The sequence below is a fragment of the Oreochromis aureus genome, linkage group 18, assembly GCF_013358895.1.
Source record: "Oreochromis aureus strain Israel breed Guangdong linkage group 18, ZZ_aureus, whole genome shotgun sequence".
Taxonomy (NCBI): domain Eukaryota; kingdom Metazoa; phylum Chordata; class Actinopteri; order Cichliformes; family Cichlidae; genus Oreochromis; species Oreochromis aureus.
The window spans coordinates 6831748-6970865 of record NC_052959.1 but is presented as its reverse complement, the minus strand read 5'-3'; the positions used below and the strand labels follow the sequence as shown (position 1 = coordinate 6970865).

General features: G+C 40.7%; 14 protein-coding genes across 15 annotated transcripts; 6 read left to right on the top strand and 8 right to left on the bottom strand.

Annotated features, from left to right (window-relative positions):
- Window positions 1-5404: 5404 nt before the first annotated feature.
- Window positions 5405-24348, bottom strand: acin1a (apoptotic chromatin condensation inducer 1a). Its single transcript, XM_031757030.2, has 18 exons — window positions 24181-24348; window positions 22722-22787; window positions 22429-22540; window positions 22283-22338; window positions 19356-22172; window positions 16907-17053; window positions 16671-16756; window positions 12264-12321; window positions 9686-9725; window positions 9251-9393; window positions 8987-9130; window positions 8655-8850; window positions 8164-8309; window positions 7676-7783; window positions 7460-7567; window positions 7070-7364; window positions 6847-6947; window positions 5405-6729 (listed from the first exon to the last, which is right to left on the bottom strand). The coding sequence occupies exons 1-18, from the start codon at window positions 24316-24318 to the stop codon at window positions 6394-6396; spliced, it is 5097 nt and encodes a 1698-aa protein (XP_031612890.2). The 5' UTR covers window positions 24319-24348; the 3' UTR covers window positions 5405-6393.
- Window positions 24349-24578: 230 nt separating this feature from the next.
- On the top strand, window positions 24579-25558 carry c18h14orf119 (chromosome 18 C14orf119 homolog). The gene is made up of 2 exons (XM_031757032.2): window positions 24579-25240; window positions 25325-25558. Exons 1-2 carry the CDS (start codon window positions 24851-24853, stop codon window positions 25496-25498), a joined length of 564 nt encoding a protein of 187 aa, XP_031612892.1. The 5' UTR covers window positions 24579-24850; the 3' UTR covers window positions 25499-25558.
- A 259-nt stretch (window positions 25559-25817) lies between these two features.
- Window positions 25818-37034, bottom strand: si:ch211-14a17.10 (myosin-2 heavy chain). The gene is made up of 30 exons (XM_039602399.1): window positions 37001-37034; window positions 36759-36845; window positions 36594-36677; window positions 36115-36165; window positions 35934-36023; window positions 34582-34644; window positions 34408-34476; window positions 34218-34301; window positions 34032-34118; window positions 33201-33284; window positions 33016-33111; window positions 32816-32905; window positions 32296-32385; window positions 32150-32212; window positions 31707-31766; window positions 31548-31616; window positions 30540-30623; window positions 30298-30384; window positions 30133-30216; window positions 29958-30026; window positions 29623-29712; window positions 29442-29531; window positions 29266-29355; window positions 29086-29175; window positions 28923-28994; window positions 28728-28790; window positions 27515-27577; window positions 27276-27422; window positions 26994-27041; window positions 25818-26722 (listed from the first exon to the last, which is right to left on the bottom strand). The coding sequence occupies exons 1-30, from the start codon at window positions 37032-37034 to the stop codon at window positions 26166-26168; spliced, it is 2835 nt and encodes a 944-aa protein (XP_039458333.1). The 3' UTR covers window positions 25818-26165.
- A 32-nt stretch (window positions 37035-37066) lies between these two features.
- Window positions 37067-55407, bottom strand: LOC116333785 (myosin-10-like). The gene is made up of 40 exons (XM_039602080.1): window positions 55312-55407; window positions 55117-55178; window positions 54980-55018; window positions 54612-54636; window positions 52554-52622; window positions 52386-52475; window positions 52234-52302; window positions 52020-52115; window positions 51789-51875; window positions 51562-51663; window positions 50095-50160; window positions 49900-49989; window positions 49725-49811; window positions 49553-49642; window positions 49330-49419; window positions 49157-49219; window positions 48965-49018; window positions 48826-48888; window positions 48677-48745; window positions 48481-48564; window positions 48212-48298; window positions 47434-47517; window positions 47281-47349; window positions 47125-47199; window positions 46928-47044; window positions 46746-46835; window positions 46516-46578; window positions 46357-46419; window positions 46196-46264; window positions 46006-46089; window positions 45820-45906; window positions 44981-45064; window positions 44821-44889; window positions 44594-44683; window positions 44246-44335; window positions 44074-44162; window positions 43928-43990; window positions 43265-43324; window positions 43109-43177; window positions 37067-37084 (listed from the first exon to the last, which is right to left on the bottom strand). The coding sequence occupies exons 1-37, from the start codon at window positions 55385-55387 to the stop codon at window positions 43973-43975; spliced, it is 2799 nt and encodes a 932-aa protein (XP_039458014.1). The 5' UTR covers window positions 55388-55407; the 3' UTR covers window positions 37067-37084; window positions 43109-43177; window positions 43265-43324; window positions 43928-43972.
- A 6925-nt stretch (window positions 55408-62332) lies between these two features.
- Window positions 62333-66757, top strand: dhrs1 (dehydrogenase/reductase (SDR family) member 1). Its single transcript, XM_031757034.2, has 9 exons — window positions 62333-62487; window positions 63061-63213; window positions 63415-63558; window positions 63685-63764; window positions 64710-64842; window positions 64935-65078; window positions 65169-65238; window positions 65452-65532; window positions 66153-66757. The coding sequence occupies exons 2-9, from the start codon at window positions 63070-63072 to the stop codon at window positions 66287-66289; spliced, it is 933 nt and encodes a 310-aa protein (XP_031612894.1). The 5' UTR covers window positions 62333-62487; window positions 63061-63069; the 3' UTR covers window positions 66290-66757.
- A 1283-nt stretch (window positions 66758-68040) lies between these two features.
- On the top strand, window positions 68041-72924 carry homeza (homeobox and leucine zipper encoding a). The gene is made up of 2 exons (XM_031757014.2): window positions 68041-68437; window positions 69634-72924. The coding sequence occupies exon 2, from the start codon at window positions 69661-69663 to the stop codon at window positions 71611-71613; it is 1953 nt and encodes a 650-aa protein (XP_031612874.1). The 5' UTR covers window positions 68041-68437; window positions 69634-69660; the 3' UTR covers window positions 71614-72924.
- On the bottom strand, window positions 72845-79560 carry LOC116333781 (RING finger protein 212B). Of its 2 annotated transcripts, XM_031757035.2 has the most exons (13): window positions 79487-79560; window positions 78380-78492; window positions 78210-78259; window positions 78042-78116; window positions 77711-77817; window positions 77517-77619; window positions 77402-77430; window positions 77281-77321; window positions 77143-77167; window positions 77003-77066; window positions 73610-73661; window positions 73446-73476; window positions 72845-73323 (listed from the first exon to the last, which is right to left on the bottom strand). In XM_031757035.2, exons 2-13 carry the CDS (start codon window positions 78477-78479, stop codon window positions 73260-73262), a joined length of 741 nt encoding a protein of 246 aa, XP_031612895.1. In that variant the 5' UTR covers window positions 78480-78492; window positions 79487-79560; the 3' UTR covers window positions 72845-73259. The 2 variants fall into 2 exon arrangements, with proteins under 2 accessions (XP_031612895.1, XP_039458360.1); XM_039602426.1 differs by lacking the exon at window positions 78042-78116.
- Window positions 79561-82424: 2864 nt separating this feature from the next.
- On the bottom strand, window positions 82425-84387 carry LOC116333773 (zona pellucida sperm-binding protein 3-like). Its single transcript, XM_031757028.2, has 9 exons — window positions 84231-84387; window positions 83976-84142; window positions 83796-83899; window positions 83580-83668; window positions 83322-83502; window positions 83133-83238; window positions 82965-83050; window positions 82743-82834; window positions 82425-82677 (listed from the first exon to the last, which is right to left on the bottom strand). The coding sequence occupies exons 1-9, from the start codon at window positions 84292-84294 to the stop codon at window positions 82622-82624; spliced, it is 945 nt and encodes a 314-aa protein (XP_031612888.1). The 5' UTR covers window positions 84295-84387; the 3' UTR covers window positions 82425-82621.
- Window positions 84388-85469: 1082 nt separating this feature from the next.
- zp3f.2 (zona pellucida glycoprotein 3f, tandem duplicate 2) lies at window positions 85470-88051 on the bottom strand. Its single transcript, XM_031757033.2, has 9 exons — window positions 87896-88051; window positions 87581-87765; window positions 87389-87492; window positions 87212-87303; window positions 86960-87140; window positions 86773-86875; window positions 86613-86701; window positions 86097-86188; window positions 85470-85966 (listed from the first exon to the last, which is right to left on the bottom strand). Exons 1-9 carry the CDS (start codon window positions 88029-88031, stop codon window positions 85845-85847), a joined length of 1104 nt encoding a protein of 367 aa, XP_031612893.2. The 5' UTR covers window positions 88032-88051; the 3' UTR covers window positions 85470-85844.
- Window positions 88052-89740: 1689 nt separating this feature from the next.
- nedd8l (NEDD8 ubiquitin like modifier, like) lies at window positions 89741-91420 on the top strand. Its single transcript, XM_031757003.2, has 4 exons — window positions 89741-89897; window positions 90676-90723; window positions 90806-90888; window positions 90970-91420. The coding sequence occupies exons 1-4, from the start codon at window positions 89880-89882 to the stop codon at window positions 91091-91093; spliced, it is 273 nt and encodes a 90-aa protein (XP_031612863.1). The 5' UTR covers window positions 89741-89879; the 3' UTR covers window positions 91094-91420.
- Window positions 91131-106525, bottom strand: ap1g2 (adaptor related protein complex 1 subunit gamma 2). Its single transcript, XM_031757002.2, has 22 exons — window positions 106382-106525; window positions 105623-105825; window positions 105034-105158; window positions 104675-104816; window positions 104193-104289; window positions 104019-104095; window positions 103816-103911; window positions 103481-103561; window positions 102582-102680; window positions 102427-102482; window positions 101568-101681; window positions 100688-100828; window positions 99147-99201; window positions 98625-98747; window positions 97970-98059; window positions 96619-96746; window positions 96413-96517; window positions 96093-96219; window positions 95325-95487; window positions 94931-95082; window positions 94468-94566; window positions 91131-92764 (listed from the first exon to the last, which is right to left on the bottom strand). Exons 2-22 carry the CDS (start codon window positions 105821-105823, stop codon window positions 92666-92668), a joined length of 2370 nt encoding a protein of 789 aa, XP_031612862.1. The 5' UTR covers window positions 105824-105825; window positions 106382-106525; the 3' UTR covers window positions 91131-92665.
- Window positions 106526-115949: 9424 nt separating this feature from the next.
- Window positions 115950-123600, bottom strand: prmt5 (protein arginine methyltransferase 5). Its single transcript, XM_031757015.2, has 16 exons — window positions 123373-123600; window positions 122944-123062; window positions 121849-121934; window positions 121597-121731; window positions 121371-121483; window positions 121193-121242; window positions 120922-121085; window positions 120634-120795; window positions 120190-120267; window positions 119458-119516; window positions 119117-119239; window positions 118728-118903; window positions 118355-118558; window positions 118166-118276; window positions 116880-116944; window positions 115950-116791 (listed from the first exon to the last, which is right to left on the bottom strand). Exons 1-16 carry the CDS (start codon window positions 123468-123470, stop codon window positions 116639-116641), a joined length of 1896 nt encoding a protein of 631 aa, XP_031612875.1. The 5' UTR covers window positions 123471-123600; the 3' UTR covers window positions 115950-116638.
- A 1729-nt stretch (window positions 123601-125329) lies between these two features.
- Window positions 125330-126118, top strand: psmb11a (proteasome 20S subunit beta 11a). Its single transcript, XM_031757042.1, has one exon. The coding sequence runs from the start codon at window positions 125330-125332 to the stop codon at window positions 126116-126118; it is 789 nt and encodes a 262-aa protein (XP_031612902.1).
- A 242-nt stretch (window positions 126119-126360) lies between these two features.
- On the top strand, window positions 126361-134005 carry psmb5 (proteasome 20S subunit beta 5). Its single transcript, XM_031757023.2, has 3 exons — window positions 126361-126633; window positions 129122-129428; window positions 133317-134005. Exons 1-3 carry the CDS (start codon window positions 126379-126381, stop codon window positions 133598-133600), a joined length of 846 nt encoding a protein of 281 aa, XP_031612883.2. The 5' UTR covers window positions 126361-126378; the 3' UTR covers window positions 133601-134005.
- Window positions 134006-139118: the final 5113 nt, after the last annotated feature.

The window sequence follows — 139118 nt, the reverse complement described above, 5'->3', positions numbered from 1 at the left end:
TTTTCTGTGTGTGTAACCTGAGCTTTTCTTCACTGTCTGCAAAATGACTTCAGAAAGCCCAACAAAAGACCACACCACAATGCCCCGGCCTCTTCCAGCCTTCTCCCGTCCTCCAGTGCTCACATTTCACCTAGATAAAAGCAAAGGTAATTCCTGCATCTGATTCCAATTTGTCTTTTTTTAAAGGCTGATCTACAAATTCTTCTATCTATCCCCCCCCTGCCATGTCCTATTTTAATCTCCTTTAATTCAATCAAGTTTTTAAGTCAGCAGCTTTCATTAACAAGCTGGCTTTATGTTTTATGTTTCTCCGAGCTGGACACTTCCTGTCCCTCTGTCAGCTGTGTGGCCTGTAGGCTGATGAATGCAGAAAAAACTCCCAAAGAGGGGAAGTCCTGCTTGGACCTATTGTGCCCCATAATAGCCATTACACCATAATTGCGAGTTCCCCGCTGAATGACAAAGAACGATGAGCAACAGCATTCTGCCTGGTAACAAGGATGTGGGCAGAAAGGTGGCAGCTGGTGAGTGTCTATATAGGTTACACATGGTTTTCATTTGCATCAGTTAAAGCTCAGTCACACGCTGCACTTCTCTTATTCGCACACAAAAACACAAGGATTACACAAACAGACACATGGTGGCAATCACGTCGCCTCTGATCACCACGTCCTTCACCAAAACTCGTCTAAGAATAAAACATCCTACATTTCCTATTATGTAATCTTCCTGCGTCTTATAGGCCTCAGTCACGTAGGCCTAAGACCCCACTGAAAAGATGTCTATTACAGGTCTGCAGCAAATAGACGGAGGTTTTTGTACGGAGCACCGTACACTTCTTTAAGATCAGTTTCACCTTGCGACTGCTACCAAGCTTTTGCAGACTGGTTGGGGAATACTTATTTTTCCCTAGCAACCAGCAGTTGCCAGATGGCCGTCAGTCTGCGTGCCTGGGATGCTGGAAAACAATCTTATTGTTTGGAAGATGCCTGTGGCTGCCAGATTGTAACAGAGGTCTAGTCTAAGTTTAGGCCAACTCCAAGCTTTATTGAGTTGCATGTAGGCAAATGCAAACAGAGCCTCTCAGTCGAGCAGCTTCTTTAGTTTTAAAGCCATGCCTGTTCAGTACCAGTCCCCATCAATCCAGCTGAAATACTGTGAATAGAGAGCAGTCATTGTTGAGGTTATCTACTAAACCAGCGTGCTTCCGGCTGCGACATGCCAAAAAATGTGCTGAAAAGGTCCATTGGTGCTGTTATCTTTGCTTTCCATTCAATTGCTTTCTTGTATAGTTTTATCATATAAAATATGTTGACCTTTAAATAAGGCACTCCGCAGTATTCCCAAGCAGTCATGCACACAGTTTATTTGTGGCGTACACTGCCAGGGGAAGAGAGATTAATACCTAATGCTTCTTTTTTTCCCCATTTCAACTCCATATTAATATTCCATTTAGCTACACATGGAGCTATGCATGGAAAAAACTTCCTTTTAAACATATTTTGGCGTTGCGTCAGGCATTCGGTTTAACGATCTTCGTTTACTTGATCGTGCAGTTTTGCCAGACTCTGCCCCATCGGTGCTTCAACATGCCTGTTTGTATTACACTTATCACAACATCTGCACTTTGAAATGGGTGGTTCAAGTCACTCTGGACTTTCTTTTTTTTAATGTCAGAGTGAGGTGCTGTATGGGTGAAAAAAAAACACAGGTGCAAGGAAGTTGAATAATCAACATTTTAATGCACTTCTTATTCTCATGTGGCGTGGTTTTCCCAAGCACTGCAGGAAAACACCTACATCATAGAAGATGCTGATTCAGGCGCTACAAAACCAGACTACCCTCGCCCCGACCCAGCTATAGCCACAAGGACCCCCCACCCCCCCACACACGCACACTTTCCCATGGCACACAAATGTGCATACATTTGCTATCTGAGCTCTTTAAATCACCAAAGTGAAGCAGCAAGACAACCGCAGCTCCTTATTCTTCCTCAGCCTCCCACATCTCCTGCAGCCTGCTAATGAACTAGCATACAAACTCATGCTTAGTTTTTCTCTCTCTCTAACTGACTGCCTCTTCCATCACAACAGGCCACATCTGGTTTCCATAAGCATATATTGTACATGTCATCGTACAGAAGAGGAGGGGGCTGAAAGGAGGCAAGGACTTGAAGAGGAGGGGGAAGGGTTGTGCGGATCTATATTGAGGGAATTTTGTACTTTTGAGTGTTAAAGACTCTCACAAACCTCTGTTCACATGATATGAGGTGGCCCGGGTCAGCTTCCTGTCAATAAAGAATACAAGGAAACTACCATGAGCAAGTACACACGTGCAAAAGACAGTAAGGATGAGGAAACCAGGGGAACAGGATAAAAAAGCAAGAAATGCTCTTTGAGGAGAGTCAGTGAATCACGCAGAGATCACAAAGGCCACATCAGACGTCGCCTTTGAAAGGGGAGCCTGGCATTTCTTTGTGCCAAGATCCTAACAGCGGTGGATACAAATACCTTATGTGGTTACAGTGACGAGGGGAGGAGAAGGGCAGTCAGGGGGACTGCTTACAGATCGAAAACATATTGTTCTTACTGCCTGTTAAACACCAGTAAGAGTGGACTCGCTCAGCTGACCAGTGACCCGACCTCTACGCTACTGTGGTCCTCCAGCTGCTGTTAGCAGCTCTGCAAAAGACCCACAGCTGTAGAAACATTGTTTTGAGTCATCTCTACATATGTGGACACTGCACAGTCCAACCACTTCACTTCAGATCTGCTGGCTACAGTTATGAAGCCACGACTTAAACTCAGAGATCTCTGTTCAACTTAGGTTAAAGCAGCATTCAGTGGCTTAGCTGCTGATGGCCTAAAAACGGCAGTAAAAGAGGTTTTTTTTAGGGTATAGTACTCCATTCCAGCAGACTGGTTGTGGATGAAGTAAAGATGTCAGCTCAGTTTGGTGATGCCAGTTTTCTGGACAGATGCATATACTGGTTACTGTATAAGATTTTAGTGGAGAGGTAATATTAAAGTTTGTTTAATCAATCAGTATTTTCTATCAACAGTTCAAGAGTGAGTGTTAACTGTTTTTTTCCCTTAAAAAAAGACTTAAAATAAATGTCTCCCCACAGTTTACAGGTTCTGTATTTTTCGGACCATAAGGGCACCGGATTATAAGGCGCACTAAGTGAAACAAAACAGTCAGATAAGTCAAACTTTACTCAGCTCATTCTTCTTGCTTCCTCCACTTCCATACCACTAATTCATTAATGTTGAATTCTCTTGCAGCTGCTCTATCCCCATGTTGTTGCAGTATGTTAATGACTAACCTCGTATTGTGGATGGATTATCTCAGTTGTTCTCCTGACTTAAGTTTGATCCGTTTACAACATCCTGTCATGCGATTGCATTTGCTCCAAACCATCGGGAACCCTCACATTAACTTTTAACAGTGGAAAAAAGTTAATGTTCATCCTCCAGCTTCACTGTGTTTATGTTATGCTAACATAGCTGTGTCGCTAGCGATCACGTAGCACATCATTATATACCAGCTAGTCCAACTTCAGTAACCCTACAAAAGTCACTGCTGTTTAGTTTTCTGTCTTCTTCTTATGTGTGAAGTGATAGCAGAGCTGTACGTTTTAATTTTTCCGAAATCTCTCAGTCAGAACATGCTATATCATGTTTAGGTGGAAACTAGCGAGCTAACTTCCTGCTAACTTCTAACTCCGTTAAATTTAATAAATTCTGTTTTCATGGATGCCTGGATGTTAAACTTAATTGTTACACCTGGTAAAGGAGCAACGCTGATCATTTTATTAAGGATGAAAGAATTTAGACAGTTTTTAACTCTCAGTGATGCCGCAGTGTTCGTTTGACTTTGGGACCTTAAACGGACGGAGTTTTGGACCCAGATTACTCCGCGAGGCTCCTGACTACGGTAGCCGTAATGCTCCGTCAATCCATCAAGGGGTGCGGCTTCGTAGTTTACCAAAGTCCTACTAAAACATGTTTTGACAGATTTTTGAGCACCGTGGACCACATAAAATCGGTTCGAGGTCAGTAAGCACAACCAGAATTCATACATATGGCGCACCGGATTATAAGGTGCACTGTCGATTTTTTTTTAGAAAATTAAAGGATTTTTAGTTCGCCTTATAGTGCGAAAACGGTATGTTATTTAATCCAGTCTTCAAAAGGCTGACATGATTTTTTAAATACTTTGGCCAGTACTGCAGACCCGCCCCTAAGCAAAAGCAACAAACACATTTGATAAATGGTTTTGGAAGTATATGCATGAAGACTTTTAAGATTTCATGTCTAGTATTTGTGAGCATTCCATTCTTTTCTTTAAATATATTTAACTGTTATACTATTTAATCTGTTTCTGCGGATGTACTTGAATCCATCAGATGTGTACAACTTGGACTTAAAATTTTTTAATAGAAAACCTGGGCTGTAAGCTGGTATGGTGACGTGAAGCTCCTAGTTTGAAGCCCAGCTGAGGCCATTCTGTGTGGAGTTTGCATGTTTGCCCTGTGTCTGTGTGGGGGTCCTCCCACAGTCCAGTTAACCTAACATGCATGTTAGGTTAACTGGAGATTCCAAATTGGACAAGGATGACCTGTAAACGGTTTAGGAGTTGCTATGTGAATGGATGGTTAAATATCCAACCATCCAAGCAGTCATAAGTGCTTTGAGTGCTCAGTGAGACTATTTAAGTGCCACGTAAATAAAATGTCATTATACTTAACTATAAACTACTATATACTGAACTGTTTGATGTTTATGAGCTTTCTTGTGTGAAAGAGGGTGGAATTTGAAAGGTGAAATGTTGTCATTACAGATGAAACTCTTTGTCAATACAGCTTTGCTGCCCCAGTTAGAACTTTGCTCTTGGTCTGCCAGAGATGCCAGCTCAAGCGATTTGCTTGTCCTCGCAGAGTCCAGCCACACTGAGTTGTATCAGGGCAAAAAAATGTTATGCTCAGCGACCATAAGGCTGTAATTACATAGGAGCAGTGCTGAGCTCTGCAGGATAAACGTCAAGACCAGAGAGACGGCACAAAGCGACTGAAGAGGGGAAATATTTACAATAAAGACAGAAAGAAAGTCAGGGCAACACAAAGACAAATAGTAAAGTGGGTAAACTGTAATAACTAAGAAGGCAGGTAAACGTTAATAATCTCAGTCACCCAATAGCATTAGCTCATTCTCATTTCCAAAGTGATAAATGAGTTGAGCCACAGCATGGCATGACTGACACCTTGTGGATTCCAAGGATAACTGCTGAAGTCACATATTCCTAGTATTGCATCTCTCTACAGTACTTTTAACTGTTATTACTGAGAAACAAAATTGACCTTAAACTCAATCAGCATGGAGAACGGAAAGAAAAGTCACAGTCATTTCAAACTTCAATTTTTATTATTTGTACATTCACCACTGATAGGCGTACTCAAAGAAGAAATTAAAAAAAAACGAAAAAACAAAAACAAATCTTTGTACTAAAATGATAAAATAAAGACAAAAAAAATAACCAATATTAAACCATTGGTGAGAAAACTCATAATGCAACCTCCCCTCTCAGGCCTGTACTGACTCTACAGGGTCAGAGTACTGGAGGAAGAGGAGGAAAGGGAGAAGAGGAGAATCAATAAGGACATAAACATAATTTGTGTCAGCTGTGACAGACAGATTCTCTCCCACAGAGAATAAACTCATCTCTTAACAGAGACAGAGGAACACTGCATTGCCTTAGTAGTTATTCCACGCTTGTTTAAAAATACCCCAGAGCTGCCTCATTTAAAGACTTGATTTGAAGTAATCTTAAGTCTGTACAAAAAGCCAAACACACCTATTTCAGTATTGTCTGATTTATGCAGTCCTCTCTGCAGAGGACCGAGTCTTCTCTTTAGGCAGGACTGGAAGGAGGAGCCTTGTACTACATGCAGCAACAAAAGGATTCCTCATCCAAATTGTTAAACACAGAGGTGACAACAAGTGACTGCAAATCATAATTGGCACCCACACTATGGGGCAAATGGGGCACGTTGGGCTAAATAATCAAAATTACCCAGTGAGTCAAACAGCAATGCTGTCAAGACAAAAACTGAAGAAAAAGAGGCAAATGTAGAAAGAAAAATATCAAACCTTGACAGTAACGCCACGGACAGCGCTCTGAGAAACAACACTGCAAAAAAAAAAATTATGGTCCCCTTAAAGCATAAATGTGTGTTGGTGTAAATGTGCTTTAAAATAAAAAAAGAAGATGACAATTTGAGAGATGGTAGCGACATCGGTTGGTCCTCTGTTGGGTCTTAGTTGTAACAAAGTACATGTAGTGAAAGGCAAATGGAGGGCGGTCTCTAGGACAGTTCCATCAGTTGATTGGCCATTAGCGCCGCCTTTCTCGTGGTTCGCTGCGGCTGCGTGAGCGTCGGCCTCCGCCCGCCCCGCTGCCTCCCGGCCTACGGTAGCCATCCCTGCGTTTGTCGTTCTCCCTCTCTCTCTCCCTTTCCCTCTCTCTCTCCCTCTCCCTATCTCGACCTCTGTCTCTCTCTCTGTCTCGGTCCTTGTCTTTCTCACCCTCACTGCGTTCTGTTGTGCCTCCTCCAGCTTTCACCCTCTCCTTGCGCTCCTCTTCCCTTTTTTTCTCCTCCTCTTCTTGCTCCTTCCGCCGTTTCTCACGTTCTTTTGCCCGTTCTGCTCTGGCAGCTTCCCGCTGGGCAAACTACAATGAAAATGTGAAAAAAAGACTTTAAAACTTTCTGTCAGACAAAGAATAAGATTTATGCATTAAGCCTGAAAAAAACAAAACCCAAAAGGTATGAAGTGGTTTGTTCGTCACCTGTTCATCTGTAAGTGGAAGCCAGTATATGCAAGGAGCAGCTTTAGTCTTGCGGAACAAGTCATCAAGCAGCTTAGCAGGGGGATCCTCGGCCAGTTTCTCTGACAGAGAATACACACAACATTAGACAAGAGTGTATTTTATTATCCAGAAGAAGAGCGCAGCGCTAAGAACAGGCCTCTGGCAGTGGACCCGATACACTGAGTCTAAATCCATGTCTTACCTTTCTTCTCCTTGCTCTTTCCCCTCTCCTTGCGTCGCCTCTCTCTTGATCGCGACCTTCGAGGACCTCCCTCCTTCTCTTCTCCGTGTTTTCCAAACTCTCTGACCTTGTCACGATCCCACTCCCGCTCTGCTCGAGCTCGCTCCCTGCGTTCCATTTCGCGTTCCCGTTCAGCCCACTGATCTCGCTCAGGAAGGAGAGAGGGCAGGCCCGATGTTCGACCACGGCCGGAGCCAGGACCCTGTTCCTCTGCTCCAGGTTTGTCAGCTGCACCCAAACCTTTGTGGAAGTCCAACTACAGGACAGAGACATGTTCAGATTATAGATAGCCAAACATTTAACACTTATGGAGGGGGGGAAAAAAAAAGACTAAAAAAAAATTATTCTTACTTCATCCTGCTGGCAGAAGTCAACACTGAGAACTTTTGGGTTGCTCTGTGGCCATTTCACGCCATGAAGAGCTGCTCGTGTGGCGACTGCCTCCTCCACACTTGAATACTAGATGCAGAAAGTAAAGTGGGGGACCCGTGAGAGAGAGAAAATACTTTCAATGTCTAAAAGCAGTCTGAGCTGCAGATATATAACTCAATGCTTTTAATAACTTACAGTGACATAGCAGTGGGACTTGATTTTGTCAATCCAGAAGCCCTCCTCCACCAGAGTGCCAGTTCTGCTGAGCAGTTCCTTAAGCTGTCCCAGAGTGAATGGCCTCACCTGAACAGTGTCACAGACTCCATTACAACATGAATAAAGTGCGACTATTAACAATATACACGCTGCAAACAAGATAAACATGGTGAAACAATTAAATAAAAACAAATGCAATAAGAAGACAGCAAGATTACAAGAGGAAAAACTGAAACCTTTCCATACAATTATTTTTTTGAGGAAATGACTCAGTTGATTTGATTTATTATAAATTAACTGGGTCCATGACAGTAGAAGAAAATATATAGTCTAAGTTTTACACCCCCAAAAAATAAATCTAAAAATCAACCCCAAATGAAAGAAAAAAAAAAAAATCCATGTCCTATAGCTCATATTTTAGAAATTTGAGCCCAACATGGGTCTATTCATGGGTCCTATTCTCTCACCAGGTTGCAGATGTGAACAATAGTGGAGACTTTTCCACGAGGTGGCGAGGGCTGCTTGGCCGTGCGAACAGGGTCATCAATTGTGATGGAAACACCCGTTTTCTGCTGGCTGATGGAGCGACGGATGAGGGTGTCGCTGGGGGTCACTAGAATGAAAAACAGTGAGCAAAGTATCTCCATTACATCACTGTCTTCGTAGTTCTTACAATAGAACATATTTTCCTTTACCGAGGCAAGAGGTCTGTATGTTTGAGTGTCACATAATTAAACTATTTGAATTGCTACACCCAAGATGGCATGCCAGAAATCAGCACCGACTGAAAAGAGTTGTTTGCATCCTTATAAAGAATCATTCAACTCTTTCGGTCAGCCTTTCTGTTATGCACCCATTTGGCTTTCTGAAACATAAGGCAATATGAAAATTTGATTTCAGGAAATCATTCTGATGAATTTATTTCTGCAGAGAAGCCATCTTACGGTGGATATCTTACCAGTGTTGATTTCTACATCATGGCTGGTACGTGTTGGTGAATGAGTTTCAACAGCTACAGGAATAGAGGTATCCATCTGCTCTTCATGAGCCTTTGTCCTTTCTTGGTCTACCTGTAGATCATCTTCCTCCACCTCCTCTTGCCTGCTCCTCTTTGCTTCTCTTTGCCCATTCTCCTGGCTTTCTGAATGCACCACCTTAAATACAAGATATCACACCAAGCAATCATCAACTGAGAGATAACCTCAAACAATCTTAAAGAGCACTTTAACTTAATGAAAGTGAAAATAGTAGCGTCAGGTTAATCAGTAGTTAAACACTAACAACAGTGACCTGTGTAACTGTGCGTCTAATCTGAAGGTCCTGATCAGAACGCTCCCTGTCTTCATCATCAGCCCCAGAGAGGACAGCTTCCTCTGGATGCAAGTCAACTACTGCCTCCTGTCCTAGACATGGCCTGATGTCTGGGATCAGAGACTACAGGCAAAGCGTGAGGAAACAAGATGGTTAAGCTTTCTACGAGACAGTGTTTACAATGCATCTGTGAGAATTACTGCTAACTACAATGTAAAACAAATTATGCTATGCTGCAAATACCTTGAGTGAGTCAGTGGTGATGCTGATGGAAGGTTTCTTGGCAGTGACAGCTGTGCTGGAGCCCCACCTCCTCTTGCGACCAGCCACTGTCCCAGACTCCTGTTCACCCTCTGCACTGCTGGTGCCTGGGGATGATTTACTGCCTGGGAAGTAATGGAATCAATACAATGCTTAACGTTTATGCAACACATCAACCGGAATATATACAGACAATGGTCTTTTGAATGATTACTGAATTATATATTCTGTTGAATAACATAATTTAAGAATTTTTTAACGCTGCTGTGTTCTCAAACCTTAGCGTATCAATGCTGCACCTCCCACATCAAAAATATTTGTAAAATAGATTAAAACTAATATGAGAAAAAGCCACAATATCAACATGAATGATCAAATGTTGGTAAAGAATGGAGCAAGGTGAAAGGTTGTACTCACTGCTAAGAGAGATCTTACGAGCTGAAAAGGCCTTTGATTTCTGAAACACAAGAAGATAGAAACAACCCGACATACATGGGAGAGGTGAGATGCCGACACCATGGAATGAGACAAATGGTCAAGTTGGAGAAAATGTGGAATAAAAACAAGAAGCGGATAAAGAGAAACTGAGAACAACACCTCGCCTTAAACCCCGTTGTCTATTGATGGCAAGCTATGTTGCGTTTGTAATAAAGTTTATGATGTGTTCTAACTTTTTATGCTCTAGACCTCTAGATTTTTGAAAACATTGCTTACTTTTAAAGACTGAACTTCTTTAGCTGGTTTTCTAAAAAAAAAAAAACCAAAAAAAAAAAAAAAACAAGGACCTAGTGGAAACTGTAATGTTTTAACTGAAGCACTAAAATGTTGTATTTTTTAAACGTTTGTAGACAAACTCCAACTAGTTCAACAAAACTAATATTTAACTACTTTAGTCAGCTATTAGTAAACTAAGACACAAGATCACCAAATAGGGGTTTAGAGATATTTTTGTTAAACTGCAGGAGGCACAATTAAAAATCCAAAGCTCATTCTCCACCAGTGATTAAAAAGAATATGAATTAATATTAAACACATTCAAAATAAACTATGAAATACAGCACTGAGTAAACATCTACTTATTCCCTGACACCTGATCCTTACTGTTTTGGATATGGCCCAATCACGACTGCATGTACTGTATTTAGGCAACAAGGGTCCAATCAATGGTGGCCGGATGAAAATCTGAAATCTTGCTGGCTGGTAGGTTGGGCTGAATAGTTCATTTGGGTTTGGGCTTTGAAATGTTCTTGGCCAGAGCAGTCATCTTCAGATGTTAGTCCTTTTAAAGATGTGGCAGACTTTTATACCGGCAGAAGAGAGTGATCAGTCCACTTAAATTGAGACCAGATAATGAATGCTGTCAACAGTCACTGTGCAACAACTCCATAATTTTGACTTAAAAGTTCAGCTGTATTTAAGAAGCAGTCACAAAGTAGCAAAACTCTGGCGAAAGCTGTTTAAAAGGGACCCAAATGGCAAGTCCTTCTTCAGGAGAAAACATTCCCAGCCTCTTACAGTCCAGACATTTGCCTTAAGCTATCTGAAAAAAATCTAAGTGTCCAAGCAGCAGATCTCTCTTCCAACAGATTCACAAAAAATCCAAATGTCCTTCATACCATTCTCCAGGTCATAATCCACAATGCCCACTTTCTTTGATCGTTATGAGATAAAAAATGTCTTTGACAATAATAATCATAATAAAAAAAAAACTTCTTCAAACTTGTTCACAACAGCCTTGAACTTGGCTTAAGTGAGCAAGCTTCTTTCCTCATGCTCTCGATGTAGACTTTAAGGGTGTGGGGCTAGATTAGTAAAAATCAGGCTGCAAGACGTGGGCAACATTGACTAGCCAACCCCCTTTTTTAAAACTTCTGGTCCAATTAATAGTTTCTGTCAGCCATATCGGTGAAAATGAGGCAGACTTTGTTGCCAGGGGTGTCCCTCTGTAGTGCAGACTTGGGGGCTTATCTGTGGTCAACTCTGGATTCTTGGGGACAGTGGAACAGGTGCAGCAGTAGCAGTAGTGCCAGAGGTAGTATTGCAGGTACCAATAGGGGCAATGGAAGAAGCATGAGCACCTTTATAACAAAGGAATCATTTGGGGTTTAAACATCAGCCACAGTGAGAAAACACCCTCGCTGTTTGTTCCTATGACAGTACCCAAGGTTAACATACTACCAAGTTTGAAAATGGCCCATTAAACCTTCTAATGACCCTTTTTTGTTGTTTAAAAACAAAACAAAAACAAAACAAAAATTTAAATACTTACAGTAAAATGTAACATGTTTAAAAACTAGGAATAATTCAAAAAGTGCACTAAAAGAAAAATCTAACTATTATGGATGCCTGTGACTAGTTGACTAGACGTTTAAACACTGCTGCCTTTGCTAGCTGGCGCTAGAACCACTTGTCAGTTAAATTTATTATTATGTTATTATTGTACAACAGCAGATGCCATTTCAAAGATGCTGCTGGCCACTCATGTTGCCTGCAGCGCTGACACACAGCTATGCCTCCGCCTCTCTCCCTATCTCTGTGGAGGAAAGTAACGAGCGAGGGGGGAAAGTAAACAGATGACAGCCGAGACAGCGAACCATCGCTGTTCTTCAGCACTGTTTAAAAATAAATAAATATCGTTTGTGTTAGAATAAACTGGAATATCATTGTGCAACTAAACCCACGAGTAATCACACTGCACTGTGGTGCAGGAAATATTGTTACAGTTCATACTATAGTTCATATAGTTCCAAAAGCACACATGCAATACTTTTTGGGCCAATGTTAAAATTTGTCCATTAATTTGTGTCCAATTTTTAATATAGTCAGAGTTTTCTGTCTTTTAAAGTAGATGAATAGCTCAGTTTTCTCTCTTGTTTAAACAACTAGTAAATTAGTCACCAGGAACATCCCTAAAAAACTGCATCTCCCCTGCAAAGTACTTAGTTAATGAAAGCCTTCAGAACCAAAATGATTTGGGATTCTCCAGGTGCCTTACCTCCTCACTGGTTTCTTGAAATTTCTCTGGATCTGCCATGGTACTCTCCTTCATCTGCCTGCATATTGTTAAAAATAAATACACATCAAAGAAAAGAGGTAAAAGAGAGAAAAGATCATCAGTATGAAGAAAGAAAACTCACTCATAAGACATTAAAAATATTATAAACATTAAATTAATAGCTTAACACAAGCAATAAAAACACTATGTAAATGTTTAACAAAAAAACATGTCAAATCTAAAGTATTAAAAATTCTCCTAGCAATAGGAAAAAATAAGCTGTGTGAAAATAAGGATTAAAATCAGAAAACTTAATTGATTCCTAAATTAAAACTAAATTAATATGGATATGCCTTTGTAAATACTGCCATTAGCTGGGCAGTGTATGCAAAATTAATACTTTAGTTCTTTAAATGTCATTACACTGCAATCATAATTCCAAAATTCACGTTTTCTCAAACACGTGTCAAAGAACCACAACACAGCATAAAAACGCGTTAAAATCTCAGCAATGGGACCCACTCCAATGTAATGCACAAACAGCAACCAGCAGATGCTAAAATTACTGCGCCTTCACCGCATCACACGTTGGGGACCACATCAAATGCGCTGCTATCGTCCCCCCTCAGTAAGGTTAAAGAGCTGAGCCGAGGCGAGAAAAATAAAACAGAAATTAAACGCAGAGTTACCACACTCCTTATTTAGCCAAGCTGCGCCCGTCCAGATCCGACACGCACTACAGCTACACGGTACCTGACGAATGAACGTGCGCCTCACGTCGTCACACCATCCTCGTGAAAGCACACGCGAACAAGTCCACTCATTGCGACTGAAATCAACTTGGAGAACTTCACACCACGGAGACCACGCCGTGCTCGCTCCACACGCAGCACACAGACTGCGACTGCCGTTAAAACGACTGCGTCGCAACGAACCGCTTCTCTTCCCTCCCTCCTGTCTTCCTCTCTCCGAACACTACTCCTCTGTGAATACGTCCATGACCGCAGCGGCTGTCAACCGAAACCTGCAGCGGACAAAGTGTCGCCTACTGTCTAGCTGAGCCGCGGTGTGGAGAGCCAGACGCCAGCATAGGCTGCTAAACCCGCCGACTGAGCACAGCCATGTTGCATCGAATAAAGAAAAAAGATCTTGTATTAAAAAAAAAGAAAAAGGACCCACATCTTTTCTAGCACGCCGGATTTAAGGTAGTCTCATCAATCGCCTGATGGGAAATTCAGTGCCCAGCCTTTTTTCTTACACCGTTTTTATCAGGTCTTCATTATAATGACATCATGGAAGCGTTAAAGTGAACACATCAACATGTCATTACATAAAACAATGTCCACGGAACTGGCTTTTTTTTCACGCGCTTTTTCCACAATATGTAAATAGCGATGTGCAAAATAATAACTCCTCTCTTACCATTGAGTTGGGTTTTTTTAAGTTTAAATATTTATGAAATAATAAGATTTAAAAAAAGAAGAAAAAAAAAAGCTTTCGGTCATTTCACTAGCTTTGCTCCTAAAGGACAGTTTAAGCACAGTAAACCTACAATATATTTTGTGGGAGCACCAGAAACAACCTGACATCTTACTATGATGATCATAGGCCTGTCTTTTAAACTGATCATAGATCTTGATGAAACTTACTATATAACCTGCCTAGGGTACTAGAATTAACATATTACTTACTTCTTACTTAATTCAGTAATTACACTATAGTTACAATTATGTTGTTATTAAGTTAAAAATATTCTTTAGTTATCTGCATGCTGCAATAGAAAGAAAAATGTATATCTGTAAATAAGAGTTAATCAAAGACTGACACTAATAAGTAAGTGATTACGGTTCATCTGTAAATGGAAAAAGTTTGGAACCACCAGGTCTCTTCCTAGAGCTGGCCACCCAGCCGATCTGAGCAATTAGGGTAGAAGGGTCTTAGTCAGGAAGGTGACCAAGAACCCGATGGTCACTCTGACAGAGCTCCAGTGTTGCTCTGTCGAGAGAGGAGAACTTTCCAGAAGGACACCCATTTCAGCACCACTCCAGCAATTAGACAGAAGCCACTCCTCAGTAAAAGGCACATAACGGCCCACCTGGAATTTGTCAAAAGGCACACAAAGGACTCTCAGACCACGAGAGACAAAATTCTCTGGTCTGATGAAACAAATGCCAAGCGTCGTGTGTGTGGAGGAAACTAAGCACAACTCATCAACTGGCCACTACCATCCCTACAGTGAAGCATGGTGGTGGCAACATCATGCTGTGGGGATGTTTTTTGGCACCTGGGACCTTGTCAGGGTCAAGGAAATGATGAACGCAGCAATGCACAAAGTAATCCTTCATAACCTGCTCCAGAGCACTCTGTACATCTGAATAATCTTCAGATTCATCACATTCATCTTTCAACTGGACAACGACCCTAAGCACACAGCCAAGATAACCACAGAGTGGCTTTGTGACCGCTCTAAATGTCCTTGAATGGCCCATCCAAACCCAGACTTGAACCTGATTGTACATCTCTGGAGAGATCTGAAAAACAGCTGTGCACCGACATGGCCCATCTAATCTGATGGAGCTTTGGAGGGTCTGCAAAGAAGAATGAGAGAAACTGCCCAAAAATAGGTGTGACAAGCTTACTTTTAAAAAAAAAACTTGACGCTATAATTGCTGCCAAACGTGCTTAAACAAAAATACTGAGCAAAGGCTGTGAATACTTGTGTACATGTTAAAAAATGTTATTATTAAATTTGCAAGAATTCTAAGCAACCTTTTTTCACCTTGTCATTATGGGGTATTGTGTGAAAAATGAATTTAATCCATGTTGGAATAAGGCTGTATTCTGACAAAATTAGGAACAAGGACCAAGCATCTAGGTGAAGCACTGTCAGTACTTTCCAGATGCACTGGATACATTGATATAATGAAGATCAATGAATAACATGATAAATTAACATACATGCCTGTGTTTTTCTACATGAGCAAAGCAAACAAAAGCCTCAGACAAGGCAGGTTATTACTAATAATTTTATTAGTAGTTTTGTATGTTTGGAGTGGTGAATGTGTTGGCCTATGTGGAGTTAATCCAGTGTTTTATTACAATTTTTTTTGTTTTTTAATTTTTTTTTTATTTTTAAATGTGACAAAAACATGTTTCTATCATTTTGTTTTTATATATTTTTTTGTAATAAGAAGAGACATAAAAGTGAGTTGCTCAAATATCAAAATACCTTAAAAGGTCCTTAAGAAGAAGGTAAAACAAAACGGTAAAGCAAGCACTGGAATGTGAAAAAGGTTTCCTACCCAATGTTGCTCATCTATCATACTGTTTTCCTACGATGCTTTTCATTTGTATTTGTGGATTTTGGGACAAACCGTGTTACTTGACACTTTTGACATACAAAATCAGGCAGCAATTTCCACTACAGACTCAAGTCTGATTTTACTCCAGTGTCACCTGAGGGGCTGAAGATCAAGTCTATTCACAACTTTGGTTTTGACCCTAGTTTAGATTTAAGAACCTTAAATGACATAATATATCATAGGAGATGAAACTTCTTTGCCACTGTTATCCATTGTTTGTTTTTTTCAGAAAGTGGAAAACCTCTCCATAGCAATGTAATAAATTCATGTTTCAAGAAATATTTATATACAATCCTGATGTGTCATGGCTAGATTTTAAAGAGCAGCAATTTTGACTGTATTGACAATTAAGGAACTATCAGTCCAAATTTTTCCACTTCTGAGAATTATAATACCATCACTTCAGGTACAGAGTACATCATACATAAAATAAATACAACTGCTATATTTATTTATAAATAAAATGATAACATGGCTACAGGACCAAAATACATATTTTAAATTTTATATTTGTTATTCACCTAATTAGCTGCACTAGTCTCATTTCAGCTTACTGTGAGCATCAGCCTGCCGCCTACGGCTGTCATTTACTGTCCCACTATCTTCTTCTTTCCCTGCTTTTTACTCTAAGTGCATCTACTGTCACACGGGCACATGTGGAATGGAGCTGAAGAGACTGGTGAAATGAAAACTAGTTTTAAACTGAATATAAAGAGGGGGAGGGGAGGGAGAGAGACCCCCTAAACAACTGAGCCTTTGCTGTTAGCTCTTCAATTAGCAGCGAGTGCATTAGTGTTTGGTGTGTTGTGTGGGATACAGAGCAACAAAGCTAATTTGAACAGACTGGCCCACCGTCCCCCTAACAGGGCCAAACTGGCAAATCCCCATTCATGATGCAGCAGAGGTCAAATAGTTACTGAGCATTGTTAACAGCCTCTATACTTACATGTTAATAACAGCACAGATACACTGATCCCAGTGAGTAAATCTGACACACACACAAAGTATAAGATATGTTTCAGAAAACTGGGACTGAAAACCAGACCTTTGTTTGTCCTTTTCCTCCTCTTCCTCACTGTCTGTTCTCTTCCCATGTTTTTCTTCTCCAGTCGGTGCTTCGGCAAACTGTGCCTGGGAATTTTAAAGGGCAGGGAATAAGATGAAGAACAGACAGTGTGGTTCATTTATGGCAAATCCATTTTATTATCAAAGACCTGCCCATTCTGACACAGATATTGTGACAAGTTGAATCTTCTGGGGAACTTATTCTAAGCAACTTACCACGTTGTGACTGTCTCCATCTGGAGTTGTGTTAGCCTTCTCTGCAGACGTCTCTCTTTTGCAGGGAGAGGTTTTTGAGGATTTCTTTAAATCCTCATGCTGAGCCGCCACGTGCTGCGTTGAGGAATCTCTTTTAGATGTCTCCTCCTTGAAGAAAAAAAGAGAGTAGTTCAATATTTTATTTTATTTTTTTTTGCATTGGAGTGAAAATATATAAAGTCTACTTTGAATTTATTTTTACAAAATAGGCACGGTAAGTTTTAAAAAAAATAAACATTTTCAGTTTAAATAATGTGATTTATAATAATATGATTATTCAGAAATGGTAAATGGCAATTAATCTTTTTATTCTATTCATTAAAAATCAATGGAAACAATAAATGACAACCTTTATTGCTAGCTGCTTTTGTCTGCTCCTTTATTCAGCACCGGTCACAGGATATAGCTCTCTATATATTTGATTTAGCAAAATCTCTGTGGAAGCCCTTTTCCAAGGAGCTCTGCACCTACTTATGCTAACCACTATGCTAAGGGCTAGTCATGCAAGTACTCACAGTTACATATACAGCTTTAATAATACGTGGCAGTATAAAGAGATGGACACCATTCCGCCTGCTTTCCTCAGTGGTTGTTACTCCTTTTAATGTATTAATTAATTATTAGGAAAAAAATATATTTCATTCATGTGTGCACAACTAAAATCTTTTTGATTTATTATTTCTTTTTTTTTTTTTCTTTTTTTTTTTAAAAAGAAGCTGGATCAGACTTAGCAAAATTGAGGACTATATAGCAAAACAGCCAAGGAAATAACTTGATTCTGAAACTCTGTTCTTGATAAAGGCTGTTACCCCCCCCTAAAAACACAGGAAAAAACTGTCGACTTCATGAAAGGATGTTTATGATATTTTCACAATCTACAGAAGACCACCACATGACACAAACTGGAAAAAAAAAGAAAAGAAACGAGGGGCCCCAGTGATCTACAGAACAGGGCATCTGAGTCGTTCATTTGTTAAACAAAATCAGCAGCACTTCTAAAAAGCGCCACCCGCAGAACCTCACCCCCCCCCCTTTTTTTTTTTTTACCCAGTCACCTCACCAAGTTTGACGTGACTGGGTAAAAAAAAACAAAAAAACAACAGAACATGTGTAAAAGAACCTGAAGGGGTGTTTGATGCCACCTGTCACACATGACGGATGAAACGGATGAATTTGGGTGCTCTGGCAGTGGTAAAATAAGAGATTTGCACAGGGTGAAATGGTTTTAGAACAAGGACAGCCATCACTCCATTTGGCTCATACAGTTTTGTATGAGCCATTGCCTTTGATTGGAGCTAATTGCCTGAGAGGACAATGACCCAAAACACAGCTCCAAACTATAGAAAACTATTAGAGAAGAAGCAGTAAGCTACTATTCACAATGGAGTGGTTAGCATTCTCCAGGTTAAACAAACTGTACAGTACTTAACTGTACTGAGTTAGTAATTTAACTGTTAAGACACTGATCCACATTAATGGTGATGTTGCCTGAAACATCACCATTAATGCAGTGAAATGTTACTCCAGCAAATAGACAACTAGACTACTAAATAGGTACAAGGCTGTGACTGATGCAAATGGAAGTTCTCTTTTTTCTTTTTGCAAAAACAAAGTTTGACAAGGAAAAAAAAAATACTACACCAAATAAAAATTGGTTACTAGCCTAGTCAACAACAGAGTCTTGAATTAACTTCTATTCTTATTTACCTTGCAACTCACGTGATGATTAAACATTGATAAAATTAGTAGAGGGATACAAATGTTTTCATCTGACTTGTGCTATTTATGCATCAAGCACAACTTTGCATTTAGCACCACAGGTATTAAGCTAAGGAACTACAGACAGACAGTTTTAACAAATAAAAAAAAAATAAAATTGAAAAATTGTACCCACTCATTTATATTCAGAGATACTGCCAGAAAACACCTGCCCTGATCAGAGACTAATGCCACTCTGCTGAGAGCCCACTACACCCAATGAATACAGATTCCCTTAAAAGTAAAGTAGCCTTCTTTTTAAATGATAAAAATTGGTTTTTAGCAAAAAGAATTCAGCAGACTGTGGAGAAATGCAATCTGAGCAACAATATGATTTAAGATCAATAAACTGGGATATTATACAACTTTATAGTCACAAGTGTGACACAAATAAATAGTCAAGCATCTATACCATTGCCAAATCATGATTAATGACTACAAATGTGTATGGTGCCGTTGTTCAAGCTCTATGTAAATTCAGAATATGTCTAACTGCTGGAAACAACAATATAGGTGGATGTTATACCTTGATTATTAAGGTGAAGGAATTTTTAGCCAAATATGTTCATTTTGGAACTAATTTAGTTTGGTTTATATAGATTTAATACAACTTCGCATTAATGCCAAAGAGAATGAGATCATTTATTCTTACCTTTGTAACTCTGGAGGTGGAGTTCTTTTTCTCTTGAGAGGACGAGGATGAACCAGATGATTGAGAAGATGAGGACCCAGAGTCCGATTCTGAGGAAGAGGAATCGGATGATGATCTTTGTCTTGTTCGTATCCTTTCCTTCTTTGAATCTCTTCCTCTCTGCTCCGCTTCACCCACTGAGCTTCCCAAACCCTTGCTTTCAACAGCTTCTTTTACTTTCTTGATGGACTCCTTGGCAGCCTGTTCAGTCTTTCCTGAAGCTGCCTGTTCTTTATCCTTCAACACTAGCCTTGTGGCTCTTTCTTCGTTGGGACCCATTTCAGTAATAACAGCAGTGTCCTCCTCAGATTGGATCTTCACAGATCCCGGTGGTGCAGCAGTAACCTGCTGATTTGTCCGTAGCTCTGAATCTTCCTGTTTAACTGAGGGCCTATGTCCTTCAGACTGTCCTTTCCCAACAGTGGTGGGAGAAGTGACAGGTGAGGTGCGAGGCTGTGGACTATCAGAAAATGTACGGGGCCGCTTAATAACCATAGACGTGGATGAGGGTTGTGCTGGGTCCTTTACGAACCGGAATTTTTTAAATGACGAGTGTGGTGAAAGAGATGTTGTTGAAATGGCTGCACTATACTCTGCTGCTTGGCCTTCGCTCTGGGGTTCTGGAGCATGGATTTGTTCCCGGTCTCCTGCCTCTGCTGACGAGTTTATAGCAGGTCCTGTGGAGAGGGGGTGAGGAGTTGGCAGGGATGTGAAACCAGCCTCAAGGCCACATTTGGATGGAGAAAGGTGACCCTCACTCTTCTTTTCAGCCACCCTAGTTTTATCTTTCTCCTGCTCCAGCTTCCTCTCCTGCTCCTCCTTTTCTTTCTGCACTGCTTTCTCATTCTCCAGCCTTTCACTTTCAAGAGCTTTTTCCCTTTCTTGCTCCAGAGCCCTCTCCATCTCCTTTCTTGCCCTCTCTAGTTCCTCTTGCTGTAGGGCTCTCTCTCTCTCAATTCTCTCCTGTTCAAGAGCCGCCTGTCTCTCTGCCCTCTCTTTTTCCACCCTCTCTCGTTCCAAGGCCTTTTCCCTCTCTATCCTCTCTCGCTCTAAAGCTTTCTCTCTTTCAAGTCGTTCTTTTTCTCTTCGCTCTAACTCCAAGGCCTTCTCCCTCTCCAACCTTTCTAGCTCTAAAGCTTTTTCTCTTTCTCTTCTCTCCATCTCCAAGACCTTCTCCCTCTCCAGCCTTTCTAGCTCTAAAGCTTTTTCTCTTTCTTGTCTCTCCAACTCCAAGGCCCTCTCCCTCTCCAACCTTTCTAGCTCTAGAGCCTTTTCTCTCTCGATCCTCTCTTGCTCTAAGGCTTTTTCCCTCTCAATTCTCTCTTGCTCTAAGGCTTTTTCCCTCTCAATTCTCTCTTGCTCTAAGGCTTTTTCACGTTCTATCCTCTCCTGCTCCAAAGCCTTTTCCTTCTCTAACCTTTCCCGTTCCAGAGCCTCTTCTCTCTCAATCCTCTCCCTTTCCTGTCTCTCAGCCTCCAGAGCTCTTTCTCTTTCTAGCCTTTCTCGCTCACGCTCCAAAGCTGCTCTCTCCATTTCTTCTCTCTCGCGCTTTTCCCTTTCCTCCCTTTCTCTCTGCAGTTCTTGCTCCAGAAGTTTAAGTCTTTGAAGCTCAGCCTGCCTTTCAAGCTCTAAGGCCCTCATTTGCTCTTCCCTCTCTTTAGCCAAAGCTTGCTCCCTCTCCTGTCTCTCTTTTTCTAAAGCAAGTTCCTTCTCCTTCTGCAAAGCCTTCTCTTCCTTTTCTAAGGCCTGCTGTTGCTCAAACCTCTCTCTCTCCAAAGCTTGCTCTCTTTTTCGCTCCAGTGCTAGGGCTTTCTCTCGCTCTTCCACCGCGGCACGTTCTGGGCGACGTTTTCTCAGCTTCTCTTGTCTTTCTAGGTCAGACTCCATCTCTCTGACCCTCTCGTCAGGCACAGTGGGCTCAAGCGTACTCACAGGTACGTGAATATGGGCCGAATGTGCTCCTGTAACACCCTGATTGGTGCCCGGCATTATTGGAAATGGTACATGCTCTGCAGTGTTAGAGGTGTGAGTGGTGGCAGATACCAGGCTCTCTGGTGGTCCTCTGCCAGGAAATGATGTAGCTGAGGATGAATTGCTGTCCTGCCTATCACCTTCGCCATCAGCGCCATGCCATCCTGCTCCGGAGAAAGCACCTTCTGACTCCATTTTACGTGCCAGAAGGGTTAGCGGGCCAGGCCTGCGTTCAGCATGTCCACTTCTCTGTGGCTCAGGGCTGCTACTGCGGCTACCACTGCTGGAGGAACCAGAGCTGGAAGAACTGGGGGAACGCCTGGCTGGGGGAACATCTGGACTAGGTGGGCTCTGTTTAGGGGTGTCAGGCAAAGGGAATGATAATTCTGGTGGAGGGGAGGGAGGCGGTGTTGGCTGGCGGAGTTGAGGTGACAAAAGAGAAGGGATGTGTTGCTGCTGTGGTTGACGGGACGCTGCAGACCTCTCCCTTGTTGTGGGTCCCCTGGCTGGCTCTCTGAAGTTTCTCCTTCGAGCACTGCTGTCCCAGTCGTCATCGTCACCGTCCTCGTCACCATCCTCGCTGTCGTCATCGTCGCTGTCACCTGGGACTTCACTGGATGCAGAGCCTCTCTCTGGCCTTTGCTCAGCGGCAGGAACGCGCATGGGCACAGAGCCAGAAGCAGGTGGACTGGACATGTCAGCCTCCTGGTTTCTGTTTGCTTGGCCCTCATTTACCGCACCAAACAATCCCTCTCCACCAGAGGTGCCAGCTGGCTTGTGCTGCTCAGCTAATGCTGGTGTGACATCCTGACAAGAACAGAAAGGGAGCACAGATTTATTTATTTTTCCCCTCACACAGTTTTAATTAGAAAGTTACTTTTACACGTAACACTTCAGAACAGAAACTACAGTCTAACCTCGGCTGGAGGAGGACACGATGTACTATTGTTGACTTCTGCATGCTCCTCTTGCTCTGTTCACAAAAGACAAATAAACATAAAAATCACAAGACTTTACAATAACCATCTATAATATGTACAGTATTTTATTCAACACCACTTGCCATTTGTATCATACGCTTCGCGAGCCTCTCTCTCCAGACGCTGCCTCAGTAGCTCCTGTTGCTTAGCCAGATACTGCTTTATAAAGCTGTTCTGGCTCATTTCCTCGCCAATCTAAACACACAGAGAAAATTTGAAATACAATGCAAGATCTCAAGGCTAATAACGCATACTTTTTGCAGACATTTATGAGATTGTGTAAATGCACGTTTTGCCATATATACATAAAAGCCCATCACTTATCAAGACACTTCAGCCTTTTATATGAAACTAAAACTATCTTTGAGAGTCACACCTGAGAGTTTGGCTGTAGTCCAATATGAGCTGTGGAGGTCCTCTGCAAGTTCTCCAGCATGAGAGCCTGTTAGTGAGATGAGAGATGTTTTTAAGCAATAATGGCCAACCTTGTAACTGCACTGTATTCAGTATGTTTTATCACATCCGCTGACATTTCCGCCCATGACAAAATAGAATGAGTCTCTGTGTACTAAATGTAACAAATATCCTTAAGCGTCACTGCTCCTCTTTTATATAATGTTAGACTTGGAGAATTTTGTCTTTGATACTTTTTTAGAAAGCCTACGGTTGTGAGAAACTACAAAACTTGTCGACAAACGAAGGAGGATGATATGCAACAATGTTCCCATGTAAGATGGTAAAGGAACATGAGAGTCTGTCAAACAATAATTGACAAGATTACTCTAAAGCTGCGGTCAAACACCAACCAGACAGTGATCAACTTATCTTAAATTTCACTGATCACCAGTTAAACACCGTGTATAAATCTATGTACTATTACTACTACTTTATTCAAGATCTATTACTATTGCACGTAGACATAGTTTATCTTTTACATTACTATTATGTCCATTATAATGTCACTGTCATTATCAGATGCTGGTAGGACGAAACTGTTAATTACTGTTATTATATGAGCTTTGCAAGTACGTTAGCTGGTAACTGCTACTAAAATAGTGAACATATTCTGGGGTTTGTGAGAAAAGAGCCACTGTCTGGTGTAATAAAGGTTATATAAACGCAATGCAAACACACAGTAAAGCGTTGATGGCGCAGCTCAGTGAATAAATGCTATCGGGACTACCCAGTAACAAAAAGAAAAGAACGCCCTAGTTCTCTTAATAAGGTTTGACGATCTGTCGCAATGTAAACAAACAAGCTCAAGACCTACGGCAGCTCGCGGGCCTGCTGCAGATTTTGAGGGAAACTACTCCTAAAACTAGCCAATGCGTTTACCAACAAAAAAACTGCAAGAACGTTAATTAAAAACTGTGGGTTAGCCGCTAAAAGTTGTCGATATTCTCAATAACTCTAAGTGGTGAAATGTTAATCTGCTGGACAAACTCACAAGAGCAGTGTACACATCGTTAAAAGCAACATACACAGCAGCAAGCGAGTCGCTAAGGCCACTGATCAACTCATAGCGTTAGCCAGGAGAGCTAACGAGCTAACAGGACAACATCAACCCGAGACACAGTTTAGGATTAGCCGATAAGTTGAGTGAAGTGCAGGTCTTTCTGTAGCTGGAACATTTCTACAGGGCCACAACACCGCATAACCACCGCGCTGACAAAATAGAGACCTTTGCAGCTGGTGAATGAGCTTTAACCTCGATAACTGTACTACGCTCGGCAGTAACGATACTCAGTTGTCGGCCCTCGAGAGAGCATCAGCCCGTCTCTTCGTTAACGTTAGCTTGCAGCGACCGTGGCCCCATATATCGCAGTAAAACTCACCCCTTTGAGTCTTTTGATGAGAGTATTCTTCTGGCCGCTCTTCGACAGCCCCCTCTCCTCGAGAGCAGCCTTTAAGTCCGCTACTCGAAGGGACTGGAGCGGTCTCCCGTCCAGCGTAACGTCTTCAAGGTCCGCCATTTTCCGTTCCTCTTGTCAGTTCCCAGCGAGAGCGACGATCAACGCCTTCATCGACGTGACGTCATCGCCGACGACTTCCCCCCCGAAATCAAATATCAAATAAAATAAAACGTTTATAAACATTTTAAATCCCAGACCAAACCAAAATTACTTTCATAACTGCTATATATGCGCCAAATGTATTAGTTGAAATGGCGTCGTTAAAAATTATCGTATTAATATTTAGATTTTGTATGCGCCACATCTTGCGCAACATCTGCGCAAACCTGACTTCCTACACAGCACAACTAGTTAACTGCACCCCGCTTCCTGTTAGCAGCTCTTTGGATTTACGTGACTGTCGTTCGCTCCTCTGCACCTCGAACATGTCGGTAGTGAGTTGATATACGTTTTAAAATAATGGGGAGTCACAACTTTATATGTTAAAAGTAGTTTTTAGCTAGCAATAGCGACTTTAAAGTCAGAGCCCGCCCGTTTGTGCTCCTTAAACAAAACGTTAAGCTAAGCTAAATGGATTATTGAGCTGTTTAAGATGTCGTGGTTTAATTATGTCAGTCAAAGCTCAAGTCAACACCAGCCCACTGACAATCAAGGAATTGCAGGCATCCTGTGTAGTTCTCCCAACCCAGTGTTCACGTCCCCTGCGGGTTTCCCTTCTCCAAGCTTGGGGGAATTTCCCCCAGCTCCTCAAGGTGTAGTCAGCCCTCCCAGCCTTGAGAAGCTGTCCTGCGCTTCTCCGAGTGCAGGTCAAGTTAGAGAGCCCGAACCCATCTCCTACGTAACCTTCCAGGAGCAGCGGTGTGTCCTGAGCTGGTTCCAGAGCTGGACTCCCGTTCAGAGGGAGCGGTTTCTCCAGGACCTTCTGGGGAAAGCTGTTCCGGGGAAAGTGTGCACCCTCCTAGACTCACTCAGCACTCTCCAGGTACTTTATGCAAACTTACAAACACATGGTCTGGAGAGGAGTGCCATTTCTAGTAAATAACTGGCGCTTTCTTCCTCTGTGTAGGTTAAAGACAAACTTCCAAACATCTTTGAATGCCAGCTCCGCCTGTGGACGCAGTGGTTTGAGTCTTGGGGAGAAGAGGAGAGGAATCATTTTCTACACATGCTGGAAGAGCGGGACCCGGATTTTGTTACCCACTTTTACAGGAGTGTAGCGGGTACAGCAGGAAGAGACTGAGCAATGTTTGCATTGTGATAGAAAAGCGAGTAATAAAGAGGTGATGTGTGGTGTAGAAAACATTCTCTGAGTCTCTTTGTAGAAAATATAGCCTTCTTGTACATAGTAGTGTTCGTATACGTTTTGTAAGTAGAGTTCTGCATGCCTGCTCCGCTGGGTTTTTTGTTTTATAAAAGTTTCATTGATTTGTAAATAAACAGGTTTAACATCTAGCTGTTGGTTAACATCTAAACAGGCTTAGCTCTTCTGTGAGGCAATTAACACATCTGGAATAACATGGACAAGAGACTTTTTTTTTTAATAACGAGAATAAACAAAATATTTTAGTAATTAATTTTATTTATAGGCACCTGTCGAGACACTCAGGGACGCCTTACATAGAATCAAATATCAAAATCACAGTATTGATAAAAATAACAGCTGGTAAAAACCATGGAGTTACCGATAAAAGCATGATTCAAATCAAAGAGAATAGGCAGACTTAAGGTTGGCTTTAAAGACAGGGAAAGAATGTTGCAAGCATGGTATATTTGTTTTACTGTCTGAAGCATTTAATAGCAACAATAGCAGAAATATGTGAGACTTATTCTTCAGTTATTATTTTATTACTCATATACTCAAATGTCACACATTTTGACATGGGTGCGGACAAAACTTCTCGTGACCCTTATTTTATCCAGTCAGTTGCTCCAGGAGTAATTAAAACTATTGGATTTGGAGCACTGCCATCTTCTACACAGAAATTGACAAATGGATAAATTTTTCCTGTGAAGCGCTGACCTACAAAAGAGTACATATGAGTTCTGGCCCCTGAATCATAAAACGAAATGGTTCCCTTTTTGTAATCTAGCAGGATACCCAGGGTAACGGGATGTACCTCAGCAGGAATGGGAACCGTCCTCCTCTGCTCTATAGCTCTGTACTGACCCTGTTTGTCCAGGACTATAGTCCAGTAACCATTTGTTGGACTGAAGCGTGTTGATCCCTTTCTTTGAGAAGATTCACTGGTCATCCCAAGGTGGTAACAGGTCTTCCCAGCTACTGACACCTCCCAGTAATGCTTGCCAGATGAGAAGCCGGTGGCACCTAGGGCCCCCAGAATCACATCAAACCGTCTTGGATTGTCGGGGACGTCTTGCATAAACTCTGTAGTGGACATCTCGGTTTCATCATCAGATAAAACTATTCTTGGGTGCGCTGTGTCTGGATCGAAGGTCATCTTTGCTGTTAAAAGAAACAGCATCTGAAATCAGCTTGCAGTAAAACAACCCTGATAACACAGATGGCATAATTTAGCCTTAATGTGGAAAATGTAAGGGTGTGCTTGAAAGTTATATAGACGTTTTCATACAACAGGCTGTTGAATACAGTATGCAGCGTGAGTAGTCGTGTATTTATGTCATGGCATCTGTGCAGCTGTATTAGCTTTAAACAAAAGTGCAAAGAAATAGAAAAAGAAACAAAGAAATGCAACAAACTTTCATGTGTGACTCACAGGTATGGATGGTCTTTTCTTCTATATCACCTAGTTCCTTTTGAAGCCCTGAGGGCAAGAGTAAGAAGAGCATGTCTGTCAGAGGATTGTGTGTCATAACAGTTTACTCTTTGTATGTTGCTGGGCTAAACTATAAGCTCTTCTACAGTTTCCTGAAGTTTGTTTTTCTCAGGTTGCAGGACTAGCAAGAAGATTAAATTATCCAATTAAGAATCCTCACATTCACTACTACCTACTCTCCCATATTATACTGAATCTGTTCATTCTGTGGCTTGAACATACTGTCAATATTATTCTGCAGTCTGTTATTCTCCCTGTTCTGTCTTTGTAACTCCTGCTCCAACTGGTTGAGCTTGGCATCCTTCTGACGCAGCTCCTGCAGCAGGCGGTCTCCATCATCATGGCTCTGCTGCAACTCTCTCCGCAAGTCTGTTTGATGAAATACATACTTCAGAGCCTGAAGGAGTGCATCTGTACAATATATCCACACAATAATAATGCGGTCACATTGGGGATCTCACCTTCACACTCCTCTGGCATTTGAGAGCAGCACATCTTCAGCTCCGTGACTTCCTGCTTTAGGTCTGACAGAGGGAGAGATTAGACATGAACCAGCTAAATGAGAGTCACATCTGGATAGTTTTTGATGTTTTGAGAAATGCATTTATTTGTCCTCGTTTAATTTTAGATGGAAAAGATGTCAGTAAGTAAAGTTTATTTATTAAGCGCTTTTCATAGACAGGCAGTCACAACACGCTCCAAAGAAAGTACACTCTGTCAGTTCCAAGGTTTGATGTTTCCAGACATAATAAAGAAAATCTGGTTCTTACCATACCAGACAGAAATTAAGTAAATACAACCTCAGATGCACAAAAAGCAGTTTATTATTTTTTAAACAAAAATTAGTACAAAAACAAGAAGCAGTGTGTGGAAAATGAACTACACCCTTAGTGCTTCCATAGGAATTAGGAGGGTAAGTAGCAGGGTTAAAAGGCCATTTCCAAAAAACGTCAAGTCCATAATTCTACAGTGAGAAAATCATGAAAGTGGAAAATATTCAAGACAGTGGCTAGGATACTGCAGCAACTTTACAATGCTATACTCACAGAAACTGGGGCGAAAAGTCCTACATCTGAGACTCTATAAGCCGATACTATACTATACTCTATACTGCCGAGCGTAGTAGAGTTTATCAAGGTTAACGTTCATTCACCAGCTATAAAAGCCCCTATTTTGTTTACTGCAGCCACAGGACCCTTGCAGTCACTGAGTCACTCATAAACGCATCTGTTTTTCCATACAGTGCTTCTGCCTTTTGTTAAGGTTTTGTTAGGTAAACAATGATGGTGTAATATATCATGTTTTTCAGTTTATCTGTGCTTGTACTTAAAGACTCAATACTTTCCTTTTACAATGACTGATTGTACTAAGCGAGCCATTATCTAGTTAGCTTAACATAAAGACTGCAAAAAAAGGGAAAACAGCTTGCCTGGCTCTATTTCTGCGCAGCAATTTGTCTAATCCATACATGACAAACATCGAGTTAGAAAAAAGTTGAGTGCATAACCAATAGAGAAAGCCAGGTTAGCTGTTGCCCATGATTTTCAGTTTGTGTTAGCTAAATGAATGCATTATACTATAAGAGTTAAACAGATCTTTAAATCCAACCCTGATACATGTTTGTGACAAAATATCAAATTAATTTTGTGACTACCTGCAATATAAAATACAAACCTTTGTTTGCAGCTTCAAGTTTTGTATTCTTTGTTTCTTGTGTTTTTAGTTTCTTCTCCATGTCTGACACAGAAAGTAAAAAAATACTTTTAAACAGGATTTAAGATCAAGCAGAAATGTGTTGCAGGTCTTCAAAATTTTATGAGACTGACTCTACATGCACTAAATTGTTAAGTGACTGCAAAAATCCCAAACCTTTGATTTTTTTGTCAGATGTCTGCGTTTCAGCCTTTTTCAGTTTCGCCCTCAGATCAGCAATCTCCATCACTAGTGGAAATGCAAACAACTGGAATATTATATCGTACTAAAAGGACACCAACAGCATGACACCAAAAAACAAATTCAACAATATTCATACCATATTTAAAATTCTCTGCATCTGCATGCTCAAGTTGACTTTCAGTGTCTTCCAGCTGCCTCTCTTTCAACTTTAGTCTCCTTTGAAGGTCTGAAAATGAGTTTGAGATTAATAAACACAACCATTAGCTCAATACACAGGTTACTTCATGCAATATACATTTCAAAGTTTGTTCTGTACCTGCAAGGCTCTCAGTATGAGCCTCTTTGAGGGCTGCTATGTTATCTTCCAGTGGTGTAATTTGCTCGTGAAGCTCCATAATCTGAGCAGCTAAAACAAAACGCAAACGTTATGTACTCTGATGCTGTTTGATATTTCACTCCTTGTTTCTGACTGAACCAGAGCAAAATACTTACACAGATTAGCAATATTTATATCTTTTCTACCCAGCAGGTCTGTCTTGTATTGTATCTCATTCCTGATGGTCTTCAGTTGATCTTCCAGATCTTCAAAAACAGGCAAAAGTGATGTTTTACGTCCTTAAAATATCTGTAGTATTACTATGGTCACATTTGAGGAGAGCCCACTGCATCCCACCTTTAATTTGTGCTTCTTGTGTCTCATTCTTCCTCTCCTGTTGCTTCTTCAGTCTTGCTATTTCATCTTGCTGATTCAAGATCTGAAATGCTATTAAAAAAACAAAACAAAAAAACCCATCTTCATGCATGCTCAGTGCATCCAGGTAAGGAAATCCGCGAAAAATTAAGTCTGTTCATCCGGATGTAGCGTTTTCAGTGGGAGAAATGTTTCGTCACTTGAAAACACTCACTGAAAGCACTACATCCAGATAAACAGACTTTTTGGGATAAATATATATGTACATACAAATTAAAGACAAAGAAGAAGAGAGTGAGGGACTGACTGTTACTCACTCAGCTTAATATTTTCATTCTGTTCATCTTTAATTCCCTCAATCAAAGAATTGAGCTCTTCTTGACGTGCTGGAGAAAAAAGATGAGGAATTACTTTTTTTCCACCGAATGCATGTATTTTATTTTTTAAGAAGTCATTGCTTTACACTGTATGCAGGTAAGATATGTCACCTACCTTTAATCTTCTGGTCATCTGTATCATTTTCCGCCACAACGACCAATTTCTCGATTTCTGTTTGTAGTGCAATAATCTGCAGAACTGAAAGAAGGTTGGAGCACTGATAAGTATTTGTACCAGAGTTAGTAATCTGGATTCTTTCAGCGGGTTGTTTGTACTCACGTCTACGTGGTTGAGTGCTTCTCTCTTTCAGCTCTTTTGTTAGTTTGTCCAGCTCCTCGTTCTTTTCATCTATGGCTTTTTGGAGCTCTGCAGAACAGACAAAACTTTGTTTGGGGGGGATTTATGTGTAAATGTAAATATTTATTTGGCTAATATTAAAGCTGTACAACAACCCTTTAAAGTACACCATCTGAATACTGGACCCCAGTAGCACTGCTTACTTGACAATGAAACACACTCACCATCAACCTTGGATTTGGACACAGAGTTGTCCATTTGCGCTTTCAGTTGCTCCACTTGCTGAGTTAATGTAGAAATTTGTAGAGCTGAAAGAATCAGTCAGAATAAACATAAGCGTTCACTGTTCTAAGAAACATGAAAATGTGCACAACATCTGCGCATGTGCCCAATGTAAGTTGTGTTTTTAGCAAAGGCTCTGATTTTAACAACTATGATGAATGGGAGCAGTTCACTTAATACAAGAAGAAGAAAAGATAGTAAAACATTGAGAATGTGGAGAAAGAAATCATGGCGATAATTTATTTTTTTGACACATTAAGATAGTATGATGTCATCATATTACCTAGCAACCACCCAGTAAAGGGCTAAAAGTTCCTTTACTTATCAATTATGCTCCTATAAAAACATCAACGTATTTTTATTGCACAACATTAACATCTAATTTAAATTCACAAAGTGTGATTGACACCATTCTATTGCAAAAACCTAGCAACTGGCTAAAAATGACGTTTTTTTTAGCCTTTATGCACCTACAGCACCTTGTGAAAAACCTCCTTTTATTTGGATATTATCTTATAATAAGGCAGATTTTGCTAGTTTTATTTATATTCACAAAGTTGAATTATACATGCCTACCAACCACCTAGGACCTTGTGAGATTACTCCGACCCCCAATGTGATTAAGTATATCAATCGGCCAGGTGCACAAATAGGCCAAACACTACAGTGGCACTACTGTAGCGTGGGTATGTAGTAGTAATTATAATAAATAATGCAGTACATTTGCAGCTCATGCTTGACCATGAGTGACTCAGGCGTTCCACTAATAACTACAAAACTGCATCATCACGCATTAAACCTTTTTTGTAGAAGATGATAAAAAGTTAGTAAAATATGATTTACAGCTTCTAAAATCTTCACTTTTAAAACTATTTCATAGGAAAAAAATGAATTCGTTATGATGAACTTGACAGCTTAGAAGTTTTTTTATTCAGAGATTCAGCACTCACCAAGTGAAGTAACAGAGTTCGATTTGGACTGCAGCTCCTTGATTTTGTCATTCAGGCTTTGCTGCAGCTCTGCACAGAGACATTTATTATAGTTGTTGATCACAGAGAACAGTTTTCTGTATTTAGCAAGAACAACAAGTCAACAAAGATTACACTCACTTGTAATTCTCTGCTTATCATCTGAACAGCTTTGTGTCTCGTTCAGTTTTTGCTGCAAATCTAAGAGAGAGGTTACATTACTAAGCAATAGTCTAGGCATTATTTTTTGATAGAGGCCGACATGAAAGTTCATATTGTTATATTTTGTTGGCTTTCAGTGGGTTTTGACTATGAGTTTGTAAAACTATTAATTCCAGGTTTCTCCAATAAGTCAGTTCAGCTCACTTTTATTTATATTGTGCCAAATCACAACAACAGTTGCCTTAAGGCGCTGTGCTTTGGTGACAGAGGGAAGGAAAAAACTCCCTTTTAACAGGAAGAAATCCCTGGCAGAACCAGGGAGGGGCAGCAATCTGCCGAGACCGGCAGAAACTTGCAAGCATCTTAAAATCAACTTAATCCTTCTTGTTGCAGAAACTTAAACATGCCACGGATGAACTTACCAAGGATCACTTCCTGATCGCGAGAATGCTCCTCCTCTTTATCCTTCAGTTGTTTTCTGAGATCTAACAAAATGTAAAGTTTGCTTCGGGTGAAGAAGGAATCCAAGGTGATACTTGCTTTTAGAGATCAAAAGGAGAATACTTACTAGAAATTGTAGCAGCACTTTCTTTATCCTCAGCTGTCTTAACTTTTTCAAGGTTTTCAAGTTGGCTTTGCAGATCAGTGATGTTCAAAACTGAGGAACAGAGGAAGAAAGAATCACAGCAGAACTTTTTTCCTTCATCGTTACTGCAGACACCATGTTCTTTCTTGACTTACTCAGGTTGGCATTTTCCTGGTTCTTCTCTTTCAGCTCATTGACTTGTTTCTCCAGCTCTCCTTCTTGGCTGCAAGCTCATTTGTGAGCTCTGAGGTCATTTTAAAGAAGTTAAAACAGGTTTATTGGTCAGACGCGAGAGATCATCGTACACATTTTGTTTTGTACTGTGAATTACAAAAGCTACCAAGTTTCTTTATCTCTCACACTTATTTTGTTTTTTCTACAAAGGTGGGGGAAACTAAAACTCTCACTTGCCCCACATCTGACTCCTCTGTGCTTCTGCCGGCTCACTTGTATTTGTCACACTCTTAGCACTTAGAGGAAAAGCACAATGGGAGATACTTACCAGTTAGCTTACTGGTTTGCAGAGTCTCACGGTTTGACAGCAGATTCTGCAGGTGCTTCACCTGACTCTGCAGATTCAGGATTTTCAGTGCTAAAGCACAAAGAAGCAAAACAGTAGTTTGCTATAAGACATGCTGTGAGAGAATTCCTTCATGAGAGGGAAAAAGGCAAAAAGAGAGAAAATTCAACTTGTCAGTGAACCTTTGTGCTCAGTTACTTCATACTCACTCAGTTTGGTGTTTTCTTGATCACTGCTGCCCATTTGAGCCATGAGTGTGTCTATTCTGTTTTGCAGAGCTGCAAAACAACAGTGAATTGTGTTGATAACATTTAGTCATCTACTATGACTTCGTGTCACCTCAATCAGCACCTTAAATCTAAAGTACCTTTTATCTGGTCACCAGCTGTCCCATTCACATCCTTGTTCTGCAGGTCCCATATCTCATTCTGGTGCTCAATGATTTGTAAAACTGAAACAAATAAACATCCGATGAATGAAGGTAAGGTTTGGTTTTGTCATTTAGAGCAGCGGTCCCCAACCCCGGACCTCGGACCGGTACCGTCCGTGAGTCGTTCAGTACCGGGTCGCGAGAGTTGAGGTTCAGGTGTGAAATGTATGGTTTTCAGGGTTTTTATCGGTTTTCAGCGTTATTTTGTTATTGTTTTTATCGTTAACTCGGTTTTCCTGGGTCTTTTCACGTGTGTTATGAATAAATCTTCTTTTTTTCGGTACCGCACTAGTTTTATTTTGTTGTATTCATCCGCGACACCTCATTGCCGGTCCGTGAAAATATTGTCGGGCATAAACCGGTCCGTGGCGCAAAAAGGTTGGGGACCGCTGATTTAGAGGGATATTTAAATGGAAATGTGTGTCAGTGCAATCAAGTTGCAAAACATGACAGAAACCCATTCTTTTCCCAGTATGATGGTGATTTTACAAATGTTAGCTTCTTCTAAAATTATGCAAAGTTACACCCATCAAGATCATTTGTTCTTTAACACTATGCAGATGGGACATTAGGCTAACTGATTTATAGGCCTTTTCTAAGTAGATAAGCTCCCCATGTGAAAAGTATCCACTGCACAGAACGCACAGAGCAGGAAATCTTGGCCCCAAATTTTGTCAATTTCCCCAGAGGCTTAGTATCGCAATAATAGCCAGCGGGTTGTCAGACTGTTTAAACAGTGTTGATCACAGAGTACAGCAGTGCACTCACCTAGTCCCGGGTTGGCAATCAATTCCTCCATTTCTGCAGTCTCAGTAATCAGTTCATCTTGCTTCTTCTCCAGTTGCATCTGCAGCTCTGTGGGGAAGCAGAGAGAAACAGATATGTGACTTAAGGTCATATTTGTTTCACATTTTTGCTCCAGGAAGTGTGCTGACTATGACAGCTGTTACTCACGTGAGATGATTTCTGGATCTTCTGAATTTGAGATTTGCTCCCTCAAAGCCCTCACTTCAGCCTGCATGTTGATCACATTCAGGACTAACAGAGACAAACATGAGCAGGTATGACGGCACAGATTAGTTCTGAAATATAATGTGAGGATGTGAGCAAAAAAAAGGAGAGACTTTAACTGCACCGCACTCACGCAGAGCAGTTTTGAAGTCTTTCGTCTTGTTCAGTTCTGCAATCTTCTCTTCAACTTCAGTCTTCAGCTCTGATTAAAAACAACAACAACAACAACAACAACAAAAAACAACCCCAGTCACATCAAAAACTCAGGCTCAGACACTTTGAGGTTGAAGTCCGATTTACAACTTACGGTTTCGTTGTTCCTTGAGTCCAGAGCATTCTTGAGTCTTTAATTGCAGTTTTTTCTCCAACTCTGAATCAAAAGAAACAAACAAGTCAACTAAAATCGGATCTCTGTATAAAACTCTTTGTTATGATGAATATATTCAGAAAAAAACCTAATTTGTGGCTTTGTCTTTTAAAAAAAAAGATAGATCTGGAGGACTTACTCAAAACAAATTGAAAGGACTGAAAGCCCCTTTTCCATTAGTCTCTACTCGGATGGGCTCGCCATGAGTGAAGGTAATTAAGCTAATGGAAAACTCTGAGAACCGCTGCAAACCGTGGCAAGTTGATCCGAGTAGGTACTATAAGACTACTAAAGACTATGTTGTAAATTTTTATCTCAAGATATAAAATGCTATATAACGTGAATGTTAGCTTCCCATAAACATTAGAAAGAAGGGAAACAGCTAGCCTCCCTAAAGCTAACTACATGATTCCTAAAGACAAATTAACATATTTTACTTCATTTGTTTAATTTATAGCAAAAGCCTTGCAAAGGAATTACATGTCACACTTATTCTGCTCATGTTCAACAATTACTGTAATCCATATGTGCCAAACAGAGTTGGAAAATAGAAGTTGTCAGCAGATAAAGCCAGGCGAGCTGTTGCCCATTATTTGTAGTCCGTGTGCTAAGCTAAGCCAGTGAGCTGTTGCATTATACTATAAGAGTTAAATAGATCTTTAAACCCAACCCTGAGGAGAAATGCAAATAAATGTTTGTGACAAAATATCAAACTACTTTTGGGACTACCTGCAATATACAATACAAACCTTTGTTTGCAGCTTCAAGTTTTTTATTCTCAGTTTCTTGTGTTTTTAGTTTCTTCTCCATGTCTGACAAAGAAGGTAAAAAAAATACTTTTTAACAGGATTTAAGGTCAAGCAGAAATGTGTTGCAGGTCTTCAAAACATTTATGAGACTGACTCTACATGCACTAAATTGTTAAGTGACTGCAAAAATCCCAAACCTTTGATTTTTTTGTCAGATGTCTGCGTCACCGCCTTTTTCAGTTTCACCCTCAGATCAGCAATCTCCATCACTAGTGGAAATGCAAACAACTGGAATATTATATCGTACTAAAAGGACACCAACAGCATGACACCAAAAAGCAAATTCAACAATATTCATACCATATTTAAAATTCTCTGCATCTGCATGCTCAAGTTGACTTTCAGTGTCTTCCAGCTGCCTCTCTTTCAACTTTAGTCTCCTTTGAAGGTCTGAAAATGAGTTTGAGATTAATAAACACAACCATTAGCTCAATACACAGGTCTAGTAGTCATGCAATATACATTTCAAAGTTTGTTCTGTACCTGCAAGGCTCTCAGTATGAGCCTCTTTGAGGGCTGCTATGTTATCTTCCAGTTCTTCAATTTGCACTTCAAGCTCCATAATCTGAGGACCTAAAACAAAACAAACGTTATGTACTCTGATGCTGTTTGATATTTCACTCCTTGTTTCTGACTGAACCAGAACTCATGACTGAACTCATACCACCTCCTGTGTTTATCTGATTCCTCATGGCCTCCAGTTGCTTCTCCAGATCTACAAAAACAGGCAAAAGTGATGTTTTACGTCCTTAAAATATCTGTAGTATTACTATGGTCACATTTGTGGAGAGCCCACTGCATCCCACCTTTAATTTGTGCTTCTTGTGTCTGATTCTTCCTCTCTTCTTGCTTCTTCAGTCTTGCTATTTCAGCTTGATGATTCAAGATCTGAAATGCTACAAAAAAAGGTTTCTGCATATATAACAAGAAGAGAGTGAGGGAAGTATTTTATTCTGACCGTTACTCACTCAGCTTAGTATTTTCATCCTGTTCATCTTTAACTCCTTCAATCAAATGAGTGAGCTTTTCTTGAAGTGCTGAAAAAAAAAAAGATGATTTTTCAAGAAGAAAAAACAAAACACAGAAGTGATCCTATTATTGCTTTACACTTGTTACTCTACGCATGAAAGATATGTCACCTACCTTTAATCTTCTCGTCGTCTGTATCATTTTTCGCCACAGTGTCCAGTTTCTCGATTTGTGCTTGTAGTGCAATAATCTGCAGAACTGAAAGAAGGTTGGAGCACTGATAAGTATTTGTACCACAGTTAGTAATCTGGATTCTTTCAGCGGGTTGTTTGTACTCACGTCTACGTGGTTGAGTGCTTCTCTCTTTCAGCTCTTTTGTTAGTTTGTCCAGCTCCTCGTTCTTTTCATCTATGGCTTTTTGGAGCTCTGCAGAACAGACAAAACTTTGTTTGGGGGGGATTTATGTGTAAATGTAAATATTTATTTGGCTAATATTAAAGCTGTACAACAACCCTTTAAAGTACACCATCTGAATACTGGACCCCAGTAGCACTGCTTACTTGACAATGAAACACACTCACCATCAACCTTGGATTTGGACACAGAGTTGTCCATTTGCGCTTTCAGTTGCTCCACTTGCTGAGTTAATGTAGAAATTTGTAGAGCTGAAAGAATCAGTCAGAATAAACATCAGCGTTCACTGTTCTCCTCATCTAAGAAACATGAAAATGTGCACAACATCTGCGCATGTGCCCAATGTAAGTTGTGTTTTTAGCAAAGGCTCTGATTTTAACAACTATGATCCATATAAGCAATTTTCTGAATACCAGCTAGGACACTTTCTATTTGCTTTAGAATATCTATACACTGGAGCCAAATTGCATTATTTTTATTACAGTTTTTCTGAACTGCTAAAACACTAAATCCCATTGTAAAAACTAAACTGTCAACTATGGAAACTCTTTCATCAAATCAATTCCACAATTGGTAAAATCTTAAACACTACTCATCTGGTTAGGACACCATTTGCAAATCTGAATCTTCCATTTACCAAAACTCTGAACACATTCTCAAACACAAAACACACTTAGCAGTGTGGTGCACTTGTACCCAGAATGGTGCACACAGGCCACAGAAGTTAAACACAACTAACACACTGCTTTCATCATTAACACACTACCACTCAAAATAGAAAACACATGTCGCAACCTCTTCTTCTGCTTTTTGCGAGATTGAATACAGCTCCATCCATGAAAATGTATTCATGAGGCCTAACCATTGAGTCAAGCTCAAAGATTCTCTGTACACAACAAACTAATTTTAGTTCTGTAAATGAAATAGAATGATGTATACATGTGTATACAAGTATACTTATAACTAAATGGTATTTTGTTTAGAATTGAAAGATGGCCACAAGAAGGTGGAAGAACAAGCATGTGCTCATAACACCAGGAGACACTTATTGTGGATATGGTCCGTCAGAATAGTGAAATTCAACTGCATGAAATGCAGCAGTGGATTATTGAAGACCACATACATTTTGAATGTAGCAAAAAGGGGAAGAAAAGGTCACAGTGTCATAGGTCAACGTGCCATTATTGAACTGCCTGGCCATCGTGGTGGAAATGTAACCATCTGTGCTGCCATCAGCAGCTATGGGGTTCTCCACAGTCATGTCACTGTTGGGTCATACAACAATGAACTTATAGTAACATGGGATGCTTTGCTTGAGTAGAGAGATCGCGAGCAGGCAGAGCATCCCATATCATTTGGGCCCAAGTGAGCTTTCACCAAGGCCCAAGAATATGCAATTGGTTTCACAATGAGCAGCATTTTATCAATGTGTTTCTTCCACCGTACTTTCCCTTTTTGAACCCTATTGAGGAGTCTTCTCCGCATGGAGGTGTAAAGTATATGACAGGAAAATCTACTTCAAGCATTGAATGGAGCATGTGGTGAGATGGGAGTGGAATCTTGCCAGGGCTGGATTCGGCATGCTAAAGGATTCTTTCCTCGTTGCCTTGCAAGGGAGACCATGGCATGTGTTGTGGATGAAGTCCTGTGGCCTGACCCAGCACAGAGACATGATGCTGAGGCGGAATAAATTATCTGAATATGCTGTAAAAATATGTAATTTTTAATGTATATATATATATATATATATATATATATATATATATATATATATATATCCTTTTTACTATTTTACTATCCTTTTTACTGCAGTTCGTTTTTGTTAAAATGTGAGTACAAGAATAAATGAATGAATAGATAAATATTATTTTCCAGCTATCTCACAATGTTTTGTATTTGTTTTTGTAGTGTGTAATCGTTGCTAAGTCGTCTTTGCACATTGGATGGTTAGTGTGGTTTTTGACAGTAGTGCTTGATTTTGAGTAAAGTTCAAATAGTTTTGGGTCAAATGTTTGGTTTTGCAAGACAAGTTGAAGGTTTTCTGTGTGTAGCTTGAATTTTGGAGTTTGTTTAGTGTTTTGAGACAAAGATGAGATTTTAGGAAATGTGTTTTATCAATTCAGAAAAACTGTAACATGTGTCCCGTTTGTCTGTCACACAGTGGAAATTTGTATTTATCTTTTATCTTGGTTCTATTCAGATTTTTAGTGTTTATTTGGGAGTGTTGTTTTATTTTCATGATTTTATTCTGTTTGTTTTGCATGGTTTTTAGTGTTTTATTTGACATTGTTTTAATCCACTGTGGACTGGCTGGGCATGGGGCAAATTAGCTGATAGGGATCACCTGCTGAGGCATGTGTGTGTCCAGAGGTGGCCTATCAGCTGTCTAAAGACCTATTAAAAGGAAGCTAGCTGGATACTGGAGGAGAGAGGCCCCAGATATGAGGAGGAATGCGTGAAGGCCAGGTGAAAAAGAGGGACCCGCTGCCTGATCGTGGGGGTGCGGTGCCTCAGCTGGAGACGGACCAGTCAGGGTGACGTGGCGACCCAGTCCCGACAGCAGGAATGGCGACAGTAGGAGACAACGCGTGTGATTAGCAGCAGGGCAGAGGTATACCTCGGGGTGGTATCGAGCGACGGACGCCAGTGCAGAATGCGTGATGGGCCCAGTGAAAGGACGAGAGGGGGATAGAGGCTCCTCCCCGTCGGCCTGGGATGAGGCTTTCGTGGACCCCCCTCAGCAAGAGGAATTTCTGTCCAGCTCATGAACACCTAACAAACATTCATCCTGGATTGTGGGACAGTTACATCAGGGAACTGGGTGGGATTTTAGTGCATGCGGAGAACTGTATTTTTAGCAGTTTTAGAAGTGGGTTTGTTTATTCCTGGGGGATTTTAGTATAAGGATAACATTTTATTGTATACTTTTTTTTTCTTAGTATTTGGGTTGTTTTATTCCTACTGTCCGTCTCGGGGAATAAACTGTTTCTGATCAGGCCTGCTTCATCATTGTGCCCAGGGTTTCTGATTCGGTCGCTCCCCCCCTGCATCTAAAAGAACCATCCTCTTTAGTATGACATTCTGGCGAGTCAGATTTAGTGTCTACATTACATCTCTCTCAGGTTGACTTCACCACAAAGTCATTAACAGTGAGGAAGTGATAATAAAACACTGAGAGTGTGGTGAAACAAGTCAGGGAGACAGTTTATATTAGTGACACATTATTAAAACGCTGTCTGTCTGTGTGTTTGTTTCTTTGACTGCAAACTAGACCATCTGAAACTAAGCATTCAAAATTAGCATACAAATACATCTTAGGACTGGACCAGCTCTTTATCCTCTCAAGGATACTTGAGGGTGCATGGGAGTTTGCCCAACCAGTCTACATGTGTTTTGTGGACTTGGAGAAGGCATTCGACCGTGTCCCTCGGGGTGTCCTGTGGGAGGTGTTGTGGGAGTATGGGGTGTCTGGCCCATTGCTACGGGCCATTCGATCCCTATACAACCGTTGCAAGAGTTTGGTTCGCATTGCCGGCAATAAGTCGGACTCGTTTCCGGTGGGTGATGGGCTCCGCCAGGGCTGCCCTTTGTCACCGGTTCTGTTCATAATTTTATGGACAGGATTTCTAGGCGCAGCCAAGTGGCGGAGGGCTTTCACTTGGTGGCCTCAGAATCTCATCTCTGCTTTTTATGGATGATGATGTGGTTCTGTTGGCTTCATCAGGTGAAGGCCTCCAGCTCGCACTGGAGCGGTTCGCAGCCGAGTGTGAAGCAGCGGGAATGAGGATCAGCACCTCCAAATCTGAGGCCATGGTTCTCAGCCGGAAAAGGGTGGAGTGCCCACTCCAGGTCGGGGATGAGTTCCTGCCCCAAGTGGAGGAGTTCAAGTATCTCGGGGTCTTGTTCGCGAGTGATGGGAGAAGGGAGCCGGAGATCGACAGACGGATTGGTGCTGCGGCTGCAGTGATGCGGACGCTGCACCGGTCTGTCGTGGTGAAGAGGGAGCTGAGTGTAAGCGAAGCTCTCAATTTACCGAAGTCGATCTCGTCCCCTACCCTCACCTATGGCCACGAGCTGTGGGTAGTGACCGAAAAGAACGAGATCGCGGATACAAGCGGCAGAAATGAGCTTCCTCCGAAGGGTGGCTGGCCTCCCTTAGAGATAGGGTGAGAAGTTCGGCCATCTGGGAGGGGCTCAGAGTAGAGCCGCTGCTCCTCCGCATCGAAAGGAGCCAGTTGAGGTGGTTCGGGCATCTGACAAGGATGCCTCCTGGGCGCCTCCTGGGTGAGGTGTTCGGGCATGTCCCACCGGGAGGAGGCCCAGGGCAGACCCAGGACATGCTGGAGAGATTATATCTCTCGGCTGGCCTGGGAACGCATGGTATTCCCCGGATAAGCTGGAGGAGGTGGCTGGGGAGAGGGAGGTCTGGGCTTCTCTGCTTAGGCTGCTGCCCCCGCGACCCGGCCTCGGATAAAGCGGATGAAGATGGATGGATACATCTTAGGCTCCTGAAGGTTCTAACTTATATCAGATATTTTGACCTCATCATATTGCCAAGCAACCACCTAGCAAAGGACTTAAGTGTCCCTTTCTTTGCAATTATGCTCCTGTAAGACCACATAAAAGCATTTTTATTACACAACATTAAAATCTACAAACAACCCTGCAATGGGCTAAAATGACCTGTTTTTAGCTTTTATGCAGCTTTAACGCCTTGTGAAAACATCCTTATTTTCAGGGGTGCACATAAGTGGTCCGCAGGTGCGCATTCATTGTCAAAATAAAAGACGCGCACCAGATAAGTTGCAACGCGCGTTTGCGTACATATAAAAGGCACTGTTTTTGTCCGCTAGAGTGGGATTTTCACGGCATATTCTGCACCAAATCTCTGTGCGTTCATCATTTGTTTGAAGCCAGCTCACCTCCTGCAACCACTTTTCCAAGAATACGCGCTTCTTTTGCGGTTCGGACTCCTTCTGACGTTTCTTTGGAGGTGGAGGAACACCAAAGTAATTGTTTAAAGGAGCTTCTTCGACATCTTTAGGAGTTCTAAACAAATGTCTGTCCTCCTCCAGAAAATCTTATGTACGCAAACGCGCGTTGCAACTTCTTATCTGGTGCGCGTCTTTTATTTTGACAGCGAATGCGCACCTGCGGACCACTTATGTGCACCCCTGCTTATTTTCATTCCAGAATAATAGCATCTCACTATAATAATCGCACAAATACCGTCACATGTAAATCAATCATTAACATCTATATGTTTTTAAAGAAAACATTCCAATTATTTAGATTTTCATATGTATTATATTCCTTCCATTTCCCACCCCAATGTCATGTTTTCCATTTGCATTTGTTTCACCTGCCACTTTCAGTGCATGTCACCCGTATGTCAATCAATACATTTGCTATACTCCTTAAATCTCGTACATGTGAAAAGCTACAGTTTTCAAGTGTACGTTTTTTGTGATTGTCAGGGGCCATGCCAATATTACAGTAGTCCACGTCAAACCCAAGGTTTACAGGTCAGGTTTTGTTTGTGTTTAAAACTGAACGTACTATGTACACCGAATAATCACCCAAGTTCTCAGAACTATGCAAACTCATTGCCTCAAAACAAAGTAAAAGCTTACTTTTTTACTTACTAATTTAGGGCAACTTATTCATTGACTATGTTGTCTCCAAAGAATACTAATATCATTTTTATATGTATATTACTTTTATATTTTTTCCAAATATGACTATACACAGTGACAAAAGTGTTAGGAATGATGAGATAAACTAACCACACATCTCTGTGCCATACATGAGCAAAGCAAAAGGCATGCTAGCATTATTTAGCCACAGAGTTGAATTAGGCATGCCTTCCAACCACCAAGCATTGAAAAAAGAAAAAAAAAAACTTTGCTCAATGTGATTATATCTGTTGGCCAAGTGCACAAACATGGCAAACATTAATATAGCACTATCATTGTGTACTATTAGGCATGTACTACTAATGATAATACACAATGTAGTAAATATCTTGGTGTTATTCCTATGGTCTTTCAGGGTTTTTTAATCAGTAAATATACCTGCATGTATCATGATGTATTATTTATTATTGTCCTGTAATGTATCAAGCGTTACAATACTGTGAGCTTCTTAACAGCTTCTAAAATCTTCCCTTTTTAAATGATTTCACAGAGATCAGAAAAAATGACTTAAATATGATCAACTGGATGGTGGAAGATGGAGCATATTAATATAGTACAGCTAACAGATTCAGCACTCACCAAGTGAAGTAACAGAGTTCGATTTGGACTGCAGCTCCTTGATTTTGTCATTCAGGTTTTGCTGCAGATCTGCACAGAGACATTTATTATGGGTGCTGATCACAGAGAACAGTTTTCTATATTGAGAAAGAACAGCAAGTCAAAGATTACACTCACCTGTAATTGTCTGCTCATAATCTGAACAGCTTTGTGTCTCGTTCAGTTTTTGCTGCAAGTCTAAGAGAAAGGTTACATTACTAAGCAATAGTCTAGGCTAGTAATGCTGTTAAACTTGTCTAGCCACATGTAGCCGAAACTTGAAATAAAGAGAAACTTGAACTTAAATATTGTTGTATTTACACTCATAACTCATGAAACTATGAGTGAGTAAAATTATTTAGGTTCGTAAAATTAAAATAACATTAACATCATGATTCTAGACCAATAGATATTCACAAGATAGTTTTGGAGCCCTAGTGCATTGACAGTTTGTTCATTATTTTTTGATAGAGGCCGGCATGAAAGTTCATATTGTTATATTTTGTTGACTTTCAGTGGGTTTTGACTATGAGTTTGTAAAACTATTAATTCCAGGTTTCTCCAGTAATTCAATTCAGCTCACTTTTATTTATATTGTGCCAAATCACAACAACAGTTGCCTTAAGGCGCTGTGCTTTGGTGACAGAGGGAAGGAAAAAACTCCCTTTTAACAGGAAGAAATCCCTGGCAGAACCAGGGAGGGGCAGCAATCTGCCGAGACCGGCAGAAACTTGCAAGCATCTTAAAATCAACTTAATCCTTCTTGTTGCAGAAACTTAAACATGCCACGGATGAACTTACCAAGGATCACTTCCTGATCGCGAGAATGCTCCTCCTCTTTATCCTTCAGTTGTTTTCTGAGATCTAACAAAATGTAAAGTTTGCTTCGGGTGAAGAAGGAATCCAAGGTGATACTTGCTTTTAGAGATCAAAAGGAGAATACTTACTAGAAATTGTAGCAGCACTTTCTTTATCCTCAGCTGTCTTAACTTTTCAAGGTTTTCAAGTTGGCTTTGCAGATCAGTGATGTTCAAAACTGAGGAACAGAGGAAGAAAGAATCACAGCAGAACTTTTTTCCTTCATCGTTACTGCAGACACCATGTTCTTTCTTGACTTACTCAGGTTGGCATTTTCCTGGTTCTTCTCTTTCAGCTCATTGACTTGTTTCTCCAGCTCTCCCTTCTTGGCTGCAAGCTCATTTGTGAGCTCTGAGGTCATTTTAAAGAAGTTAAAACAGGTTTATTGGTCAGACGCGAGAGATCATTGTACACATTTTGTTTTGTACTGTGAATTACAAAAGCTACCAAGTTTCTTTATCTCTCACACTTATTTTGTTTTTTCTACAAAGGTGGGGGAAACTAAAACTCTCACTTGCCCCACATCTGACTCCTCTGTGCTTCTGCCGGCTCACTTGTATTTGTCACACTCTTAGCACTTAGAGGAAAAGCACAATGGGAGATACTTACCAGTTAGCTTACTGGTTTGCAGAGTCTCACGGTTTGACAGCAGATTCTGCAGGTGCTTCACCTGACTCTGCAGATTCAGGATTTTCAGTGCTAAAGCACAAAGAAGCAAAACAGTAGTTTGCTATAAGACATGCTGTGAGAGAATTCCTTCATGAGAGGGAAAAAGGCAAAAAGAGAGAAAATTCAACTTGTCAGTGAACCTTTGTGCTCAGTTACTTCATACTCACTCAGTTGGGTGTTTTCTTGATCACTGCTGCCCATTTGAGCCATGAGTGTGTCTATTCTGTTTTGCAGAGCTGCAAAAACAACAGTGAATTGTGTTGATAACATTTAGTCATCTACTATGACTTCGTGTCACCCTCAATCAGCACCTTAAATCTAAAGTACCTTTTATCTGGTCACCAGCTGTCCCATTCACATCCTTGTTCTGCAGGTCCCATATCTCATTCTGGTGCTCAATGATTTGTAAAACTGAAACAAATAAACATCCGATGAATGAAGGTAAGGTTTGGTTTTGTCATTTAGAGCAGCGGTCCCCAACCCCCGGGCCTCGGACCGGTACCGGTCCGTGAGTCGTTCGGTACCGGGCCGCGAGAGTTGAGGTTCAGGTGTGAAATGTATGGTTTTCAGGGTTTTTATCGGTTTTCAGCGTTATTTTGTTATTGTTTTTATCGTTAACTCGGTTTTCCTGGGTCTTTTCACGTGTGTTATGAATAAATCTTCTTTTTTTCGGTACCGGCACTAGTTTTATTTTGTTGTATTCATCCGCGACACCTCATTGCCGGTCCGTGAAAATATTGTCGGGCATAAACCGGTCCGTGGCGCAAAAAAGGTTGGGGACCGCTGATTTAGAGGGATATTTTAAATGGAAATGTGTGTCAGTGCAATCAAGTTGCAAAAACATGACAGAAACCCATTCTTTTCCCAGTATGATGGTGATTTTACAAATGTTAGCTTCTTCTAAAATTATGCAAAGTTACACCCATCAAGATCATTTGTTCTTTAACACTATGCAGATGGGACATTAGGCTAACTGATTTATAGGCCTTTTCTAAGTAGATAAGCTCCCCATGTGAAAAGTATCCACTGCACAGAACGCACAGAGCAGGAAATCTTGGCCCCCAAATTTTGTCAATTGCCCCCAGAGGCTTAGTATCGCAATAATAGCCAGCGGGTTGTCAGACTGTTTAAACAGTGTTGATCACAGAGTACAGCAGTGCACTCACCTAGTCCCGGGTTGGCAATCAATTCCTCCATTTCTGCAGTCTTAGTAATCAGTTCATCTTGCTTCTTCTCCAGTTGCATCTGCAGCTCTGTGGGGAAGCAGAGAGAAACAGATATGTGACTTAAGGTCATATTTGTTTCACATTTTTGCTCCAGGAAGTGTGCTGACTATGACAGCTGTTACTCACGTGAGATGATTTCTGGATCTTCTGAATTTGAGATTTGCTCCCTCAAAGCCCTCACTTCAGCCTGCATGTTGATCACATTCAGGACTAACAGAGACAAACATGAGCAGGTATGACGGCACAGATTAGTTCTGAAATATAATGTGAGGATGTGAGCAAAAAAAAGGAGAGACTTTAACTGCACCGCACTCACGCAGAGCAGTTTTGAAGTCTTTCGTCTTGTTCAGTTCTGCAATCTTCTCTTCAACTTCAGTCTTCAGCTCTGATTAAAAACAACAACAACAAAAAACAACCCAGTCACATCAAAAACTCAGGCTCAGACACTTTGAGGTTGAAGTCCGATTTACAACTTACGGTTTCGTTGTTGCTCGAGTCCAGAGCATTCATGTGTCTTTAAGTGCAGTTGCCTCTCCAGCTCTGTTCAGTGAAAAAGGAAAGCCAAGTTAACAAAAACTGTCTCTCTGACACAAACTCTTAGTTATGGATTTATTCAGAAAAACAAAATCAACTCACCTGCGACTTTATCCCTGATAAGAGCATATTTCCTGTTTTTGTTTTGAAGATACATCTGATGGACTTTAAAAGAAAAGAAATGGACTGAAACACTAAAGTGCAAATTAGCAACATGAACGTCCTGCAGCAACCAGCTTTTGATCTCAGGCATGTGGCGTGAATGTTGTTCTGTTCGCTCAATGAAATCCCATTTTGCTTGAAGTGATACAGCGATTGTAGGACATACTTACGAGTTAATGTTAAAGAGGATACTGCGTTATCGTCACGAGTTTCTTTTTCAATTCTTTTGAGATTTTTGTAGAGTTCAGTGATAACCAGAACTACAGAAAATAGAAAAGTCAGGGTGTATAGAATTATGTTTTAGGCTACTTCACAACAATCAAGATTGATCCAAGTGTATTTCTGGACTTACTTAATCTGGCTTTAGCCGGATTCTTGTTATTCAGCTGATATATATATTTCTGTAGCTCGGCTCTCTTGAATGTGAGCTCATCTGTTAGATTGTTCCTTATGATCACCATGCTTGGAGCTGAAAGTGACACACATGTCAAGTTGCTACAGTAACATTATGACACTATGCCAGCATGAGGTCTTGGGTGAGATAGTTACAGTTTGAATTGTAGGTTTGTGACAGCAGCGTGTCCAGGTGCTCCAGCTGACTTTGCAGACTGATGATTTTCAGAACTGAAAAAAGGTTAAAAAAATGTAGCTGACTGCAAAAGATACTGCGGCGACTGTAGAGAGTTTGTTTCTCACAAGACTCACTCAGTTTTGTGTTTTCACCGGCTCTGTTGTTGATTTCATCGATGAAGCCGTCTAGTCTGTTCTGTAACTCTGAGGAAAAGGAAAGTATGTATTTAGATTATATTTTGCAGTTTCTATCTTGACTTTTTTTTTTTTGAATATTTAAACACTAACCCTCTTCTCGATCGCTTGTGGTTCCATTGGTGGCTTTGTTCCGAAGGTTCCATAACTCATGTTGCAGTTCAAGGATCTTTAAAACTAAAGCAACGCAACGGTCAGTCCTTAAGTTAGAAAATGAATCTTATTGCAAAAATGTCTACCAATTTTTTGCTTTTTGTAAGCAACTCAGAATCTCATTGGTTCCCTTCTCCCCCTGTGCCACTCCAACAAGTCTCTACTTTACACTCTTTTGAACTAATGATTGATAAAACATAAACCCCCAAAACATCCAACCTCTCTCAACATTATTCTTTCACTGTGCTGTTAATTCATTTTCTTTAATCTTGGTTTTTGGGTTTACATGTGACCTGAGTTAGATTTAACCATAAAAGCCATGATATGCGACAGTCCAGGTCTCATCTGTATTCAGTTTGTGTTTGACTAGCCCGTGATTTAATAGCACGACAGCTAAAAGCACAACGAGCTAGCGGGGCAACTATTGGTGGATTTGTCTAAAACAAGGATCAGAAAGTTGTCGTGCATTTCAGCCATTTATTAGCTGCTTTACATTAAATGATTATAATTTACAATCCTCAACCCTGCTAGCTAGTAGAAAGGAAGCAGTTTAAGGTTCTTCCACACTAGTTTTCCCTTTAAAACTGGATGCTATGTCCCTCTTTAATATGCACTTTATGTACATAACTGTGTATGTCAGTTTGAGTTTAGCTTAAAAACAGTGATTAGCTTTCAAACAATAATTCTGGTTCACATAAAGTAAAGTCAAGAAGCTCACTTGCTCCTGGGCTAGAAGTCAGACTCTCTATGTCTGCAATTCCTGAGCTCAGTTCTTCTTGTTTTCTCTCCAGTTGTTTCCGTAGCTCTGTTGGACAGATATAGGGGTTATTAAGAGATGTTATAAATATTAAAGAAATTCCCAGTTTCCCAAGGAAAATGTAAAGATGTAATTTAATTGTCTCAAGTGCAAAACAGTTTAAAAAATAATCTTAATTAATAGAATGAAACACAAAGGTATGGTATTTATCTGTGACTTCTGTCCCTCACCGGAGGTCAAGCCTTTGTCTTCTGAGAGAGAGATCTGATCTTTCAAAGCCCTCAGCTCATCATGCAGGCTCATCAGCTTTATAACTGGAGCAGAAAGCAACAGAAACATCACTACACAGATTACAAATTCAACACAACGAGATTACAAGCCGAGCAAGAGACACCGTTGAACACTGCGTACGGCAACGTGACTCACTGAGAGCTGGTTGGAGGTCCTCGGTTCTTTTCAGTTCAGCAATTTTGCGGTCAAAGTCGGTCTTCACCTCTAACAGAAACGAGACACATCCTTTAAAATCAAGCAGGAATAATCAGAGGTCGTAGCTGAAAGCCGGTTTAAAAACTTACGCTCATATCTTTTCACAAATTTGGAATCCATTTCAGTCTTCAGTCGCAGTTTCCTCTCCAGCTCTTTTGTGTAAAAGGATAAAATCAGGTACTTGAAGCTCTTATCAAAAACCCCCCAAAAAACCCACTGAGCACTCACCTCTTAATTTGGCCTGAGCTTCGATGTATTTTTTTTCTATACCTTCACGCACAGCTGCAGATTTAAAGTATCATAATGTAAGATCGCAATCTTAATGTTGAGGATTAAGAAAGTATTCTCTGCTCCTCAGAAAATAAATGATGTTAAACGTTTTTCTGAATTTAACACTAAAGTTAGTGCAGGTGGACTTACTGGTGGGCTGGCCTGTCAGGTGCTGCTCTTTCCTTTCTTCTATTAGGCTGATGACTTGCATGACTGCTCAAAGACAAAGAAAACACCCATCGTCTTGTGTGTTGCACCTTAGCAGCGCATTTATACGTGGTGAGGTTGGTGAGGTGATCATTCCGCCTCTCCTTTATACTTACTCTGCTGTGCCTTAACATACTCCACTGCTTCCAGTTGCCTCTGTAAAATGTCTTGCCTTTGCTTCTCTTTGTCCAACATAACGTGAAACCCTAGGATGAATAAACAGCTATTAATGTTTCTACTGCAATTAGCAGATCATAATTTGGTAGTTCCAAATAAGACATGTATACATGTGACTTGACTTCATAGTGTAAAGTTTCAAAGATTTGTGCTGCCATTTACCTTGAATTTGGGAATCAGTGATGTTTTTGGCGTTTTTCATCAGCTGTTCAAAATGTAGCACCTCAGCCTGCACTCTCATAATTAGCTTGGCTGTCGAAAGAATCAAGAGGGTGTCAAGTTAATGGCGCAATAACTACACAAAGGACCTGCTCGACGCTGAATGCTCACTCACTTAGTTCCCTGTTGTTCTCGTCATTTTTCAGCTGTATAATCAGCTTTCTGAGGAGATCAGTCTTTTGGTTCCATTGCTTCCTGGCATCTGAATTTAAAAAAATAAAAAAAATAAATAAAGTAAAAAGAATAAACATGTGCTGCTCCACAAAGGAGAGACGGGATGTACAACTCACCAGCGGCGATGGTTTTGGATTTCTCAATAGCATCGATGATCATCCTCTTCAACTCTGCAATACTTGTGCGTACATAAATCAGCTCCAGCACTGGACAGCCAGCAGAGAACGAAGTGTTGGGAAATGTTGAAAGACAAGCCTTTAACATTATTACTCACACAAGAAATGCAGGCCCGTTTAGAAAGATTCACTTACAAATAGAAGAGTTGGTATCTCCTTTTTCTTGCAGCAGAACGATCTTCCTGTTGAGCTGTTGTTTCACTGAGCAGCAGAAGAAAATGGTCAGGATACAGAAATATAATAACATAATAAAATGTAATAAAAAGAAAGATGATGACCTTTTTTCCTAGTTTAGAATTATATTAATCTGAAATTTAAATAATAATTAAATATTGCATAACACCTATTGTAAATTCCTTAAGATTTTTTCTTAATTTTTTTTTTTTTTTTTTACAGAATATGCAGGCATGGAGTAGATCAATTTCAGCAACCATCACTTTGCTCCATTTTGTCCTGAGCAACCAAAAAAGTTACCAAAAAACTAAATGGATTCCATATAACAGTGTGTTCTGCAACCTTCACGCAGAAACCGGCTGTGACCAAGAAACAGGGAAGTGGGAGACCACAGTGCACAGCTGTGCATGTTGAGGAGTTAAAATGGCACCACAGGAAAAAAGCCACGCTTGAGCTGTGGCTTCAAAAATGAACCAGCTCCCATAGATTGCCACATAGATGACACTTCTGCTGCGTCTTTTTTTCCAAACAGGTAGCCACCAGCTTCAGATCAATATGTTCGATTTAGTACAGATACCAGACACAACCCTTTATCTTAACTTGGAGCTAGTACTAGAAATGCTCTACCTTGTAACCCCATAATGCGAGGTTTATATCCTCTCCTGGATCTTTTGCATGTGAGGCAACTCGCTGAAGTAGCTTCATTACAGCATTAAAAAGCATAGTTTCAGGTGCTGCTTTAGCTCAGTAGTTGACTGGGTGACCACTTGCTACAAGGCCAAATAAAGTTGCTCACCTTCAACTCTGGACCCAAGGCCTCTTGTTGTCTAACAAATGTTAGCCTGAACCTTCCTGTTGTTATACTGCAATGGGCCTAGCTTGCAGGGGTTTCTTCTTCACTCATGTTTTTTTTTTTTTATTATTCTTTGTGTTTATACACTACTTTGCATTTAATGATGAGTTATTAATCTATGGGCCCATCTCCAACCTGTCACAGCAGACGGCTGCCCCTCCCTGAGCCTGCTCTATTAAAAGGGAGTTTTTCTTTCCCACTATCGCCAAGTGCTTGCTCATAAGGGGTTGTTTGATTGTTGAGGTTTTCTCGATATAATTGTACTGGAATATACTCTTTGTTATTTACAACATGTCTGATGTTATATGAAGACACACACTTTTTCATGAATAACTGACGTTTAAAGGGTAATAACTTTTACGTTTTTAAGTTGTAATTCATTTAGACAAAATGCTAAGCTGTTGTTAGCAGCACTAATAGAGAATGTGAAATGAAGTTTAAAAAATTAGCCACCAAGGAATGGTGCTGAGTGGTAGTTACTGAACTGTGTCAATTTTTCTGCCTGAACTGTGGACAAGCAATTTTCACATAATAAGCAACAGTTTTTTTGTTAAATCAAACAGCCCGCAGTTTACCCAGAGTCATGGAACTTGAACTGTTAGAGTTTGGTTTTTCCCCTCTTCTTTCTGCCTCTTGTAAAGCCCAGAGCTGATTCTGCAGGGAGATTATCTGAATTACTGAAAGAAAAGGGAAAAAAAAGAAATCAATGAGCCACTTCCTTCTGCTTATATATGCATTTGCACAACACCAGCGTCTTCGGTTGACCTTCCATTCCTCAAATGTGGTTCAAAAATACACTTACTGAGAGTTGCGCTTGAAAGGCTTTCCTCAGCTTCCTGTATCTGATCTTTTAGTTCAGTCGTCTTCTTGTCCAGCTCTTTCTGCAGCTCTGCAGGAAAACAGTTTAGAAATGAAACATCTTCATTCAGTTTCTGTGGCTCCAACCAGAAGAATAGTGCTCAAGTGGAGGCAAATTCAAACATTTCTCAGGACTGCAAGATAAGCACATCATGCTAACGATAAAATAGCTCACCTGCGATTTCGTCTGCAGTTCTGTTAGAATTAGTAGCAAGCTTGATCTTCTCCTGTAAAGTGCTCACCTCCCTGGTGAGTGTCATTATTTTAAAAACTGAAAGAAAGAAAATAGCTTTACATAAAAGCTGAACTGTGCAGTGTCATATAATTAAAATTATAATACTAAATCGTGATATGTGCGAGAGATTTTACTGTATTTCCAAAAAACTTACTGAGAAGTGTGTCACCATCAAGCTTCTCCAGCATCTGCTTCATTTTGAGCTGCAGATTGGGTTGGTACGCTGTCAGGAAATCACACGTGCATTTTAACTTTTGCTGATATAAATCGTCTCCAAGTGTTCCATATGTGTAAGGAAAAGCTTACCGCCAGATGTAGACGATGCTGTTGACATGCATGCAGCAAGTTTCACTTTCAGCTGCACGACATCAGTCCTCAGCCCAGAGGCTTCGTCATCTGTAAGAAAGTGTACAGGTTGCAGCACACCAAACCAAAAGTAGGCCTACTTATACTCTTCGCTGGATGTATGCTCACCGAGGTGGTTGCAACGGCGAGTCGCCTGCTGAAGTTTCCTTTGTAACACCTCCAAAGTTTCTTTCATACCTGATAAGGAAATGTTAGGGTGACACGAATGAGGACCCACACACACAGCTTTCACTTTAATTGTTCAATATTTTTCACCAACACTGTTGCAGCTTTCCAACTGCCACCCACACACAACACCCCACCACAGGTCCCAGCGGATCTTTTACAGGGGAGACATGATCAGCTGATGGAGCTCAGGTGTGTCTCAGCCTCCCCTGACACCGCACCCTGAGCCCACTGCTCCACCCCTCCCCTGCAGCTGAGCCACAAACCCCACCCTGCCACTGTTAGCAGGATTTACAGCAATGCCACATATTAAAGCAGCAAGATAAACAGTTAGTGCAGCCTCACTGCTGACCCACTGTTTGAAACTAGCTATTTCAGCTCCTCCCCTCTTGTCTCTTTAAGACTAATTTCTTCTGATTGGCTGCGCTTTGCAAACAGAAGATTTTAACAGAAGGTGAGTACAGCATGTCTGCTCACAGCCAGAGCTCCACCTGAGAAGGCCAAATGTGGGCAGCTGTCTAAAACAGAGGTCTTAGAGCAGTCTGAAGCTTTTGGCTCATTTGAAATAACTTCTATATAAGCTGACCTCTTTTTTATTTTTTTTTTAACTTTTACTTTGACCATGTTTAATGTATTAAAATATGTATGTATTGATTGATTGAGTCAAACACTCATTTTTTATGTAAATTTAAGAAGTTCATCCAATATCCTTAAAAGTTGCAAAGGTAATATAACAATAATAATAATGATAAGCAGACATCTGCCAAGGCAGCTCACTCTCTGTGCAGTATTTACTCTTAAGGGAATAGTATTGTATTGTATTTTATATATATTTAATTTCTTTGTACTTTTTAAATGTACTTTAAGAAGTTAGTAGTGCAGTAAAAACAAGAGCAAAGTGCAGCCTTTTGTTATTCGCCCTGCTGAAACCCATTTTAATATACTCGACATGATTTTGTTTATAATTAGTTTTACACAATTATTTATTATATATAGTTACTTATAGTTATTTTTATTTATGTGGCTATAGCATGTGTGCAACATTAATTTCAGTAAAATTTGTTTAAATATTTAGTAAATAAATATCAAGTGGAAAAGAGTTTTTGCACATGAGTTGATTTTGTTTTCAAAAAAGTATTCGGGAACATTGTACTTGTATTCAAATGGTTATAAAAGCATTTGAATACAAAGGGTTAAAAATCCCCATACAGTGTATCATTTCCTACACGCCTATATAAAGTAATAGAAATAACAGTAGTAAGAAACCTAGTTTTAAATAGCTCTATATAGGACTATTATCAATTCAGTCTATTGACCTTAAAGTTGGGGTCAGAGGTCAAATGCGACATAATATTTTATTAATAATAATAATAATAATAATGATAGTTCATGTAACTTTCATTATAAAGATTATTTTTTGGAGAGAAAGTCAGTTAAGCCTTTTAAGATGCAATGGCTTTTGTTGGACCTTCTGATGTATTTATTAATACGCTGCACTGCAGAATGGCCATAATGATGATGACGGAGTGAGATTTGCTCTGATTTAATGAACACTAAGTTTAAAGCAAAACAACCTGCATGTGTAAAGTATTGCTGGGGAATCTCTATCACAGAGTTGGGATCCTGCAAGGACGCTGAAGGAGGTAAACATTTAAATGTAAGATTTTAGATTTAGTTTTTCAAATCTTTATTTATCTGACTAATAATTTAGAGACTACACTGAGACACTCGCTCAGATAAATACTGGCATCACATTTTGAATCTGTGTTGATGCATGCTCAATAATCCAGTTATTAAATCCCAGAAACTTGGTTCTGTTCATGTGGATGCAGCAAATTCAGTGGGAAACATTTTTTACATCGCTTATCCGAGTGATTTGGATGTCGCTTGGATGAGTGAATAAAACATTCCAGATGAGCAGAAGCAGCTTACTGGGAACATGTTTTTGGATTGTAGTGTATTGTTAAATAAAATAGAAGTAAAAAAAAAAAAATCACTTACCGGTGCAAGTTTTGATGACAATTGACTGTAATAAAACATTTGATCTTAGATCAGTTGAAGATAATATAAAAAGTTTCTTATATCTATCGTAAGTAAGTTAAACTTTATTTATATAGCACCTTTCTAGATAAAAGATCACAAAGTGCTTCACACAAGGATAACAAAGCATAAAACAAAACAGACGACAGTTAACAAAACGCAATTCTAAAAAGATGTGTTTTTAGTTGTTTTTTGAAAGACGCTACTGAGCCCAGAGATCTTATGCTTAGTGCGAAATACAGATATAGATATACTAAAACCTTTATTGATCACAACATTTATAGAGATAAATCACATGATGCAATAACTATTTAATGATTACTACTTACCGTTACATTTACAGGACTGTTTTGAAAGTCAGTGGATTGCTAAGGTAAATGCACAAGAAGAAATGTATCATTAGTAGTAGCAGCCAAACTTCTGCTCATCTCTAAACATTTGCTAAGTCACATTTTCGGGGACTTACTATGATCTTGGAAAGGATATCGTCCAAGTCGGGATTCCCAGTTCTGACCAAACTGTTGTGGCCTGAAATAAATGAGAAAACATCAATATTTACTTTGTTGTTGTTGTTGTTGCTGTTGTTGTTGTTGTTACAGGTATTTGTTTAATTCAACCCCTATTAACTGACAATAATAAGGATAATATTATTGCCCCCTACCAGCTCTGGGATCAGAAGTGCCGAGTACACAGGTGAAGAGGAGCGGAATCCAAATGAACTGAGAACCACCAGCCATGGTTTTGTCTTCCAAAACCTTCCTCTGCTGTCAGCAGCAGTCAGCAGGCCTTTTATAAGACTCTGATTGATCAATGTCCAGGGGTAGTGATGACTTCCTAGAAGAGGCGGAGCAAATAAATGACTTAATTTGCTGTAAATGGTAAACATTAAACACAGCCAACTGTGCACACAAATAATAACAAATAAGCAACCATCTCTTTAAATTGAATTCCTCGCAAAAGAGGAGAGACCTCATTGTCTGATTTTTTTTTGACATTTTTATTTGTCTCAAACAAACATTGCGCTAAAGCTCAAATAAAAATCAGTCACGTTCAAAGTACAAGTACGAGAACTTTCAATCACACACAGTGCCTCAAAGTCTGTGAATTTCCACTCTTAGCTTAAATCTAAAAAGATAAACATACAAACAAATTTATAAACAAAGAAATGGATTTAAAAAAAATACGTGATCATCTTTGTTTGAGGAAACGAGTAATGCATATGTGCAAGTAAAGAAAATATGTGAACCTTTGCTTTATTTTTGCATTTGCAACCATAATTGAAATGACACTTTTTTTCTTTTTCTTTTTTTTCAACCTGTCTCGTCAGGGAGCTTTTGCAATCAGAACTATGATCCAAATGTGATGTTGTGTCAGACACATTTTGCTTTTCCGAGATTAGCTCTGCAAATTCTCTATAGGCTCCTGTTGTTCATGTGTTTCAGCAATTACACATTTAAGTGTAACTCTGGGCTCAGTTTCCTCATATGAACTGGTCGCTTTCAGATCCTACCCCAACATTTGAATTGGAAGTTCAGGACGTTGACTTGGCCTTTCAAAAAAACACAAAAACCAAAACAAGATTCTGTGTGATGGATTTTTATGACCACCAACACAGTGAAGGTGCAGGGTGAAGCATTGAGGTGTGTCTGTGGTCCATGCTGAAATGACAGATGATGTGATTTTTTTAATTACATTTGTGGTGGAATGCAGGATTTATTGTTCCATCAATAACAGTAAGACATCCAGACTAACCTGGCACTGTAATGCTGGAATGCAAAGCTTTCCTTTCTCTAAACTCATTTGAAGTTAAAAGTCAGATTTTGCTCTCCACAACGCATTGCTCTAACAGTCTTCTGACTTGATCTTTATTTAACTGCACTGGCATTTAAATTTCTCCTCTTGGAGAAACTGACTCTGTTCTTGCGTATGCATCAGCTTCAGTTGGTGGGATTCTTCATATGAACTATGCATCAGGTTCATCACCAACATTTCATGGATTAAGGTGAACCAAATGACTGGGTCAATCCAAAACATTAATCTGACTGTGACTATTTGACCTTTCCTTGGTAGAAAAACAACATGTGTTATGTAGGGTGTTCCCTTGGTGCAAGACTCGCTTCCTATTCACGTTATATTGAGATACAAATGTGCAGAAATTTTTGTTATGAAATTGTTGCTATATTTCCAAATGGCCTGGCATTGGTAGTGAATGTTTGTGACCTCCTGAACTGTAACACTCCTTACTGTTTGAGTGAACTTTCTTGGTCAACCACTTACCAAGAAAAACTCCTAGGGAGTGGTTGACTCCCTAATCTTTCTTGGTAAGTGGTTGACCAGGAAGTTTGAAAAAAATTCCTCTATTATCTCTGCAACCTGACTGTATATTGGTGTAGTCCATATGTGTTAATCTTGTGACCTTTTCCAGCCTGATGAGAATCAAAAATGCTGAAGTGTGAAGTTTTCAGGAGTCTTGTGTCTTTGTGCCATGATGCACTTCTGACCAAAACGTGCTGTGGAGATTAAACCCAAACTAAATCTGCTCATCCCAGAGTTTAACATACTTCCCCCTCTTAAAGGTAAAATTCCTCAATTTTAAAAAATGACCACAGAAGAATCAGCATACTTCACTTCCCTCTGGATTGGGTAAGTCTTAAGTGACCCAAGTCCTAAGAGATGCTTCTATAACCCTTTACGGCAGCAGTCCCCAACCTTTTTTGTGCCACGGACCAGTTTAATGTCAGACAATATTTTCACAGATCGGCCTTTAAGGTGTCACAGATAAATACAACAAAATAAAACGATACGACCAAGACAAACACTGTGTATTTTGTAAATATAATAATAAACGCAAATTCACTGTGTAATTGTGTAACTTTACTGGCAGCGTCCTCCTGAAATGCGCCAACATCCTCCTCCCTGCCCCTTAATGCTCTCTGGTCACTATAGTAACGCATAAATATTTATTTCAAAATAAGACACACAACTACAACACAGGAAAAGACCCAAGGAAACCGAGTTAACGATAAAACCTCTGAAAACCCCTAAACTTCACACCCAAGCTTCAACTCTCGCGGCGCGGTACCAAACGACATGCGAACCGGTACCGGTCTGTGGCCCGGGGGTTGGGGACCGCTGCTTTATGGTGAAGATCAACAACTCAGAAATAACCTTTGTTCATGCCATGATTCACTTTCACAAACACGCATCGTGTAGATCAGACTTTGAGATATCTTCTTTAAATAAAAACAAGACGCCCACTCTCACACCTGTCATCGCTGAAAGCACTAGACCCCAAACCCCCAAAATCATATGAGGTGAGGGGTGGAAGATAGAACAAGACACGTGCTGTGAAAAAGAGTCTGGGATTAATAATGACTAATAATTAAATGCAGATTGTTGTATAAACACATAGAAAGTGGAAAGAGGTGAGTGAAGAACAAACAGTGCAATGTGGGAACCTCCCAGCAGCCTAGGCCTATCGCAGTGTAGGATTCAGGTTCACCTGATCCAGTCCTTTATCAAAAAGGAACGTTTTAAGGCTAAATTTAAAAGTAGACAGGATGCCTCTCTCCCAAATCCAAAGTGAGAGCTGGATCCACATAAGAGAGGCCTGGAAGCTGAACAGCTAATCCCAAAGGTTCACCTTCTAAGGTCAGTAGATGTAACTGACCACGCTGAGGACCCAAAAGCAGAAGCATGAAAACTGACAGCACTGAATTGAAAACAAGCTGTTTATTTAGGCTGATGGTGAGCAATACAAAAAGGGAAACCTAAAACTTGGAGACACACTAAAATTAGAAAACACCGGGTAAAAGGGAACAGACGCTCTGACAAAGAACAAGGGGAGACAGCAACTATATATACAGAAGACGAGACAAGGGAAGCAAACACTGAATCTCAGGGAAGGCTAACTCTTTTAGAAATAAAGCAAGAAGTGCGACAAGTAAATAATGGATGAACTTAATACAGGAGACTTGGCACAAGGGGACAGAAAAAACACTGAAGGAAGAATTAAATTCAAAAATCATACCAAATGTGCCAAGTTTGCAGTTTATTAGGATTCATTTTCTGCAATGCAGACATCTATCAGGATTCTTTCCTAAACACACACACGTAGAATGAGGAATGGCAAGACAATAGAAGACTGCGACATTTGCCCTGAGGCACTGTCAAAGCACGGCCCACTGATGGGAATAGTTTGGCTGATTAAATACAACTTCCAGTCTGAGTTTGGTTATCTCTTCCGCTCAGTTTTTGTAATATTGCCAGTAGTCAAAAATCGCTGGGTTCATGCCCCACTACCAAGTGACAAAAAGAGCAAAGGTCAACTAACTGTGGCCGTAACTTGTGACCATGTCGACCTGTGCAAGTGAGTTCAGGATGATATGCTGTACAACCATGTTTGCAATAAAAAGAGAATTCTGTGTAAAATGTAGGAGGAAAATGATTTTTAGATCATTTAAACTGATCATTTAATTTTTTTTTTAAATGCTTATGTGTCAGTGTTTGCATCAGAAACTTGTGTTTCTGTAGGAAACACTGTGAGCAAGAGCTCAACAGAATGTTTCCCCCATTCTTGTTGGATATCCAGATTTTAATGATGCCCCTGATGATTTCAGTGGGCAGTCTGAAGGTCGTGATGAAAAGGTATGCCAGATGGGTTTGAATTATTTGTAAATCATGACAGTCATCAACTCCTAGCAACATTTTAGACAGAGTATTGAAAAGAATTATCAACAGAGCTATCCAAGAGTCAAGGAGCACTTGCGGAGAGCTACAGAAAGACCTGGAATCAGCAGGTACAAGTGTTTCAAAGAAAACAGGAAGTAATGCGTTCAACTGCCATGGGCTGTATGCACACGAAAGACTCCACTGCTGAAGAAAAAGCAATGCATGCCACTAGTCTCTATATACAGGAGGCGTCTTCAAGCTGTCACCAACAAAGGCAACTTTGTACAAAGTTAATTTAAATAAGTGAGTTCAATACTTTTATTCCTGTGTCATTTCTCACTATTACACAAAACGTTATTCATGAACATCTATGTTTTGATTTATTTGCATGTGTGGATTCGATGGATTGTTACCAACATCTGGTGAGAATTTCATGTCAAGAGGCCTTTTAGAAATATATTTACTTAAAAAATTGCTGACATGTTCAATAAGTACTTACCTGCTGTATGTGCATATTTCAGAAGCTGCAGTGTGAAATAAACAAAGGCTCTATGTGTAATTTGAATTTTGGCAATGCTGCAAACAGTTTGATACCAGTAACCCAGTTCAATATGAGAAAATATTCCGTAATACTACAAAGTGTAAAGTGTTATTGATAGTTTTTGTAACAATGTTGCTCTTTTTACTACAAACTATTAACTGAAAATAACTGGTTCTTGGTGAAGATATGCTGGGAACTGACAGGTTCTGACAATGATTTACTAGATCTGTTTTAACCAAGGTCATTTTTAAGTAAAGTGACAACACTTAGCAAATATTTAGAAACTAGTCCGAAAACAGGCTTTGAAATTAAAAACCAATCCAGAGAGATCTTTTTACAGATTAGCTACTATAAATTTATTTGGTGATGCAGAAATAAGAACGGATACGAACTCTGAAAGCTTGTGAGTTTGTACGTACACTGGGATCAACACCAAGGAAAGTTTCAGTAAAAGACATAAAGAAGGATGACAAATATTGGCTTATGAAAAAAGCAGCAACTAGAGAGATGATTACCATGATTTGATAATAAATTAATATCAGCTCAATGAGGCTGACAATCAATTGTACACAACACCAATATTTCTCCTTTTAAAAGGACACAAACACTTTCGATAGCAAAAGTCCTTTAATGACACAGTTTTGATTTATGAGTACTCGTTTCTATTTGAATATATTTGTGCTAACAATACGGCTGTTCACAATATCTGTAGGCTTTGTCAACTCAGAAATTGGACGGTGTAAGTTTTAGGAGACTAGGGCGCCATGGTGTGGTGTTGTGCAGTAAGAACATTCACCCTGTCTGATCTATCATCAAGTAAACTGTCACCAACTAAACCAGAAATCTACAAATCTATTATTTGACCAAGATGGTGCAAGAGTGAGCTGCAGCATGGACTTTTTCACGTTTCAGATATGCAGTTTTAAGTGTTACCTTAGTTATTTACAGCTACCAGCAGCATTTCCTGCAGAAAACTCCTTTCCTTGCAACGTATCTTGAAGCTAACTTTTGTGAACTTCCATCATAGCATGGAAGGTAAAGGCAAACTTCCATTGTCAATGACTTGAGAGAAAACATGGAAACTGAATTATCAAGAGAAAACAAAATGAAACATTAGTATGAATCATTCTAGCTCTTGTAGGTCTAACCACTGTGGGACTCCAACTCCAGCACACCGATCTAGAGTGGTAAACCAGCTAAACCAAAAAAACCACTAGTGAACTGTCTCTGTGTGAGGTGGAAGATAACATAATCTGTGTCTTAGTCAACACGTTCAAAACTAACAAAATAAATCAAAGTATGGATCAAAGTACGGATTACTTTGATTACTTACAGGATTACTGTAAGTATCTGAAAATGAATGGATTGGAATCTGCAGCAGTACAGCACGGCAGAGATAAACAGATATGAACATTCACACCAAAGTAAAAGAAATCTGCAAAACTGCATTCTGTGAAAGAGACAAACATTGTTTGAGGTTATTGCTTCCATTGATGTGGTCCACTGATTCGGGCGCTTCCCAGAGAAGCGACCAGAGGCCAAAATGGGTGATTGTTACATTTACAAGAGTCTAACTTGTAATTTGAACAAAAGAATTTCATGTTTCTATCATGAACATAATTAAATTGTGAATGATCTGCATAAAATTCAACAACTTAATTTATTCTTTTTGAGATGACATGATGCCGTCTAGCAAGAATGGTTAGTCGCCTGGACTGGAAATTCCCGAGATCACATGAGATTTTAAACTACAGGAAAATAACTGGGGTTATAAGAGGCAGAAAAGCATACACACACCATGTATATGCTATTGCTATTTATTTTGGTTTAATGCAGTTAGGTTAATTGGTGATGACTCTAAATTACCCATAAGTGTAAATGGTTGTCTGTCTCCTTACTATAAAGATAAGAGGATGGATGGAGTGACTAAGTATGTCACTCCGTCTATGAGTAACTAAATCCATTAAAGTTTTATGTTACCAAGACTGTAGACTTTGTTGAACACTGCAAAAAATAAATTAACTTAAAATAATCATAGAAAGGATTTTCACATTAATAAATGGCTTTCTATTAGCATTAAGCATTTTTGTTGCACTAACATAATTTGTATGGATCAACAGAGTTAAACAGAGTTGGACTCAACTGGGGTAAATAAGTTGATTCGTTATTAATTAAGTTGGTCCAACTCAAGTACATTAAGTCGGAATAACAGAATTACATAATGCTAAAACAAAGCAATTTAATTACATGGAAATCCTTTCCATTGTTGCTCTATGTTCAAATAGGAGTGCAATGAAGTATCATCAGTAACTACTAAAGTAACTACTACATACTAAAGTAGTGCGCGGTGAGCGTATTCTGGGGAACCTCAACGATGGTATTCGAACGAAGGCGGAAGTTAGTACCAGTGAATCCTCTTGCATTCGTTTTTTCGTCTGTCGTCTTCTCGCGATATTACAGTAGACTGACTCTGGTTATTGCAGAGTTGAGTCTCTAAGGTAACATAAAAAAGCAGTGCCGACGAGCTGCGGGACTATCGCCCATAGATTTCCTTGTCCTGTTGTTATTGAGACCTGACAAACCAGATCCTGCGCGTGCTGTGTTGGACGGTATCACTTTTTACAGGTGAGTGGCTTTGGTTTATTTGTTGTTATTATTTTTTTTTTTTTTTAAACTATGTCAGTACATAACTGCACAGTACTGACACTCATTATGATTTGAGATATAGCGTGACAGCGAGCGCGTTACATATAATGTTACTGCACGTCAGTAAGAAGCGCTTATTGCGTGACATTGTGTTGAACTTTCCTCTGGTAAAATCAACATCAGCTTCGTTGTTAGATTTTTATTGTGTTATCAGGGTAAAGTTCATGCAATCCTTCTTGTGTAAATAGTCTTTTAACTTATCGCAGATATATCAGATTATCTATTATGATCATCAGTGTTGGTTGTAAACGTCTTATGCAAAATGCTGTGTAACAGTGACTGGACCTAAAACACTTGTGTAAGGAAAGATGTCACTATTCTTACTTCCAGATGAACTCTGAACAATGGTTCTGTTATGCAATCATGTTGCAACGCCTTTTAAAGTTCCAGCTGACTTGGGATCACATGTAACCCTTCATGTTGGGTATTTTGCTCACATGGTGTAATGGATCTCACTGCTGATTGTATATGGTGTAATTACTGCTCCTCCAGACACTAAAGATGTCCCTGTCTGGCTGGGTATGCGTAGTAACTGGTGCCTCCCGGGGCATTGGCAGAGGAATAGCTCTCCAGCTGTCTGAAGCAGGAGCCACAGTCTACATCACAGGACGCCAGGAGAAGACTCTGAAGCAAACTGCTGCACAGGTGGGCTTTCAATGCTTGGAGTCTTCTAATAATTAGACAGGGAGGCATTTTGAAAGGCAACTTTTGCATCGTGGCTTTCATTTGTGATTAGTGGAGTAGGTTCCGAAGTAAAACATATCCTCCCCTCATGTCCCATATCAGTGTTGCAGCTAAAGTGTTGGCTCGTTCTGCTATGTTATTAATTTTTCACTGTTGACACAGGTGACGGAAAGGGGTGGGAACTGTGTACCAGTTATCTGCGATTCCTCAAAAGAGACCGACATTCAAGAACTGTTTGAGCGAATTAAACAGGAACAGAAAGGCAGACTGGATATATTGGTTAATAATGCCTATTCTGGAGTACAGGTTGGATCACTACTGCATTATCACTTCCTGGTAGAATGATTTCAGAAGCACCTAACGTGGAGTAAATCTGCGTGAATGAAATTAAATGTGTGCTTTACTTTAACTAAACATGTGGTATTGTTTCAGGATATCTTTGAGAACATGGGTAAGAAGTTCTGGGAAACCGAACCTTCTATTTGGGATTCCATCAACAACGCAGGCCTCAGGTACTGTGTGCTTGGGTGTTTAATCATGAGATAATTCACTCATTGTGAGCAAACTGCGTCATATCATGTGTCTAGTAACAACTGGCCAATACACAGCTGTTAGAAAAAAGTTATATATTAATTTGCAGGTCATTAAGTGAAATAAGTATTTGATCCTCAAACAAAACATGAGTACTTGGTGGAGATATCCTTGTTGGCAAGCACAGCAGTAGGATGTTTCTTGTAGACAATCACCAGGTATACATGCATCTCAGGAGGGATTGTGGCCCACTTCTCTTTACACAAATGACTTCTGTTTGGCAACTCAAAGCTTCAGCTCTTAGATCTGGAGACTAGCTAAGCCACTACATGACCTTAATGAGCTTCTTCTTTAGCCACTCCTTTGTTGGCTTGGTGGTATTTGGATCATTGTCATGCTGGAAGACTCTTCCACGACCCATCTCCAGTGTTCTGTCTGAGGGAAGGAAGTTCTCATCCAGGATTTTACAGTACACGGTCCTGTCCATTGGCCCCTCACTGCAGTGAAATTGTTTTGCATGCTTAGCAGAAAAACAGCCCCAAAGCATAATGTTTCCACCTCTGTGTTTTTGACCGTTGGGATGGTGTTCTTTGGGTCATATTCATTATATTTCTTCCTCCAAACACAACGAGACCTTAAGTTTGGTTTCATCTGACCACAGTACTTCCTCTAAACTATATCTGAATCATTAAGTGAAGAAGAAGAAGAAGAAGTAGAAGAAAAACATTAAATGTTTTTCTGGAATTTTGACATTCTGTCGCTTTCCATTAAAACAAAACTACCATACTATTCAACTCTTTGGAAGTGAGCAAACTTATACATTCAGCAGGAGATCACATGATGCACACAATGCAACCAAGAAAATGTTTTGAAATAAAGTAAATGGTAGAAATATTATATGACTAAAGTTTTTCTACATCTGGCAGGGGGCACTATTTTTTCTCAGTTTATGCAGCCCGGTTGATGGTGGCTCAAGGTCGGGGTTTGATAGTGACCATTTCTTCTTTTGGAGGGATGCGGTACCTCTTCAATGTGCCATATGGTGTTGGTAAAGCTGCTGTAAGTTGTCTTCTTGATCAAGTATAACATGTGTTACTGATATTACTTTCTGATTGTTTTAAAGGCCTTTATTTTTTGTGGTTTGTTTCCAGTGCGACAGACTGGCATCAGACATGGCTATCGAGCTACGCCGCAGAGGTGTAGCTTCTGTCAGCCTGTGGCCAGGAGCGGTAAAAACAGAACTGGTGTCTCAGTTGATACTGGCAAAAGAGTCACCGTCTGGTGACCAGTCTAAGGTGGATTTCCTGTAATGAAAACTCCTTTTTGTGGTTGCTGCTTCAATTGTAAGCTAAACCTGTGTTTTTTTCTTTTTTTCCCCCCAACAGTTTAAAAATGTTTTTGCTGATGGAGAAACCACAGAACTGAGCGGGAAGTGCATTGTTAACATGGCAAAAGGTACAACTTCAGAAATTGGTGCTCACCTCACAGTGAGACAATAGACACCAACACCCCCATGATGGACATTAAAATGTCTTTCTGGGAGTTATTGTTTCTAAGAAACAGATACCTTAAATGCTGAGGAATTCTCAAGAGTATTTTGAAAATGCTTTTTTAAGTGCATGCAAAGAAACCACATTTTGATTTCGGGGTCTCCTTTTTGCCCGACAGATAAAAATCTGATGTCACTGACTGGGAAAATACTCATGACTTCTGATCTGGCAAGACGCTATGGAATAAAAGATGTCGATGGTAAATTTGTGATTTCTTTTTTAAGATTTGAATATCTTAAACTTCACTACTTGGCGCTTAACAAATCTGTTACGCAAGCTTTATGTCAGACTTGCTCTAACATGTCAGCATTGATAATAAGCAAAATAATGTATGGTTAATCCACCAGTGTGCACAAGCTCTTTAATCTAAATTATATTTGTAATGCTAAAATATAATTATTGTTGTTGTCCATTAACTTTCAAGTGTACTGTTTTACAAATAATATGAAAAAAATGTAAAGCAGATTATTATTTTTTGATTAACAGGCCAAATTAGTTATTTACTAACATTCTTAAACTGGAAAATTAGTTTTAGTGGTTGAATGTTATGCTTGATTCATTTCCGACTTCTCGGAGATACCCAGTGTAGCGGCTCAAATCGCCTTGAGGCGACTTTTGTTGTGATTTGGCGCTATATAAATAAAATTGAATTGAATTGAATTGAAATTTGGGAATAAACACGTGAATTAATTTGTTATTTTCTTAATAGATACTATAATTTATTTGTTTTAAGCAAGTTTTAGACAGATTTTTAAATATGGGTGGTCTAATAAGTTTATTAAGAACCGTACTCTGAACTTATGGTCTGCTTACCCACAGGTCGAAGTGTAGCTGATTACACTTCCATTAAATACCTCCTGTCCCAGGTCCCATACCTGTCCTGGCTGTCAGTTGTCGTGCCCTCATTCGTACGTGTGCCACGCTTTGTGATGACCCTGGCATTCAGCCGGTTCTAAAGATTTCCTACATAAACTCTCTAATGGCAGTGTTGTCTACAGTCGCCATTTTGTTTACTAACAGCTGAAGGGTGACGAAAGACTTAAGATGAGCACTAATTTTTAAGGAATGTCTATCATTTTACATATGTGCACAAACACAAACACACACCCCTGTGTAAGTACTTAATGACTGTGATTCTGTGGTGGTGGAGGTAAATGAAGTAAATACAAAGGATGTCCCTGTATAATTTTCCTCAGATGAAGACACACAATGTGAAAACCCGAATGTATTATTATAACTACATATTATGGCTTTCTTATATATTACGAAGCTACAAATGATATTTCAGAAACACAAAAGTGTATTTTGCACTTATTTGTGCATTTTATAAAAACTGCATTACGTATTCTGAACACACAGTACTGCTAATACTGCAGCTGGCTGGCTAAATAACAACCAGTTAAATAAATGAATATTAACCTGTTGCTGTTTATGAGTTTTATTTGTTTTGTTTTTCTCAAAATATCAAAATTAAAAAAAATGTAAATTGAAGATTTTTTTACTTTGCAGACATTTAAAAGAATGAAGGCTTAAGTTATCTTGGCTTTACTTGTCAGATCTAGTAGTTATGCCTATCTTTTATAATATTCATGCTTCCAGGTCTGACAAGTGAAGCCAATGTGGAAATGCCTTTCTTTCTAACCAAGAGGGGGAAACTGTTACATGTACAAAAACAAGACCTCCTGTGATATAGAATCTATGGTAATACAGCCATTATTTCCCTTGCTCTATGTCCTATGTCAACACTCTCACGGTCCCCAGTAGAATCAAAGAGCAAGACAAACTAGTTTTTAAAATGTGATTGACTCGTCATTAGCCAAAGAACAAACCATCTCCCTAAATTTCACAGTCAGATCCAGCCTGTGCTCGTGATGCCTAGAAATGCACAGCTTGAGGTTTCACAGCAGGACTTCCCTAAGCAAGGAGTGATACCACAAAGCTAAGTACTTCCAACTTGTCTGCAGTTGCAACTATCACAAAGATGGTTTTGAGAATGTTGAATAGTGTTTCTGTGAATTTCATCTGTGGACAGACTTTGTTAACACAACAGTGTTACAAGGTGAAGTCACAAAACATAAGAGGTGTGAAACGTGACAGATGTTCAGAGATAAGTGTGGACCATGAACTCAAGAGCTTCAAACACGTGTACATCAGTAAGATAAACCCTTACTTCTGTTGTTAGTTTGGGAGTTCACACAGAGCCACTTAAAAAAAAATAATACTGAAATCAAGTCTGTGCAATACAAGTTGTGTTTACTTTCCTAAATATTCAGTGAAGTGTTCTACTTAATTTCTCTGTTTCGATAACTTGTAGACGGATCTTAAATAGTTTGTAAAACCAGGATCAAAGAGCCGGTTCCTAAAGAGTTCCTGGAAGAGAAAACAAACAAAAAAAGATGCTGACGGTAAGTACTGCAAGTCAGGCGGGGAGAGTTGATGGATGATCAAATGATCAAATTTACCAAGATGACTGTAGTTGGAAATCACATCAAATTTTTGTCGGCCGGTTAGGACAGCGGGAGGGCGGAGGGGGCTCTGATGGGTGGTTGACGTGAAACTGTTTAGCCTACTGTTAGTGATATATTATACAGGCGCTTCCTCCCTCCAATCCAAGGCCTGCTTTTCATGGACTGGCACACCCACACCCCGCCGTCACTGTGGGAGAGTCAGTTGGGCCTTCTGGTCTTCCTGGTCCTCAGCTCCGCCTCGCCTCGATCTGGCCGGACAGGGGAACCACTTCACAGTTAAAGAACAAAAGCAACAACGGGAGGACCGAGTGGCACAAAATAACGGCGGCTCGGATTGAGAGTCTCACGGATTGGAGCTTTGTGCCGTCTTCGGCAGGAATTAGCCGACGACTGAACTCCTAGAAAACGCGACAAACTTGGTCGCCTCGGATCTTTGTATCCCGACCATAATCCGTCGAGGTGCTTGATAAATAAGACAAGGGTCAAACAAACGGACGGACGGTATCGTTTCCCAGCTCTGCCTTTAAACTTCGGCCATATAAAGCGGGGTGCCAGGGGGGAAACCTGTTTTTCTTCGCTTTTCCTTTCGCTCAAACGGACCTCGGGAATAAAAAAAGGCTTGTTTGGCATTTTTTGGTAAGTTTATTTTTATGTTTCACTGAAGCGTGTCTGACGACGAAGTGCGCCTGTGCAGTGTGAAGCGTTTTAGTTAGTACGCCATAAAGAGGGGGGGAGACGCTGGACTGCTATTGTAGCTGACACGGTGAACAACTTTTGGAGCTTTTTGTTCCACGAAAACAAAAACATGGTGTATAAACTCCCAACGGTTTACCGGGTGGGGGGATGAGTAAGACATAAAATATATATATATAAAAAAAAAAAGATTGTGGGGGTCGCCACATGATCTCATCCCCGTGGGTTTAGTCTACCACCAATGAGTAATACAGTGATTTCATAATTGTTAGCTAATGTTTGTGTTACACTTCAGCATTTCTTTTGTGGTTCAGGCGACCTAAATCGTCGGCAGTGGCATAACCTCGCAACTAAATGCGCAACTATTGCTCTTCCAAATAAAGATTAGAGCCTTCCAAATTAAGAGTAGCCTTCATATTATGAAACTGTACGTTGTGAAGTGTCTCCACACCTGATTGAGATATTTGAATAAAGACTGCAGTGGGACAAAATGTCAAACAGTGGTCTTGCACTTACATTGAATCACTTCTAATAATCTAATAGAAGCTTTTGTGAATAGTTGGACCAACACCTGTTGCTCAAAAGCAATTTGTAATAATGGTATTAATCACCTTACAACTACTTTAACTAGGAATATTTGATTGTTAATAGTGTGCCTGGGCTTAGACTCGAGTACGACAATGCAAATGTTTTGGTGGCTGCCTTTGTGAAGAGGCTACACTTATCTCTTCGAACTGAGAACTTGGAAGTGGAACAAAGCCTGAGTGGGAAGGGGCGAGAAAGCAGACTGTGATGGATTGCTCATTCTGCCCCCACCCTTTGCGGCCAGTCCCCCCACTCATACAAAACAAAAGTCAGCCATCACACTCTGGGGGAGGGGAGACCCAGTCTGGATAGAGTGTACCACTAGTTTCATTGAGAGTTCAGAATAAGGAGAGCAGGGTGGGTGGGGGTGGGGGTGGCAGCTGTCCCATAATTGACTTTGAGAATGAATGAGAACATGGAGATCTTAAAACATCTGAGTCTGTACTCTTGAGAGGACGTAGGCCTTCCTTTTGCGATGAGCTTATCTGTAGTTTAAACAGTTTGGCAGCTGGGTGAAGCGCAATACTAAATTATGGTTTCTGATTCTTTTCTAGGTGAAAGCACACATTTTGATAGCCCAGATGGCTACATACACTGAACATAACGGCAGACATGGACTACCTTTGGACATGAAGGAGATGCTAGAAGAAAAAGTAAAGACAGAATGTGAAGAAAACCTTGAATCCAAATGCTCATCCAAGGATTTGCGTGACTCTCCCTGCTCAGCTGAAAGCAACACAAGTGGAGTGGCTAGTTTCACCACCAACCACAACTCGGTTGTGTGCCTGCCTCTAGTGTCAGAGGGACTGAAACTGGTATGGACACAGTCTGATCAGACCCGTGAACTCGACACCATCCCAGAGCTGGTCAAAGCCTTTAATTTATTTCCCTACCCGTCGTCTCGGGAAGTTAGCGCTCTAGCCCGGGTCTGTGCCTTGCCACTGGACAAAGTTAAAGTGTGGTTTATGGTGCAGAGAATTAAATATGGAATTAGCTGGTCCTCTGAAGAAATTGAGGAGACACGGCGAAAGCTGGCAGTGCCTGAGCTTTGTGATGACTCAATTGAAACAAATGAGGAAGACAAAACGAAAAACAACATAAGTTATGAGGAATTGGTCATTGAAGACAAGGATAGTGAAGAAGAGGAGAGTGCTCTTTCCAGCTTCCCACCTCAGACAAACGGCCCAAAGTGTGAGTCACTAGATTCATACAAGCCAGCCAAATCCAGCGCACCGTGTTTCAGCTCAACCCTCCCACCACCTCAGGATTCGTACTTCTACCGCCCACCAGCAGACACGCCAGCAGCCGATGTTTCCTTTGACCTTTCAGACTCTTCTTCACGACAGCACCGCCATGGACGCTACAAAAAGTCTAAAGCTCAGCTTGCTGCCCTTCGCAAGAGTTTTCTAAGAGAGAACTGGCCTGCAGAGGCAGAGCTTAGACGCTTGCAGGAAGAAACGGGGCTGAGCCGTAACGACATTCGTAAATGGTTCAGTGACAGTCGTTACCAGCTGCGCGTTGGTCGAGGAAGCCTGGCAGCAGCCCAAAACTTTTCTCAGCAAGCTGCTGTGGGAAGTAAACATGATCAACAGTCTCAGCCTCTTCCACTTATTACTCAAAAGTCTCGTCAGCTGAATGGGGCGAAAGGCCATGAGTCAGCACGTAGCAATGGGATTAGAAATTCACACTTCTTCCAGACCTTTTTGTCAAATAGCCTGGAGGCATTTGGGGAAAGGGTTCTTGAGGCACAAGGGCACGATGTTATTGAGGATCTTTCTGGTGAAGGAGACAGTTTCAAAGATGAGGAACAGTGTGATGAACGACCCTTACAGTTGACAAAGACTTGCAAGATTGAGCCAGATGTTCCCCTGGAACCATTAAGTATATCCAAATGCTCTCCTTATTCTTCCCCCTCAGACAGCCCACCATTGTCTGTCTCACCTAACAAACCATTTTCAAACAAAATCACCACATCAAAGAAGCTAGGCCAGTCAGCCAAAACTAGTCCCTCCACATCTACATCCCCTGCCCTCACTCCTGCTGGGCGACCAAGAAAGACCAAGGAGCAGTTGGATGTGTTAAAGCAGCATTTCTTGCGTTGCCAATGGCCTAAGAGTGAAGACTACACTGAACTTGTTAAGCTTACTGGTTTGCCGCGGGCAGATGTTATTCAGTGGTTTGGGGACACGCGCTATGCTGTCAAAAATGGCCAGCTGCGCTGGGTGAAGGGGGTCCGTGATCAGTTCTTGGCAGAGCTGGCTGCCCAGCAAAGCAGCAGCGGTTTAACAAACGGAAGTGGAACATCCTCTCGGCCCGGGGGTAGCCGTAAACGAAAATCTCAAGCAAATGGAAGGAGTGCAGATTCCCCGGATATCCAGCCGTTGGTTAACTATTACCTTTCAAATGGCACACTACATGAAAAAGACCTTGATTCTCTATGCAAGAAATCGAGAATGAGCTACCAGCAGGTGCGGGATTGGTTTGCAGCTCAGGATGTTGGGGAAACTGAGCAGGAATCTATTGTTGTTACTTAATAACATTTCTACAAGTTGAGGTGCTCTTCAAATCATTTGCACCATGAAGCATAAATATTACTTTGGTTAATATTGCTTTAACTGAGCAGGTTTGTAACATTCAGTCTTCCCACTACAAGCCCAAAGTGAGGTTTGTGTTTTATATATGTGCTGCATTCCCTGCTTTCCCTAATATATTTGGACTTGAAATACCATTGTGCTGCCTGCATTACTGTAAATAGCGCAGCAACTTGTACACTGGTTTGCTTTAATTTTTGAGCTTATTATTTTTGTTTAGATATCACTACAGAATTTCTAGTATATTATGTAGTTTTATAATTTAAATTGGTTGTATATTTGGTACCTGACTGTAGCAGATAACCTACTGCTCCATAAAATGTCTACATTGACAAATTTGTTGACTGATCACTGTGTGTAACCATTCCTTTATAGCCAACAAGTCCTCATCATGAAAAGCACACTGGACATGCACACTTTAAATTGACATCTTGCACTTTGGTTGATGAGCCTGCTGCCGTTATGTTAATTAAATCCAATTATTTCACAGAACATAAATTCCTAATTGTACAGTGTTGTTCTTGATACTTTTAAACTCTTCACTTTTCTTTTTAAGTTACAGAAAATACAGCTAAATTTTAATGTCTACAGCATAATTTTGAAACACATTCCTTAATATCCTTTTAGTGTGTCTGCTGTAATTCTTAGTAAATAAATAGCTTGCATACAAGTGCACCTTTGTGACAGTAACAGTTAACAGTACTAAGAAGCAGCAGACGCATCAATGGCATACAAACACCAACCCACTCATTGATTCAGTTTTGGGTTTTTTTTCTTTGGTTCCACCCCTCCTCTTCTGTCTTAGTTAACTTTCAGGTTTATAATATAGACAAAAACAGTACTGTGTAATCCAAAGAAGTTTTGTTTTTCAGATAACATTATGATTCATAACCCAAGCATTATCCATTTGTCTTATCAGTTTATGTATTTATTAGTCATTTTCTTCATGGCTGTGTTTGAGAGATGAAAAATGTTTTAGTTGACATACAAAGAATGAAGTGGGCTTTAAACGGAGTCAGTTTAGTTTCTTAGAAATGCCTGGACAAAGGCTGGAAATGTTACGAAGCAGTGTGCATCACTTTGTTTTGTCATCCTGTTAGTCAGGAAAAAGCTAATGTGTCATACTTTGGGGAAATGTTCATAACATGTAGCGTCCTCCTTAGTTGATGTTCTCTTTTTTTTTTCCCCTTGTTGGAAAACTTCTTATTTGCACATTTGTGTCACTGGAAACCAGTAAAGCATTGACCTTTATAACTGTGTGTGCAAAGTTTTTTTTTTTCGTTGTTCAATGTACGCTATGAATATATCTGACTATTTATTTTTAATCTCTGTTAAGTTTTGTCATGTGAGTGTGAACCACGTGAAATGAATGCATCAGCAGTGTACTTGCAGAAAGATTACGATGACTCCAACTAAGTTGTCAGTTTAATTCCTTAACAGAACAACATGGTAATATCAACTTCCATCAAAAGTAAAACAATGTATACATGCCTTTTCTGTTATCAGGGCAAAACCACACAACAATTTCATAGTCCTCATGCACAAATCTCAGCTAAGGAACACGTCCAGGGGTGTAAATAGACGTTTAATCAGTGCCTAGGTGACTGAACTGATAATCCACTTATGAATTGTAAAAGACCAGGAGTCTGGGTTCTGGGGATGAAAATGAACTGACTCAGTTACATGTTGAAAATATCAAGAGCTTTTATAAATCTGCTACAATGGCTGATAAAAGTTAGAATTTGTAAGTAGCTGCCAGGTAACTTTTCCCTCACCTGGTAGGTGTGCTTAATGATGTAGGTGTTCCTTTTTAAAACAAAGAGAGAAAGATTTTGATTGCGGATTGGAGGCACACAGTATCCAATTCAATGCAGCACATTTTCCAGTGATCACAGCACCCATGGCAGAGCTACAAGAGTGTGTTTGCAGCCACACTTACTGTATTCATGAAGAGAACTATGGCTGGAAACTGAAGCAGCTGATCCAGGAGTCTGACAAAACACAAACACAAGAAAGTTTCCTTCCTTCGGTTTTTAATTTTGTAACTTCAACATTCTCCATGGAAGACGAAAACCTTCAGTAGTTTTGATAGCAAAATACTTGATGTACTTGTTAAAGCTGATTTTTGGTCACGAGTGGAAAAACCTTTCAGGTTTTATATCTCAAGGAAGCTCGTTTTTATCATGGAGGTACCATGAAGGAAAACACCATTTCCTTATTTTATCAGCAACTCAGCCACTTCAACAATTGCGTACAGGTCCATAGACAGACTTATATGTTTACAGGTTTAAATTTTTAGTAATTTCAAACACATAATCCCCCCACCCCCCAAAACTACACAATTCAACAACAAACAAACAAGCAAAAACATTTAGATCATTAAGTGTGACTGCCTGGTTTATACTCTGCTGTGGGCACAGGCAGCTGGAGAAACGACAGCTGATTAGACATTCCTGCTATATTTCTGGGCACATGTGTGCCTGGTGCATTGTAATGTAAATTCTCCACAGATGAGTCTCCGCAGTCACAGAAACCCTCCTCAAAAAACAGACAGGCATGTGGACCCTCATGCTTACTGTACGTCACAGAGACCTAAGCGTCCCTGGACTCAGGGACACAGAAAGTACAAAACCCGCTTTTAAGCTGTTCTTTATAGCTTCATAGTTCAACTAACCCTTTCAGGCAGCTCTTATTTGTGTGGTGACAGTAGATGAGACGACACATTAGGTTTATTAACAGTTGTAGCTCAAATCCCTGATGTTTAGACCAAGGAGGGGGGTTAATTTAAGCCCAGCTGGGCTTGAAATACACTTGTGTAAACCCTAAAGATGACCTTGATGATGAAGATGGTAAGTTTATGCCTTGAGAACAGCAACTGCTGCTTGTCAGTTAAAGCTGGTGCCTGAAAATGCTCACAAAGCTGACTGCATTCAACATTATTTAGGAAACAGATGAGAACAAATTATTAGCTTTCCTATGAAATTTAACCTCCTAGGACCTGGCATTCGCATATGTGGACATCACATTTTGGGTTGTCTAGACCAGTGGTTTTCAAACTTTTCACAGTGAGTACCACCTCATAAAATATATAGCTCTTGAAGTACCACCCTTACGACCGAAATTAAAGTACAGTAGTATAGGCCTATTTAACACCACATACAGTTTACACGAGACAATTTTATTTCTTATATGAATGTTATTTATTTTAACTGTCATAAACAGGATGTGACGAGCGATAATAATAACAACTACTGTATTAAAACATTCACAGCAGGTGGGATATCCAATCTTTAAGTGAAGACCTGATGAAACCTGCTTCTGGGTCCAAGCTACTCTGCGTTTATTAGGTCTGTTGTGTTTTTAACATGTTTTTAATGCTTTGTATTTTGTTCTATTTAATCTGAATAAGCCCATAAAAACATGAAATTTCCCCTTGTGGGACTAATAAAGGTATATCAATCAATCAATCAAAAAAGTCAGTGATCACTGTCAGCGTCTCTCGGTTTTTATCATCAGTATTCATTTTAAAGCTCAGTTTTTAAAACCTTACGATGTACCTACAGCCCAGCCCATGCAGCAGTGTGGGTGCGAAACTGGAGTTCATCCTCCAGTTTTACTGTGTTTATATTATGCTAACCATAGCTGTGTAGCCCGCCACCACGCAGCACATCATTATATACCAGCTAGCCCACCTGCTTATATACCATACAAATGCCACTGCTGTTTAGTTTTGTCTTCATTTATGTCGGAAGTGATAGCAGAGCTGTACGTTTTAATTTTTGCTGTGGCGGTTAAGCTGCTGAATTTTTGGCTTCACGACCCTCCTTCGTGGTTCGTGCACATTGAAGTTCACTTTGCTCTTCATGGTGTTTCAGCCGACGACACGAAATACCATCATGTGGTGGCCTCGCTGTCCACCCGTTGTGTGATGACCGTCCTCCAGGGTCCCCCCACCCAAGGGAAATACACCGCTCTCAAGGCGCTGCTGCTGCGGTGCTACTCCCTCTCCGATGCAGAGCGGCCGAGAAACTGCTCTCTCTCTCGGGCCTGGGTGATGGTACCGCTCTCAAGCTCATGGAGAGCACACTGTCCTTGCTAAGAACGGATGACGGCAGATTCACTCATGTTTTCCTCTGACAGTTGCCGGTGCGAGCTGGCCTCACCAACTCCCCGCTGCTGGCCGAAGGATTACCGCTCACTCGCAAACGAAGCGGATCGCATTCTCCTGGATACCAGGAGCTTCGGCATCCAGGCGATAGTTCCAACGGCATCTCCCATTCAGGTCCCAATCAGCCCAAATCGCAAAGAGAAATTAAAAATGCATGCCATGAAAGAGTTTGGGTCTTAGGAGCTTAAAGTAACTTTCTCTGAGAACCTTTTTTAAAGGCTTGAAACTTTCCTTTTTGATAGTTTATAGTAAGGGCTGGATTAGGTGACCCTGAATCCTCCCTTAGTTGTGCTGCACTGGTGGGCTTCCCATGATGGGCTGAGTGTTTCTTTGTCACTCACCTTTCCCCATCACTATGTGTTTACACACCACTCTGCATTTAATTGTTAGTCATTATTAATCTCTGGCTCTCTTCCACAGCACAATTTTTGTCCCGTCTTCCTCCCCTCATCTCCAACCAGTCGCGGCAGGTACCTGCCTGTCCCCGAGTTTCTCCCTGTTAATGGGGAGTTTTTCCTTCCCACTATCACAAGTGCTTGATCATAGAGGTTGTTTGATTGTTGGGGTTTGCTATGTGTTATTGTACGGTCTTACATTACAATATAAAGTGCCTCAAGGTGACTTTTCTGATTTGGTACCATATAAATAAAATTCAATTGAACTGAGTAACTGACTATTAGCTATTATCAGGAGAGGTAATAATGCTGATCTGGTAGTTTTTGGTTTCTGTGATGTAATTTTGTTTCTGTGTGCAAAGTAAAATAACGTAGGGATCCTAAATAAAATTAGAAAGTTTGAATAAGCTGTGACAGAAATGCATTTCTTTGTTTAACAGCACTTGGGAAATGCTTTTTAAAAAATTGTAAATTTTCATAGGAGAGCGAATAATTATAAAATAATAAATATAATATTATAATAATAGTTGTATTATATAGGTTTATTATTATTATAATATAATCATAGTTGTCAAACTCAATCTAATACTTCTTACCTTACAGTTATTTTTTTAAGACGAACATGTCTTGATATATTTTCACTTTTGATCTGTATTTCCTTCACAAGTGCACTGCAAGCACACATTTATATAGAAATTTTACTCGGATATATTTGGTCATTAAATTTAGGTTTAGTAAAATAATACACTGGGTAAAACTGGAGACTTACATTGAGGGAGAGACTAGGACCTCTGTGCATGTTCCACCTCTGGGACTCTGCTGAGCCTATATGACTGACACACATATATCATATTTGAACAGTCACATGAAACCAAGAAATCAACTACAACATGACAATAAAATGCTTACCTCATTGCTCTTGAACGAGGGTTAACTAGAAAAAAAAAGAAAAACACAAGCTCAACATCAACGTGAACCAGAAACGATTAAACTAAGCAACAGCAGTCAAACTGTAACACTTCAATCAACACAAATCACTGGGGTTACCTGGGGAGGTGACAGCCACAGGGAGGGACATCCTCTGAGTTCTGTAAATGAATGGGTTATTACTGCATCATTTAAAAACTACAAATGAAGTGAACATGATAAAATGAAAAATAACTTTTACCCTTCAGTTTGAAATTGTCCTGGAGAGAGCTGCAGAGCAGAAGAAGACACTAAATCATTCAGATGAATCTTTTTGGTACTCTTCTGTTTTAAAAATTAGACTTTTGAAGACTTACCCTCCATTGTGAAAGTGGCTTTTTCAATTCCATAGTTTCTTTCTTCACCTCTAAAAGCTGCTTTTTTAAGTCAGCATTCTCTCTTTGCAGGTCTGAGAGTTGTCTTGGAATAACAGAAGAAGAAGAAAAGCACTGCGGTTGGATGGTTTTATTTACACTGCCACAGAGGAAATAATAGCAGACATTAAAATCACCTGTAACTCTGCTCGGTGACTTCTTTAAGGCGTCTTTCCAATTCAGCAGACTTGTGCTTGAAGTGTGCTATGACTCTCTCCATCTGCATCTGCTGAAAGATGACAATCTGGGAACATGAAGACATCGTTACTAAATGATAATTCTGTGAAAAATGAACAAATCAAGTTTGACTAGTGGGTAATAGCTCAGAGATTCCCAAATAATCATAGCAGAGAGATGCATTTCATTTTTCAATTGACTGAATACACTGGCATTTAACAACCCGCTATAACAATTAAAAGGCACAGAGGCATTGGGGCTTGAAGTGCACGCTGCCTGCAAGGGACAGACCTGACACATGTGCTCTAGCCGTGATTGGATGAGCTTCACCGGGTCGTTGAAAAACATTTTTTCCTGCGGCTTCATCTGAAGCAGAAATACATCCACATGACAAAAAATGTTGGATGCCTGAAATAAAGTCAAACAGTAAGCTGCTCTGATTACGTCAGACTCACCAACCTCATTGATAGCCAGATAACTGCAGCTGGCCCCACATACAGTGCATGGATCTAAAGCAGATGGGGAGGGGGGTTGTTAGCAGCCTGAAACTTTGAGTTGCACTGCATCACAGTGGAGACATGCTCATGAGGAATTCTAGTTACAACTCAGAAGCAAATGAACTCTCTCACTTGATTTAACGCATGCTTCACAGAAAATGTGGCCACAGCTGGACGCAGCAAATGTGGATCCTCTTCTTTTGAAGCACTGGTTACAGTGGAACCAGACCATTTTTGTGTGTTTCCTACACACACAAAAAAAACAATCAAACAGACACAAGGTTATTGCCCAGTTTACTGCAGAAGAACTGGCCCTTATTTACCTCCCCTTCTTTTTGAGGCAGAATAAACTGTTGCACACGCACCTGTCTTTAATAGTTTCATGGGACTCTTAAAAAAAACAGCTGTGATCTTGTTATCTGCAATACCCCCATCTTTGCAAAATTTTAAACCACACTCTTTATGTAAAGCTTTTCTTTTGATATTACTCACTGGTAGTTGCAGGTAGCCCAACTTAGAAACAGTGCTTACGTATTTTCTTGCGCAAAACTCAAAATTACTCACATGAAATGATTACATAAAAGCCAATTCAGAGTTCAAAGGTAGGAAAGATACGTGTAAAAGGTGATGGAAAAGGAGTAGCATGAGAAGAGGAAGCCCAAGAATAGTAATTTCAGATGAAACATGTCCAACTGTGGTAGAGCATGTTTTTCTTCTGGGAGTGGTTGGTTAACAAAACATTTTGAGGGGATTTTTTTATTTCCTTCTGTGTAAGCTTTAACGTCATTTCTGTGTGTACAGTGGAATTTTTTTTTTGATATTTATAAACTCAAAATACTCAGTCTGCAGAGGCTTTCACAAGAGACGTCAGGATTTTATTCGAGCTTAACAATGTATGTTTCAGTCTTTGTATTAACTTATCAATATGTATCCCTTCATTAAAAAAAACTAGAGAACAGAAGTAATTAAAAAATATCTTCTCAATGAATCCCCCCCAGTTTCCTCAATTACTCACTACAAAGGTGACTCTGACATCAAGCCAAAATATCGCTTTACTCACTGAAAACTAAGTTAAACTCAAACTGTCACAAAGTATTAGCTTGCTAGCTAATTAGCTTAAGTTGTAGAAAACGGCGCTCAATCAGCCAAACAACTGGAAACACTGGACACTGGCAAAACACTAAAAGAAGGGACCTTCATATTGGCTTCCTTTTTTTTAAAGTGTCTTCCTAACCTTACCTGCTACGCGGAGCCGCTGCTTTGACACAGGAGCAGCTAACTCAGCACTCCCCGCCTCGGAAACCCGGTCTGTGCTGTGATTGGCTAATGAATGATGACGTGACGTGAAGTCGGTATTATGTATATCTTGATGCATTCTCAATCATCCAGGAAAGTAAATCTCCAAAAGTTGAATCTGTTCATCTGGACGTAGCGTTTTGTGGGAGAAACGTTTCGTCACTCATCCAAGTGACTTCTTCAGTCTCAGCTGACTGCAGGTTTCCCCAAACCTTATAAACAGTACATTTGCAGTACAGTACATTTTACAGTACATATAAACAGTACATTTGGACAGGGAGGAACGCTGGTTTGAGCGCGGAGTCAAGGAGGCCATTTACGTGAAGAAGGAAAGACCATCTCTGAATCGAGGAGGGGGCCTAAGGGTACATCTTTCGCCATCTTACAACGCTGTGATTGCAGCCATTCCCCAACTCTCTGTGAATGGTACTCATGGCCATTGATCAGTGTTCTTTGATCAGTGGGTTTTGGTCAGTGATTGTTGATCAATGGTCATGGGAATTTGCATAATTATGATTAAGGAACTGACCTCACAGCCCATTGTTCCTTCAGTGGGCTGGTTTCAGTCATTATGCAAAGGTACTGTTTATAAGGTTTGGGGAAACCTGCAGTCAGCTGAGACTGAAGAAGTCACTTGGATGAGTGACGAAACGTTTCTCCCACAAAACGCTACGTCCAGATGAACAGATTCAACTTTTGGAGGTATTATGTACACTTTCTCTTAAAACCAAGATCCGATATTAAAGTGGAAACGTTTAGAATAGAATAAGACCGTGCTAGGATTTACTATACACAAGTTCTGTGACTCGAACAGCAGTCAAGGATATCATGCCTACCATCTCCAGTTTAATCAGTGTTTGGCGATCAATATTCAGAACAATTTCCTGTCCGATTAACATAAGACGTGAGGAAAACGGGGACGTTGTGAAGCTTGTAAGTGTCCTCTGTTCCCAGGAATCTCTCTAGAAATACACTGCTCAAAAAATAAAGGGGACACAAAAATAAGACATCCTAGATCTGTATGAATGAAATATTCTTATTAAATACTTTGTTCTTTACACAGTTGAATATGCTGACAACAAAATCACACAAAAGTTTTCAGTGTAAATCATATTTAGCAACCCATGGAGGTCTGGATTTGGAGTCACACTCAAAATGAAAGTGGAAAAACACACTACAGGCTGATGCAACTTTAATCTAATGTCCTTAAAACAAGTCAAAATGAGGCTCAATAGTGTGTGTGGCCTCCACTTGCCTGTATGACATCCCTACATTGCCTGGGCATGCTCCTGATGAGGTGGCGAATGGTCTCCTGAGGAATTCCCCAGACCTGAACTAAAGTTCCCGCCAACTCATGGACAGTCTGTGGTGCAACGTGGCGTTGGTGGATGGAGCGAGACATGATGTCCCAGATGTGCTCACTTGGATTCAGGTCTGGGAACGGAGAGGCCAGTCCATAGCATCAATGCCTTTGTCTTGCAGGAACTGCTGACACACTCCAGCCACATGAGCTCTAGCATTGTCTCGCATGAGAGACTCCCAAGGGGTCTGAGGATCTCATCTCGGTACCTAATGGCAGTCAGGCTACCTCTGGCGAGCACATGGAGGGCTGTGCGGCCCCTCAAAGAAATGCCACCCCACAACATTACTGACCTGCTGCCAAACTGGGCATTCTGGAGGATGTTGCAGGCAGCAGAACATTCTCTGTCACATTTTCTCAATGTGAACCCGTTACATTTATGAAGAGCACAGGGCGCCAGTGGCGAAATTGCCAAACTTGGTGTTCTCTGGCAAATGCCAAACGTCCTGCATGGTGTTGGGCTGTAAGCACAACCCCAACCTGTGGACGTCGGGTCCTCATGGAGCCTGTTTCTGATTGTTTGAGCAGACACATGCACATTTGTGGTCTCCTGGAGGTCATTTTGCAGGGCTCCTCCTTGCACAAAGGCGGAGGTAGCGGTCCTGCTGCTGGGTTGTTGCCCTCCTGCACGTCTCCTGGTAGCGCCTCCATGCTCTGGACACTGCACTGACAGACACAGCAAACCTCCTTGCCACAGCTCGCACCGATGTGCCATCCTGGATGAGCAGTACTACCTGAGCCACTTGTGTGGGTTGTAGACTGTCTCATGCTACCACTAGAGTGAAATCACCTCCAGCATTCAAAAGTGACCAAAACATCAGCCAAAAAAAAAAAAAAAAAAAGCATAGGTACTGAGAAGTGGTCTGTTGTCACCACCTGCAGAACTGCTCCTTTGAGGATGTCTTGCCAATTGCCTGCAATTTCCCACCCGTTGTCTATTCCATTTGCACAACAGCTTGTGAATTGATTGTCAGTGTTGCTTCTTAAGTGGACAGCTTGATTGCACAGAAGTGTGATTGACTTTGAGTTACACTGTGTTTTTCAAGTGTTCCCTTTAAATGGGTTTTTTTTTTTTGAGCAGTGCATTTCGCAATTCCTCAATATAAAGGAAACTCAGGAGTAAAGGTTTCTCAGCTTTGCATCTGTCTAGTGAGTATGCTGTTGGTATTGCCTAGAATTCATGTAGCATATTTAACAAAAAATAAAATAAATAATTTGACAAGCCTCATTTATAGTGACTTTCATTCCATGTACTGGATTCTTTAATCAACCCATTCCTACAGCCATCTTAGAATTAGTTGTTCCAATATGCATGCCTTTGGATTTTGAGAGAGCCTGGGCACCAGGAGTAAACATGCTTTGGTGCAAAGAGAACACAGCACAGGAAAGCTACAGGTAGTGAGGAGAGCTGTCCCAAGACAGTGTGCTTCCTACCATGCTGACAACCAATATGCTAGTATACATTTGAACATTGATCACTCAGCACATTTTTGAATAACTGAATTAAAAGAGACCCGTGAATACTCAAAGGCAAATCATTTATTCATGCAGCTCTGATACAATTGCACAGATCTGAAATGCAAAGAAAAGCACCGACAGCCTGGAAGTTAAAAACCTCAGTTGAGCCTGAAGTCACGTGGATGGAGCCATTCTTGAGAGCCGTCCGAGAACAGGATGTCTGTACCACCATTTCAAGGACTCATTCTTAGTGACTCATTCTAATCTGTGATAGTGAGTGGACCAAGGACTACGTTTTGTACTGCACCATGCTTCCCTGTGGAAAGAACAGCTTTGAGTCTTGTACAGCAAGACCAGTTATAAACGTGTCGAAATGTATACCTGCCACTAGATCCCTTGTCTTTCTGGCCTTGCAGCTGGACTCGCAGCAGTCACATAGACTGCTGTGTGTAGGGTCATCAATCAACTCCCAACTGAAGTAGGCAGGAAGAAATAGTCACTGAGCTTCCCCCGATTCCAGGACAATTTAGTTATAGCTCAGCATTCAAGCCCAACTACGGCATATCCAGTACTACGAACTACAGAGTCAAGCATGCGTTTTACCCATAATCTTTGATGTAGTGGCAGGCCTTCTTAGTATTGCCAAGACTGTTGGGATCCCAAGCCACAAGGCTGCAATGAATAAACACCTGCAGGATGAATAGTATTCCAGGATTAACCAACAATCTGCTTCATTTCCTACATTAAATTCTTGCAGTTAAAGATATTTACCTCTCCTCCCACAGCAAACTTGAAGGCTTGAAGGGATAACCGGATCTCTGAAGTCTTTTGCCTGGGTTCAAATTTTGAGCGTGATTTCTTACTGTCGACGAGACATCTGAGGTTCAAGAGAAACAGATTATTTTAAGGTCTAGTCAACAAGAATACCCAAGTCAGTGCTTCTTGATCGCACAAGTTTACCCCTTGTTGGTGATTAAGGGGTATAGAGCACTTTCAGGCTGCAGCTCAGGTGTGGTGGCAGCTACACATTCATCAATAAGTAGCAGCAACGGCTGATGGGTCTGCTGCTCCACGCTTGCCATGATGGCGATGATTGAGCCCAGAGGGAATCTTGTAGATTCAGCAGGGCCTGAGAAGTCAGCTAGATTTACACAGAACAAGATGAGTTGCAGGAATGTTTAGGACTGCTTCTATTTTCAGGCACTTTTGGATACCCACCATTCATGAGTCCAATATGAAATACTAGTTCTTCTAAACCATAGGTACTAAACACTGGCTCATAAACCAGGGGGTACCAATCTCTGGGCCTGCATGAAACAGGTTAAAAGGTTGCTTTAAAAAAAAAAAAAAAAAAAAAAAAAAAAAAAAAAAAAAAAAAAAAGGCATCCATTTGCTCTTTTGTTCAGCATTCCATGTTACAACATGTTCACTTGCCTCTCATATTCACAGACAATCAAGTCAATGTACGAAGGGATGACAGAATTAGGTGGGGTAATGTAAGTCAGGTCATTGGAGTAGATTAGTCGTTTGCCAGTAACCTGTGGGGAGGAAAGATGAGTCACCAACCTGCAGGGATAGACGGTTCATTCACACACGTAGTTCTGGGCTACTCACAAGCCTCCTGAAGTTACAGTCATTGAAGTCCACAGTGAAAACAGCTTCCCTGTCTGTGAGGCTTGTGGGAAAGCAGCTGCCCAGACGGAGCAGTGAAGTGTCCATCTGGGATCTACCGTCTGTCCACACCAGTGTCACGAAACCACCTTTACAGTCCAGTTTCATGTCTAAGTAGAGAGAGGGGAGAGGACAATTAAAAAAAATTTTCTTACCCTTAAATTTAAAAAAAGAAGCCATTTCTCATTTAAACATTACCTGCATTTACTGAAACTCCTGCCACCAGGCCCAAAACAGCTACACAATACCAAAGGGAGGCCATAATGACTGAACACTTGGTGCTGGCTCTACTGGTGTTGGCTCCACTGGTGTTTTTATTCTCTTACTGGGGACAGGCTAATCAACAAAACCAGGTTCACCTGCTGTGTGTTAGCAGCTACAGGTGCAGCAGCAACAAGGTGTTTGCAATAAAGAGTTCAGTTGATTTTGATGTGATGTGAGTCACATGATGCAAATCTTAATATTTGTTCAGTTTAGTCAGTTTTACATCACATTATGATCATGGAAGCAGTAGTAGTCTGAGAAGTTAACGAGATGGTATATCAGTATGTGGCAATTTCAGATCTAGACAGTCAAATTCAAAAAACAAAACCAGAAAATTTACAGCCAGCTTGTTTCATGTCGTCTCGCAGAGAGCTGTAGTATTAAACTCAAACTAAAACAGAATCAAATGCCAGGGAATAAAAATAAGTTTTAAGTCTAGTTTTAATGTTGCAATGCTGTTCCACAGTTTGGGGGCAAAAAATGTCTCTGAGTTTAACTTTAGATTGAGGGACAGTCAGAAACATCTGACTGGCTGATTGGAGGGACCTGGAGCATCACAGGGCTCTAAGAGGTCAGAGATGGAGGAAGGAGTTAAACCATGAATGACTAAACAAACAGGAGGATTTTGAAATCAATTCTGAATCTCAGAGAGAAGCTAAAACAGGTGGAATGTGACCTTTTCGGGTGGCTGTGAGGACCCAAGGAAAAGCTGGACAAGCAAGAGACCGTAAAGTGAATTGCCGTGTAGTCCAAAAGAGAGGGATGTCTCTCAGATGGAAAAGCCTTAAATTTCCAATGTGGAGCAGAGATGGAAGAAGCCGTTGGTGCGGGGTGTTTGTGTTTTTTAAAACCAGTTGGTTTGATGAACTTAAAACCAAAGTCAAATATTATACCAAGACTGATCACCATCCATCCAGTTTAATTCATGGTTGTAGGGGGACTGGAGCCTGTCACAGAGCTAATAGAGAAAGACAACCATTCACGCCTATTAACTTAACTCTTGCACATTTGAAGTGTGGGAGGAAGCAAGAATAGCCACACGGAAATTGAATACATGCAAGTCAATTTCAGTAAAGCCCCAACTTGTGGTTTTGACCCAAGGACCTTCTTGCTCTGAGGCAATAGTGGTATTTTCAAAACATTCTTTAGTGTACAAGTATCTGAAGAGCACACTGACAGTTTATACAGAATAGTCATTTATTGGATTCAAATGCAATTCCAGAAATGTGACTCTTTTACAATTAAAAGGCATTTGACAGTAGTGCACACCTTCCTACTGGATCATTCCTACTCATGCATAGCATCTCTGAAACGCAGCAGTATTGCATGCCAATGGCTGGCGTTTGACAGAACAAAGTCACAAGTAAGAGTTTACAATGTTTTACTTATGTCAAGAATAAGTGTCATTTTAAAACAAACAAAAACCCCACATTGATGAACACGCAAATCAAAAATCACACAATCGTGACGTCCTCAAAGGTTATCTGCCATCAGTCCTTCAGTCATACTGCAGTCGATATCCGTTTTGACCAAGCTTCATTGCACAGCTTATTTGAGCTGAGGGTCAGCTGTAGTGGCAGACTCCATCATTGTGTTGCCGTCCCTGAAGTCAGATTGGGCCACAATGATTAGGGGTCCCAACACAGAATTGTGACTCGGGCCGTCTGATGCTGCAAGGAGAGTTGAATTCATGAGTGAAGAAGCACAGCCTGCTTCTTTAAATCAGATGTCATTTGAATCACTTTGAAAGTGCAGGTCTGATAGCATGCAGTCACATTAAAGACAGACACGCGAGGTTACCCCATTCGACACCCCTCCTGGACCGAGACTTGCAGCTCAAGTCACAGCAGTTACAGAGGGAGCTTCGGGATGGGTCATCAAGCAGCTCCCATCTGGAGATGGGGACAAGAAAAGAAAAGCAGTCATGTGGAGCATAACTTCCATATTCAGCAAACAGTGTTCAGCCTGTTAAATGAGGAATATATAATAAACCCCCCCCCCCGTAGTTCAGCAGTATGAAATACAGTTTAGTGAAGAACAATTTTGCTCAAGAAGAACACTTTAACACCTTAAATCTCTTTTTAAGAGTTCAGATACTAAAAAGCTTATTAGCTTAGAGCTTTTTATTGTCATTGTGCAGTTTCTTGCACAGTGAAGAACCAATATACAATAAGGCTGAAAAAATAAATAGAATAAAAAGCAGTGTGTATGTATACATATTAAATGAGTCTAACAGTAGTGTCATTTCCATTTATCCAGAGACCGAGGAAAAAGGTCAAAAGTTATGAAGTACAAGTTGTTGAACTCGATAATCACCTGTTAGTTCCCTTCATATAATAACAGGCCTTCTTGCTTTCGGCAAGATCTTGAGGATCCCACACAGTCAGTTTACAGTGGATGTACACCTGAGGAACACAGGGCTCAAATTAAAGTTCCTTTATATATTTATTCTTGAAATAATTTCACCTGTTCTCACCTCTCCAAAACCAAAGTTGAAGGACTGGAGGTAGAGGATGATGGAAGACGAGTGGTACCGAGGCAGAAACATCGAGTTTCCTTTTTTGCTTTCTGAAAGACAGCTGGAGAAATTGGCAAGTCACATTACCAATAAGCATCGCTTCCACTACACTGAGTACAAAGCCTGAACAGTACTGGAACCCTACCCCTTGTTGCCAATGATTGGGTAAACCTGGCTGCCGGGCTGCAGCTCAGCTGTGGGGGCTGCGACACATTCCTCCATGAGCAACAGCAGTGGTTGGTGAGACTTCTGCTCCACTGCTGCCCATATTGGCATGGGGGAGCCCAGAGGAATGACATTTGTCTTTGCTATGCTTGATAACTCCTCTGTGGAAAAGCAAATGCTAAGTAGTGTGCATTTGAACATGTGCTTGTAACTTGGCATAGTGAGAAGTTACCATTGAGGAGCGCCATGTGGAAGACCAGCCTGCTGTGACCCTCGGAAACACCGTATCCAGGGTTCACGAATCGGGGAACCCAGTCCTTGGGTCTGAAATAAAAAAAAACATTTAAGAATGGCAAGCTTCCACATTTCATACAATTTCAGTTTTAGAAAAAATAGAAGGGTCACAGACCTTCTGTAAACACATTCAATGGGATGCACAAAATCTGGAGGGTTTGGCTTTGCCTGTGGCCTGTAACTCATTTCATTCTGATAGTATATGCGTTTCCCCTTTCTCTGCAGGAGGGGAAAGCAAACAAGTGATTAAATTAGAGCACACAAGTGAGTGGAAGCTACTGAAGTTGCAGCTCTCAGGGCACAGTACCATTTTAGTGAACTTGCACTCGGAAAACGTGTAGTTGAACTGTGCTTCCCCCTCTCCAGAGGGCAGAACCTTCCACTGAGACGCCATGCAGTTTCCAAGGAAGAGCCGAGCTGCATACGGCACCAGCTCCGCATTCACCCTCCATGTCACCCTCACAGAGTTGTTTGCACAGACCACATTGATGTCTGAAAAATAAAACAAAACTCACGGTCGTATCTTATGTGGACAGAAACACTTAAAAATATGTATCTGTGCATATACACCTGATATAACCCCCCGTCAAAAGAAAAAAAACACAAACCCAAAACTAAATACCTGCATTGGCAACAGTTGTTGCAAAAACAGCCAGGACAAGCACACCTAGGTAGAGATGAGTCACCATGACTAAACAATCCTGCACACATTGGGACCAACATGCTTTATGAACTTCTTGCTTAATGACCTCAACCATCCACACCTGTGTGAAAGCAGAGCCCCACGAATCACAGGTTCAGAGTGCTCTATGAGCTCATCACTGTGTGGCTGGGTGAACCTTGAGTGAGTAGTATTTTTATGTTTATTTTTACATTTCTTTTTCTTACTACATTTGCTTGACAGAGTTTAAGTTTAAGGCATTTCCTTTTTCTTATCAGCATCTTTCTTCATCACGAGAAAAGACTAATGTTATACTGTTTTTCCAGTTATCTTTGGAAATGCCAAGTCTTACGGAAGAAAGTGACACGTGTCATATCATAGGCCACTGAAACTTAGAATATTACTTTTCATAAAGCTTACAAAATCTATGTGGATCAGCAACTTGACAAGCTTATTTGAGTTTACTTTTGTTTACATGCATGCAAGACTTAGAAGAAGTATCCTAGAAAATATAAATCAGGTAAACGTATATGTGCACTTTTAGCTGGCAGTTGTATAAAACTGTATTTTTGCACCAACAACATAATTCCCAAAGAAAGCTGAAAAGTTTAGCACAGTGGGCAGTGTGTCCTTAAAATGAACAGCTAGAGCACAAAAGAAGAAGAGGGAGGACTAAAAGATTATCTACAGCTGGTATTCAGTATCTGAAAGTCATTTCCGTAGGAAGGGTGGCCATCAAGAAGCCATTCTTAAGGAAGGGAGAAGAATGGGGTGAGGTATACCAAATTGCTCAACAACTGGACTGAAAATCAGTGAAACAGGTCTTGGAGCGATGAAGCATCGTGACTGAAATTATGGTCTGTCTCTATGTATGGAGGAGGTTAGGGGAGAGGTGAAATAGTAAGTGTCTATATGGTGGAGGCTCTGTCATTGTTTGGGTCTGTATTTCAGCCACTGTTGTTGGGGATCCTGACAAAACCATTAATGCAGAAAAGCGCCATCAGATTTTAATCCACCATGGGAGAACATCTGAATGGCAACAGTTTTATTTTTCAACACACTGACAATGCAGTAAGAGCATACGTGGGTAGAAAAACACTATCAGTCATGGAGCCAGAGCCTGGACCTCAACAAAATTGAAGCAGGGTGGGATCATCATGACAGAGAATGGAACAAAAGGCAGGGGACATCCAGAGAAGAGCTTTGAATGTTCTTCAACTTGAAGACTGCTTGAAGAAATTACAAGAAAGCCGCCTAAGAGAGTTCAGACTGTGATGAAGAATAAAGATGGTCATACCAAATATTAACTTTCAAGCTCATTAGAATTGTACAAACTGTTTTTGCCTTATATTCTGCATTTGTGTGTATTTTGTGTGCTTCAATAAATCACATTTTCCTGGGAAATTATGCAGACATGATGGGTGATTCAAGACTTTTGCACATAAGGCCTACTGTTTATATTTGTTCCTTTTGCATTTCAAAATAAAGTACCGATGAGTACAATTCAGCTTCAGTATTTTTATATGATGTTGCATCACTACTGACAATCGATGATGTAAATGTATAATGGTATAGCTTTTTGGAAGTTTGCTATTATTTAGCTGCCATGATTTTACTTTCCAACACTTTTGTACATGTGGGGTATAATTCAAAGCCGTACAAAAGTACATTCTTTTATTCACATGAAATCTGCCTGCGACTTTAGAAATAGATATATTGAAATATCTGATTTGTTATGCCGGAGATGATCTTGTATTTAGAAGTTAATACGTCAGAGAGGAACAAAAATGCTGGTGTGTTGTGACGGCGTCATGTCCGGAATGTTAGCCCGTGACACAGGAAGTAAAGTCCGGTTAGCAGAAGAAGTAGGTTGTTATTCGGCAGTTTGCTGTTTAGTTCATCAAGCAGTTCATAAAATTTGTTAGTATTATTTTCTTCATTCAGCATGTTGATCAAAGTCAAGGTAAGAACATTACTTTCTTTGATTCTAGCTCGGGCTCCATGGGTGGTGTTCAGTCCCGTCTCTGTTTCTCGATATCCCGCTAATATCACAGAGCCGGCTCGCTCATTTATTTCAGGGCCTGGGGCAACAGAAAACCCAACTTACACCCGACATGCTGTGAAATAGATCAGTGTTAAGCACCCGATCATTCAAGAGAAACTGCTCTTTCTTCAGTGACTTGCTATTGTTTGACGTTTGCTAACACTCGTCGTTGCTAACATCTAGTTTTGTTGATTGAAAATAGGTTAGCCGGTGCTGCACTACAACCGGTGAAGAGTTTATAGTTGTGACAAAGCAAAAAGGGCAAACTCTTTCACCGAGTATGTTTGGGGTTTACACTACCGATGACACGAAACTTCACTTGCACTTGCGACCGAAATGTTGACGTGTTTCTAAAGTTTAACAGACAGTCTATAAACAGAGACATGGCGACTTGGCTAGTAGTGAAAAATAATCAGTTTTTCCATTAACCAACACTGGCATCCTTTTTGAAACAGCTGTATGCAGATCCAGAGTTCAAATCATCTGGCAAAATTACATCAAATTTTGGATCTAAAATTTGAAATCCCCAAACATTTATTTTACTGTGTAACAGTGTTTATGTACAGTAGTATAGTAGCTGAAATTCCCTGGCAGCTTGGCTCGAGCCCAGAGAAAATCCTTGGTGGATTCCTTCTTCTTCTTGACGATTTAGGATTGTTAAAGTTCAGTGTTTCTATAATCGCCTTTTATGTTTCAGACTCTCACTGGGAAAGAAATAGAGATTGACATTGAACCCACAGATAAGGTAACATCTTGTGATAAATAGTCTTTGTTAAATGCAGCTGCGAGATTTTGTAGCTTAATCTCTTGTTTTTGCTCAAATCAAGGTGGAGCGGATTAAAGAAAGGGTGGAAGAGAAGGAAGGGATCCCACCGCAGCAACAGAGACTCATCTACAGTGGAAAACAGATGTGAGGCATTTTGCTCTGCAGCTATCTGCATATGATCTCCAGGTAATCTAATCCTCTCCTGTGTTGTCTTGTGAACCTCAGGAATGATGAGAAGACGGCAGCAGACTACAAGATCCAGGGAGGCTCAGTGCTCCATCTTGTGTTGGCACTAAGAGGAGGATCAACAAACCACAGTTGCTGCTTACCCCTGTCCTCTACGTCATGAGTCGCTGTCATCATGGGGGGCCGACCGAGTGCCAACGCTTTAGGTGTCCATCACCGTCTATAACCATGTTACAGCACAGAAATCTGAAATTCTCCGCTCCCAGGCCGACGGAAACGAGAAAACAACAACAACAAAAAATAAACCGGAAACATAAAGAAGAAAAAAAGAAAAAAAAAAAAGAAGAAAAAAGGACGTTCTAATTCCTTTGTACATGTTTTTGAAATCCCACACTGGCTTTCTGAGTTTGACCAGTTAATGCAGGCACCCATGAAGAGACAGTTTGACAACACTGTGGTCTTTTTGCTTGTGAATAAATGATGAAGTTGATCCAAGTGTTGTCCTCTGATATATATACACATATACACACACAGTGAAATCAAGTCACAGATGAGGATTCTGGAAACAGTTTTTAATTAGAAAATGACATGAAATTGAAGATTGAAAGACAATCCAAACTGCTGTCAAATGATTCCTTCTGTGTCTATAATTTAGTTAAGGTAGTGATACAAACAGTCTGGTAAAGACTCCAGTGAAATCCATGTAGAGCACCGTTGCTGACATCCAGTACGCGGAGTGGTTTTAAAAGGGATTAAGATGAGTTATCAAATAAAGTCATATGCTGGCTTTGTTTACAGTCATAAAACTCTTGTGCTTATACTTTGAATATCTAAAATATACATTTTCCAGACAGCATCATGCACGTTTTTCCTCTTGCGTCACTATACACTTACATCAGAAAATAACTCATTTTGGTAAACAACAGACAAAGAATAGCAGTAAGGAAAATCCTTGTATGGGAGTGATTAAAAAAAACAAACCCAAAACACAATTCAGAGTTAAATAATCTTGGCCTCAAAAGCTAAATATTACATTTTGAGAGAGGATGAAAGGCACAGGAATGGTTCAGGACATGGATATTGCTGATCAGGTGAATAAAGGGGAAAAAAAAAGATGCAGGACACAAGTTGTGTTTAAAAGCTTCCTTTCATCCAAATTTCATATACTTGTGTTTCCTAATAAAATGATGTGTATCTGATATAATAAATTAGTTGTAGTAGCTCATTAATTAGTGTTTGCCTCCTCTCAATCAGTGTAAAGACAAATGTATTAAAAGCATGCATAAACTGCTGTGTGTGTGTGTGTGTGTGTGTTGATCTGGTGGATGACTGACAGAAGCCCCTCAAAGTTTATATTACTGTGGAGTGAAACACTGAATACAATCAGCTGTAGCAGCTTGTAAACAAAAAACCCTGAATGATATCTAATAGAGAGTTGTCGATGCAACACTCTTTTAAAAAAACTATTTGATGTTTTTTCCATTTTGTACCTGCATATTCCAGTGTCCACTCCATTAATCTCCTTGATCTATTCCTGAGGAATGGACAGATGCAACTCCATAAACGAGGCTTCTGAGAGAACCGTGTTTCTTACACATAGAAACAAGAGATCAGGGTAACCGAGGACCAGCAGCGTGTAGGGTGCGTCAGTAGAGAGGCTGCGTCAGAGAGAACTGACGCCCGCTGATTCACCCACAGACCGGTGTCTCAGTCTTGTTGCATTGATTGGCTGAGATCACTGACCGAGTCCAGGGAAGGAGTCGATCTGGACCGTATCCTGAACAGCTGATCCTTGGCTGGTGTAAGAGATGCGGAGCCTCATTTTTAGATTGACCTGAAAGGAGAAGCAGGACTTAGATACACACTACTACACTGAGCACTACGTCTCCTGTGATTGGAATACAATAAGCCTGACACGGGGCACATATTGGAATGATCATGTCAAATACAAGATATTTGTTCAAGATGAGAAAACACCTCATATTTTAGCATTAACACACAGAAAGATTGCAGATTACAGATACAGTCATGCAAAAAGTAAGCACAACCACTGAACCTGTTGGCTTTTTCACAGAATTTAGGAAGCAAAAATTTGGATCTCTTTAAAAAGTGCCATATATAAAAACATATTTTTGTTGTCGTCCTCATGATTTAAATTAAAAACACCTTCAGTAAATACACCTCTGCATTAATCACACCTAAAATGTGAAAAAGAAATGAATATGACCCAGTATTTCCAGATGAGTTGCCAGTAATTGGTTTCTCTTTAGGAAGTCCCAGGTGAAACCTTTGTTATGTAAACCTCTGACATGTCGGCTCTGGTTTTCTCTTTGTCCTTGAAATTGAGTATGAGTACAGGAGTATAGGAGATTCTTTGAAATAAATCACACCACTATAAGGAAACTCATGTACAAATGGCATAGATGCTAGTAAACCCCAATTTGAAGTCCAATGAATATAAGGACAAAAATCAGGCCTTTTGCAACAACTTGCTCTGGAGAGAAAGTTGAAAGAGGGTGTTGGAAATGTTATGGTTTGAAGTTTTTGCTTCTGTTTCATGTCTTCTTGCACGCACTGAATCAAACATGAAATTTTCACCAAGTGAAAGAGTCCATCCATTCATTCTCTTCTGATTATCCAATTTAAGGTCAGAGGGAGTTGGAACCTATACCTGCTGTCATAGGCTGAGAAGTTAATGCACCCTGGACTGGTTGCCAGTCTGTTTCAGGGTTAATACAAAGAGACAAACAACCAATCACACTAGCATTCACACTCATACCGGCCAATTTACACGCACCAACTGCATGTCTTTGGCCAGTGGGAGGAACCCGGAGAAAATCCACACAAACACAGGGAGAACTTGCAAACCCCACACAGCCTAGCTGGACAGTGGATTCAAACCCAAGATGGATGAATCAAAAAGGTTCGCACCAAGCACACTTGATCTAAACTGATTGGAAGCTAAGCAAGGCTGGGCCTGTTTAGTACTTTGATGTTCGAGGCTGATTAAAGCAAATCTGAGCCTCTGTCTAAAAGCTGTGAACGTTTTTATCATGATGAGCCCAAGCACACTGGCAAAGTCACTAAGGTCTGCCTCAGGAAGAAGAATTGAAGCAGCTTAGGCAAGATAGAAATTCCAGATTTGAATCATGTTGAAATGTTACAGGTGATTTGAAGCAAGCAGTACAAACCCTCAGATATTTTGGGAGCCAAAGGAATAAAATATGGGAGAGAGATCAAAAACTTCAGAAACTAGTTGCAAATATGCCAATTGCTTAATTTATTTCTGCTAAAAAGCGCAGTATAAACTTCTGATGCCAATGGTGTATTTACTTTTTACACAGATGAATATTATATCTTGACATCCTGTTAAATAACTGATCAGAAACCTTCAACCATGTAAACAGGCTTCAAAGAGGAATTAATTTATCAAAAAAAAAAAAAAAAAGCCAACAATTTCTTTGTACTTACTTTTTCATGTGATTTCAAAAGAGTGTGTGAATAGCAGCTTTATTTGTGTGTGTGTGTTTACGCCACCTTATTGGGGTTGTTGAGGACCACCATCTGGGTCACTTTAGCTGCGCCTCTTGCAGGAAGAGAGTCCCCGCTGGGGGCCTTCATATGTAACTGGACACTCTGGAAGGAGGATCAAATGAAGCTTTGAAGTTGAAAGCACCCAAACCCACACAAGTTGTTCAAATCCATTTGCTGCACTGGTGTTTACCAATGAGACGTGACAGGGGCTAAAGTGACACCTACCAGTAGGACTGTAGGGCAGGATATTAGAAATGCAGAGGTCCTGCTTCCAAAGGTTTTACTAAACAAGCTGCACAAAAAAAATCTCAGAGCCTCAGAAACAGTAATATCACAGCAGCCGTTACGCTCCTGCTATAATCCGCACATATCGTTAAATGCGTGGCAGACGGTGGCTCTTGAACAGCAGTTTAATCATTCGTCAGTGAATGGTTAGCAGGATTTTATTGCTGGTACTGATACAAACCTTGGGCACTGCAGCCTGCAGGGTGAAGCCTCTGATGTCTGACTCAGTGGAGTTGGAGGCGGTGAGTGTGACGGTCAGGCCTGAATCGGACTGTTTCTCACAACTCAGTGTTACAGTCACACCGTCCTTCTCATACACAGTCACTGTGGCAACTACAGAAAATACAGACAGTGTAGAAGGCTGCATTAAAATCAGTATTTAGCCACGGAGAGTGCATCAGTCGCTTAAAGAGCAAACTTCAATTCAACCCTATCCACCTGGTTTCTTCTAATTATCGTGACATTCCAGAGATTATCCAGTGACCCGATTCAACCAATTCTCTAGCTGTGTGTCTAAAAATCACACCGTTTCCTGTTTCTGTAGTTCTTTGTGTGTATATATCTGAAGGTCAGACCTGGCGTGATGGGAGTGGGCTCTAACCCTCCAAGCAGATCCAGGAGGTCTCCTCCAACAGTGTTGGCTGTGCTGACAGGCATGGGAGGAGCTGTGCTGCCTAATGCCGGGCTGGGCTGCAGAGGCTGCTCAGAGCCACCCAGCAGGTCCAAGAGATCACACACCTGAGAGACACCACAGAGGGGAGGAGATAATCCAGCTGACCGCACATTATTCAGATGCATCCATATGCAAATGACAGCTGAACAGAATAAACTTTATCTAAAAACACCTCTGGAAAAATGTCCAAAATACTATGATAAACATGAAACTGACTGAATGAATAAGACCCCCCATTTGGTTTCAATCCTTATACTTAACACCCGACCACAGCTGTTAAACTTAGCTTTACTAGAATTTGATTTGCATAATAAAACAGACAAGAAAAAAGCCCGGAAACATACCACTATAACAAAGGATCTGACAACACAACAACTAATGTTCATAAAGCGTCCCAGAGTTAATGTAAAACCAATATTTTTAATGCACAGCCCATTACAGAATGACACATTAAAATGAAGTAAAGCCTACCCTATCACATGTGCAATTTTATGTTAGCTTATTGCTTTGGTCAAGTATTAACTTAAGTTTGAAACCTAAACTAAAACAATAAATTCTCCAGAGGGGCGACGGGTCATCACCAAAAAGGAGGTCAGACCCAGACACTGGGATCGATCTATTCAACAGGCTAAAGTGTGGCCCTAACTGAATTTTTCCCATCAGCCTATACCTGGTTAGGAGGCTGCTGTGGCTCTCCTGGCTTGACTTTGACTGTTTGACTCTCCTTGATGGTCTCCCCGTTGATGTGACCCTGTGAATTCTTTTCAATCACAGGCATCCTCTCGAGCACCGCTGCCCTGTGAAGAAAAGGACTATTTCAGCTCTTTTGGTCTCGAAAAAACACATTTTTATTTATTAAATTCCTCAGTGGTTATAATGACAATATATAAAAGTCCTAAAACAGCTCCACGTCTCATTTTCTAGAAAACAAACACCAAAATATTGCATATAAATACTAGAAAATGTTGACCTAACCACCCCATTCAGTACCTCATGTGGTCATATTTTTTGAAGAGAGCGTTGTATTCAACTGCCCTCTGCTGGAGCTCCACGTCTATACAGCTGCCGTAGATGCTGACGATGCTTCTGATTCGACTGTCGGGAGTAGAGTTATGAAGATAAAGAGGCAGTTAGGGGATTCACAGGGTCACAGTCACTGTTTGCTGCTTTCTTTGTGCGACACAAGAGTTCCTTACTCCACATTCTCAGTGATGCGCGTGCTGAGTTTCATTGTGGCGGTCAGAGCAAAGCCCCTTGTTGACGGGGACGACATGTGGGACTGTAGCACTGTTTCCAAGACGTCCAGGACGTCGTCCTCTGTGACCTGAACAACAGACATGTAAGTGCAAGGTTTGAAAGCCGACAGCACATTTTTTAATTTAAAAAAGAAACACAGTGCTCATACTTTCAGCTGAATTTATTTATTTAGCAAACAGAGAAGATTATCAGAAGACACAGACAGTAACTAAGTAATATTGTACTAACACTAACACGTCGTTTTAGATCAGCGATGTTACACTTGCTACTGAAAAAGTTGTGGTCACTTGTTTTATCCTTCCACTCACGCTATGCAATAGCGACGTGTTACAAAACAGATCATCAGAGAGACACATGTCGGCATATGTGTCCCTGTACTGGCTGACTGACTCAAGCATTAGCCAGAGTCAAAAGTCACCTGATAGGCTGACCTCTGTAAACACTTTACTGATGAGTTTATGAGAGGAATCACTTATTTTGGGACATAATGAATAAAATATGAAGCCTATTTTGTAAATTTTGTTCATTTAAAGTATCCTTTAAATAAAAAAAAGGGTATGCTCACTGGCTAATAATGTGCAACTGACAAGTTATCCAGTGAGCGTGAGACTTCCCAGTCAGATCCATCCTTTACTCGTCACGTCTGGTTTTAAAGCACTGAAAACGCCGATCTTCAGGCTTTAAATTGAAACTTCACAAGCCACTTGATGTCACTGTGGCTACGTCAATGCAACAATGCACAACAATGCAGTTTTACAGTGAAAAGTGCTTCATTAAAAAAAAAACAATGGACTTTATCAGCTTTTTTTCTGCATGTTGGAATGTGTGTAATTATAAGTTTATGAAGCATTTAATCAAGGAGATCTATTTTGAAGAAAATCCAACTACATGAACTACTAAAATATTCAGGGGATGAATATTTAAAGAGATTTGAACAAAGAAAACTGGCTCCTTTCATTATCACCATCGCTAATTTTCAGAAGAATTTCAAGTTTGAATTTCTGCTAATGCAGCTCCTTCCTTCTCTTGCCTGAAATGGTGGAGTTATCCCTGCTCGTGCCGACTACCTATTTATTCCCAGCTCACAGCTGTAGCTGTGACTGCGAAATACACTTTATCTTTGTGCCAGAGAATTTTTATGTGGAAAAACGTAAAAAAATAACATGTATTTAGAATCACATCATCTGACAAAAAACTTGGATTGCTAATTTACTGCAGCAGTGAGCAGTAAAGAGCGACAAGCATGAATTAAATAAAAACCTAAACCAGTGTTTGCTGTGCTCTGTGTACCTGCACAGGTTCGGTCTCCTGACATTCTCCTCTCAGCAGCAGGTCTCCATACTCTCCGATACACCAGCATGCCACCTGAACCAGAGGTTGCTGCGCATACAAATATTACATAAATATTACAGAGCACATAAAATATGTGATGTTGCCAGACTAGCCTGTATTGTGGTTTGAAATATCAAAGCCATTTTCCCCAGATGCTGGAAAAATAGGAAACAGTGCTGGGCTGCAGATACGTAAATGGCTACTCATCCAGCTTGGATCTGAAAATAAACCCGTCTGCATCAGGCAATTTCAAACTGAAAGCAAAGCAGTAAAACCAAAGCAGCTCTGTCTGACTCAGGACTATTACAGCCCTTTCTCTTAAGAGGGAAATTTATCTAAAAATTCTAATTAACTTTAAACTCTATGACACACAAAATTATGACCATCTCTCATCAGTGGGGCTGTGGACTGAGACCCACTTTCACTGACTCAAGTCTGATCTTTATCCTCATGTTTAACGACACCACATCTGCAGTCAGAGCTGCTTTTTTTCACGAGTTTATTGTTTGATACGCTCAGACGGTAACAATTTTATATTATATATCAAACAGGAGACCAATTTCCATGTTTGAATTCTCTCTTCTGAGAACAGAAACCATCCAGACTCACAGACCTGCGAGATGTCACTGAGCAGAGCCCGGTAGAGCTTGTGAACGGTGTAACAGTGTAGCTCTGAAGTGTTGGTAATGAGCTGAATCAGGTTGGGCACCGTTTCGTCTCTCACGTCGCCCCCTGCCTGGCAGAATGGGTATCAAACACAAAACCATACTAGAAAATAAACAAAACAGCTAATTTGGAGGTAACCTACATTATTCCTTCAGACACAACGACCTCGCTTATGGGGATATTTTCATAGCAACAAATACACATTATAAACCTTTAATTCTTCCTAGTTATGCTCATCCAAGCACTTTTCTATCCTGCATCATTTTGTCTGCACAGGATTGGTTTACACTTAACCATTCTCTTAGATAGGTGTAACATTTAAAGCTTTGTTAAAAGTCTTATCTAAAAGCTTAAGAGATGAGGTACACACAATCTAGAAGTCTAATGTATTAAAAACATATTTGAACACAATCATAATGCATTCACAAAGAGTTATGAAAGAGGACCCTGTAAAAGAGGCACCATTTACCGTGGTGAGGACATGCAGGATGGTGTCAATGTGCCAGCGCTGGGAGGGAGCATACCTGACAGAGACAGAGACACACACAGCTAACTCAGTGGTACACACACACACACACACACACACACACACACACACACACACACACACACACACACACACACACACACACACACACACACACACACACACACACACACACACACACACACACTACTGCATCTAGCACAAATCGAAAAAGAGAAGTGCCTCAAGTTGTTGAATGATACACAGTAGAAACGCTGCAGGCTATTCAGTCGCGGTGCCACTTAGACAGGAATATCAGTGTGTGTGGAGACGGACACTGAGAAAGAGATGGGGTGCATACAGCATAGACAAGCACAGGCACTTTTCTTGTTACAGCTTCAAGGCTTACACAGCTCCATCACCGCATTTTGTCATATGCATGAATATACAGTGTATGTGCTCACATGCATGCAGTGGTGACCAAAAGCCTGTGAATCCATCAGATTTTTTTTATATAACTCTGACATAAAAGATCATCAGGTTTTTAAAAGAAAGATGAAGAAAACGCATGATACGGGTAAAAAATTATCATATCTGGTTATGAACTTATTGAGATACAATGAAGGTGAATAAGAAGCTTTCATTTAGTGGGACTACAGTGACTTGTGAGTGGGCGTTCTGTTTTTATCTAAAGATTGGAGATCCCTCACACTCAAAGCACTAACAAAGGACTCTGTGATGACTTCTAAGTCCACCAATCAACAGACAGACAAACAAAGGAAATTAAACATCATTGTTACACTCCCCAGGAGTGCTCGCTCAGAGTGAGGCCTGTAATAGTCAGGACGCAAGGCAGCAAGGACAAAAAAAAAAAAGTCCCTGCTGCACATCTGCAGTGTACTACAGATCACACAGACAAATGAGAAGGCTGCAGGTATGCTATGGTGGTGGTAGCATCATGGTTTGGGCTTGTTTTGGTAGGACTAACCTTTAATTGTGGGTGATTTGCAATGAAAAACTGTCAGAACTTTTGTTTGTAAAATGCTGAGAAATTAGGTCATGCAGCAGCACAATAACCCTTAGCACACAAGTTGTTCAACCATAGAATGGTTAAATAATATTGTTTTTTAAACAGCCAAGTCAAAGTCCTGAACACAATCTAAAAGAAAAGCTGGAGCTGAAGTGACCAGTTCATAAGTAAGCCATCAACAGTCCAGAGTTGAAGCTGTTTTGTATTAAGGAAGTAGCTAAAATTCATCCAAGCTGGAGGAATTCTGTGTGCAGGACTGATCAACTGATGTATAGTTGGAACTATTGCTATAAACGGAGGTTACACCAGATACTGAAAGGAGATGTTTGCTTACTTTTGTCACTCACTGACATTTAATAACAATTTTTCTGACCCCAGAGTGACCAGATATTATATTGTTGTCTCATTTGAAATATAGAAACTTCTAAAGGGTTCACAAACCTTTAAGCAGCGCTGCAGATACACTCTGTGTATGAAGTATATTACACTGTCTTCTCTGCAGCATTTCACCTACCTTTCAGCAGCATTGAATATACCGCTGGCAGTTTGAGACCTGAGCTCGGGGGGGCAGGAGGAGAGGAAGCTGAGCAGTTCCTTCATCATAGAGCGGATGTTGGAGGCTGACACCAGAGCCAAAGAAAGGTCCAAAGCACGGCTGGATGGATCGGAAAAGAGAAATAACGCTGATAATGCTGGATGTACAAGCTGATCCTTCTGTGCTTTTACAGCTCAGGTCAAAACGTTCTGAGCTGATAAGATGTTTGCTTTCTCAAACTCTCCGTGTCCATCAACATTCACAAGTTTGCTGAAAATCCCTTTAGCAACACTCTGATCTGTCTGTAACACAACTCACTGGTTGGATCAAAATACATGGAGGAACTCTTCAACTAGAAACCATATCACCAAGGAGAAATAGTCCCAGAGCAGCATTACAGTTTTGAGTATACAGACTGGATGTGTAAACTTTTCTGATATTAGTCAGCAAAATAAGCTTTTTTTTCCTTGCAATATATTAATATTTTGTATATTAACATATATATTAATCATTTTGTTTTTCTTACAGCACAATAAAATCTGTTTGGCTACATGATGAAACTAGAAATAGTAGTTAGCATCAAGCTTTAGTGTGAGGTTCAGGCTGTTAGTGAGTAGCACAGTGGGAAGCTACACCTGCCAAAAATACAGAACGTTAATGTTGCCAGGTCAGTGGCACTGTTACATCTTTTTATTGTTATTTCATCTATGAAAATCAATCACTACTTAATGTGACCCAATTAAAAAGCATCAAAAACATAACAGGAAATCATACACTTCTAGAATCATTTTAACAGAACATCTACAGATGTTGAACAGCTGTGCTACGCAAAAAAGAAAAAAGAAAAAAAGAAAATCACCGCTTAACAGAAGCATCCTGGTCTTTCAGGCAGTCTACTATAGTCCCTCGGTGGCGCTGCACTGCATTATGGTCTGTCCCAACAATCTTCTGAAGAGAGGTCATGGCGATATAGCTAAACAGACATACACGAAAGCCAAAAATAATGAATGTTTTGAAAGTTTTAAGTGTCATTCTCTATTATAATGAAGCAGAATTCGCTACACCAAGGTCATCTAAAGTGACTGTGTGTGGAAACACATCCAGTGGATAAATTATTAAAATGTGATTTCAAAAAATGTTCAACCTGACAATAAAGATCAACAACAAATGAAAATCTTAATTTTCTCAGCTTGCAAGCATGAATAATTCATTACTCCACTTCAAATAACTCATGGACTGATCAAGTATTTATGTGGATGCAGGAGAGACGCTACCTAGTCAGGCAGGTCTTGCAGGAATAAACCTGTCACTCTGCAACAGAGGGATTCAGAGGACCTGAGGTTAGAAACTAGACAGACCTGTCTGCCCACAGGGCCCTTATGGGGACAAACCCAGAAAAAAATTGTAACACAATAAAACCCTCAGGAACCTGCAGTAGCGCCTGCTGGAAAATAACATGGTCTGAAATTGAGAGCTCAGCATGAGCAGTGAGCAGCGTGACCTTCTGGTGTGGCTGTAGAGTAATGGCTCTAGAGAAAGTAATTAGTCAGCTCAGACGATAAGAGCCTGTTGGGAGATTTCGCTCTTTGGCTGTAGTGAGTTTTCCGTTAGCCTGAAAAGGTGAAATGACCCTGAGAGATAAGAAAGGGAGGAGGAATGCATACAGGAGAGGATTAGACAGGGAAGAGGAACAAAGATGTGAGGAAAATAGAACTAACCGAATGTTTCTGTCATTGTTCAGAAGAAATCTTCCTAGAATGTTCACAGCCAGAACCTGCAGCATGAGTAAAGCAAAGTGTATGTCTATGAATTAATAATTTGATCAGTCAGCAATATTTTCAATGCATTCACATCACTACACACAGTCTCTTACTCTGAGGCCACTCTCTGACTTGATGTCCAGCACTGTGAGAACAGTCTCATATAACACAGCATTGCCCACAGTCTTTGTACTGTCTGTGTTGGTTGCCACCTGTATGGTAAACACAAACAGGCATACACACACATTAGCACAGGTAGTACAGTGCCAATTTGAGAGGAGTATAGTTAAAAACTAGGGTATTTTTAACTACAATTATCAGATAACCAAAGACGACAGCTACATATCTGAATACGTGTCTGCGCTGGTAGCTCTTTAACTCTTCACCCCTTGAAGCTGAACTGAGCAGTTTCTGTCAGGTTTCCGACCGACTTATAGAACAAAATGACTGAGTTTGCATCAGAAGTTAGCGAGGGTGGTCTCTGCCTACGCAGCTACCTTTGAAAAAACAGTAGAAACTATTCTAATGGTTGTCAAACCACGTCTTTATTGATATATACGGGGGTACCAAACTCATTAATAAAGGTCGAGGGGAGGCGTCAACAGGCGCTGTCTTGATGGAGGAAAAGAGTTTCAAAAAATTGCTCTGCAGAAAGGCCAGATTTTGGGTTGCAGCTTTTCTCAAGAATTAGTCACACATGCAATATGAGTGAGTGACTAATGCCATTTGCCGCAGGAAACCACAGATATTAATAAATAAGATAGTTACACATGCTTTAACTCTATCTCCATGAGAAACAGTTTCAGTTTTCAGAAGAACTTTCTGGCTGGATCTCATGTATAATAAGTCATCTGAGAAAATCTCATAAAAATGCATTTCAGGGAAACTTTCAGGGTCAAGTAAACACCGGGAGACAGGTGACTGGTCAAATGAAATGTTTGCTCATTCTGAAATGGCTGACATGTGGAAACTTTTTTTCCAGATCTGACTGCTCTGAACGTGAACACTATACCTGAGCTAGGAGGTCGTTCATGGCATCGCTCGCTGCTTCATTGTTGCGACCAAGGATTCTCAGCAACCTTAAGATGCGTACCTGTGTTTGGAGACGTGACAGAAGGAACAAGTGGATGGGAGGTGATTTTTGCTCCACCAAATCGGCAAACACAGGAGAAAAGGTGACAATAATCTAGTGTTTGTATTAGTGACACAGAATTAAACTACATTAATTTAAGATTTCGAGCCATGAGGCAGCACATAGTAGTAGTAAAAATAAGTCCCGCTAGCCAACTCTGACTTTACACAAAGTGTAGCTGGGATGTGCAAGGGGTTAGTGGAATGAAAGCCGACCTGTAGGAAGGGATCGCTGATTCCTGCCACATCGTGGTCTGGAGAATAACCCGAAATGACGAGACCTTTCATGATCTGAACCAGATCTGGTACTGTCTGGAATACACACAGCACAACCACATTACAACACCCAAGTAGGAATACTGGCAGCATCTGATCAAGACTAATCTGTGTGTGTGTGTGTGTGTGTGTGTCCCTCATACCTTCCTGAAGCGCTCAAGTGTTTCTGAGTTCCGCTCACACAGCTCAGTGATGAGCACCACCGCACCGTGTACGACACCTGAAGATAAATGAAAACCAAAAACAATAAGAAGTAAACTGAAAACAGTATTTACAGCATGACAAGTTTACTGTGTACATCACAAAAGTATATTAACCGTGGTTCTTCTCAGTGAGCAGCGAGCGAGCGGCTTTGGTAAAGAGCTCTCCCAGATCGTGGACTTTTCTCACAATGTGAACAGCGCACAAAGCAGCCTGAAAGAACAGCGCAACAAGTCATCAGCAGCGTTACATCACACGTCCACTGAGCACATGACGGTGGGATGTTACAAGTTTTACAGCTCATGAAGGATTTGAAGTCCTATAGGGAACAGTACGCATCCGAAAAAGTTGTACTACGTCACACTAGATGATTATGATGAATATTTAACAATCAAGCTGCACAAATGGATCCTACATACATAATACATTATCCCTGATATTAATATGCTTACGTCAGTGTTTTGAGTATAACATACAGCTTGCCAAATCACACACAACACAATACAGATTTGCTTTTAAACTGCGACTTCACTGCTAGTAATATTAATATTGGTAAAAGCTGCTGGATAAATAATTGATACCTCACAGAAGTCCTCACCTTCTTTTTAATGTAGGAGTTGGAAGCTCGGAGCAGCCTGTCAATCTCTGGCGCCAGATCCCTGCACATCTCAGCTGACCCCATGCAGGCTAGTGTGCAGAGAGCTAGAGACTGTATGTACTGGTTACTGTTTGACAGATCACTGAAAAACACACATAGATAGAAAGAAAGGCACATAGAGGACAAGGCATCATTTGCATTAACTAAAAAAAAACCAAGATAAAAATATTCAGTGTTTTATTTAAATCATCGTTATTTCAGTAAACTTTCTAACATGTACAATAACACATTAAGGAATCTGTCATTAACTGCACCACCTTATATGAATGACAACAGCATCAAGTTTGGGTTATTCTTACTTCTTAATGGAGTTGGTGATGAGCAGGCTGGCGTCCTGCTTCTCATCCAGCAGCATCATGGCTCCCAGGTATCCTACGCGTTTTTCACTGTAGCGCGGGCTAGCAATCATCCGAACGCACTCCATCTAGTATGGACAGCAAAAGCTCTTTTAAAATTGAAAGTGAAGTAATGCCCCCAGGAAAGTTCCCTACCATTTAACCACTCAACTGGAGGTCAGTCTCAGCTCCAGAGCAGCAGGGAGGGCCTCAGTGGCCCAGTTCCAGTGTCCACCCTCATAGACACGCAAGCTTTCGCAGACTTTGCTTGAGGGCATTAACAACAATTCACAGTGCTCTAGTAATGGTAAAAGTACAAGCTTAACACCACACATACCAGCAACATCGCTAGCAATACAAGGGAGCATTCTATGCCTAACTTCACTGTGTGCTCATTCCTTGTAAGATGCATGTGCTGGACATTAGGACTTCACGGCTACTATGGTGTGACGAAGTGAGCCCACACCCTCCAGCTGCTGTGACGGCTTCTCACCTCCCCTGGCTCATTTAACCCAAAGAAACCCCATGACAGGCATTAGCCAAATCCCCTCACCTGACCAAAGTGAGCTGGGTAGCCCAGCATGTGCACGTAGAGCAGCTTGGCCAGGTTGTGCGATCGCCCTCCGTTGTCGGCTTGTCTGAACTGTGCCCGGATGGCCGCGCACTCCCTCTGAATGACCCCCCGCTCCTCACACTGTGTCCTGGCTGACCTGATGGCCCGGATCATCTCCTGCAGGGGCACTGATGGAGACATGGCTGTGTATATGTGTGTGTGTGTGTGTTTGTGGGGGTGAATGAATGGTGAGATGTGTTAGTATGCGTTGTTATGTGAAGGAAAGAGCATGACATGTTATTAACAGAAAACAAGATTTTCACAACACTACATATGATTTAATTTACTGTAACAACATCTCCACTCTCCTGTTTCTAGAAACACTCAGAATTTAAGGTGGGCTAATTCAAAAACAACTTAAACCACAGGTAGTGTTTTCTTTTCTTTTTTTCTTTGGTGACAGGCTGATGGAGCACAAATAAACAGAAAGTTACTGTCATCTACCAATACTTTTATGAATTAGACTTGGGGAAATATACTTAAATGAACAGGCTAACTAACAAAATTAGCATGACTCTTCCGCGGTCGGTAATGCATGTCAGTGAAACGAGCCAGAGGCTAGCGCACTGACCGATCCGAGCTAACCTTGCAGATGCTGTCAAACCTGCCATGGAGGAAAGAGTCGAGCTACTGAGCTAGCCACGTTAGCATAACAGTCTGTTTGTGTGTGTGTTTTAAAGCTCCAAAATAACAACATACCTCTACAGTTTACAGAGTTGCCAGGTTTTGAAAAGTAAAGCCGTTCAACCGACGCCCCTCCAATACACGTCGGCAGTCAGTTGGTTGGAAACCCAATTACTGTATCCATACAGTTAGCGTGAAAATAGCAGAAGTTAACACTGTATTTCCTGTCACAACTTTCAAAATAAAAGTCAATTTGATAGTCGTTTTATTTTTAACAAAAACAGTGAAACAAAATTAAATAGCACTTGAAACACAGTTAAATAAATACATATTTAATAATCCTATCAGTAATAAAGTGAGAAGGATTTCTTAAAGCTATTGCATATTTGAACTTTTAATCGATTAAAAAAAATATAAAACTATTTTCTAGCACAAATTCACACGCATACGTGACATAAAATAGAGATTTCTACTCTATATATCTCTGTATATCTCTATATAAATCTCCATAAAACTATAAATCACCTCGAGAACATATGCAGTCTCATCATCACCCATCAATTCTATTTAAAAGGTCAGTGACCGTTTTTTTTCTTTGTTTTTTTAAAGAAAGTCCCCAAAATTCGCAATGTTACAAACTACACACAGGATCCTGTTATAACATGCAAACTTTAGCAAACAGCCAGTTTACAACAGTGAGACTTGGTGTAGTTGGCAGTGAGACTGCCAACTACACCAAGTATGCCACTGACTTACATACAGGCACAGGTCACCAACAAGCTGTAGATGGGTCTGGATAAAAGACAACCAAGCTGGAAATTAAAGGGGAATAATAACATACGCCAGCTTCTGGCTCAACAACAACAACAACAAAAAATCTAACAAAAACAAACAAACAAAAAACAAACAAAAGGCATGCAGTATTTGAATGGGGCATGGGATCAAGCTTTTATTGTGAAGGCAGAAGTACTTTTCCTCTTTAGCTTCGATGATGTGACATTTGACCCACCTTAGCTTACCGTACCTGTCCACTACTTCCGCAATTTGATCAGTCATTGTGGGTGGACTCCACCTAGTCTACGTCAGGCATAGCTGGACTGGCCATCGGGCATACCGGGCATTTGCCCGGTGGGCCGCTGGCGATTTTTTGTTTTTATGGGCCGATGGATTTTTTTTTTTTTTTTTTTTTTTTTTTTTTAGGAAGGGTATATATAATGAAAGGTTTTGGATTGGCCAATTGGTCATGATCGACTCTGGGCTGGACCAATTACAGCCGAGGAGGCCGGATGCACCCTCCCCCTTGTTTAGCAATCTTATAGACGAACTAAAGAAAATGGAGAACAAAAAAAAGGAAAGGAGGTGTTTATGAAAATATCACTAAATCTGTCATTTATTAATTTTAATATTAATTAATGATCATGTCTCACCTCTAGTGTTCTTGGTCTTAATTTAAGGTTTTCCTATAGCGATTGACAGATCACGTGACTTTCGCGCATTGCATGCCGGGAACTCGAGGCAAAACAATCCAAGTACCGCATCAAATGCAAGCATTTGCAGCACCGCAAAAAACGTTCATTCTCCGATTCCAATACCTTCTTGGTTTTTCTTTGCCGCACAAAAAGGAATGTACAAAACTAAGGAGAACAATGCCGGACCGTACAAAGACAGACTCGACGAAAAGGCAAAGAAAAGATACGAGGAAAAAATCAAAGGAGTGAAAGGGTTAGACCCTTACAAGCACACAGAGTGGACAAAAGACGTTAGCGTGCTGCCCAACTTTAACCACGCTCAGATTTATAATTATACGGTTCTTGGAGTGAGTGCATACACTCATTAAGTTTTTAGTAACTTCAGGTCACTGCAACAAGCCCAGGTTCAGGTTAACGACGGATGGGTACAGGACCTTGAAATGCACCATGTAGAACGAAAGACCATCCTACAAACAAAGGTAAGTTTACCAGTCTCACAATTCGTCTTCATAAATACACATTCGTTAACCGTTTATTAATATAACCTTTGAGCTCAACGGTAATTAATTAGTAGTGGAAATAATTTCTGGTACGCATTACAGAAATGTAGCAGTGACAATAATATTGTATGTTGTAATCGCACTGGACAATTAGTGATACAAAACAACTGTTTTATCCTGTGAATAAAAGTATATGTTTTTGTCAATGTACCGTGGTAATAACAGAAGCGAAACGCAATATTGTGTCAGGACAATTCACTATTTATGCACAATAAATAAAGGAGCATAGCGCGACAATTTCTGTTCAGCGCCAGACTTGCTTGTAACCTATATCACCAATTATGTTAAGAAAAATGACGCATTAACTACTACAAAACACTGACCTTTGTGGGAATGCTTGGAGCAGACTAACGTGTGAGCTGGAGTGTTCTGAGATGTTATATTTGGTATATCCAGACCATCCGTCTGCTCTTACTTCGGAAACATGGCTTAAAAAATTTCTCTTCAACGACGTAATCCGACAAAAAACCCCAAAACGATCTCTTTACCCGTGGGCTTCCCGTGGCTGTCATGCGACCGGCTATTGCAGTTAATAATACAACAGCTTCTTGCCATTTTTTGTGTTTCTTTTTATCGCTGTGTAACTGAGTTCAATTGAAAGCCTGCGTGCGCTAGTACCTCTTGCCTCAAATTCCCATAATCTTTTGCGGTTTTACCCCTGAATGACGTCACATTTTCAATCTCTATCCTAGTGGGCCGGTCTCTAGTCAAAATGCCCGGGCCGATTTTTTGTCCCAGTCCAGCCCTGACGTCAGGCGTTTCAACAGGTGGATGAAACATTGATGAGAATGTGCAGCAGGCAGAGCAGTACAAATGGCGTGCAGCGTGTGCTATAAAGACTTAACAGACTTTATGAAGACAGCAGCACATCCCATTTTCAAGTACCACCAAAATTTGTTCATTATTCAAGTTTTATTAACATACCTCAAATTTACAAGATGAAAAAAATAGGAAGATGGTCTGTAATGTGGCAAAAATATAAACGTAATAAAATAATTATAAAGCGCAAAGACACGTTTTTGTTACTATAGTGGGGTGATAGTGCGAGCACATAATGCTATAAACAATAGCATTATTGTTTATAGCACAGGGACACAAGGGAGAAGTTTAAAAATGCTAAGGTAAAAAAAACAATGGCACTGAATATGCATAAAGATGATATTAATTTCCAAACTGCTGTTAGCACGCCATTCAGTGTAGCAAAAGAGCTCCGGACTCAGCCTTTTGACGCCAGCAGTGCAGAACACTATGAGGTGTTTCCTCTTTCTAGGAATTTTCTTCCAGGAATGATTTCTTCACACCAATGTGTTTACAGTCGTGTCAAAAAGTTTGGGCACAAAGTGTGTTTGTGACTCTTTTTACGTGTTTCTACAGTCTAGTGATGAATAACCACAAGGATTTCATTGGCAAATAAAGAAAAACTTAGGGGAACAAAGTTGATTAAAAATGTGTTTCATCAGGTGTTAATTCTTTTGTAGCCCCAGGTTCTCCTCCATTAGTGGGTATGCCACCAAGTTTTTACAACAGATTAGTCATTTTCCTGGAACAAACTGTGAGGAAAAACAAGATCAGTGTTAATATAATAACATTTGTTTTCACCTCTTGACCCCTGTATTTAATACTCTACCACAAAAGCCTTACATGTTGATTGTGTTTTCAGGCATCTCAGAGGTGAAATGCCAAAAATGAAAAGATGGAGATTCACTGTAAGAATCAGTTTATACAGAGGGTGTAAATGTCACTGATACGCCACATTAGAGGAAATGCAACCATCTGAATGTGTGGTGATGGGAAAAGGTTGTGGTGAGCGCACAGGCCAAAAGCAATAAATAAAGGCAGCAGGCGTGGTAGACGGGCTTCTGTTTCACTGGCAAAACACAGCCAAAAAGCAGAACCAAAGGCATAACATCCTGGGAACAGGAGCAGATGATGTTTGCTTAACATGTGGGCTTACCACTGGAGGAACAGTTCAGAAAATAGAGTACAACAAGGCCAAGTAAAGAAAGTAACCACAGAGCACCACAGGCTGAAGTGAGGCCATCCTACCAGAGTAAGACGTTCTTGTAAACAAATATAATCTTAGAATTCAGGTCTTTCCCATTTGACTCAAAAAATAAAGGTTAGCTTCTTATTTTCACCCTGTTTTTTGTGCAGATTCCACAGATATTGATCCAAAATCATCATGGAAAAATATGAATTAAAGCACACCAATACCAGCTATAATGACACAGGCAGGACACGGAGGGGGACAAGCTGACTGCGACACTGTGAAGGCAGAGACACTGACCCCTACGTAGGTGGAGAGATCCACAGAGACTGGCAGTACTCACAGTAATTTTCTTCCAAGTGTCTCAAAGAAAGATTAGAAGCATTTTGATTATGTACTCAGATATCACCAAACTACTAATTACATGCTTTTTGAACCACACACGAAACCAGAACACCACTGCCATGACATCCGAAGCCAGTAGAGGGCAGCAGACACAACACAACCTTGCTGCTACTATTTGATTATCGATTTTTTTGTAATAGACATCTGATCATCAGTTTGACATTCAGTTTTTCATTTAAATTCTTTAAAACAAAAAAGTATATGTGTATATATCCCGCAATAGCCTATGAAAGTTAGATAAAAACACAGATTTCTTATTTTACAGACTCCCACATAAACACTTCACTGATGTTCCTGTTAACCATCAGAGCCTTAACATTCTCATAAATAGTCAGTATTAATCAAAGCCAGTTCACAATAACTCTGGACAAAAAGAGACAAATTAGTCTTTCATCCCACACAAAGCATTAAGGGGCATTAACATGAATGAGTTAGTTTGTTGGATTGGTCAGTGCGTGGATGTGGATTAGAAGTGGGATGAAGAGCTATGAGGGACTGTAATCCCTCTTTCATGCTTGCTAGGATCATAAATCCTGTGAGAAACAAGGGGACTAAATAACGGCGGTGCCTTCAAAAACAGCATTTCCCTATTTTAGCATCAGGCGTTAACAAAAATAATTTACAAACTGACGGTCAGATCTGAGAATGGCGTATAAGATGTTTTATTACCAGTAAAGCAGTCAATTGGTAATTCCACTGGTAATGCCACTGGCATTGATCCTACCTCAGCTTTAAAAGGCTGTAAGACAAAAATATAAAAAAACAAAAAGTAGCCTCAGGCTTGTGAGGAGGACATAAATGAACTAAATAAACTGTCGGCAGAGATGCTGCAACTAGACAATGAAAGCACGGCAAATACTACCAAAGCACATTTGGATAACACCCATGATTATAATGAGGCCCAAGGCCAAAAGCTTGCCAGCAGTGAAGACATTTTGGCCCAGAATGAAGCGATTCACGCATGTAAGCACCAAGGACAGGGAACACACTGCGCCAAGTTAGAGGCCATTTGTTTGGTCTTCGGGCAGCACAGAGAAAGAGACACTTTATTATCGCATCCTAAGACAAATGAAAGCAGGCTTTTTGCAAAAAAACACAAAAAAAACAAATTTAAATTGAGCTGTAAATGAATGTGAGTGCGTTCTTAATTATAATCGTGCACGCTGGCTGTGCAGGAAATCGTTTTGTGTTTAATATTAAATATGTTCTGCCTTGAGCCTTTTTCACGTTCATTATGACTTCATGATTTGATTCAATAATTCACCTTATCGGCACAGCACCTGTGTGCTGCTCTGAGAATCTCACTAAAGCTCAACGCTGTGGCCTTTAGAGCCTTCTGGTGGAAGTCTGGGGGACGTGCCCACCGTGTTACACGGCAGGGTGTCAAACTGATGAGGACGTCATTGAAACGGCTGGCGACAAGAAGGCTGCTTGAATTCTCTTATTTGTTTGGAAACTCACACTTCCAATTATTAATTAACAACTCTTTATTGTCCTAACTATAACTCTACAGTCCACTGAGTGCGACACAAAAGTGATGCACTCATTTGTTTTTTTCTCTCGATTTAAACAAATGGTAATAAAAAAAAAAAGATCGACACAGAAAATGTCTGCATTTATTACACATTCAAATCATTTCTTGGGTGAACTTGTCTCTTTCTCCTTTCATAGAGGAAAAGAATAAGGAAGCACTGAGGCACATTTCCTGAGTATTCAGAGAAATCAACCAGCTCTTATTGTAGCTGCCAAGCAGATACTTCTAAGTCACTTCTCTCAGTTTACAATCATCCTGATTCTTGTCCCTGCTCTCAAAGAGCCAATCAGCAGTCAAATCGGAAACATGCAATGTGTTGGAAGTGTATAAACTGTGGGACGAAAACAATTTTTTAAACTTATTTTGGGGGAAAAGTCGCCGAATTGTTGACTGGATTTAACAAAAGTTTCTTTCTCTCTATGTTCTTTTATATGGTGGACTCATAATAACGGCCTGGGTTCTATCCAAGATGGCTGTGGAACTTCAAGAAGTTCTTTTAAAGCATTGTTTTGACGTGGAAATGACTTGATCTTAAAGCCAAGTCTAGAATGGATGCATGCGAACTGGTTTTTGTTTTTTGTTTTTTTGCTCCATAGGTGACAATAAACAAATGGGGGGATGTAAAAGCAGGTGGTTTAATGATGGTTGCAAAAAAGTTGCAAACAGCATTCTTAAAATCTGCTTATCTGACGTTCAGTGTGCCTTCGCTGAGAGTCATCCACGGACCCTGACACACCCCCAGTGAAAGGCAGCTCTTTCATTCACTGATGGTTTAGAACAATGAGCAGAAGACAGCTCTTGAGAAAATAAGCTTATAATCACCAAGCCTGAAATTACCCATTGTAGATGGTATTACCATGCTGCCCCCATTATCTGCATCTGTTAATTCACTGATGCAGCGCAATAATCTTCAATTGTGTTTAAGGACTCACACAGGGAGACGGCAGCCAGAAGGCGGAGGCCAGTGCCAGGGGGAAGGCAGCAGTGGAAGAGAGGCTCCAGGATGTAATTGGAGAGAGTGAGAGCAATCATAATATGAGTGGCAGGGCAGCTAACCAACACTGAAATCCACAGACGCAAGAAGGTGCGCAGTAAATGTAAAAAGGGGGGAGATTTTTTTTTTTTTAACAATAGCCTATTAGCTAAAAGCACAGCAGTAATGTTATGTACTAGAGTGCACCTAAGATTGCTTTTGATTGATTATTCCTTCTATATCTGTTATTATTTAATGGAGCATTTTGTTTTAATCTTTCTGTTACTGTGCAAAATAAACTGTTTAGGTCATTACGGATGAAAACATCCATCCACTTTGAGGGTATATTATAACACGCTAATTAAATTAGACTGGGACATCAGCATTTTTGTCAAGACAACTTCAGACAAAATATGATTGGTGTGCCATCTACAGTTATTTGTATTTGACGGTATAACTGTTCTGGGTCCACTTCCATGCAAACACGTGGACGGCTCCACATGGACAGAGGAGACCAAAGAACAAGACCATGATCTGACCAGAGCTGGGGTCCAGGTGGGTTGTAAAGCGACTTGCAGAGGCCACAGCACCTTTATGCAGACTGAAGCGACTTAAATAGCTCACACTGTACCAGATTTACCAAACGGATAGGCGAAACAGATCGGCTGATTTGCCAGGATTGCAGCTGATCTTGCCTCCTTCGTCTGCCAAACTAATTTGTTCAAGCCCATTTCTGCAGAGTATTTTGGGGATTTGGGGTCCTCTAAAAGATTTGTAACATTTGCACATCGTGTTATTTAATCTTAATCTTCCAAATTGGTTTTAATCTTAGCCTGATATCAATCCAAAGTACCCCGGTTGGTGAAAACAATACACTTGTTCTCACCCAACTCATTACACCATTAATGACCCAGTGAGCCTGCATTCTGCAGGATCTCCTTTAGGACTCATAAAATCTGACAATGTTTCCTAAGTGAGCAAAAGACAAACAGAACATTTAGAAATTGTTACTTTGAAGATAAAAATGACAAGTTTACCATTTCAATTAACATTAAAATGTGATTCTAAAATTAAAAAATAAAAACAGATTCAGCATCTTCTATGAAACAGCATCACACTGTTGACATAGGCTACTGCATTTATGCTTGTATTCTTTCTTGACTTCACGTTGAAGACTTCATTTAGAAAACTGGAGCCCAAAAAATGAAAAGAGGACATAAAACGAGGAGGCAACGGTGCATTTGCTCATTTGGGCTCCTTGGAATTGATTTAAAAGCTGGCACAGGGTCTCTCACAGGGTGCACCAACTGTGTTATTTGTTTTTTCAAGTTTAAGCAGATTTTCTGGGGGAACAAAAGCAGTTAATTTTCTTTACATATCCCTGGCATGAGTTTACAATAGTCAGACCATGTGTGCTCACTGTGTCCCCATGCTCTTATTATTCAGCCCTGGGACATGGATTTCTCATGGACGCTGAGCCTGCACTTGTTAAGCACATCTCCCTTACAAGCTCCCTGATGAAAAGCCCACACGAGGGGAAACTGTAGGTTTATTTGAGATAAAGTTTACCTTGTCATGGTGACACTGAAAACTCCAGCTGAGTTATGTTTTGCATTTCACTTATAACAACTACTATAGTTGTGCAGGACTGCTGGAGCCCATGGAAATGTTATAATGAGTAACTATACTTTTCAGACACATAAGGTGTAACACCAGTCTTTAAAGTGTTTTTTTAAGCCTGTGCAGCTTGACTCAGCTGTTTTCCCTTCATCAGTAAAAGAAGCTGGGATCACAAACTGGACTTCATCACATATTTCTCTCATTTCATGTCTGTAAAGAAGTGAAACTAATTTAAGTAATTTCCCCCCCTGACTGTTTGTAAAAGGCTTTTTAGTGAATAGAGCACCTTGGCCAATTGTTTAACCCAATCAAATACTGTTTTTATGATGGTGTAAGTACTAGAAAATAGCCATATGAGGTATGATTAATATTGTTTATATTCTATTAAAATATCTGAGTTTTTAAAAACCGACAGAGCTTCTGTGACTTGAGACCGTTTCCTTTTTTTGCTCTTCTAAAGAACGGGAAGCAGTTCCCTATCAAGCATGTGGAAGCAAATTTCAAGAATAAAACTGTACAAAAAAAGCATTAATTATTCTGACTAGACAGGATACGGGTCAGCCAGCCTAAATAGAAACTTTATTGTAGTAAACACCCACACTTACATGAAACTCTTGTAAGCTCAAGAAAAACTGGAGCTCATATCCAAACGTGTTGTAGCGAGACTGTAATCCTAAGTGTGAACCTTGCAGTGTATCCTGCATGAAAAGACCATTAAATATGCTTTTGTGGACCTGCACATGTAGATTCCAATTTATGGAAATACTTTATGAAGACAGAGAATGAGTCGCACAGAAGAGCTGAGTGTGGAATGTGCTAGACTCCAAATCCTCATATTAATAAACTGGCAACAATGTAGTGTTGGCGGTGAAGTGATTAACTGTTGCAGGTGTATCTCTCCAAACATCTAACAACAACTAGCCTCATACCCCAGCACTACAACAGTGAGGACTTGAGAGAATTTCTTCTTAAGGCAAAATGAACTGAAACAGTGCACTTGTACCTTCATTTGTATAAAGAATCATGGATTGCTTAGGGTCAAGCAAGTCAAGGTCAAGAAAGGGTGACATCTACAAGACAAATCACCTCCTTGCAGATCAGGCCATCATTTAATTTCAACAGATTAAAACACTGGAACTGTGTTTAAACTGCCTTTAAAAGACAAATCTATTATTTTAACAATTTAACATGTGACTCAAAAACATTCAAGCTTCAAACAAAAAGGGCACGGTATTTAGAGAACACTACAGTGTGGTCTTTATTGGTTCGAACAAAACAAAGGTATGAACAAACAGCCTCAAATGTCATGGTATGCAACCTGAAAAGCAGTTCCTTCTTCTTATCTTCTCATGTCGAGGAGAAGGGTTTAAATATGCAAATATTGTGTATGGAATGTGTGTTTGATAAGGCAGTCCAGTGGGATTGAGTGTAAATCGCTGTGTTGAACTGTGGTTCAGAACAATAAGGACAAGTAAAAAAGGATAGCATGACGACGTGGTGTTAACGTTTGACCTAATCTGAATGAGACAGTCTCACAGCAACAGTACACTGTGTTCAGGTGGCATGGTGAATGTGGCACGAGATTTAAAAAGAGAAAGGTTCAAATTTGGTTTATCCGATTCATTCTTCCTAAACTGCAAAGTGCCTACCACCGCGGACTTTCAAGTGCTCACACAAGTCCAGGTTTTTAACTGTGTAAAGAGTGTCACGACACCCGTTCTTCCACTGCCACCGAGTCTGACAGAAACACAGCAGGTCTGCCGACTTGTGCCGACGCGTCTTCTTCACAGGCCGATGGTGTAGGAACGGCCTGCGGGGTTGTGAATGGCAGAGCAGGAGGGCTCCGTCACAGCCCATTCATACCAAACCTTCTTCCCGTTGTTGCAGCGCCAGAATCGCACTGTGACATCATCGTCCTGGGATATGGAGATGGGTTGCTGTTGGCAAGAAGGAGCACGGTGATTTATCTACTCACTCTAATTTTTCAACTTTAGCATTTAACTCGGTACCGACTGAGGAACTTACTTTAAGGGGGAAGAGGATGGGGAACCATGAGAACATTCCGGGTGAATGTGTTTCTGGTTTTATACCTGCCAACAAAGAAGACTTTAAATGACAGTTCAACCAAAAGGAAAAAGAAAATACTTCTAGTATTCTGGCCTGTAGATTGTAGAGACATTACACCTGCCTGTTTTTTTTTTTTTTTGTAAACACGACGGAAGTAGCTAGCGATGCTCAAAGCCCCCCTTTTTTTTTCAGAAATCATGATGGAAATGCTCAAAAACAAAAATGTGAACATTTTCATGGAAGAACTATTTGCTTTCTGCAGAACTACACCAACCAACGACATCATTCTGAAACATTAATGAAGCCCTGCTGGGCTGTAATGTAACAAGCTGCACACTTGTTTCTGTTGGTGGATGTAGACTGACAGAAAACAGGTCCTAACTTCTGCATTCATTTTAAGCAACTAGGTCATGATTTTTTTAATATGAACGTGCAAAGACTGAGTGGTAAAAGTAGGGCTGTGCGACATGGAGGGAAAGAAAAATAAATCTTATCATAATTACATTTTTCCCAGTTTTCAGTTGATCGATATATTTCACAATATAAAATGAAGCATTAGTTCTTAGCTTAAATGTTTCTTTCCATTCCTAACTGAAGATATAAGGTCAATTTTGATTTAAATATAATTTATTTTCTAATTTTATTTCAAGCTCATGTAAATAAATAACATAGGTATACAGAACAAACAAAGATTTTAATTCTCTAATTTAACTCTGCTTACTGACATCGTGTCTTTTACAGTGAAGCTGTCTGTTGCATTCATTGACCTCTCTTTCCAACAATGACCTCGTCTTTTGAGCCTTGGGCTGTGTGTGTTTGGGGGGCATGTTTGGTAATGCTGTCACATTATTGGTTTTTATTTTCTCTTTCATCTTTCTCACACTGCTAACATACTGGTGTTTATGTCTGCAGTAGCCCAAACATTAGCATTTCCAACTGTGTACATCAACCTAACCTGACGCAGCTCTAACTCTCTTCCAGCCACATGATTGGTTTGGCGTAGCACCATTCTATTTAGTTTTTCATGCCATTTTCATGCATTTATCAACACATGGTTGGAATGAATCTACTGACTTCACATTATTCTGTTGAGGAAGTTATTTTGCCGTAATAATCTTCATGGTTTTACCGTCCAGCCCTAATTGCAAGGACGATGATGGATTCTAAAACTGGGGAACTCGTAAAAAAAACCTGATGAATAAAAAACACAATAGGCCAAAGGAAAAACGGATCTGCTGACTTACTGAGTGTGACATCTTTGTAGAGTGTGGTCTCAAAGTAGCCAGCAAAGCCATGGAGCACCGAGTTACAACCCACTGTGAATCTGAGGCACTGATACCGGTTATTGTTCATATCTGAAACAGACAGGAGGGAGAGGTGGTGAGTACATGCTGTACAAGCTTATTAGAGGGACTTTAAGCGATTCCATCTACCTGTTGAGGGGTGTGTGAAGGTGAAGCAGGGTTTGGGATCAGCCAACTGGTGGAAGTTATGAAGGCGCACAACATAGGGCGTCTCAAAATGGGACTCTGGGTCCTTGTCTCGTTCCCGGCACCCTCGTACTTCATTGTAAAGCTTAGAGGACGACAGAGGAGCCAAGTAGGATGTGTATGAGCAGGGGATGCTCACTCCATCATCTGAAGGTGAGTTGATATAAACAAAGTGGAAAATGAAAGTAATTAAAGTCAGGAAGCATTAAAGGTGACGCTTTCAATATGGCTTGGTGTGGCAATGTAGAAAAATGACCTCTGATGACTCTGCAGTGTCTACATGTGTAATTAAGTCTTAATTAAAATCCTGAAATACCTTTGAGAAAATGCTGTGCTCCATCTAAGCACTCTGGGGAGAGTTCATTGTCGCCAAATGATCCGAGCAGCTCGCTGACAATGATGTCAGCTTTCTCTGGTGCGGCCCACTCCCGCATGTCACATGACACCACCGTCACCTGATCCCCCCACTCCTCAAAGCGCCAATTCTCTAGCCTAGAGAACACACATCAATAAAATAAGCGTTGAAAGTTTCAGGCTTCACTTCAATCCCCTCCTGACTTACTATAAATTCAGCTAGAATCAAAGGCCAAGCTTTTATCCAATCTATAGACTCATTCAGGTAGCACAATTGATCTGTTGCATGTGGTAATATTTTTGCTTGTACACTGTGAAACATGGAACATTTGAAAGCATTATTTTACTCACGTCACTACAGCATTGGGATTTTTCTCCACAGCATACACCCTCAGTCTCCTGTCTGCCTGCCTGGCAGCACGCAGGGATGCATTGACCAGAGGACCCCTACCTGCTCCCAACACCATCAACACCCTGTGGAAAAAACACATCATTATTTTAGACAAGGCTGCTACCCTGGTGGCTACCACTGAAGTTTAAACAGTCAGTGTGTGTTATCCTGTTCTACTTCCAGTGAGACTTATAGGAGTATATTATAAAGTGCCATGATACTGTATGAATCAATATCTGGATATAGTTCCTACTCCACAATCTCATTTGTGACTCTTTATACAATAATTTTAGATACTTACTGAACATTAGTGTCCTTTTGCTCCTCTGGAACTCTGTCTAGCAAACATTTATATACAGCCTGCACACACAAAGAAAAAAACAAAAAACAAAACAGGTGTTAAATACATTTTGCCTCAAACTCTTAGAGACCATTTAAACCCCTTTGCTAACACTAAACACCTGAATGTCAGTGTTTTTCAAATGCTACACAAGTGACAGTCTGTTTTGTGTGGATAAGCTCTACATATACAGACACAATAACTATGCGTATCTTCACATTCAGGCTGAACAGAGGCCGATGCAAATGATAATGATTAGGGGCAACAGTGTGGTGCGGTGGTGAACACAGTTGCTTCACAGTAAGAATGTTCTGGGTCCAAGTCCACTGGCTGGATCAGGGCTTTCCAAGAAAATGGACAGATGGATAATAATTACAAGCTCATAGGTAAAAAGCAACTGACCAATATTGAAAACTGATACCATCCACTAAGGAAACATGAGCCAGGAACTGAATTTTCAAAATAAGTGCAAAGGGATTGTCCACTAATAAAATGAATCACAGCTAGCCGTGTTCTCTGTGATGGATAAAAACAAATGCACTCGCATCAACATATCTGAACAGTCTGCCCAAGTAAAGTCTGTGTAGGGGAAACAGATTTTACTGCATTTGTATGTCTACTGGACAAGCAAAGACCTCTCTGTAACATCTGTGCCATGCCTCCTCATACCCAAAAACTGTCTGACTGTCTTACTTGTTGGTACTGTGAATACTTAATAGGATCCTTCTCGAACACTTCGTATGTCTGAGACTCCAAGTTGTCCATCAGAGGCTAAACAAAGAAAGCAAAACATGATGTTAAAAGGTCCTGATTAGCAGGTAAAAACAAAACAACAGCCTCACAGTTTTACAATTCTACCAACCAGTGAAACTGCACTTTCCATTCGTATCTCTTAAGATTGACCTTTTGAGTATGCCATCAATTCATTACTTTATATTATTAGACGTGTACAATATGTCACAATTAACAGATTAATTCTTGACTTAAAATGTATATTTTGCAAGCTCAGTACTTTTGACCATAAAAATCTAATCTGATGTTCCTTCAGTGATCCAACCAGAAATAACTATACATCTAGCTATGGCTTCCGGTTGCACAGAGGCATAAAAACGTGAGCATGAAAGTGTACTTCCTCACCTGTAGAGGTGACTGCAGGTAGTCTTCATAACCCTTAGCAAAGAGCTCGTAGGCATTGGGTGCAGGCCTGTTCTGGTTGAGGTACTCCAGGTACTGCAGGTAGGATCTGAAGTCCTTGTCAGTGTGCCGACTGGTGCCTGTGAAGATGAACTGGGCCTCCAACTATAAAAGAAGATCATTTTAATTTAAAGATTTTTTTTTCACAAGTAGACAAAAACCAACCTTTTTGTATTTGACTGCAGATTGAGTTCTGTTAAAATCAAACAATCCATGAATGTTAGTTTATACCTTGAAGAGTCGAAAGATTATTCTCTGATGGGCTTTCGACAAAACAGGGAAGCCCTTCTTATTGGTTAGGAAGATGCTGGTGGGGAGAATGGCTGCTTTGATAGGTTCTCCGAGCCATTTATCAATCACAGTGTCTGATGGCATATCTGGTCCAATTTCAACCGCTTTAGGAATACAAACGAAGCACAATCTCAGTAACAGACAGGAGCATAATTATTTCTCAATGCCCAAAGGTTGCCCCAGGTTGCTGCTTCAAAGTGTGTTCTCTCACCAAGACAGATCCTCTTGTTGTAGTCACAAAGGGTTCTGAATGAGTTCCACCTATGAAAAAAAAAAAAGATGAGGTAAGTAAACAAAGACAGACACCGTTTTAAAGGAAATCAATAGTAACCGTTTCAGCATGCAGACGGCACTCAGTTGCTCAGGAAGTGCTGTGGCATGAAACTAACCAGCTCCAAGTCTTCTCATCAACGCTTGTGTCATCAGTACAAGAGATCGGTTCATTCTCAATCAGATCTTCCCGCATGTCCTCTGACGCCATCAGCGGGACGCGTATCCAGAACTAATCAACAAAGAGGACAGCAGCGGTTAAACGAGGACTTCCACTGTCTGACTTTTCTGCCATCTTAACGCAGTCTGTGTGTGCTTGTCGATTCCTGATGTGCTGCGTCTTACATTTGAGGTGTGATGTCCAGTGTGGATGTGATTTAGCAGCACTCGGGCTAGATTGGCATTACTGGGGCCCTTCAGAGGGATCATGAAGACAGGCAGGCCCAGGTAGGCAGAAAAGTTTAGCTCCTGGGTAAGAGCCTGGAGAGGAACATGGGAAAATAGGTAAGATAAGCATTAAAGTGATGACATGATAACCTCACTCATATCACAAGATCAAAGAACCCTCACAAGCACCATCAAACTCAAAGAACTTACAGCCTCTGAGTTTCTGCGTTCTGTCTCGATTTCTGAATCTGCATCGATCCACGGAGAGAGCTTCCCAACAATTAGAGTATTCCAATCTAGACAGAACAAAAGGACGTTTTAGAGAAAGCATCAAACACCTAATCACTTTACCTTTATGCTAAAATCACATCTTTCTTATGATAGAATATTTAATACAAAATATGAAAATGATTAGAATTAGTGTCTTAACATCTACTTTCCTTCTTAGGCTGGGCTTTAGCAGAACAAATGGCATTTTTAGGATTGGTCTTTCAGCACAACCTACTTTCTGATGAAATTTGGTTTGCAGGCAGATGTCCTGACATAAAGACTTCATTGCTCCATTAATGTTGGCAAACATTAATGGAGCAATACCTGCTTCAGATGCAGCAAAACAGGCCCTGACCATGATACTACCACCACGTTTTTATGCTTTAACTCTGTGTTTTCCTTACTCCCAACAGAGTTTTTAAAACTTAAACTAGCAAGTTCTATTTTGGTCTCAGAAGCCCACATAAGATTGTTCAAATGCTCAGTATTCTTTTTGCAGAGTAGTAGCTCTCTATTTAGTACCCTGCTATAAACAACACGTTGTTCAGTGGCTGTGGAGCAGAGGAAACCAAACTCTGTAGATATGATTCTGTAACCCTTTCCATCCCGTTGAACATCAGCAGTTCTTTCCTGAATCTTTCTAAAACCTCATTTATGCCATGACACACTTACACAAACATATGTTGTCAAACTTTGATAAATTTATGTTCTATGAATAAAAACTAATTTACTGAGAATTGTAAAGGTTGCAGTGGTTTTGGTTTAACAGACCTAATAAGAAGTTAATTTTCCACTTTTAGGACTGTGAAAACTGACTATGCTGAAATATATTTAATATTACATTTAAATATAATTTAAAGTGACCTTGACGCCCCCCCCACCCAATAAATAAAGGGCACCAGTAGACCCCACCATGCCCCAAAATGCCCTGCACAGCATAACACACTCACTGTTTCCTCTCACTTTAGGGGGACTGATGATTTAATGGCTAGTAATGCCTCAGACTGCAGAAGACAAAAGGGCAGGAAAACTGACCTCTGCCACATAACAGCAGGTCGGACCGGGTCTGGGCTCCAGGTCGGGATTTAGCGGGCTCCAGCTCATATTCCCTCCTGAACCTCGGGTGGAAGAGAGGCATGCACAGGAAGTCGAACCTGGATAGCAGAGGAGGGAAGCACGTTAGTTAACATTCAAAATATTTATAATATCAACACGAAGTGAAACACAAACCTGTTTTCTAAGTAATCCTCCACACACCTTAAATATACTACGGGAGTAGAGCCTGTGTAGTGCACACTTCACTACAGTGTCAAGCATCGTTGTGATTTGGGCACGTGCTGGTAATTCACCGGCTAGCTTAGCAACCATCACGCACTGAGAACGTGCTAGCAAAGCAGCGCGTTCTGCTCATAAGCTCATTTCGGCCAAACAAAAATTACATGTAGAATCGAAAAACCATCTTACCCAAGTTTGGCGACCGCGGCTAACGTGTCGGCTATCTCTGGCACACAATTCAAATCTCTTCCGCAGGACACCCTGCTCCCTGTGCTGGCAGACGCCATGACTTTAGCCGACTGAATGAATTGATTTCTCGGACTTTCACATTGCTCTGCCTTTCGAAGAAACTGGCGCCATCTTGGCTCCTAAGGAATGCAATGCTTGCTGGCTAACAAACGTGAGACAGAACCAAGATGGCTTAATGAGTGCGCAAGTTGCATATCGCGTACATTGTCGCGATAATTGTGTACCGAGCGTTGTTTAAACGTTGCCATTTGATGTTTCACGGCGACTTCTTTTTCCAAGACGAACGCGCTTGCTGTACTTTGATAGAGAAAATAAATGAAACAATAATTGAAACCAGATTTGAGAAATAAAAACCCAGCAAGCCCTTTCTCCACTGTACAAATACAAAAAAATATTTACTACTAGCTGATAATGGGGACAATTTTTTAATTTTTATTTTTAATTATATTTAATTGTATGTTGTTTTTTTTTTAAATATACAGATTAAAACGTATTGTTTTGTGCTGCCTGTCTGTTAGTCTTTTAAATGTGCTGACAGCCTCCCGCAGCTCGCTGCACTCTACAGTACACGGACGTCTTGTTTCTGCACACATTGTTAATTATTGTATAGTTTAACGAACATTGACCAGAAATGATTTAGATAGACTTTTTTTTAGACCCACTCCTTTAACCAAAGAAGCAATAAAACACCACAAACACACTTAACTACACATAAAACTGGTTTATTTGTCAATTTGTTCATAAATAATTAAAATTAAAAAATAATTTTTCAGCAGAAAATTCAGTGTTATGTGAAATAACATTACTACTGAAGATGTTTTAGCCTCAGATGATTTTAAAAATGTCATGCTCTGTTTAATCTACAGTAATCTGGGATATTCTATAAAATTATGCTTGTAGTTGCTGCTGGCCAAGGTGGTCAGTAAGGCAAAAACTTCTCTGTTATGATGATATATCACAGAAGCTCCTCTATTTGCCAATTCTGGCTGTGTTTTCACATGCGAACACAACCAGAAAACGCTGCAGGCCTCTGACACTGACATATGTGTGAAATGGAAACAAGTTTCCATTGGGATCCAGGCAGGCGTGCTTTTTGTGGAAAGTACAATAGCCAGTTGCAGCCTACCAATGACAGTGTTGTAAAAGATGGATGAAAACAAGCGACAAAGTTTTATGACAGAATGCTGTTTGAGATGAAAGACGAAAGATCACTTTCACTTTGGTACGTTTTGATTGATTTCTATTTATAGATTCAGCTACAGCACCGCTTGCTTTGCTTGTCCTTACTGAACTCCACTTGTAGGACTTGCAGAAACTGGCTTCTGCGGATATCAAATTCACAGCATGTAGGCTAAAATATCACTTACATAAACCATAAATGGTTTTGGATATGGAACACGGCGTGTGTATATGTGTGTGTATTTCTACCAGCTGTCACACCTGCAAGAGCTATAAAAGCGCAAGAACTCAGAAGCAGATGAGAAAGAGTAGCAGCATCCGCCCTCTACAAACCAGACCTGTTTCTTTGACACTTAAGATTGTGTTTGATCAGCTTTTCAGTGGATAGACTGTGTTTGAGAACAACTTTTATTTACTTTTCAACAGAAAAGATGTTCTGATTTTGTGATCAAGTATCTGTGTCTACACCATCATGGCTTTGGAAGATGTTTGCAGCTTCAAAGAAAGGTCGGTGCAACATAAATGGTTTTCTTTTTCATCCCTGGGGGACGCAGCAATTCCATTTCCTATGAGTGACCATTACAACCTAAGATACTCAAGACTGGAAACATCTGAAAACAACTGTGGAGTACCACTGCATTTTTTTATACCACCTCTTCCACATTCCTCCTCTTTCATTAAAAGGCCGTTGTCATCCTTCTGCCCACCCAAAAATTCAATGACAGTCCAGAGGCCTTTCCGTTTGGCTCATGGAACAACAACCCTGGGTTTCATCTTCCAAGGTGGGGTAATAGCAGCGGCAGACACACGTGCCAGTGCCGGGGGGCTTGTTGCCTGTCCGGCTGTTCATAAGATCACCCCTATTCACTCTCATCTAGTGGTCACATCCTCTGGTAGTGGTGCAGATTGCATGCTGTGGGAGCGAATTCTGATTAGAGAGATCAGACTGTACCAGTTACGGCATGGACATCGCCTTTCAATACGTGCCACAGCTAAGCTCCTTTCATCTATGCTCCATCCTTTTAAAGGTACTGAAATGTGTGTTGCTCTTACGCTGTGTGGTTGGGATAAGCAAGAGGGTGCCACTGACTGTGCAACAAGTTTGGAAGACTCATCCTGGATGACTGATGATAGCTCCTTGGCTGTTTTTAGTAACCAAAACATTACTGCAACAACTTCTCCTAACAGCGGTCCAAAGCTTATATATGTGTGCAGTGACGGAGCCCGACTGCAGGGAGATGTCTTCTCTGTGGGCTCAGGCTCACCTTATGCTTATGGAGTCTTGGACAGAGAGCTGAGGTGGAGCCTGAGTAAAGGAGAAGCCATCTCATTGGCAAGAGAAGCAGTGTTCAGGGCCACTCACAGGGATGCCTACTCGGGGAACAATGTGGACCTTTTCCACATCACAGCCCAAGGATGGAGCCAGAGAAAGAGAGAGGACTTGAAAGAAGAATATTACAGAGATAAAGAAAAGAAGGGAAAGAAAAAGAATGACAAACTCAAATAATACTCAATAATCAAAAGCATTTATGTGTGGGAGGAATTATGTTGTTATATTTATCATTGAAAAGTAAATTTAATAATGATAATAATAATAATAATAATAATAATAATAATAATAATAATAATAATAATAATAATAATAGCTGTGTAATAAAAGGTATTTCCTTTACCTCATACTTTTTTGTAACCAATACTCCGCCACAGACACAGGGGGCGCTGTGTGATTTTGTTACCATGACAGAATAAAAAAAACTACCGCGGCGGATGTTGCTTGTTCATCATACATTTTCAAAGATGGCTCTTGCTAGTGTGTTGAGCGGTGATTCTGCGGATTTTTCGTTTGATAGTAGCCAGTCCTTTGCTTTTGGTGGTGGACCCGGACCTAGTGGTCTGGGGTTAGAAGGCACGCCCGGGGACAGCCTCAGTTTTTCCGTTAAAAACCCGCTGTGTGTCGGAGACGATGATGGCGTCGAAAGGAAAATAGAGTTTCTGCATGGAACCACCACCTTAGCATTCAAAGTAAGTTAACGGTCCAGTTATTGTAGTTATATGGTATAAGAAACCCCACAAGCAGTTGTATAGCTGTCGAAACTAGACTTTTGATCAATTTTGACTTTACATATCATACGCTAGTGTTTCCGGCACAAATTGTCTCTGATGTTAGCATGCTAGCGTGGCTACAAATCGCTTTCTCATGACAGATGTGCATGGTACAAGGGATAGGTGATGTGCACTTAAGTAAACGTAAAAAAGTAATCTCTCTAATATGTTTACTATGTCTAGTCTTAAGAGAAATCGTGAATTACGTAGGCTTACGTTGACGTTCCTCAGTCAATTTAAAAGCAAAATGTGGGTGTTTTAATAACATAGTCACATGAATTTATATAATTGGAAATCTGACGTGTTCTTCCGTAAAAAGTGCAGCAGGTACACACTTTTTGATGGTTACAACTTAAAAGAGCTACCTAAACGTGTGTTATTTCCAAAGTGATTTGTGCTGAGTATGTAAATGTATTGCATCCATAGGAGAGCCTAACCGATACAGGATATTTGGGCTGATAATATACATTTTTAAGGGTTTTAAAAGAAACTCGTGCCTTTTATATACTTGAAATATGTTCAGTTATATACTGAAAAGGCAAAATGGATGAAAAATACTGCGTTCCTCACAAACTAATCGCCTACCACCTCTTCAACTTGAACCCCAACTTTTTTGTGTAGCGTGTTGTAAACAACAGAAGCAGCCCCAGGTGTTGGGGAAAGTACACGGAGAGACCACTTCTCACTTATCTCAAGTATCGTTTTATATATTTTGCTCCGAGGAACGTGCACATATCGACAAATATATTAAAATAAAAATGTAGTTGACCTGTCTAAAAAAATTGTAATTGATACTGGCCAACTATTTATTAATCTAAAATAATTTACTATCAAAAGAATATTACATCATTGCTACCTTTTTGTTAACACAATTTGCAACAAATTTCTGTCAATATTAATACATGAATGAATGTCCATATAGCGTTACATCACATCATGTTTGAGGTTAAAATGTGATGATCTTTCATTATTATGTCATTACTATGTTCAGTGACGTTGCAGTAGGAAGGAGAAAAGCACAAAGGTCCTTTAATAAGATTCCTGTTAATTGTATTCAGATGTATACATGTATAATGTGTTGAATGAATTAAAGTCACACTTTCTGTGAGTCTTCTTTTTAACTGTGAGTTCTCCATACCTGCTTTTCTAAATGTTATTGTTAAAACAAACATGAAGTTTTGTTGGAAGAAGACGTTAAAGTGTATTCGATTAGTCGTGACTGTGATGCGCACAGTAAAAACAAACTTGCGTGCTCATGAAAAGAAGCCAAGAAATCTGTAGAAAGTGGAAATGTTCTTTTTGATGTTGTGGGAACATAGATCAAAGTAGAAAATCTAAAAGGGGGAAAAAATAAATCTTGATTTCTAGAAAGTTTAAGGCTTGCTGCTGGTTGTTTTTTTTTTTTTTTTTTTTTTTTTTTTTGTGCTGTAAAGATTTAAGCAGTGTCCCTGAGGATACATTTATTTGTAATTAACAATCCTTCGTTAAAGCACCAAGATTCCATTGACAGGCTTATAAACTGGCATATACAATTGGCGATGCATAAATATATTCTGCCTCTGTGCTGTAGAAACCCCTGATTGAAAACATTTAAAACAGCATGAAAGAGCCTTGCTGTTGATTTGTCATCACAATTGAAAGCAGCCATTGTAGTCTTCTCCCTCAGTTTGTCAAACGCTGTAGAGCAGTGTAAATACAGAACCATATCCCTGCTGCTGGCTTTTGTCTCTTCAGGGGATTTGTTGATACAAGTAAAAGATAAAAATAACGCCATCCTTATCCCTTAATCCCTTAATGAAAACATCCCCCACAGACATCTCCCTCTGACTGGCCAAATCTGTTGTCTACTATACTTGCTTCTGTGACTGTCAGTTCACTGATAGAGGATTTTGGAAGGAAGAGCAAAAGTCTTTCCTCTTATCCAGCAGCTTTCTGCTAGAGCCGAACCATATATTGCACCTCTCTGACAGCTGTAGAGCAGCAGCTCTTTTTTTGCCTCAATAGCCTCATTTAGGCAGAACTGCTGCAAGCGATCTCTTACTTAAATTTAGAGCAAGTGACTCTATTCTGTTAAAAGCAATGGATGTAGGGGAGAGCATTAAAATGTATTATGCACTGGTAAGTAGTGTAGCTGTTTAAGAGAGAGGGGCACTGATTGCAAAGTTCTGGGCCACTGCTAATGTTTAAAATGACAATTTGGCAGCGAGCCAGTGCCAGTTGATTTTAACTGTTAGACCTGACAGATTGATCGATCACTGACATCCGTAAATGCCATCTTTGTGTCTTTTCTTAATCAATGTACTGATATTAATCTATATATCTAGTACTTTAAACATATGGTTTTGGGACGAACTTGTGGAAATGTGGGCTACCCGGCCCATTTCTTGACTGTTGTTTCCCCTCTCAGTTCCAGCATGGAGTTATCGTTGCAGTGGACTCTCGAGCCACAGCGGGCTCCTACATCGCGTCACAGACGGTCAAGAAGGTGATTGAGATCAACCCCTACCTACTGGGTACTATGGCTGGAGGAGCTGCAGACTGTAGCTTCTGGGAGCGCCTGCTGGCCCGCCAGTGTCGCATCTACGAGCTTCGCAACAAGGAGCGCATCTCAGTGGCAGCCGCTTCCAAGTTGCTTGCTAACATGGTGTACCAGTACAAAGGCATGGGACTTAGTATGGGAACCATGGTCTGTGGCTGGGACAAGAGAGGACCAGGTAACATCAACAGATATATCTGACATGGACATGTCATTTTGTCTGGCTATAAACTGATCCCGATAGAATTTGTACTACTTTAAACAGTACCAGTATCAAGATATGCAGTGCTTCCTTTAACTGATTGTAGGACAATTTGTATAGTGTCAAATCAAAACAACATTCGCCTTGAGGCACTTTATAGTGTAAGGTAAAGACCTTACAGTAATACAGAAAACCTATAATAGTACAGTAATAAACATATTTTAGCTAACATTCACACACATTCTGTCTACAATGAATATATCAGAAGCAGCTTGGGATTCAGTGTCTTGCCCAGAGATGCTTTGGGATGGAGACTGGAGCAGTCAGGGATTGAATTACCAACCTTCCAAGTAGTAGATGACCTGTTCTACTTCCTGAGCTCCATTATCTCCCCTAATGGGGAGATAAAACTGGCAATCTGGAATCAAGTTGACCTCATGAAATACTATGCAGTCTGTGAAAATTGTTCTTGATAATGGTAAATTTGGAGAAAGAGCAGCGGAACGACATGCAGCAAAGTACAGCTGGCCTGGAAACCTAATGTGGACTTAGTGACTGAGTCCAACACTTGTCTGCCTGCTGCTGGTTCTCCTAAGAGTGGTCTTCCAGATGGAGTAGATCTCTGAAGCAGAACAAGGAGCACAAGTTGAAGTGTGTATGAATACAGGAAAAGAGGCTTTCTGGAGATGGAGCTGAATGTGTAGCCAAATTAGCCTCCTGTCAAAAAAGGAGAGTCCAGGTGGTTAGCAGCTAAACTTTAAAAATATAAAAGAGGGGATTGTGAAATGGTGAATTTATGCTGATTTTGTCTTACTCAAAAAAAAAAAAAAAGTCCCCAATATTCTTGTATGGAATATAAGTGTTTATAATCTATCTTTGTGGCTGTTTGTGATTCAGCTTTTGAGTAATGCACTTAAATTTACTCAACACACATCAGCTTTTCTTTCTTGACATATGCTAATGGGTCTGTTTTTATGTGAAAGATTATTTTGGCAGCTTAATCATGCATCGGTTTTGTTTCTCAGTGTTGTCAAAGATCCTTAGTCCCAGGCAAATTTTCAAAGAGGCTTCATTATTCATTCATTCTTTTCTAAATTTGAGTTTGGACATGAGTGGTTAGCTGTTTATTATTTAAATGAAATATACTACAGCTGGGCTTTGCGGATAATTGTCATTTAAGAAAAAAAACAACAACATGCATTTCCCTGGGTTAGCCACTAGGTGGCACTGCAGCCTCTCTTTTGCTCTGCTTGTTTTAGTACCTTAAGCTGTGGCTTTTGAATACCACACAGTGTGAGGCTGTACATCACAGAAGGTGTGCTTAAAGAGGCCGCCACGGTGACACAGTAATGGGAAATCGATGAGGCTGGGACTGCAGGCCAGTGAGAGCACGGTGGGATGATGGACGTTGGGTCTCAGCCCTGGACAACTGGGTCGTATGCATAATGGCCATACACGCGCTGAGATCGATGGTGGCTTTGTCTGGAAAGCCAAGAGGTCTCTGTGAACAATGACAGCCCGGTGGTATGCCAACAAACGCGAATGACACGTGTTAAATCCCGGGCAATCAATTGGGGAAATAATGATCCCTGTATAAGTTCAAATAGGTATGCGGGCTTTGCCATGGTTCCCACAATGCCAGTGATTGAACGGAGAGGTAAATGTCATGTAAATTAAATCAATCACGATTAGGTGGGAAGCTCATTAACTAGCTACAATCATGTCAGGCACTTATTCCCCTGATGAAGTGTCTTAAGCTCCATGCAGACTAAATCGAATAAAAGCGACATTGAGGAGCTTGACAAATATGGCTCAATGTAATAACATTACATGTTATGACACTCGTAATCAGGGCACGGTTAATGCTTGATAGCTGGATAGCGGCTTTGGCTTTGACAGAGGAAAAAGTGATTGTACCCTGCGTGGCACCCCCCAGTGCTCTCTCTAAAGACATCAAGGCTTCGTAATGAGCTGACATGTGATCCACTGAAATGTAGCGTCATGGCGACAAAGCTGAGCAATGTTTGATACGAGTCCTCATCAAAGAAGACCCATGTGGCTGTCGGTTTCGAGCAGGTCCCAAGGGAATGATGTAATCGCTTTTTCTCCTCTGTACAACTGCTGCTCTCTTTTTACTCCTGAGCCAGTCATGAATTCTAGGGGGGGGGGAGGACAGATGACAGACACTGACCTATTTGAGGCTACCCACCCATGCATCCTCACTTACACTGAAATACTGTCATTCCATCCAGCTGCACTGGCTGCTGTTTAAAAAAAAAAAAAAAAAAGCTCTTCGAGCACCTGTCAGCTGATTGATGGAGTAGAAGGAGCCTCTCCTGGCTGCAAAGCTCCACCATCCAAACGCCACTTCCGCTCTAATCCCCCCCGCCCTTGGTTTTCTGAGCACTCCTCATCGGCTGCATGTGTTTCAGACTGTTAAGTGATAAGTGATTGCATTGGGCGCTACAAAGATCCCAGGTGTGAGGGTTTTTTTTTTAAAATGGATGTGGGAAGTGTCTTTTGGGTGCCGCTCTGCTGCTATACTTGGACCTCCTAAAGAGTCCTCATCCACCTCCGTCAACTGTGCTACTCAACACAAGAGGCTGCCTTTACAACTCTCTCTGCCTGCCCATTATGTTTTTAACGAGTCCCTCACAGTTTTCAAGAGGAACAGGCAGGTCTTGGAATGGCAAATTACCCCCGTGCATAGGCAGGCACTGGATGATTATCATGGCAAGCTAACGACAGGCTGAGGAAGCTGCAATTTGCCAGTTGAAAGCAATGGTAAGCTCCCCCCCCCCAAAAAAAGCAAGTGGCTCTCTATCCCTAATAGACTGTCACTAGTTTAGCTGCGAATCTCTGCAAGCGAAGGTGTGCAGTCTGAGGGCATTTTGAAGTGTTTTTTAATGTGGGAGATCAGAGATAGCGGTGGATATTAGGTAATTTTCCATGCATGTGTTCCTGCGTTTCTCTGTGCATCATTTTCACAGGTTTGAATTTGTGAAAGCAGTATGAAAAAACATGCCTTTTTGCAGGCTGTCTTTTTACCATCTGCAGGCTGACTGTGGGCGAGCTCACAGGCTGGTGCTAGTCACCCGTTCCACGTCACTCCGGGATGAGGCCTAGCGAGTGTGTCATAGCGCGGAACAAAATGTCTCACATGTGTCCACGAAGCGTGGTGTGGAGCAAACTGTCCCTCACAGTTCCATCAGAGCATTGTGAGTGTGCGGTGCACATAAGATTACATGTTTGGGGTGGAGGCAGAGCTTATGCCTCCATGTGATGCTGAAGTGTGTAAAGGTTAAAGAAATGTGTGTATGTGTGGAAGAAGTGCGCTGTACTTGTTTGACGTCTACAGGATGTGAGCGCGCTGTTGTTCTTTGCCCTCCCTGGTGAGGTGCGAGTTGCTGTTACCTGCGCAGCTCAGGTTGTGGGTCGATAGTTAATTTTTGGCCTGTTTGCGGGGATCAATAAGATCCAGAGCAGGGCCCCTGGGTGGACGGAGATGTGGCCCCCGCCTTGTCAGCAGGTTCCGCGGCCCGCTTCGTTTTACTTGAAGAGGGTGCAGCTGTTCATATCTGCCAGCCTTACTTCACTTGGAGAGGTTGCAGCTGTTCATATTCTCTCTCTCTCTCTGGAGGGCATGACGTGCGTGAGCGTTTCCAAGATCGCGCGTGCGTGTGTGTGTGTGTTTGTTTGTGGGAGCACTGCGGTGTTAGATGTACACCATCTCAGTTTTCCTGACAAAGCTCAACATCTAGAGAAATACAACTCCCTTTACACGGTTTCTCTGCCCTCTTTGCCTTCCTGTCCTATTGACCCGCCTGTTGTCCTTTCTGTTCCTTTTTTTTTTTCGCTTTTCAGGATTGTACTACGTCGACTCAGAGGGGAACCGGGTGTGCGGCGACTTGTTTGCGGTGGGGTCAGGCTCCATGTATGCCTATGGTGTGATGGACAGCGGCGTGAGACACGACCTAACGGTGGAGGAGGCCTGCGAGCTTGGCCGTCGCGCCATCTACCAGGCCACGTACCGCGACGCCTACAGCGGAGGGCAGGTCAACCTGTACCACGTCCACAGCGAGGGCTGGACCAGGATCTCCCAGGACGACGTGCTCGTGTTGCACCACCAGTACAAAGATCAGGCGTAGTTATAGAAAACAACATAACATAGGGCCAGGTTAGGGTTGGGAGAGATGAGGGAAGGGGTAGGAACTTATTCTAGTATCCAATGTTTAGCTGTTCTGAAATGCCAGAATGGGTTGACACATAATAAAAAGGACTCATCTGCAGATTGACTGCGACTCACATTTCTTCTGTGACTTGTTGCTAGCTTCAAGCCTTTATACTGTACATTTTTAACAATGCCAGTGAGCTCCACTCGCCCTCCACACAGTATGATTTGAGGGGTTGCAGAGACAGGCCCGATGACTCAAACATGCTTTAATACAGTGTGGGAGTAGTGTGGTGCTTGCCCTACATACATTTCATTTGGATTGTACTGTTAGAAACTGCATCTCCTTCTTCAATAAAACCTGTGATGTTCTCTCTTTTTTTCCAAGAGTCTTGCTTTTGTTATTTCGTGGGAGGGCCAATTCCATCTTTGGGTCACAAGATAGTGAATTGTATTTCTTAGAATTTCCTATTTATGCAAATGTTTAGCAGGATCGCTTCCTTTTCCTTTTGATGTAGTCGTTTTGCCGCTCGTTGTGTTTACATTTCAGTCATCTGTTTCCCTCCACAGCTGTGGGGATTTTGGAGGTACATCCAAAACCTGTGTAGTCTCCTCTATACATTGTGTGTTTATTAGTGGGGAGTAGTGCTGTCTAAATAGCACTATTTAATTGCGTACCACCAGCCTCAGTAATTGTGCCTCCTGAGTTGTAACAGTGTGTTTTCTTCCCCTCATTGATAATGTTCCCTTCCTCCGCTCACGTTGCACAAATGCGCCTTTTAATTGGAAGGGGAAATTTATTCTTTAATTCCTCCCTGACACCCTTAGCTTCTCAGCGTGCAGTGTTGTGTGCCACCCTGCCATGGTGTTTTACAATGTAACGACCTGCGCTTGCAGTGTCCCCCTCCAGCGGTTTTTATGGCCCGGAATAAACACTAATAAAGGCGATGGGGTAGACAGCCCGAGCCGGCGCACTTTCAAACCGTGGTTAAAAACTAGTTTCACAGGTGACTAGTTAGCAGATGGAATAGAAATGGGATTTCGATAAATGGAAATGAGTGAGTCTCGTCTGCGATGCTGCTCCTGTTAAATGAAGTGATGGGGAATTGCAGCGTCAATAGAAGCAGATACTGAAAGAGTGACGACGCATGCGTCTGTGGAGAGGTGCTAAAATGGAGCAGATGTGTTAAACTTTGTATTCAAATTTTGAGGAAACCAGAACCCCACATGTCCTCCCTGGCTGGCTTCAGGAGTTGGAGGATGGATTTTTTTTTTTTTTCTCAGAAATGGGTTGAATATTACTCAGAATGGTGGATAAAGACTAGGTCCTCCAGTGCCATTAAGTATCTGGTGCACTGCATTGTCATCTAAGTAGGAAGGCTTTTCTTGATAAAAATAGCCAGCTTTTAGAGGCCGTGGCTTTTGTCCATAATTGCTTGTTGAGATATCATTCAAACAAAAGCACAGTGGAATGTGTGTGTATGTGTGTATACATGGAAACATTGACCAATTGTACTTGAATCTAGCATCCAAACAGAATATTGCTGAAGTACCCTAATCAGCCAGATGTATTTAAAAAAAATATTTACCAGTATTAAATCTTTCTCTGGTGACATCATCACTAAGTTTTTTTTTCTTTACTAAAACAGCAAAAGAGGAAGAATACTCTGTTAAAAAACACTTTGCCATGGTGGGTGAAGTATGCTGTTTTGAGATTTGCCTACAGCTACCTAGTCTTACAATAGCAGTCTTGTCAAGCAGGGATAACAGGAACAGTTTGGAGGAGTATGTGGGAAAAAAAATAAATTGAAAAGCCATAGATGTAACCTTAGGATGTAATCAAAGAATGACACCCAAGTTTCCAACAATGGTTACAGATCGTGACCGTGAATTTGAAAAGAATAATTGCACCGCCCGGACCACTGATCGCTATCTCTGTCATACCTTTCTGTAAAAGGAGGGGAAATTGTAAGACATTTGTATTATGATATAAATATAAAGGGAAAAAAGATGTAGGGATATTGGCACTCTTTTTTTCTTTGGGGTTACAGATTTGTGATAAAAGCTGTCGGTGTGTTTTAAATAAAATTCTTTTACATTCACCAAAATTGGAATAATCCGATAAGCACGTCAGCTTGGCTCGGAATGAATTCATGGTTCAGGAAGGATCCTTGGATGATCCCGCTCTTTATCCAGTGCCACACAGTGAATATTAGCAGGGAAAAAACAACAGTGGATTGCTCTCTGGGTTAATTATAATCACTTTAATGATTTCAAGGACCATCGTGAGTTGAGAACTGAAATTTGTCCAATAACTGCTTTAGGAGAAAATATCTGCAAAATCAGATTAGCTCATTTAAAAAGGCTTATCAACATTCTTAACTTATCTCGTGAACTCAGTAAGTAGTATGCCTGCTAATAATTAGCATCTTAGCTTGCTGACTTTGGTTTTTATAGTGTCACTGTGCCTGAGTTTCATCTTTTAGTCAAATAAGTGCAAGTATCTGCGCATAATGATGTTCCCAGATGACACCGTGATCTGTAGTGAGAGTACGTAACATGTGGAGGAGTGGCGGAGGTATGCACTGAAGAAAGGAGGGATGAAAGTCAGTAGAAACAAGGCAGAATATGAGAGCGAGACAGGTGGAGAGGTGATGTTGCAAAGAGTGGAGGTAGTGAGATTAGATGAGTTTACAGAACTGGGGTCAGATATCCTAAGCCATGGACGGTGGGCAAGAGAGGTGAAGATGAGAGTCCAGGCGGGGTTGAGGTTGAGACTGGTTTACAAGGTGCTAGTGAGACCTGCTGTGATGCATGGTTTGGAGACTTTGGCATTGACAAAAAGACAGGAGGCTGAACTGGATGTGGCAGAGCTGAAGATGTTATGATTTTTGCTGCGAGGGACCGGGACAAGATTAGAAATGAGTGTGTGAGAGGGTTTGGGGACAAAGTCAGAGAAGGAAGGCTGAGATGGTTTGGACGTGTAGAGGAGGGAGAGAGGATATACTGGAAAGAATGTTGAATATGGATGAGGCACGGGTACAGGAGGAAGACCACAGAGAAGATCCTTGGATGTGGTGAAGGAGCACGTGCAGAGGGTCGGTGTGACAGATGTGGCCAAATGTGCAAATAATGAGCTCAGGGTATATAAAAGTAATCTGTTGTCTTTAGGGCAGTCTGAAGCTCAGACTTGGTTTCCATGTTTGTTTTTTCTACTCAGGTCTCAAGCTGATGTCAGCTAGGGACACATTTCTTTATATGGTCATGTCAGACGCAGGCAACGCCACAGCCTCAAAGGATCACGGGAATAAAATGGCTTCTTTCAGACAGATGATAAACCAAGGTGCTGCAGAGAAGGCGAATATAAAATAAATATATTGTATGTATTTGAATTAGAAATGAAGAAAAAAACTGTAAATCAAGCAAACATACTCTAGTGAAATCCAAAAATTCAAATATGGTTCTTTTAAAGCCGGGTTGTCGAAGTCATTTTACATCACGGGCCACATACAGCCTACTTTAATCTCAGTGGGCCGGACCAGTGAAACTCTTCTTCCTGCCAGTGTAAAGAAGTTGAATTATACATTTAATTCTCGAGATATCTTAATATAGGATAAAGAAGTACAATTTCAACAGTGTGTCTCAGTTCTTTCTACACGATAAAGAAATACTGCTCAGTATTTCAGTAAATGAAAGAAATCTTTCACCACGACTCTTAAAGTGTAAGATTACAAAGAGAGTATATCCATGTGTACAGTTGATAGTGTGGAGTGAATACACACTGCATTCAAATGGGACTAGATTGCTTTGCCAGGCCAGTTCTGGCCCCCGGGCCTTTTGTTTGGCACCTAAGCTTCAAAGCGTGGATGCTGTATTTCAGATTACCTCCTAAGTGACATGACAAAGTATAAAACAGTTCTAACTATCACAACTTTATGAACTGCGGTCGCTCATTACCCTTCAAAATGCATGAATCTATTACTCACACAGGACTTTGTGGATCATATTTCATTGTCTCACTGGTACCTTAAACAAAACGTTCCCGTTCATGCAGACACTTGGATTTTCTTTTTGGTCTAATCCTCACTTACAGAGCAGCTAGTGTGGCCACGCAGACTAATGTGCGTATACGTGACTGCAACATAATGAATACTCTAAAAAGAGACTGTCTGAAAGTGTGTGGAATATACGCTCGTGGTCACTTTATTAGGAACGCCTTGCTTGTATGGGCTGGATTCCCTTTTCCTTTCAGAGCTGTCGTAATTCTTCATGGCACAGATTGAACAAGATGCTGGAAGCATTCCTCAGAGACTTTGGTCCATATTGAAGTGATAGCATCACACAGTTGCTGCAGATTTGTCAGCTGCACATGCATAATGCCAATCTCACCACATCCCAAAGATGCTCCGTTGGATTGAGATCCGGTGAGTGTGAAGGCCACTTGAGTACAGTGAGCTCACTGTCATGTTCAAGAAACCAGTTTGAGGTGATTTGAGCTTCGTGTACATCTTCTGCTGTACCATCATCATAGGATGGACATAGTCAGCAGCAATACTCCAGCAGGCTGTGGCATTTAAATGCTCAGTAAGTCCTAAGGACCCCAAAATGTGCCAAGAAAATGGACCCCACACCAATACATCACCACCAGCCTGAATCATCGATAAGTTTAGATGTGTGCTTTCATGCTGTTTCACCAAATTCTGACCCTACCATCTGAACGTTCAAAAATGAGACTCATAGGATCAGGCGTCTTGCCAATCTTGTATTGTCAAATTTGAGCGAGTCTGTATGAATTGCAGTCTCAGTTTCTCATTCTTAGCTGCTCCTCTGCATACCTTGGGTGCAGTGAGTGGCTATTTGAAATATTGTTGACTTCAGCTTGAAGCAGTTTGGCCGTTCTTCATTCTCCTCTGACCTCTGGCATCAACAAGGTATTTTCTCCCAGAGAACCGCTGCTCACTAGATATTTTGTCTTTTTTGGACCATTCTCTGTAAACTCTAGAGATAGCTGTGCAGGAAAATTCCAGCACATCAGCAGTTTTTAAATTACTCAGACTAGCCTGTCTAGCGCCAACAACCATGCTATGTTGAAATTCTGACGCGCGATTTGAACTTCAGCGGGCCGTCTCGATCACGTCTACGTGCCTGAATACGATGCGTTTCTGTAAGGTGATTGGCTGATTAGACATTTACATTAATGAGCAGCTGAGCTAGTGTACCTAACAAATTGGCGGGTTATCTATAGATATATTACTGACCACACATGACCTAGGTCATTGGAAACATGCCGAATCCTTTTTGAGTGTGCCATTTTGTTTACAGCTTTAGGTCCATAAACGTGGTTAGTGGGGAGCATGTTCCTGTCTGCCCTTTGGCCTGTCTTGTCGTGTATGGAGGAAACACCTCTTGCCTCTTGTGGTTTTTTACTATGTTTGGACTGATCCACCCTGTCTGTGTGTGACCTTGGCACTGGACCAGCAGAAGGCAGGCAGCAT

Bases quoted from the DNA above. Each gene is read 5' to 3' on its own strand.
- acin1a (XM_031757030.2), bottom strand. From the start codon at position 24,318: ATGGCGGACCTTGAAGACGTTACGCTGGACGGGAGACCGCTCCAGTCC. The intron at 16,757-16,906 runs GTAAGTTGCTTA...TAAAATTCCCAG, and splicing joins ATGGAGACAGTCACAACGTG to GCACAGTTTGCCGAAGCACC. The intron at 7,365-7,459 runs GTAAGAATAATT...TCTGTCCTGTAG, and splicing joins ACTTCTGCCAGCAGGATGAA to TTGGACTTCCACAAAGGTTT.
- c18h14orf119 (XM_031757032.2), top strand. From the start codon at position 24,851: ATGTCGTGGTTTAATTATGTCAGTCAAAGCTCAAGTCAACACCAGCCC. The intron at 25,241-25,324 runs GTACTTTATGCA...TCCTCTGTGTAG, and splicing joins ACTCACTCAGCACTCTCCAG to GTTAAAGACAAACTTCCAAA.
- si:ch211-14a17.10 (XM_039602399.1), bottom strand. From the start codon at position 37,034: ATGGACAACTCTGTGTCCAAATCCAAGGTTGATG. The intron at 32,386-32,815 runs GTAAGTATCTCC...TCTGTTCCTCAG, and splicing joins GCAAACCAGTAAGCTAACTG to TTTTGAACATCACTGATCTG. The intron at 27,423-27,514 runs GTGAGATCCCCA...TTCATCAAACAG, and splicing joins AATGCCAGAGGAGTGTGAAG to ACTTGCGGAGAGAGTTGCAG.
- LOC116333785 (XM_039602080.1), bottom strand. From the start codon at position 55,387: ATGGCTGGTGGTTCTCAGTTCATTTGGATTCCGCTCCTCTTCACCTGT. The intron at 52,623-54,611 runs GTAAGTGATTTT...TTTCCTTATCAG, and splicing joins TGTCATCAAAACTTGCACCG to GTATGAAAGAAACTTTGGAG. The intron at 49,220-49,329 runs GTAAGTATAAAG...GTCTTTGAGCAG, and splicing joins GTATGTTAAGGCACAGCAGA to TCATGCAAGTCATCAGCCTA.
- dhrs1 (XM_031757034.2), top strand. From the start codon at position 63,070: ATGTCCCTGTCTGGCTGGGTATGCGTAGTAACTGGTGCCTCCCGGGGC. The intron at 64,843-64,934 runs GTAAGTTGTCTT...GTTTGTTTCCAG, and splicing joins ATGGTGTTGGTAAAGCTGCT to TGCGACAGACTGGCATCAGA. The intron at 65,079-65,168 runs GTGGATTTCCTG...TCCCCCCAACAG, and splicing joins CGTCTGGTGACCAGTCTAAG to TTTAAAAATGTTTTTGCTGA.
- homeza (XM_031757014.2), top strand. From the start codon at position 69,661: ATGGCTACATACACTGAACATAACGGCAGACATGGACTACCTTTGGAC.
- LOC116333781 (XM_031757035.2), bottom strand. From the start codon at position 78,479: ATGGTCTGGTTCCACTGTAACCAGTGCTTCAAAAGAAGAGGATCCACA. The intron at 78,117-78,209 runs GTTGGTGAGTCT...TTTCTGCTTCAG, and splicing joins GTTATCTGGCTATCAATGAG to ATGAAGCCGCAGGAAAAAAT. The intron at 77,620-77,710 runs GTGATTTTAATG...TGTTATTCCAAG, and splicing joins GTCACCGAGCAGAGTTACAG to ACAACTCTCAGACCTGCAAA.
- LOC116333773 (XM_031757028.2), bottom strand. From the start codon at position 84,294: ATGGCCTCCCTTTGGTATTGTGTAGCTGTTTTGGGCCTGGTGGCAGGA. The intron at 83,669-83,795 runs GCAAGTGAACAT...TGTTTCATGCAG, and splicing joins ATTGTCTGTGAATATGAGAG to GCCCAGAGATTGGTACCCCC. The intron at 82,678-82,742 runs GTATACATTTCG...TTCTTTCCACAG, and splicing joins GACAAGGGATCTAGTGGCAG to GGAAGCATGGTGCAGTACAA.
- zp3f.2 (XM_031757033.2), bottom strand. From the start codon at position 88,031: ATGGTTGAGGTCATTAAGCAAGAAGTTCATAAAGCATGTTGGTCCCAA. The intron at 86,702-86,772 runs GTGAGAACAGGT...TGTGTTCCTCAG, and splicing joins TCAACTTTGGTTTTGGAGAG to GTGTACATCCACTGTAAACT. The intron at 86,189-86,612 runs GTGATTATCGAG...CCCCATCTCCAG, and splicing joins TATATGAAGGGAACTAACAG to ATGGGAGCTGCTTGATGACC.
- nedd8l (XM_031757003.2), top strand. The intron at 90,724-90,805 runs GTAACATCTTGT...GCTCAAATCAAG, and splicing joins ACATTGAACCCACAGATAAG to GTGGAGCGGATTAAAGAAAG. The intron at 90,889-90,969 runs GTGAGGCATTTT...TGTGAACCTCAG, and splicing joins ATCTACAGTGGAAAACAGAT to GAATGATGAGAAGACGGCAG.
- ap1g2 (XM_031757002.2), bottom strand. From the start codon at position 105,823: ATGTCTCCATCAGTGCCCCTGCAGGAGATGATCCGGGCCATCAGGTCA. The intron at 102,681-103,480 runs GTATAGTGTTCA...TTTACCATACAG, and splicing joins TGAACGACCTCCTAGCTCAG to GTGGCAACCAACACAGACAG. The intron at 96,518-96,618 runs GTAAGGAACTCT...TACTCCCGACAG, and splicing joins CGCATCACTGAGAATGTGGA to TCGAATCAGAAGCATCGTCA.
- prmt5 (XM_031757015.2), bottom strand. From the start codon at position 123,470: ATGGCGTCTGCCAGCACAGGGAGCAGGGTGTCCTGCGGAAGAGATTTG. The intron at 121,086-121,192 runs GTGAGAGAACAC...GTATTCCTAAAG, and splicing joins CAACAAGAGGATCTGTCTTG to CGGTTGAAATTGGACCAGAT. The intron at 116,945-118,165 runs GTAAGTCAGCAG...CTTTGTTGGCAG, and splicing joins CTACAAAGATGTCACACTCA to GTATAAAACCAGAAACACAT.
- psmb11a (XM_031757042.1), top strand. From the start codon at position 125,330: ATGACAGTCCAGAGGCCTTTCCGTTTGGCTCATGGAACAACAACCCTG.
- psmb5 (XM_031757023.2), top strand. From the start codon at position 126,379: ATGTTGCTTGTTCATCATACATTTTCAAAGATGGCTCTTGCTAGTGTG. The intron at 126,634-129,121 runs GTAAGTTAACGG...TTCCCCTCTCAG, and splicing joins CCACCACCTTAGCATTCAAA to TTCCAGCATGGAGTTATCGT. The intron at 129,429-133,316 runs GTAACATCAACA...TTCGCTTTTCAG, and splicing joins CTGGGACAAGAGAGGACCAG to GATTGTACTACGTCGACTCA.